The 144,179-nt window shown below is 44.0% G+C and overlaps 3 protein-coding genes across 4 annotated transcripts in view; 1 reads left to right on the top strand and 2 right to left on the bottom strand.

Annotated features, from left to right (window-relative positions):
* The first annotated feature begins 14,903 nt into the window (after positions 1-14,903).
* Positions 14,904-18,478, top strand: FAM166B (family with sequence similarity 166 member B). The gene is made up of 7 exons (XM_030817511.1): positions 14,904-16,150; positions 16,578-16,731; positions 17,110-17,333; positions 17,419-17,624; positions 17,801-17,852; positions 17,927-18,130; positions 18,384-18,478. Exons 1-7 carry the CDS (start codon positions 16,069-16,071, stop codon positions 18,461-18,463), a joined length of 1,002 nt encoding a protein of 333 aa, XP_030673371.1. The 5' UTR covers positions 14,904-16,068; the 3' UTR covers positions 18,464-18,478.
* Positions 18,479-18,556: 78 nt separating this feature from the next.
* Positions 18,557-90,938, bottom strand: RUSC2 (RUN and SH3 domain containing 2). 2 transcript variants are annotated; one of them, XM_030817509.1, is made up of 12 exons: positions 41,280-41,756; positions 31,859-33,964; positions 24,733-25,374; positions 24,301-24,486; positions 23,990-24,130; positions 22,455-22,531; positions 22,075-22,249; positions 21,879-21,984; positions 21,174-21,220; positions 19,596-20,418; positions 19,350-19,487; positions 18,557-19,272 (listed from the first exon to the last, which is right to left on the bottom strand). In XM_030817509.1, exons 2-12 carry the CDS (start codon positions 33,870-33,872, stop codon positions 19,071-19,073), a joined length of 4,551 nt encoding a protein of 1,516 aa, XP_030673369.1. In that variant the 5' UTR covers positions 33,873-33,964; positions 41,280-41,756; the 3' UTR covers positions 18,557-19,070. The 2 variants fall into 2 exon arrangements, with proteins under 2 accessions (XP_030673369.1, XP_030673370.1); XM_030817510.1 differs by lacking the exon at positions 41,280-41,756 and adding an exon at positions 90,689-90,938 and having other exon boundaries at positions 18,791-19,272.
* Positions 90,939-101,692: 10,754 nt separating this feature from the next.
* The window catches only part of LOC100602175 (phospholipid-transporting ATPase FetA-like), an 84,863-nt gene continuing 42,376 nt past the window's right edge, over positions 101,693-144,179 (bottom strand). The window contains 18 exon segments of the mRNA XM_030818384.1: positions 101,693-101,884; positions 101,982-102,112; positions 103,306-103,444; positions 103,614-103,859; positions 105,593-105,676; positions 107,598-107,821; positions 109,742-109,925; positions 110,488-110,635; positions 111,013-111,118; positions 112,629-112,740; positions 113,227-113,318; positions 113,321-113,390; positions 123,631-123,746; positions 124,458-124,646; positions 128,386-128,548; positions 136,560-136,603; positions 139,088-139,300; positions 141,003-141,195. Of these exon segments, the coding sequence (XP_030674244.1) occupies positions 101,693-101,884; positions 101,982-102,112; positions 103,306-103,444; positions 103,614-103,859; positions 105,593-105,676; positions 107,598-107,821; positions 109,742-109,925; positions 110,488-110,635; positions 111,013-111,118; positions 112,629-112,740; positions 113,227-113,318; positions 113,321-113,390; positions 123,631-123,746; positions 124,458-124,646; positions 128,386-128,548; positions 136,560-136,603; positions 139,088-139,300; positions 141,003-141,195 (2,646 nt within the window).

The raw sequence follows: 144,179 nt of genomic DNA on the forward strand, positions 1-144,179 counted from the left end.
CACTTGCTGAGACTGGCTCCATCGTGGAGACCCTAACCCAGTGGTACTAGAGGAATTAAAGACACACACACAGAAATATATAGTGTAAAGTGGGAAATCAGGGGACTCACAGCCTGCAGAGCTGAGAGCCCCAAACAGAGTTTGACTCACATATTTATTGGCAGCAAGCCAGTGATAAGCATTATTTCTATAGATTATAGATTAACTAAAAGTATTCCTTACAGGAAACAAAGGGATGGGCCAAAACAAAGGAATGGGCTCTGGGTAGTTATCTGCAGCAGCAACATGTCCTTAAGGTACAGATCACTTATGCTATTGTTGTGGTTTAGGAACACCTTTAAGCGGTTTTCCGCCCTGTGTGGGCTAGGTGTTCCTTGCCTTCATTCCAGTAAATCCACAACCTTCAGTGTGGGTGTCATGGCCATCATGAACATGTCACAGTGCTGCAGAGATTTTGTTTATGGCCAGTTTCGGGGTCAGTTTATGGCCAGATTTGGGGGCCGGTTCCCAACACATGGCTGTAATCCCAGCTACTCAGGTGGCTGAGGCACGAGAATCACTTGAACCTGGGAAGAAGAGTTACAGTGAGCCAAGATTGCACCACTGCACTTTAGCCTGGGTAACAGCGTGAGAGTCTGCCAAAACAAAACAAAACAAAAAAACAAAGAGTTCCTGAGACTGGATAATTGTGAAGAAGAGAGTTCAATTGACTCACAGTTCCACATGGTTGGGGAAGCCTTAGGAAACTTACAATCATGGCAGAAGGCAAAGGGGAAGTAAGGCACATCTTACATGGCAGGAGAGAGACAGCAAGGGAGGAAATGCTACACACTTTTAAATCATCACATTTCATGAGAACTCACTACTGTGAGAACAGCCTGGGGGAAATCCGCCCCCAAGATTCAACTGTCTTTCTCCCCCAACATTGGAGATTATAATTCAATACGAGATTTGGGTGGAGATACAGAGCCAAACCATATTATTCCACCCTGGCCCCTCCCAAATCTTATGTCCTTCTCACATTTCAAAACACAATCATGCCTTCTCAATAGTCCCCCAGAGTCCTAACTCATTCCAGCATTAACCCAAAAGTTCAAGTCCAAAGTCTCATCTGAGACAAGGCAAGTCTGTTCTGCCTAGGATCCTGTAAAATAAACAAGGTAGTTCCAAGATACAGTGGGGGTATAGGCATTGGGTAAATGCTGTTATTCCAAATAGTAGAAATTGGCCAAAACAGCCGAGTGCAGTGGCTCACGCCTATAATCCTAGCACTTTTGGAGGCCAAGGTGGGTAGATCACTTGAGTCAGGAGTTTGAGACCAGCCTGGCCAACATGGTAAAACCCTGTTTCTACTAAAAATATGAAAATTAGCCAGGAGTGGTGGCACACACCTGTATTCCTAGCTACTGGGGAGGCTCAGGCAGGAGGATCGCTTGAACCTGGGAGGTAGAGGTGGCAGTGACCCAAGATCATGCCACTGGACTCCAGCCTGGGTGACAGAGTGAGACTTCATCTCAAAAAAAACCCCAAAATAACAACAACAACAAAAACACAAAGGGGCTACAGGCCCCATGCAAGTCCAAAACCCAGCAGAGCAATCATTAAATCTTAAAGCCCCCAAATAATTTCCTTTGACTCCATGTCTCACATCCAGGGCACACTGATGCAAAAGGTGGGCTCCCAAGGCCTTCGACAGCTCCACCCCTGTGACTCTGCATGGTACGGCCCCCTTGGGGGGCTTTCATGGGCTGGCATTGAGTACCTGTGGTTTTTCCAGGCACATGGTGCAAACTGTCAGTGGATCTATCATTCTGGAGTCTGGGGGACAGTGGCCCTCTTCTCACAGCTCCACTAGGCAGTGCCCCAGTGGGGACTCTTGCGGGGGGCGGGGCTCCAACTTCACATTTCCTCTCCACACTGCCCTAGTAGTGATTCTCCATGGGTGCCCTTCCACTGCAGCAGAATTCTGCCTGGACATCCAAGCATTTCCATACATCCTCTGAAAACTAGGTGGTGGCTTTCAAACTCTTGCCTTCTGTGCACCCACAGGTACAACACCATGTGGAAGCCACCAAGGCTTGGGGCTTGCACCCTCTGAGGCCACAGCCTGAGCTGTACCTTGGCCCCTTTGAGCCATGGCTGGAGCTGAAGTGGCAGGGTACCATGTCCTGAGGCTGCACTGAGCAGTGGGGCCCTAGGCCCAGCCCATGAAACCATTTTTCCCTCTAGGCCTCTGGGCCTGTGATGAGAGAGGCTGCTGTGAAGATCTCAGAAATGTCCTGGAGGCATTTTCCCCATTGTCTTAGTGATAAACATTTGGCTCTTCTTTACTTATGCAAATTTCTACAGCCAGCAGCTTGAATTTCTCCCAAGAAAATGGGTTTTTCTGTTCTACCACATAATCAGGCTGCAAATTTTCTAAACTTTTATGCTCTGCTTCCCTTTTAAACATAGGTTCCAATTTCAGACCATCTCTTTGTGAACACATATGACTGTACACTGTTAGGAGCAGCCAGGTCACATCTTGAACACTTTCTTGCTTAGAAATTTCTTCCACCAGATACCCTAAATCATCTCTCTCAAGTTCAGAGTTCCACAGATTCCTTAGAGCAGAGGCACAATGCCACCAGTCTCTTTGCTAAAGCATAGTAAGAGTGACCTTTGCTCCAGTTCCCAATAAATTCCTCATCTCCATCTGAGATTTCCATCTCAGATTTCATTGTCCATATCACTATCAGCGTTTTGGTCAAAACCATTCAACAAATCTCTAGGAAGTTCCAAACTTTTCCCACACCTCCCTGTCTTCTTCTGAGCCCTCTAAACTGTTCCAAACTGTGCCCATTACCCAGTTCTAAAGTCACTTCCACATTTTCAGGTATCTTTATAGCAGTACCCTACTCTTGGTACCAATTTTCTGTGGTCTGTTTTCACAATGCTATAAAGAAACTACCTGAGACTGGGTAATTTATAAAGAAAAGAGATTTAATTGACTCACAGTTCCACATGGCTAGGGGAGCCCTCAGGAAACTTACAGTCATGGTGGAAGGCAAAGGGGAAGCAAGACACATCTTACAATGGTGGTATGAGAGTGAGTTAGCAAAGTGGAGAAGTGCTACACACTTTTAAGCCACCAGATCTTGTGAGAACTCAGTCACTATGATGAGAACTGCATGGGGGAAATCCGCCTTCATGATTCAGTCACCTCCCATCAGGTCCCTCCCCCAGTATTGGAAATTACAATTCAACCTAGATTTGGGTGGGGACACAGAGTCAAACCATATCAGAAGGGTAGTGGGGAACTGATGGGGGAGAGTGGGGATGGTGAATGGGTACAAAAATAGAATGAATTAGGCCCATTATTTGATAGCACAATGGGGTGACTATAGTCAATAATTTAATTGTATATTTTAAAATAAAGAGTGTAATTGGATTGTTTGTAGCTCAAAGGATGCTTGAGGGGATGGGGACCCCATTCTCCATGTTGTGCTTATTTCACATTGCATACCTGTATCAAAACATCTCCTGTACCCCAGAAATATATACACCTACTATGTACCCACAAAAGTTAAAAAGAAATTCTGAAATGCCCACCAGACATTGACATTCAATAGATGAGAACCATTCCAACATTTTGGGATTTTAAACCTCACATTCAGCTCACTATTTAAGCATGTATTCCATTCATATATACTTAACCTTTTTACTTTTAACAATTGTATCTAGCCCACCTCCCAGAACCAAGATACCATGCAAAGCTAGTCACCATTTAAAACTATTTTAACCATTTTAAAGCCTATGAACATCAGTGATTTACCCATGTAAAAATTTTTAAATTTTAGAAGACACAACATTCTCTTCAAACTAATAAGCTTAGACTAGTCTTATTTATGAGTGCTCTTTTATTTATAAGCCAGTTTGATAGCATGCTAGACACAATGCTCATCACGATACCTGTATATACACCTAAACAAACACATTAAATAAAACGACTTATATAAGACAGCTGGATTCAAGTTATTTACACAATTGGAACCCATCTACCTAGCCAAATGTTGTTTGCCCAGATAGGTTTGGAAGACAGGAAGAGGCAGGGAAGGGGATCCTACAGCATCAAATAAGGAAGGGATGGTGCAACCTGCATTGCTCAAGGGGAGATTCTGGAGTCCCTGAGCTGCTGGAGAGCTCACCCAGCAACCAAGACACCAAAGAAAAATGTTTGGGCAGCCACTTATCTTCTACTGTGGGAAGCTGTCAGTTAGGCCAAGGGGCTGAGAACTTTAGTAACCTTACTTGAGCAAGCAGCTTGTTGGGGCTAGTGGAAGAAGGTTAGCTCTAGTATTGATAGGGAGCCTTTTCCTCTCTCACTGGGGATGGTTAGGATGCTGTGATTGCCAGTGGCCACACTGATCGTGGCCCAGGGACCAGTGAGTCGAGAGATCTTTTCTGGGCATCCCAGATGCCGATCTCACAACGCTTTCTTGGGATGGGTAATTCTGAGATGGCAGGGGGCTTAAAGCAACTGTTAACAATTGCACTTTTTGGCTATTTCTTTCTTTCTTTTTATTTTATTTTTTAACCTCTTTTGCTCCATCCCTATTGTTGTAAACTTTAAAGGCCAAATTTGAGTTGGCTCATAGGGATTTGAGGTCCCATTGCTGCTTTCTGTAGCTTCCTCCTAATGTCAGGGGCAGACTGAGTAATAAAATGTAACACAGGAGAGCTTGCCTTTCTGGGGAGTCTGAATCTGCATTAGTATATTTCCTGAGTGCCTCAACAAAATGACCCTGAAACAGAGGGATTTTTATCTTTTCCCTGAGTTATTTTTCTAACTTTGTCATCAGTAGCTGGCTTAACCACATACTTTTTTTTCCACTTTTTTTTCCCCATGGCACAACAAGCAGACGACAGTACTTGCAAGTCATGACAAATCAAAGAACATGGTCAACTTAAACTCCTCTGAAAACTGGCCAAAGTTCTCCTTGTATAAAGCCAAATTAGACATAAAAAATGGCACATGCACTCCAGGTGTTCCCCCATCTCCATGGGCTACCTCCCACAAGGGACACAGTTTGACTTTAGGGGCAGCCCCACTCCTGGTGGTACTGGTTGGGTGTATTTTCTTGGGCAGTTGGGGGTATAGGCTGAGGCTAGTTGGAAAAGGGGGAGAGGTGCCTGATGACCTTGGGGTGGAATCCTTTGTTAGAGAACTGGTGGGACCCCCCTCACAACTGGGGGACTGAGGAGATTCCGGGGAGGGCATAGACCTTCTAGGGGGAGCAGCTAGGCGAAGATCCCTTAGATGTGGCTTTCTGGTGCCTTAACTAATGTGAGCCAGTGAAGGGTCATAATAGCTCTCTACTGTACATAAGGGACCTCTTCCGATTTTCCTTCTTTTTTACCGAATAAGTCCAGTTGTAAAGTATCATAGCATATAGAACCAGTTTAGGCCATATCTGTTGGTTTGATAATTTGTATTGAACCCAAACGGTTTTGCAATAGAAAATGAATTTTTCTTTAAGCTGAATTAGCCTGAAGGGCATCCTAGTGGTGAGTTATCTGGAATACTCATCATTGTCCCCATGACTAACAAGGATTTTTACTCGCACAAATTTTTCTAAGCAAGAGGGAAAGTAACTAGGCCCTTGTTATTTTTCCCTTTTATATTCCCACTCCCTGTAGAGAAGGTGTAAGTATAGGTGGGAAGGCATTACAAAAGTGGATTACAAGCCACAAAAGGGCAGTAGAATGTTGAGCTTAAATTCCACAAAGAGTGAGGATTGTTCAGAGAAGGCGGCTAAACACATGGAGACTGTGGAAGAGAGGAAGGGAAGGGGATAAGCAGCGTTGCCTGAGGAGAGACCGCAGAGGCCCTGACTTGCCAGAGACGCTTCCCAGTTGTGGAGACACCAAAAAAAAAAAAAAAAAAAAGTTCAGGTGGCCACTCGTCTACCGCTGTTAAATGGGTGTCCATCAGGCCGGGGGCCTAGGAACTCCTGGTCCGTTTGATGAAGAGGGGCTTGAGCAAGGCAGTTGTAAGACAATGCAGTAAGGGGCTTGCAACTGGCTGTCAGGAAAACAATAACTTCTAACTTCAGGGCAGAAAAAGTTGAGACCAATATTCCCTTAGTGGGTGGGGCTATAACCTACAATCCTAGAGGGAATGACAATCCTAGAGGGAATGTCAATCCTGAAAACCCCAGAGCATCTGGAAGTGGCCTGTAATACCGATGCTGGAAACCCAGAGTGTCTGTTTCAGCCAATGAGGGTTCCCTCACCAAATGCCAAAAACCTGGGGGCACCAAGGGAGTGGCCAACAGTGAACCCAAGACCAAGTTGGGGTCATAGAACAATGTGACTCTGGTGTCCCAGAGTTGACGCAACAGAGCACAACTAAACGTCCTGCCTTAAACGATTGCTTAAATACAGTTAACAGAAAGTCAAAAGGAAACATAACGCTTCAAATGAAACAAATTTTTGGACTCTTAATAAAAATAAAATGATTGGTGGAACAATAAAATGGAGTCAGAGAAGAAAGGACGGGGGGAAGGGGTCACAAGGATGTGCCTCAGGGCACTCAAACGGTGGGGGACTTTTGACCACTTAGCCGAAGGCTTTTTATTCCCCAGATCACTAGATGTTATGGAATAGGGGGAGAGGGGACAATTACCCATCCATAGAAGCCAAATGGCACCAGCCAGTCTTTCATATGGGACGCTGGTGAAGGTCCCTCCAGGACCCCTCAACTTGGGTGGGCTCAGCTGTCACACAGGGGGCAAGCATAGGGACTGGTAACCCACTGGCCTGCCATGGTCAGAGCTCACATGAGGCAGTGACATTGTGGCCATTAGCGTGTCTGCTTGGCCTGCCACCTGCCAGGGAAAATGATGGCTCTGAACAGAGCCTTTGGTTAGTGTTAGCAGCTCTTTATTGTTACAGCCTCAGTGTTACAGCTCTTGCAGCCTTGATCACAGACCACTTTGCGGTCTCTCGCTGTCTCTGCTTGGTCTTGCCAGTCTCTCACTGTCTTACCAGTTGCTGTCTCTCACAGGTGTCAGCTCTCCACTGACCGCTGATTGCCACCATCTCTGCTGTCTCACCATCTCACCTGTCTGCTGACTGCCACCGTCTCCGCTGACTTGCTGCCTTTCATTGTCTTTTTCCTTTCATTGATCACCAGATGATGGGAGGGCAAGTGAGCCCCCAAATTGGGGCTTAGCCTGGGAAGGTTCTTAGCTTTGCCCAGGAAAGAAAATCCAAGGACGAGCCAGTGGTGTTAAACAGCAACTTTTATTGAAGCAGCAGTGTACACTTAAAAAATTTGGTAACAGAATATATCTTTTTTTCCCCATTATGCTCTTCTAAGATCCTAATAAACTGCAGAGGTACTGGTCCTTGTGGAGCGGGGCTATCCCACAGGCAGTATGCTGACAGCAGCAGCTCAAAGGCAGTGCTGCATTCAGATTTATACCCACTTTTAATTACATGCAAATTAAGGGGTAGACTATGCAGTAATTTCTGTATGTAAAGGGTGGTAACTTCCAGTTCATTGGGTCATTGCTGTGGAAAGGGGTGGTAACTTCTGGGTGTTGCCATGGCAGTGGTAAACTGACATAGCACACTGGTGGCTGTGTCATATGGAAAACCACTTCTGCCCTATCCCTGTTTTAGCTAGTCCTCAATTTGGTCCGGTGCTGAGCCCTGCCTCTGGAGTCCAGTTCCACCTCCTACCTCATTATCTTGATAGTATTTCAGACTACTCAGGTAGAGTGAATTACATCTGCAAATCACGCATGAGCCAGCTTGTAATTATGAACTTTTAGGGGAAATATGTCCCACTTTTCCACTTGGTACCAAGTTTTGAGATAGGCAATTTTCTTCGTAGTCCCCTGAGGAAGGAGTTGCGGGGCAGATTGATTTCTAGTTCACTTTAAGACTAAAGGGGCAAGGTGGGGTGTGGTGACTCACGTGTGTAATCCCAGCACTTTGGGAGGCCAAGACAGGCAGGTAACTTGAGGTCAGAAGTTTGAGACCAGCCTGGCCAACATGGTGAAATTTAGTCTCTACTAAAGTTAATACAAAAATTAGCCGGGTGTAGTGGTGGGCGCCTGTAATCCCAGCTACTCAGGTGGCTGAAGCATGAGAATTGCTTGAACCCAGGAGGCGGAGGTTGCAGTGAGCCGAGATCGCACCACTGCCCTCCAGCCTGGGTGACAGAATGAGACTCCATCTCAAAGAAAAAAAAAAAGACTAAAGGGACATAACTTGATGCATGCCAGTTTTATGAAGGAAAAGTTTTCTGTTAGACTCTCCATCTTGGGTGGTCACTGAGTTTTATCTTTTTCTCTGTACTTCATGAACCTGTGAAAATGAACCCTCAAGTTCATGTGGCTTGGCAAATGCCATTAAGCCAAAAGTGCCTTCTATCCTTTGCCTCTAGTTTTTGGCCTCTGTTGATTTCCCTTTTTTAAAAATCACTTTATTGACACACAAAAAGTTGTACAGCAGGTTCTCAAATAATGTTTCACTCACTGTTGTTTCTTTATAACATTGATAGGAAAAAATATTTTACTTTTATCATTTTTTTAACTTTTTATTTTTATAAAGACAGGGTCTCTGTCACCCAGACTGGAGTGTGGTGGTGTGATCATAGCTCCCTACAGCCTCAAAATCCTGGGCTCAAACGGTTCTCCTACCTCGGCCTCCTGAGTAGCTGGGACTACAGGTGTGTACCATCTTGCCTGGCTAATTAGTCCAGATAATTAATTTTAATTAAATGAATTTTTTAAATTTTATTTTTTGTTTTTGTAGAGACGGGGTCTCCCCGTCTTGCCTAGGCTGGTCTTGAACTCCTGGGGCTCGAGTGATCTTCCACCGCAGCCTCCCAAAGTATTGGGATTACAGGCATGAGCCGCTGCACCTGGCCAGGGGAGAAAAAAAGTTGATTCAGGTCAGGACCACTGTCTATATGGAGTTTGCACGCTCTCCTCATATACGGTAAACTTTCGTACACATCATTTCACATCATTTCGGTACACATCATTTCACTGAAAGTTGCAATTTCCAAGAACCTATTGACAATATTGAGGACTTAACACTACATATTTAGTGTATACAGCTTGAACTTGGAGGTAAGTATAGAACCATGAAAGCAGCACTATAGTCAATGCCGTAAACATATCCATCATCTCCAAAAGTTTCCTCCTGCCCAATTTATTTAGTGATAAGAACACTTAATATAAGATCTACCACCTTTTGGTTTATTAGTATCTTAGAAGAGCATATGGAAAAAAAATCTACCCTGTTAGCAAATTTTTTTTTTTTTTTTTTTGAGGCAGAGTCTCGCTCTGTCGCTCAGGCTGGAGTGCAGTGGCGCAATCTCGGCTCACTGCAAGCTCCGCCTCCTGGGTTCACGCCATTCTCCTGCTTTAGCCTCTCTGAGTAGCTGGGACTACAGGCGCCCGCCACCTCGCCTGGCTAATTTTTTTTGGATTTTTAGTAGAGACGGGGTTTCACCGTGGTCTCGATCTCCTGACCTCGTGATCCGCCCGCCTCGGCCTCCCAAAGTGCTGGGATTACAAGCATGAGCCACGCGCCCGGCCAGCAAATTTTTAAATATACATTTTTCAGTATAATTTAAAAAAAATTTTATAATAATACAATATTAATAATAATACAATATTATTAACTATAGGCTCTAGGCACGATGTTGTACAGTAGATGTCTAGGACCTACTCCTCTTGCATAACCAAAACTTTGCACCCTTTGATGAATACCTCCCCCTTTCTATCTCTCCATAGCTTCTGGTAATGGCCATTCTTCTCTGCTTCTATGAGTTCGACCTTTTTTTTTTTTTCCTTTGAAACAGTGTCTCACTCTGTCACCCAGGCTGGAGTGCAGTGGCATGGTCTCGGCTGACTGCAACTTCCACCTCCCAGGTTCACGCAATTCTCCTGCCTCAGTCTCCCCAGTAGCTGAGATTACAGACATGTGCCACCACCCCCAGCTAATTTTTGCATTTTTAGTAGAGACACGGTTTCACGAGTTTCACCATGTTGGCCAGGCTGGTCTTGAACTCCTGACCTCAAATGTTCTGCCCGCCTTGGCCTCCCACAGTGCTGGGATTACAGGCGTGAGCCACCACACCTGTCCTTACATTTTATTGTTTTTGTTTTGTGTTATTTTTGAGGGGAAGGTATGTTCTTGAAGACTCCTTTCTTTGTGAGAGCTGTAGCACCTCACATGACCTGTGTAATATATAGTTGATTGCTGCAGATAATCTTCTGAACTATTCTGCCATAATGCTGGAAGTGGAAGTCCTCCAGTGTGTCATCTAACTGGTAATGCTGCCTAATAAAGCTATTGATATTTGAATATATTTTTCAGGTAATAAGCATCTTACAGTACTCTTATTAGTTCTCATTGTTCTTCAATTGCTTCTCAGGATTTTGTAGTTAGGCCGATGGTGATTCTTTTCTTTCTTTCCAATGCTTACGGTTCTTATTAATTATTTTTGTTTTATGCATTGTCTATAGTAACTTTGAATAGTAAAGGTGATAATGAACATTCTTGTCTTGGTTCTGACTTTTATAAAGTGAAGGACTATGAATCCGACATGCTGGCATTAATCTTATGCCCGTGGCAAACATAGTTAATCTTTCTTAGTACCTTTTCTTGCTAAGCTATGACCCTATTTCAGAAGCTCCCCAGTAACATTCCAATTAGTGACTATAGCTAATTTGATTTGGTACAACAGATAAGATTTATTTCCCAGTCCTGGCTCTGATGTTTCTCCTGGATGTAGTTTGATCTTGGCTATTCATTTCAAATATTCTTTATCATGTTTATATTCCTGGTTTACTAAAAGTCCTTTTTAAGGAGAATCACAAGTGGATATTTAGTTTTATAAAATACCTTTCCAATATCTGCCAGGGTGATCAAATGGCTTTTATATCCTTTGGTTTATCATATGTTAATTGCACTAAGAAATTTTCTAGTTTAATCACTGTGGTAGTTCTGGAATAAATTCTACTAGTCTCCTTTTTTTTTTTTTTTTTTTTTTTTGAGGGTCTCACTGTGTTTCCCAGACTGGAATGCAGTAGCACAATCATGGCTCACTGCAGCTTTGACCTCCTGGGCTCAAGCAATCCTCCCACCTCAGCCTTCTGAGTAGCTGGGACTGCAGGAATGCGCCACCACGTCTGGCTAATTTTTTATTTTTAGTAGAGACGAGGTCTCACTGTGTTGCCCAGGCTGGTCTCAAATTCCTGAACTCAAGTGATCCTCCTGCCTTGGCCTCCCAAAGTGCTGGGATTACGGGCATGAGCCACAACACCTGGCTCTACTAGTCTTAACGTATATTATTCTTTTACAATATTACTAGACTTGTATAGTTCATACCACGTGCCAGACACTTGTGCTTGTTGCTGAGGATGTAATCATGAACAAGATAGACAGACATGGTTTCTGCCCTTACTGAGCTGTCAGTTCAGGGGTGATAAAGAGCCGAACATTTGCCACCACTCCCCTCATCTGAACCTTTGGAGAAATCACTCAAAACATGCTGTCTTGCAGAGTCTTGGAAGATCTCAGAAAGGGGATTGGGATCCTTTATTGGCATCTGCTATGAATTGGAGGAAAGATACAGTGATAGTAAGCATCCTGCTTTTTTGCTGTTGCTAGTTTGATGTTTTATTTGGTGGCATTTTTTATCTGTAGAACTTGTGTGAGGTTTGTTAGGTATTGAATTTGTTGTCTTGAATTAAGTTCTTGCAAATTTTGTAAATCAAGTGGAGTGTGGGTCTTTTGGTAGGGGCATCGACTTGACCATTTTTTCCATTCTTTCTTTTTCTTTTTGAGACAGGGTCTCTGTCACCCAGGCTGGAGTGCAGTGATGCAGTCACGGCTCACTGCAGCCTCAGCTTCCCGGGCTGAGGTGATTTTCCCACCTCGGCATCCCGAGTAGCTGGGACTACACGCCACCAGGCTTGGCTGATTTTTAAAAAAATTTTTTGTAGAGATGAGGTCTTACTATGTTGCCCAGGCTGGTCTAGAACTCCTGGGCTCAAGCAATCCTCCCACCTTGGCCTCCGAAAATGCAGGGATTACAGATGTGAGTCACTGCACCTGGCCCAATTCTTTCTATTGTTATTTTATTCAGATGTTCTATCATTTTGAGTTGATTTTGATTTATATTTTCCAAGACAATATTCAATCTTATTGACATTTTCTAGTTTATTTATATAGAGTTTCACTTAGTATTCTTTTGTAATTAAAACACGAATTCCCGGCTGGGCGCGGTGGCTCATGCCTGTAATCTCAGCACTTTGGGAGGCCGAAGCAGGTGGATCACGAGGTCAAGAGATCGAGACCATCCTGGCCAACATAGTGAAACCCCGTCTCTACTAAAAATACAAAAATTAGCTGGGCATGGTGGCGCACACCTGTAATTCTAAATACTTGGGAGGCTGAGGCAGGAGAATTGCTTGAACCCGGGAGGTGGAGGTTGCAGTGAGTCGAGATTGCGCCACCGCACTCCAGCCTGGCAACGGAGCGAGACTCCGTCTCAAAAACAAAAAACAAAAAAACCCCCACAAATTCCTATGTGCCTGTTTTTAGCCACTTCCTCAATCTGTTAGGGGTGTTGTATAGTCTTTCTCTTGGCTAACTTTGCCAGCAGTTTGCTTATTTTGTTGTTGTTTTAAACAACTCTTATAACAGTTCAATTGTTTTTCTGTTTTCTGATTTATTGGTTTCTATCATTTTCATTCTCCTATATTTGTTAGCTTTATGATGTTCTTCTTTTTCTAGCTTCTTGAATTGACTGCTTAGTTATTAGCTAGTTAATTTAGTTAGCTGGCTAGTTGCTTTTAGACTCGTTTGCCTGGCTGCTGTGTCTGCAGCCTGTCCTGCCGAAGCCATCATGGTCTGCACACATGCCCTCCTCCCTCCCGAGCTGCCTGGTTGAGGTGGTGGCCTCTTCGTCTGCAGTGAGGCCAGGCCGAGAGAGATGAGTGAGGTCAGGATGATGATGCTCACTTGTGTCTGTTTCTCCTTTCTGGGACACATGGGAGACTATACTTCTGAGTTGCAAAATGTGAACAACTGGTAAGTCTAGGTAAAAGTGACATTTGTCTTGCAACTTTTCTATAGGTTTGATATAGAAACTCTGGGTAATTCTGCAGCACACTCTGCTTAAGAAATTACTTGTAGAGATGATGGGGGATGTGGGGTGTAGAGATTTCCTGATGAACACATGCATACCAGAGTTATCAGGGAGCAGAAACTAATAGTGACAAATCCATTTAGAAAAGGGAGCGAGAGAGACAGACAGAGACAGACGGAGTTGAGCAGATGTGCAGAGAGAAGCACCTGGCCCCAGGGTGAGAGTGAAAATAGCTGCCTCAGCTCCTGTTCACTTTCACGTTCTCAATTCCAGTTTCACGAGGCCTAGCTATATGGCAGGCTGTACAGTGTACAGTTCCTTCCTTGGATACTCAGGAAATCTATCCTCTCTTCCTTCCACTCTTGGCTCTCTTCTTTTACTTGGACCCGCCAAAGTAGACAATTGTTTCTTAGAGCAGCTCCCACTAGAACATTTGTTGGTAATGATATTGATAGTTTATTTATTATTGTGCTTTATTGTACCATTTAAGTTAATCCTTACACTATTAGCATTTTCATTTTATAGAGGAGGGAAAAAGAGATACAGAGAGGTTTGCTAACTTGCCCAAGGTTGTATAGCTCATAAGTGATTGAGCCAGGATCAAGCCTATTTTTTTTTTAATTTTTTTTTTTTTTTTTTGAGACAGAATCTGTGTCACCCAGGCTGGAGTGCAGTGGCGTGATCTTGGCTCGGGTAGATAGAGCTGTTTCTTCATAAGCCATAAACCTAAGACTAATCCTAATCTGTTTCCTAACTTGTGTTTTAACGCATACCCGGATTCTAACTGCCATGGTCTTTTCTGCAGAATGTGTTCTAGTCCCTACATCCTAATTTATACCCCAACTTCCATTCAAACCTTTCCCTTTTTCAATTTCATGAACTCTTTCCCCTGAACTTCTAACATCTGTGACTGCTCCCAGCTCCTTTCCTTCCTCCCGTTCCTGCCAAATGCTAACCCAGCTAGACACTGGGGTCATTGCTCGTTACGTATCATCTCAGCTAGCTGATATCCTACTCTATGAGATGGTAACATTAGTTTTTCCATTTTACAGATGAGAAAACTGAGGCTCAATGAGATGAATTTGGACAAAGTCCATATCTCTGGTGAAGCTAGGATTTGATCTAGTGGTGTTTTTTTGTTTGTTTTGTTTTGTTTTTGAGACGGAGTCTTAATCCGTTGCCCAAGCTGGAGTGCAGTGTGTGATCTCAGCTCACTGCAAGCTCCACCTCCTGGGTTCATGCCGTTCTCCTGCCTCAGCCTCCCGAGTAGCTGAGACTACAGGTGCCCACCACCATGCCTGGCTAATTTTTGTATTTTTAGTAGAGACAGGATTTCACTATGTTGGCCAGGCTGGTCTCAAACCCCTGACCTTGTGATCCTCCTGCCTCGGCCTCCCAAAGTGCTGGGATTAAAGGCGTGAGCCACCGTGCCTGGCTGTTTTGTTTTTTAAACTTTTTTTTTTTTGTTTTTTGAGACAGAGTCTCGTTCTGTCGCCCAGGCTGGGGTCTCCTGCCTCAGCCTCCCAAGTAGCTGAGACTACAGGCGCCCGCCACCACACCCGGCTAATTTTTTGTATTTTTAGTAGAGACGGGGTTTCACCGTGTTAGCCAGGATGGTCCCGATCTCCTGACCTCGTGATCTGCCCACTTCGGCCTCGCAAAGTGCTGGGATTACAGGCATGAGCCACTGCGCCCAGCCTTATTTTGTTTTTTAAAGTTATGATGCCTTTGGCTGTAAGTGAAAGAAAACAAAGTGGCCTTAATAATGAAATTTACTATTTCACATAAAAAGGCTGGCTAGTTCCATGGCTCTACATTACCCTCAGGACCCTGGCCTTTCTCCTCTACCATCCATCCTCGATGTGTCCAGGACTTGTCTCCAGGTTAGCTTTCCGCAAGGCTTCTACATGCCTGCCAGTGTTCCAGCCTCACATCCCCCAAAAGTCTAGGGGCAGGAATGGACATCGTTTCGTCTTGTGCATCTCTGTCTCTCTCACTTGCTCTAATTTGATGTGAATCTTATCTTTAAGAGCAAAGCAACTTTTCCCAGGACCCTCCCCTGCCCCAGCAGATTTCCCCTCGTATTATCCAGAATGCCGGAAGCCCGTGCCTAAGCGGTCGTGGGCAAGGAGCATGGGACCATGCTTAGACTAATCCAGCTCATTCCTCCAGGCTGGCTCTCCAGGCCTCCCTGATGAAGTTTCTGGCTCCTTGGAAGAAAGGAGATGGGGGTCAGGAATAGGTATAAGCTGTGATAATGTCTGTCACAGAATCCCAAGTCTGGTTGTTAAGCTTGACATGCTGCTGCTATTCTGGGCTTGCCCCTCGGCTCCCATCCTCACTCTAACATATTTCCTCAGCTATGAGGTAAGTCTCCACAACTCTAAATGACACATTCACTGTCCTTGGCAGAACAGTGAGGAACATGAAATGTGTGCCTTGGGGCCCAGTGCTCCTGTGTAATTCCCCTGGGATGTCAGTGCCGTCCTTGGTCAGCGCAGGCATGGTCACTGGAGATGGGGAGAGGAGCAGAGCTCTGCCTCAGAAACGTGGGTCCTGAGCCCTCAGCCTGGCCCTGACCCAGAACTGTTTGTTTTGTTTTTTGAGGTGGGGTCTGGCTGTGTTGTCCAGTTTGGACTGAAACTCCCAGACCCAAGTGATCCTCCCACCTCAGCCTCCTCAGTACCTGGATGTGAGCGTGGCTGCACCCGGCCCAGAGTTGGGTTTTAATCATGTTTCCCCTCCTCTGAGATCTCATCTTCCTGGTCTGTGCTTTTTCTTCTCTTAGAATCCAAATTTTTTTTTTTTTAAACAAATTCTAACTTGCCCCCTAGTGTTACCGCCCACCCCTACAACAACTTTATCCTGTTTCCTTCTCTCAACCCCCTACAGCTTTTCTGGCTCCCATGGAGTGCACACTCGGCCACCGTGGTCGGAGCCTGGCAGAGCCTGGCTCATTTGTTGAATGGATGATTCTGATTATAGCACGTATGCAGTAAGCCACTCTTGTTAAATTATTGAAAATAAACGATGTTACTCCCTAGAGGTGTCTAGGTTCCTTTTTTTCCCCCCATCACCTGTCCTCTTTCACCTCCCCTCTGGGCCCTGGCTTCCCTCAGACATCCTTTCTCCAGGTCCCCCGTCTCCTTTGATGAAGACTCATGAGGAGCACAGTGTCCGCCTCTCAGGCAGACGCTCAGGACGGAAGTCGCTGAGACAGAGCTCAGTGGCCCGAATGGTTTCTGCTCCCTCACCTCCCACGTCCCACCTCAGGGCTTCCTTCGGTTCGGGCCCTGCCCCACGAGGCAGGACCACCTTTGTCTTGGACAGACAGACCTGCTAGCCTCTACAGTTCTGCTGGCCTTGGCCCTGGCTGTCCTCACACGAGTGCCCCCTCCCTTCTCTCCTCCCTTAGCCCCGCCCCCTTTAGCCCCACAGCCCTGGACACGGTACACACAGACCAGAGCCTTGGCTCAAAGGCAAACAAAAGGAACTGCCTGGCTCCCCATGGCTGTGGCCAGCACCTTCATACCGGGGCTTAACCCTCAGAACCCTCATTATATCCCAGGGTAAGACTCCCACCCAGCGCTCCCCGCTTGCTGCTGGGAGTAGGGGTAGAGGGTAGAGGAATTAAGCTGCTTAGAGCATGGGGCCAAGTGGACAGGTTGGATTGGGAGGCTGGGGGTCTCTATGGTGTTGGATGGAAAAGGAGAAGCAAGGGACTAGTGAGACCCCGGGTCTGCCCCAAAGCTTTGTGTTGTTCTCTCCATGGGAACAGGTTAACAGCAGAGGAAGGATTGAAAGCCCAGGCAGAGAACTTAGAAATGCCTGCTCCAAATATATACACTGCTGAGTCCAGAAAGATCAGGGCTTCAGGGTTCTCTGCTTCTGCCTCTGGGGATGGCGGGGCAGGGCAATTCTGGTGAGTGGGTGAGTCTGTGCTGCAGGTACACTGGACACTGCCCACTACTTCGGTTCAGCATGGGCCAGACCTATGGGCAGGTGACTGGTCAGCTACTTCAAGGCCCTCCTGGCCTAGCCTGGCCTCCTGTCCACCGCACACTTCTGCCTCCCATTTGGCCTCCAAGATCTCCTGGGGTTCCCAGGGAGAGCCTACCTCTCAGGCATGGGCACGAAAGGCTCAGCTCCAGCATGATCCCTGGGTACACAGGTTTGTACACAGGTATGCACAGGTGCCCCTCCCAGGAGCATGTGTTCCAAACACTAACGAGTCTTCCTTGTCCCTGCCTGCCCAGGTTTTGTACCCCGGGCACAGTTCATCTTTGCCAAGAACTGCAGCAAGATCTGGGCCGAGGCTCTGAGTGACTTTACTCACTTGCATGGAAAGCAAGGGAGTGAAGAGCTGCCAAAGGAGGCCAAGGGAAGAAAGGACACGGAGAAGGACCAGGTGCCAGAGCCGGAGGGGCAGCTGGAGGAGACAGCACTGGAGGTGGTGGAACAAGTGAGACCAAGAAGCTGGTGGGGAGTGCAGAGGGGTGGGAATGGGGGCCTTACTGTGTGTCCGGGCGGTAGGGGCGGCCATGAGTAGTGTGGCTGTTGGGTTCAGGGGATGTGCACTTGACTGTCAGCTCCACCTCCCTGGGAGATTGTGTGAGAGCACAGGGGCTTCTCTCACAGGCTTCTCCCTACTTCATGGATGACAGGGACCCTCGGAAGTTCTTCATGTCAGGTGAGAGTCGGGGGGTTAGGATCAGAGGTGTGGGGAGGCCCCAGGATGTCTTGGCTCAGTGTCCCCATCCCCAGGCTTCACCGGCTATGTGCCCCATGCCCGCTTCCTCTTCGGCTCCAGCTTTCCTGTGCTTACCAACCAGGCACTGCAGGAATTTGGGCAGAAGCACTCACCAGGCAGTGCCCAGGACCCCAAACATCTCCCCCCGCTTCCCAGGACATACCCTCAGAACCTGGGTCTTTTACCTAACTATGGGGGCTATGTGCCAGGTGAGAAGAGCCCCCGAGGAGGCTTTGGGGACTGGAATGTTTGTATGGGTATGGGGTGGGTTGGGTGGTTTGTGGGGGTTGAAACTAATAGATATGGGAGGGCTCAGATCATGTGGTTTGGCTTTATCATTAGGCAGAAAAGGAAACCGAGGTAGCTACCCAGAGTGGGGAATTAGAGCCAGATTTCAGAGGGCCGTTTGGAGGTCTAGCTAACTGGCTGAGAATTAAATGGCTTTGCCATGCCGCTGGCTACACGTGACAGACTGTCTTGGCCACACATTTGGCCATCTCACCCATGATGCTCTGGGCCTCAGCACCCTCCAGAAGCAGCTCTTGGCTTAGGCCCCTGGATATCAAGTTCCCTTCCCTTTTCATCCTATCCCAGCCATCCTTTTGGAAGGGAGAAAGGTGGGGGAGCACAAAGAGAAAATGGTCTGGAGGCTGAGCACCTTTTTTATTAATAGGTATAATAAATAAATAAATAAATACATAAACAGACGCCTGGGCTCCTCCTCCCTCTTCTGATGACCAGGCACTGGCCACGGCCTATTTACAGCCGGGGGGCTTAGGGATCTGGCCCCAATACTGTTACCCATCCTCATCTCCACCTGGCCTAGGGAACCCTGTAGATGGCTTTCTGGGCCACCCGCCTCCAGGGGGAGTTGCTTGTCTTCACCCATGGAAGGGTTGGCCCAGATGGGCCAGGGGAATCCTGGCAGCCCAGTGCCGCGTCCCGTCCCTCCTTTCCTGGGTGGAGGTCTGGACGAGGTCACTGGGACAGTTAAGGGGGCGTAATTAATACTGAGCACAGGGAGCAGGTGCCAGCACAGGGATACATGGCCCCAGCTCTCAGTCTACTCTGCAGCCAAGCCAATGGCTTGGGAAGGGCTCTCGGGCTCTGAGTCTGGGGGTTATGAGGGTCCCTGAGGCCACCAGCATGCACAGGGCCTCAGTTTTGGCTGCTTCCAGGGGTTGGACTTGGAGTTGGGGTCAATGTCACGTAGGCCAGGGGCACCAGGCCAGAGTCGGGGCCACGGCTGCAGCGCAGCCAGTCTCCTCCAGCTCGCCCCAGCACTCGTAGGATGTCTCCTTTGTGGAAGCTCAGCTGTCCAGGGCCGGTGGCCAGGTGGTGGCACAGTGCCTGCACCTCACTGGGGAAACAGCACATGGAGGTCAGAGAAACCCCATCAAAAGCCAAGCGCAGCCCCTCAGCCCTTACCAGGCTTACCACGGAGGACTGGAGGGCAGGGCTGGAGAGTATGGCTCCTGCAGGCTCTCCTTGGGCTCTGGCTCCCGGCGGGAACCCACTGTCTGTGCCACTAGTTGGAACATGGACTTGTCCAGGCTCAGCCAGTCCGAGGGGAGCCTAGGGACAACAGCTGGACTCAGGCTCTGCCCAGGCTTGGCTCTGCCCGTGCCCTGGCTTACAGCAGGCTCCCTACTCCCTCCATCCCTACCATGGGCAGGTTCTCACCTGTTTGTGGGCCGGGCCTCCCGCTGGGCTTTTCGGGAGCCAAAGAGGTGTCCCCACTTGATGCCTCCAGGTGAAGGCTCTGAGGCGCCTTCCTCATTTTCTGCTGGCGGGGCAGCAGGCCCTTCCCTCTCCCGACTGCGCCTCAGCTCAGCCAGCACAGAGTCAGGGGGGCTCCCCATCCAGAAGGGCCAGCCCCTTTCCCGGCCCAGGGCCTCCTCAGAGGCAGGGCAGGCCTCAGCCCCCTCCACTACTCCCTCTCGGGGTGGTGGAGCCTGGGGAGGCCCCCCACCTCCTGCCCCTTTCTTTTTCTCGCTGCTGCTATTGCTGCTACCACGAGGGAACCTGGAACCCTCAATGGAGCCATCGATGTAGACCTGGGAGCTCTGCATGAGCTGGTACCACCAGCCGGCCTGCCCACCTCGGGCCCACCTGCCACGCCCTGAGCCCCCGGCTGCCTCTGCCACCTCTTCTGTCTCCTCTTCTTCCTCTTCCTCTTCTCCACCTTCTGAGGCACCCACACCCTTCACCCGCTCCCCTTGGGCTGCCCTGTCCATGTCTCCAGGGCCCTCCTGGCCCCGGGCCCGGGTCAGCTGCAGCGTGGAGTGGGCAGACAGCAGCAGGTCCTGGGACACCCGCAGCAGTTCCTTGTGCTGCCGCTGCTGCTGCCCACTTTGCAGCAGCCGGTGCTGGAACAGCAAGTCGAGGCTGAAGGGCAGCAGGGCCAGGGGCTGTAGCAGCAGCAGCAGCTCTTCAAAGAGGCTGGGACACACGGTATGAGCTGCACTCAGGAAGCCCCAGGGCTGGTAGTGGGTCTGGATGATGTCTAGGGGAAAAGAGAGGGACTGATCCACACAGAGAAGCAGAGCCTGGCCCAAGTGGGACTTTGAAAGACAGCCTGGGCAGAGCTGCTGCAGACAGCGGTGCAGGCTGTGCACTAGTCATCTTGCATGTACTAAGTATAAACGCTGCTGCCCACAGCTGTGCAGTGCCTAAACTCTCCAGCCCCGGGCGGTGGCCCTGAGTTTAGAGGAGTGAGATGCAGGGATTCCTGGCCACCCTAACTCCCAGATTGCTGGAGTATCCTGCTGGCTCCAAGTTTTTTTGTTTTGTTTTTTTGAGACTGAGTCTCACTCTGTTGTCCAAGCTGGAGTGCAGTGGCATGATCTCGGCTCACTGCAACCTCTGCCTCTCAGGTTCAAACAATTCTCATGCCTCAGCCTCCTGAGTAGCTGGGACTACAGGCATGCGCCACCACAGCCGGCTAACTTTTGAATTTTTAGTAGAGATGGGGTTTCACCATGTTGCCCAGGCTGGTCTCGAACTCTTGACCTCAGGTGATCCACGTGCCTCGGCCTCCCAAAGTGCTGGGATTACAGGCATGAGCCACCGTGCCTGGCCCAAGGTTTTAACTCAAGCAGAGGCTGGGGAAGGCCTTGGGTGGAAGCCTGAGGCTCTGAGGATGAATGCTTGTGTGGTCCCCCTCCCCACCTCCAGCAATGAAAAGACAGCTCTTCCTTCCTCTTTCCTGCCTCTGAATTCTGACCCATTGAGTTTGACCTGCAGGGTTCTGGGCATTACCTTCGTGGTTATAGAGGTGATTAAACCAGAACTCCAGGGACCGGATGCTGTGGGGAGACAGGTGAAGAGAGTTGAGTCTTGTGTGGATACAGCCAGATAAGGAGACAGATCCAGGGGGTCAGGCACAGGAAGAATAGATGAACGTGCCCTTCCATGGCACGATTCATTTCACCTAATTCCAGAGAGTCAGTGGGGATGTGTGGAGGGAGATGGACATTTTATTTACAAGCCAGTTGCTTCCTCCTGGAGTGGAGTCAGCCTGCAGTAGACCTAAGAAATCAAGGCAGCTACTGTGTGAAAGTACAGGCAGCTCAGGGCCAAAGGGAATGGCCTGGGCTCATACCTGAGAAAGCATGTTACTAGGATGTGGGTCCCAAGGTGGACTTAGGGTCAAGCAGGATTTGGAAGTAGTGCTGGAATGGAGAGGATCAGGGTTTACAAGGTTCAGAGAAATTAAGAAACCCAACTAATTTCCAAATAAGCCAGATTACAGATTTGTAAAAGCAGACCACGTTGGTGACCAGTGACAGAGTCATGGGCACAGTGGGAAGGCAGTGACCTACTGAGAGGCCATAGCGGGCTGGGGGGACCCTCCAGATCCACCCTTTCTGTCTGTCCAGGGAGTTGTTTCCTTGGTGCAGGCAGAGCCCGGGGGTGGGGGGCAGGGCAAGTTGTTTAGGGAATCTTGCCGCTCTGTGCACTCACTTGAGCAGGCCGAGGATGAAGGCGTTGAAGCGCATGGTATGACTGCTGAGCTCCGGGAATTGGCTGACTTTGTTGTAGAGGCCATGCAGGACCTTGGTGGATGGGCCTGGGAGGAAGCCAGGGTTGCAGGTCACATGACCAATTTCTGGAACCCTAAATTCAGCCCCGGGTCCCCGTCTTGGCACCCAGCACCTACCTAGCTGTGTGGAAGCCTCAACCACACTCCATGGCATGTTCTTACGCTGTCCGATGATGACGTCCAGTACAAAGGCCTTGAGCCCATCCTCCAGCACGGCGCGGACAGCAGGGCACAAGTACTTCAGAACCAGGTGGCCCACATTGGGGCTCACAGAACTGTTGCCCAGCTTTGCCTGCAGGTGTGGTAGGGAAGTGCAGGAAACCCCTCAGGCCTGACCGTGGTCCTCTCGTAGCGGGCCCTCATGGTTCCTCTCTTGCCATCCCCATTCCTAAGTACCCAGCCCTGGGCTCTAAATGCAAGACAGCAAGGAAAGGTGGTAGCACAGGACAGGTGAGGGCTTGCAGGCAGAGCTCAGCTCTCCACATTTCCTTGCCTACCTTCACCCCGGGATCCCGGCTTGTGCCAAAATGAGCCACAATGAGGTCCACAGCGGTGTTAACAGCTTTTACCAGCCCTGCAGGGAAGAATGTGATGTGACAGGTCCCTGAGCAAGTCTTTAGCCAACTCAGCTGGGGCTGAAACCTCAGCAGGGGTGGGAAAGGCTCCCACACTTACTCAGGCTCCACACCTGCACGTGGGTCTCATCAAAACATTCAGGCCTGGCCCTTTTCTGGTTCTGCCCAGTTCTTAAGCTCTTCCTGTCTTTACTTCCCAGCCTGGAGCCACCTCAATGATGCCATTGTCAAGCCTCTCGATGTCCTCACCTCTCAGCCCTTATTCCAATCCTGGGTCAGGCCAACTATCGGTTTTCTCCACTCTGAGAAACCAGGCCACTGACCTGAAGAAAACCCAAGTCCCTCACCCCAGTGCCAGTGCCAGACAAGGGCGGTTCTTTGACACGTGCCTTGTCAGCACTCTCTGCCATACCCTCAAGTTGCCATGTGAAATTGACACCCCTCCTCTCAAGCCCTTGGTTCTGCTTCAGAGAATAGAGGCCCCTAGTTATAAACTCCTTTAACTTCCCTCTGCCTCCAAAATCCATAACAATCTCATATGTACACCCCTCACTCCCCTGCCCACTTGCATCCCCTTCATGTCCTGGAGGAAGGTGGCCGTTTCCCTTCTTGCCCGGGTTCTTTCTCCCTGAGCTCTGATTCTCCCCTTCTGCCTTCGCAAGGAACTTCAGCTCTCTCTTCACAGGCTCATCTTCAGCCCACAATTATGCTCAGCTCTCTCCATCTCCCTAAAAATGTTCTTAGTTCAGTGGTCATTTATTTGCTAAATAAAGTGGGTCTTGTCAGTCTTCATCTTACTAGATGTCACCAACACGCTTACCCAAGCTGCTGGGCCCTCTAGTACCTTCACCCGCCCCTCCAAGAGCACTGAGGCATTTTTTGATGACATGGAAGCCTCCTCATGAGACTTTGCTCACTGCAGGAGGGGACTGGAGCATGACTCTGAAAGTCTCTGATGAAGGACCCCTTGCTCACTCACATGCACTCATGATACACAGCACACAGCTTCCTCCTCTGGCCCCAGAGCCTGTGTGCTCCAACTCCTTCCCAGCACCTGGAGATTTGTGGTTTTCTTTTGAAAAGGAGTTTTCACTTTTGTTGCCCAGGCTGGAGTGCAATGGTGTGATCTCAGCTCACTGCAACCTCCACCTCCTGAGTTCAGGTAATTCTCCTGCCTCAGCCTCCTGAGTAGCTGGGATTACATGTGCCCACCACCATGCCCAGCTAATTTTTTTTGTATTTTTAGCAGAGATGGGGTTTCACCATGTTGGCCAGGCTGGCCCCAAACTCCTGACCTCATGATCCACCTGCCTTGGCCTCCCAAAGTGCTGGGATTACAGGCGTGAGCCACTGGGCCCAGCCAGCACTTAAGAGATTTAAGACTGGCTAGGTAGTAGGGCAAGTGTGAGGACATAGTGACAGCAGAGTCCCTGGCCTGAGCTGGGGGTTATATGCACCTTTTTTCTGAATCAGGTCAATGGAAATGGCCTCTGAGCTGCCATCTGGGGACAGACAAAACTCAGCTGGAGGCTTCTCTGTCAAGGAAAAGGGGTCCTGGAAGTCAGGGCAGGTCAGTGGTAGCGGCTTCACTGCTTGGCCTGGAAAGAAGAGAAAAATCAAGCCTGAGCAACTCTCGGTGCAGGAGTTCCTGCCTAGTTCAGTGCCTCGTACTGTCTGAGACACGTTCCTTTGGGACTGACCCCTTCTCTAGCCCTTCCCAGCCATGGCAGAGCCTGCCCCGGGTGTACTGGGGACCCTGCTCACACACCATTCGGCCGGCAGTTCAGATGGCTGGCAGCACTGAGGGAGCCAGGGAACTCAAAGATAGGGTTTCTTCGGGCCAGCCGAGCTTCTTGTGATCTTCGGTCTAGGCTCCCTGACAAACCAGGTGGCCCTAGTGGGTTCTTCCTCCTGTATTCCCGCCACTTGAGGGCTTGAGGGGATAGGTGGTTGGCTGGAAGCAGAACAGATTAGTAGAAAGACAAGAGTTGGCAGGAGACAGCGAGACAGAGTTTCACATCCACCCAGCGGGCCCATATGAAACACTAGATTATCTGTGGATATTATCTACTGATGCTGGGGAAGGGATGCAGACATCCTAACCTCTGGCCCCAGGTGAGAGTGTAAGCAACCAAAGGGGAGGTGGTGGAAGTGCTTGCGTGAGGTGGCGGGTTGGGTAGGGAGATGCTGGAGCTCGTACCATTACTGGGCCTGGTGGCCATGCTGCCCTCACCACCTCCCCGGGCCAGGCTCTCTGCTCGGCTGAGGCCGGATCGCCAGGAGCCCAGAGGCGGCAAGCTTCCTGTTCCATGGAGCCGGTACTCAGTCAAGGTCAGTATCTTCTGATCCTCCTTCTGCAGCTGCTGGGAGGTGGCAGGCCGGACAGCAGGAGGACAGGAGTGGCTCCATGGGGGCAGGCTTTCTGTGGCTGTGGGCTGCTCTGGGGGAGGGGAGCACGAAGTGGAGGCAGAAGAGTCAGTGTTGGGCCCAAAGGGGCCAACACTCCGGATGGGGGAGTAGCTGCCCAGTGGCGATGGCCGAGAGGTCTCTGGCTCAGACCCAGCTTTCCTGGCACCTCTGCCAGTGGCTCGGGGAGTGGATGCCTGCGGTTCCCCTGAGGGAGCTGGGACTGAGACTTGAGCAGCAGGGGCAGCCAGTGGGGCAGGCTGCTGTGTACGGCTGCAGCCTGAGAGGTTGTAGAGCTGGGAAAGGCTGTGGAGGGCCCGGGCCTTGGCCAGCTGCTTGGGGAAGTGGTGCTGGAACACGAAGGGCTGGATGGGCAGCGTGGTTGGCCTCTGTTCCTTGCTGTAGCGAAGGACTGGTCGGCTCTCGGTGCCACCCCCTGTAGCAAAGGGATGGAGAAGAAATCAGTAGACAGACACAGACACTGAAACCCACATGAGAGAAAACCCAGAAGCAGAGATAGGAGAGGGGAGAGGAGCAGGGACCTGGCTGGGAGGAACTGAATGGGGTAGAAGTTCGTGGAATGGGACACTGCTCCCCTCTTTTGTAAAATGTTTCCTATTGTTTTTATGGTGCTGGACTATCTTGTACCTCTCTGCTGTTCAGTCCCTCTTCTTTTTCTTGACTCCAAAGGTGAGTGTATCTTAAGGCTCAACTCTTGCATCTCACCTTACACTTTATTTCTTGCACAGTTTGAGTTCAGACTTCTACAGGATGACTCCCAAACCCACAGCTTTAGCCTGGACCTTCCTCTTGATCTCCAGATCATTCTGCTTTATAGTTCTGCTTTCACTTAAAATGTGCTATAACAGCTTATCCATCACCTTTCTCCTTTTTTCCGATGACTTCCATTTCTGTCAATGACAGAACCATTTTCTTTGTTTCTAAGTCTTAGAGTCACAGTCACACACATTTTCAGTGATGAAAATGTTTCAGATGTTATTGACTACAGGCTTTTGCTCATTATCCCATCTCCAATCATGCCAGCACATTTCATTCTTGAGCATATCTAACCATAGTAAGATATTTCTTTACTTGCAGCCTTCCTTTATCCGCATCTACCCCCACTCCCACTCTTTTCATGATCCTGGCATTGGAACCTCAGGGTCCACATTTGCTCCCCCTGAACGGAGGTCTGTTCCCCAAGGCTGGGCCTCTCCTGTTCTTTCAGGCAGTCTTCAGGTCAATGTCCCTCAAAACATGGTGCTCAGAACTAAACACAAAACTCCAGGACACTGGAGTGGGACAGTGGATGGACTGCACTTCCAACAAAACACTGTAGATCTCCGAATAAACGCAAGATGGCGCTATAAGCACGCACCCGGCCTAAAGCCCTGGTGAAAGCTCACCAGCAGCCGGGGCTCACTAGCTCTGTGAGGCGGGAATTAGTTCTCTTACTTGACATATTAGGAAATGTGAAATGTAGACAGATTAAAGCACTTGCTCAAGGTCAAACAACTAGGAAGTGGCAGAGCTAGAATTCTGCCTAACCTAGAGCCACTGTTCTTTTTACCACATTGTACTACATGTGACATTGTATCAGGCCAGGTTTTCCTATCCCTCATCTTATTTACATCAGAGTCAGAGGGGATGGGGACCACAATCCCATTAGGAAGGTGCTTCTGAATCACTCCCAGGGGACACTTTCAAGCTCCACCCTCCTGCTATCCCCAGTCGGTGCTTACACAAACTCTGCATTCTCCCTGGCCCACTGTGCTCCAGCCACACTTCCCTGTCCTTAAACACACCAGATGCATGAACATCTCTTTTGCACCTGCTTTTCTTTCTGCCTGAATCTTCTCACCATTCAGGCATCAGCTCAAATATCACCCCCTCAATAAGACCTTCTCTGACTACCTCAGCCCCTCTGGCAAGTTGCTCTCTATCCCATTACCCTGTTTCATTTTCTTTCCAGCAATTAAAAATTGTCCTTTTAATGTGTTTATTGTCCATTGCTACTCCTAAGAGCTCCAGAAAAGTGGGAATTTTATATTGTTCACTGCTGGATCCATAATGCCTGGAACAGAGGCTGGCACACGGTATGCAGTGAGTAACGATCTGTTAAATGAGGGAATCTCCACGGTCACTCTTGATTCAAGCCAGTCTCACTACAACCAGAAGCTTCTTACATACACCAACTAGCTTCTGAGATACAAATTTTATCTCCCAGAATAAAGTCTAATCTTAGCGAGCTAGGTGCCCACACCTGCTACAAGCTAGGCTGCTCTCCCTTCAGACTTCCACACCTGTCCCCACTGACCCTACTCTTCCCAGTCCATCCCTGTCATGAAGCCCACGGCTTTTCCCATCAGGAATGTGTTCTTCCTTTCTGCCTATTTAAGTATCAGTTTTCAAGGCTGAGCTGACTCTGGCTATCGGATTAGGTCATCCCAACCACAGCTTTATTATACCCCCTATACAAAGTATGTCTGAATTAGACTGCTTATTCCTACCCTTTTAAAACTCCTCTCTGCTAAGTTCCCAGGATACAGATTGAGGCAGAGGAATAAGATCAGGTAAGAAGGGGGTCCCTGTGGGGAATGGGTCTTAGTTCTACCCTCAGGGAATACACAGAATAAGTTTTCTCACTTTTCTATATGACATTCATTAAGAAAACCAGAGACAGAGACCGTATTCACCCGAGTCAGTTTTTCTCTAGGTTAAATAGCCCCAGTCCCCCAGTTCCTCAGTTCCTTCTTAAGATGTGGTGCCCAGAACTCAATGGAATACCACTGAGCACTCACTGGTTCGGAGGAGTGAGACTATCCACTCATTCTTTCTGGAGTCTGTGAATGAATCCAGTCATCTTAACTTTTTGGAAGCTCTACCAACTGCTGACTCATTCTGAGTTTGCAATCAAATATCCCAAATCAACTCAAGTGCAGGTTACATATCAAACTTCACAATGGTCTCTGCTTTATTAGTTTTGTTCTTTCATGATTCAGTAAGATCCCTTTAAATCTTGATTCTGCTGCTCAGTATCTCAAAGAGCCATCTTAGCTGCCTTTTTTATTTTTTAATTTACTTTTTTTTGAGACAGTCTCACTTTGTCACCCGTGCTGGAGTGCAGTGGCGTGATCTCAGCTTACTGCAACCTCCACCTCCTGGGTTCAAGCGATTATTATGCCTCAGCCTCTCTGGTAGCTGGGACTACAGGCGTGCGCCACCATGCCTAGCTAATTTTTGTATTTTTAGTAGAGATGGGGTTTCTCCATGTTGGCCAGGCTGCTCTTGAACTCCTGGCCTCAAATGATTTGCCCACCTCAGCCTCCCAAAGTGCTGGGATTACAGGCATGAGCCACCACACCTGGCCTACTTTAATTTTTTTTTAGAGACAGGATCACACTTTTTGCCTAGGCTGGGATGCAGTGGTGCAATCATAGCTCACTGTGCCTCAAACTCCTGGGCTCAGGCGATCCTCCCGCCTCAGCCTCCCAAGTAGCTAGGATTACAGGCGTGTGCCACCACTCCCAGCTATTTTTAAATTTTTTTTTCTGTAGACACAGGGTCTCACTATATTGCCCAGGCTGGTCTCAAACCCCTGGCTTCAAGTGATCTTCCTGCCTCAGCCTCCCAAAGTGCTGGGATTATAGGTGTGAGCCACCATGCCCAGCCGACCTTCTCAGCTTCCTATACTGTCATTCCTAGATTGGATCAACCTGTCCCTTCTTTTGTCATTCAAAGCTTAATGAATTGTCATTCGTTTTTGATTTAGAAAAAAGCTGTACAGAATCAAGAGAAGACTGGAGACTTATGGAACAGAGCAGCATCTTGATATGTCTTAATCTGATAGAGAAAACACTTTTTAACGCCACTCCTCACATCTCTGACCAGGATATTTCTTGCTCTCAGAACGCCAGTCATAGTATCCCACGAGATGCACCGAGCAGACAGACACTGCACTCTAAGGGAGTGGGTTCAAAGGACCCAGTCAATCCTTGCTGTTTCTGATCCTGCCTCTTCCCTAGAGATCTCCCTCCCATGCCCACCCCAAGGACAGCTCTTCAGTGTATGTTAGGAACATGAAGTCTTCTGATGGACTGTGATCTCCCTGACAGCACAGATATTATTTATGGTTTTAAAACATTTTCTTTTGTGAAGCCAACAGACTCCACCTAAGGCTACAGCACAGCTGTGAGCCTCTGCTATCCCTGCTTTACCTCCCTTTCCTTCTAAACCCTCTGAGATCTGGCTTCCACTCTCACTACTCCCGAATGTTGCCTTCAGGATTCTTCATTATCTTAGGTGATTTCTCTTTAGAACTCTTTTGGTTCAAACTTTTTTAAAACTTTCTCCTCCTTTGGTTCTTGTGACTTCACTCTCTCCTGGTTTTTCTTTTCTTTTTGAGACGGACTCTCACTTTGTTATCCAGACTGGAGTGCAGTGGCATAATCTTGGCTCACTGCAACCTCTGCCTCCCAGGTTCAAGCAATTCTCCTGCCTCAGCCTCCCATGTGGCTGGAACTACAGGCACCTGCTACCATGCCTAATTTTTGCATTTTTAGTAGAGATGGGGTTTCACCACGTTGGTCAGGCTGGTGAACTTCTGACCTCAGGTGACCCACGCACCTCGGCCTCCCAAAGTGCTGGGATTACAGGCATGAGCCACCATGCCTGACCTCTCCTGGTTTTTCTTCTATTGTCCTAATTCTTCTGTCTCTTTTGAGGGTGCTGCTCATCCCTTAAGTCACAGTATCCCCTTCTTCCCTTTGTAACTCCACACATTCTCCCTGGATCCTCTCTCAGCCACACACATAGCTTCAGCTACCACTTTTGTTTTTTATTTTTGAGACAGAGTCTCACTCTGTTTCCCAGGCTGGAGTGCAGTGGCATGATCTAGGCTCACTGCAATCTCTGTCTCCTGGGTTCAAGCGATTCTCCTGCCTCGGCCTTCCACATCGCTGGGATTACAGGCGTGCACCACCACACCCGGCTAATTTTTGTATTTTTAGTAGAGATGGGGTTTCACCATGTTGGCCAGGCTGGTCTTGAACTCCCGAACTCAGGTGATCTGCCTGCCTCAGTCTCCTAAAGTACTGGGACTACAGGTATGAGTCACCATGCCAAGCAAGTGCCAGCTACCACTTTTATTCCAATGACTTTCCAATCTACACAGTGCTTTCTCCTGACTCCAGGAAAGACACCCCTTCCAGTCCATCTTCTACCCAAACAACCAGTGATCCAATTACTTTTTTTTTTTTTTTTTTTTGAGGCGGAGTTTCGCTCTTGTTGCCCAGGCTGGAGTGCAGCGGCGTGATCTCGGCTCACTGCAACCTCCGTCCCAGACTCAAGTGATTCTCCTGCCTCAGCCTCCGGAGTAGCTGGGATTACAGGCATGCGCCACCATGCCCAGCTAATTTTTGTATTATTAGTAGAGATGGGGTTTTACCATGTTGGCCAGGCTGGTCTTGAAAACCTGACCTGAGGTGATCTGCCCGCCTTGGCCTCCCAAAGTGCTGGGATTACAGGTGTGAGCCACTGTGCCCAGCCCAATTACTTTTTTTTTAAAACAAGGCCTGAAGGAACAACCAGTGATCTTTCCAAAATGCAAATCAAAACATATAATTAAGCAGACAGAAAAACCAAACAAAAACAAACAAATGCCAAAAGCCATTTCTCTGACTAAACTCTTTCAATGGTTCCACCTGCGTTCCACTATGGCTACACCAAATTATATGCAGTTCCTAGAAAGGGTCAAGCTATTCTGGGCCTTTGTGGTTTTGTACAGACAATCCTGTGAGCCTAGAACATTCTTCTTACAAGTCTTCACAAAGCCTAATCCTAATCATCTTTCTAAATTGGGCTTAAATGTAAACTGCATTAGCAGTTCCTCCCTGACATTTCAGTCTGATTTAGATACCCCCCCCCTCACTGGCCAGTACAGAACACTGCCGTCTCTGCATTTTAATGATCGACTACGTTTTCTGTTTCCATCCTTAGTTGGAATCCTTGAAAACAGAGTCATCCCTCTCATCTCTCTGTCACTAGCACCACCTTAACACACTGGTATAAAGTATTTATTTAAAATGTAACAAAATAAATAGGGAAAGAGCTGGCCTAGGGAGGCCACTGCGCTCCATCTCAAAAAGAAAAAAAAAAAAACTTCACTGACGCCCAGTATGTGTGTGTGTTGTTGTTGTTAGACATATCCCTTGGTTGCCCCTTAGGCACTGCAAATTCCTAAATGTCCGAACCTGAACTTACGTCTTATCCCTCTTCCAGGAAATCTCCTGTGATTACAGCCCCTATCCATGGCCTCATCGTTCCCATCATCCAGGTTCAGAATCAGTCTTCTGAATCCTTCATTTCCCAATATGTCAGCCTCTAAGTCCTGCTGATTTTATCTCCTCAGTGTATTTTTTTTTTTTTTGAAACAGAATCTCACTCTGTCTGCCCAGGCTGGAGTGCAGTGGTATGATCTCGGCTCAGTGCAACCTCCGCCTCCTGGGTTCAAGCGATTCTCCTGCCTCAGCCCCCTGAGTAGCTGGGATTACAGGCGGATGCTACCACTCCTGGCTAGTTTTTTATTTTAGTAGAGCTGGGGTTTCATTATGTTGGCCAGGCTGGTCTCAAACTCCTGACCTCAAGTGATTTGCCTGCCTCGGCCTCCCAAAGGGCTGGCATCACAGGTGTGAGTCACTGCACCCGGTCTGCTCAGTGTATTTTTGAGTCCTCTGTCTTTCTCCAGTGAGCCCATTCCACTGTAGCTGTGGGTCCTGCCCTGGCCTGGAAGGATAACAGATCTAGGATGTGGAACCTCTGGTGGTATGGATGGGGTGGTCTGGCAGGGATCTGTCATGGAGGTGGCCATGCATATCCTGCTGGCGAATAGCCACATATTTGCTAACCCTTAGGCTCCTTACCGTCAGCTCTAGCTCTTGCATCCCTCTGGATATGGCTGTTGGCTGGGCTCCCTGGGAGAGCAGGCCCTGGATCCATCAGCTGAGCCAGGGGGCCTTGCCCAGTAGCTCTGAGGCCAGCAGGAGGCATCTCACTGGAGTGGGGTCCCTGACAGACCTGGGTGGACCAGGGTGGACTTGGCTCTGGGCCAAGTAGGTCCATGCCTGGCCCCAAGGGCATGGGTGGCAGACTATGGCTACAGCGAGTGCCCTCATCCAGTGGGGCCCCCCGATCTTGCTGGGCTTCTTGGATGGGTGAGAACTCCTGGGAGGAGTCCCCAACACTCACACGAAGTGGGGGTGAGCCAGAGCCTCCAGTTTTCTTCCGGCCTTTGGCCAGCTCAGCAAAGGAGGTGACCCTCCTGGGTGGGGAGCTAGGCCTGGCCATGGCTGCAGGGCCCTCACTCAAGCGTACTGGGCAACTCAACATGCGTTCCAGCGAGCCCAGGCGGACAGGAGGGCTGCGCTGCAGGCTGCGATCATAGCTGCGGGAGCGCTGACGTCCAGTGCTGAGGTTGGGGGGCGAAGTATTCGTGTATACTTGCCCCTCAAGCACAGTGGGGCCCACAGCAGCTACTGCTTGGGTGGAGGAACTCACTGCTTCTTGTTCCTCTGGCTGGACTCCTGGCTTCTGGAATAGGTAATACTCAGAGGGCTGGCTGGGGCCTGGGTCTGGGCCAGGGCCTGGTGGGGGACTTATCTTGGTGTGTTCCTCAGAGCAGCTAGTGATGGAAGAGCCAGCAGGGCTTGGGGATGATTGGGAAGATAGGTCACAGGTGACAAGTTTATAGTAATTTTGTGTGGCCACAACAAGACGGGCCTGGCTTTGGAAGCAGGCTGTGAGGTCAGCCACTGCTGGGCACGGCTCACAGTGTGGGCGGTAGGAGTTGCAGTTGGCATCAAGCTCAGGAGAAGAGGCATGAGGGCAACCATAGCCCCCTTCCCTTCCTCCACTTTCAGGGTGATGGGACTCATAAGACATCTTAGACTCAGCCGGGGAGGGCTGCAGATCCAGGTAGAAGGCGCCAGGGTCTGAGTGGCTGCAGAAGGAAGAGTCGCTGCAGGACTGTGGGGCAGAGTTGAGATTGGCACGGGGGTTGCCATGCATCTTGTTGTAGAGGGTGCTGAAGGTGACCAGCACACCATCTGAACTGTTGCAGGAGGAGTCGCTCACATAGCCCATGGACTGGTCAGCTGCCTCGGACTGACTGGATGTGCTACTGCAACGGCAGTGCTGGGGCCCTGAGCCGGAGCATCCAGGGTTCCTTGGGGATTCATCTGAACTGAGCTTCCATTCCTGGTCAAAGGAAAAGCCAGAGGTATCGCTGGCTCCACCCCCACTGCCACTCCCACCAGGTCCCCCACACTCATCCAGCTCCATAGTCTCTGCTTCCAGCTCTGGCCGGCAGCAGTGGCTGGTGCCGCACTGCTGAGTATCCAAGGTCATCACTGGCTCCTGTTCCTGCCCTTCCACCACTCCAGCCCGACTGCGTGTTGTCCCCCATGGCCTGCCCACTCTGGGGCCAGATGGTGGCAGCTGGAAAGAGGATAGATGAAAGTTGGGCTGGCCAGTGCCATGCAGGTGGAAGGACTGCTGGGTGGCACTGTCACCAATGCTGTCATCATACAGGTCACCAAGTCCTGGCTCACCCACACCCTCCTGCAGCAAGAAGGGGTTGTGTCGTTTGGGGGCTCCAGGGCCTCTTCCATCCCGACTCCTACTCTTGGTGCTATCTATAGACCGTGCAGTTCCTCCTGGAGCAGAGTGCAGGCTGCTGAATAGCAGGGAGTCAGCTTGTCCTAGGTCTTGATCAGGCTGGGTGATGCCCAGCTCAGGTGGGCAGAAGGGATTAGGTCTTGTGCTCCCACTACCTCCACCTGCCCCTCCACAGCACTGCCTGTCTGGGACTTGGCAGTGCACCAGGGGGATGTGATGAACGATGAGGGTCTCTCCAGTCAGCTTTGGGGGACTATCCATTCTGGAAAGTTCGAATAAGGGCTTCAACAGCACCAGACACTGTCCCTGGAGCCCAGTGGGGCAGAACACATTTCATCAGGAGAGCTTGGCACCTGGAGAGAGAGGGAAAGAAAGGGAACCTAATGTCACCTCCCTGGAAGTCATGCCCTTCCCTACATCATTTTCAGATGGAGAAGAGCCCAGGAAGAGAAAAGGCTTGAGTCAAGATGGAGCTTGACCACACAGCCCAATAGGCAGGTGGGGACGTAACCATGCTTTCTGCATTGCACAGGTGCAGCACCTGAGATCCCCCTTAATTTTAAGGTCACCATGCATCAAATTATGACAAAAGGCCAAGTCCTTCTAATGCCACATATGAAGGTTTGGGCAGTACTTCCCCTTTCTCTTTCAAGGACCCTGTCCTTGGCAGTAAACAATGACTAGTCCTTAGCACAAAAAAACGATGAATAATGACACAATTAAGAAAAAACCATCTACGATGTCTAAGGCTTAGACACAGCTATAGCACACAAGTTTACAGACGAGGGAAAATCATGAATAATATGAACTCATAGCAATAAGCTATAATTTTGCAAGAAACATATTTAAAAATATACGGTATCATCTGACCAAGTGACTGTTGTCTCTGATCCCCTTTCTCATCCTACGAGCCCCAGAATATTTGTCCCTTTCTGATGACCGTGGGCTAAGTATCCTTATTGTCCTCACTGCTGTACTAGAACTTCTTGAATGCAGGGACTGAGTTGGGCATTAGGGTGACTGCAAGTATGACTGATGTCAACCTCTTCCTCCTCAATGGGGGGACCTAGTTTTATGTCTTTTGTATCATTCTCACACATGACATAAGATAAACGTGAAAGGCATAATACATTCTTAACATGTGTCTAGCTCAGGATACAGACATCCTGAAGTGCTCAAATGCTGCCTAGTTTTAGCTTAGAACCTTCACTACTGGGATCCACTAGAAAGTCTTCTCTTGCCAGTTTTACCTCTTATAGGCTAAAGCAAAGTTCTCTCTTATTCAAGGTCTCCTGGTGCCAAGGACACAGAACCCATCCTGAGCTTCTCTGGTCTCTTGGCTGCACCGTGGCAGTGTGGCCTGCTCAAGTTCTAGTCTCCTGTGTTTCCACGTTCAGGTCGCAACAGTCTTCATTCCCTTCGACTCCTCACATGTAATGTTCCAAAATTCATTCATTTCCCTTCTCTTTTTATTCTTATCATTTCCTTTTCACTCACCCTGAGTCTAAATCCCCCATTGCCTTTCTCTTATTCATCATTTAACTGAATCCTTGACACAATCAATTTCTTAAAATTTAACTCATTTAGACCACAGGGTCGTAACTCGTCATGTGGAATGTGGTAAAGGCTGAGGCAAGTCACATATGCTCAAGGACATGAACAAACAATGCATAAAAAATATGGCTAATAAGTACATGTACGAGGGACAAGGTATTAAAATATAATTGTGTTAAATTTAAGCAGCAATTATTTACAATCTTGCTTCCTCCTCCCCTTTCTGAGAGGAAGGCAGGCTCCTCTGTTGAACTTCCAAGCCTTTGTGTATTTAATGGGCTAATGGGTAGAGATGTAGAAGGGCAGATATTAAGAGAGTCTGAGCTACAAGATTAAGGGTTACAGAAGAAAACATAGGAGTAAATCTTTGTTATCTTAGATTAGGTGATGGTTTCTTAGATATGACACCAAAGGCACAAGTGACAAAAGAAAAAACATAAATTGGACTCCATAAGAACCAAAAACTTTTGTGCTTCAAAGGATACCACCAAGAAAGTGAAAAGACAATCCATAAAATGGGAGAAAATATTTGCAAATCATATACCTGATAAAAGACTTCTGACCAGAATATATAAAGAACTCTTACAACTCAACAATAAAAAGACATACGAGGCTGGGCACGGTGGCTCACACCCGTAATCCTAACACTTTGGGAGGCCGAGGCAGGAGGATCACGAGGTCAGGAGATAGAGACCATCCTGGCCGACATGGTGAAATCCCGTCTCTACTAAAAGTATAAAAATTAGCTGGGTGTGGTAGTGCATGCCTGTAATCCCAGCTACTTGGGAGGCTGAGGCAGGAGAATCGCTTGAACTAGAGAGTCAGAGGTTGCAGTGAGCTGAGATCATGCCACAGCACTCCAGCCTGGCGACAGAGTGAGACTCTGTTTCAAAAAAAAAAAGACATCCAGTTTAAGACAGGGCAAACAGTATAAATAGGCATTTCTCTGAAGAAGACACACAAGTGTCTAACCAGCACATAAAAAGATGTTCAACATCATTAGTCATTAGAGTAATAAAAATCACAATGAGAAACTACTTCACTCCAGCTGTGATGGATAAAATAAGAAATATAGACAATAACAACTAGCAAATGTTGATGATGATATGAAGAAACTGGAACCCTGAAACATTGCTGGGGGTATTGTAAAATGGTGCAGCTACTTTGGAAAAGTCTGACAGTTTATCAAAATGTTAAACATAGTATCATCACATGACCCAGCAACTGCACTCCTGGGTATATACCCAAGAAAAATGAAAACATATATTCACACTAAAGCTTGTACACAAATGTTCATAACAGCATTATTCACAGTAGCCAAAAAATTGGACACAATCAAAGCCAGTCACAAAGGACTTTTATGTTGTATGATTCCATTTATATGAAATGTCCAGAATAGGCAAATCCATAGAAATAGAATGTCCTGAAATCAGGCTAGACGCGGTGGCTCATGCCTGTAATCCCAGCGCTTTGGGAGGCTGAGGCGGGCGGATCACTTGAGGTCAAGAGTTCAAGACCAGCCTGGCCAACATGGTGAAGCCCTGTGTCTACTAAAAATACAAAAATTAGCTGGCTGTTTGTCACCATTTTTGTAAATAAACATGTCTGTATGCATAGAAGAAAATCTGTAACATGCAACAAACTGTTACCAGTGCCTATCTCTGTTGAGTGATTTGGATTATTTTCATTCTTTTTGCTTCAGCTGTATTTTCTAATTTGTATGTAATAAATACCCATTTTGTGCGTAATTTAAGTAATTTTTTTTCTTTTTTTTGAGACAGGTTCTCACTCTGTCACCAAGGCTGGAGTGCAATGGTGCGATCATGGCTCACTGCAGCCTCAGCCTCCTGGGCTCAAGTGATACACCTCAGCCTCCTGAGTAGCTAGGACCACAGGTGTGTGCCACCACGCCCGGCTAATTTTTGTATTTTTTGTAGAGACATGGTTTCTCCATGTTGCCAAGGCTGGTCAATTGATCCACCTGCCTTGGCCTTCCAAAGTGCTAGGATTACAAATGTGAGCCACCATGCCGGGCCTAAACAATTTTTTTTCTTTGAGGGGGTTTCTCCTTTCATACATACTAGGTTTCCCCTGGAGTCCTGGCCATAATCCCGAGTCCTGGACTAAAAGGAGCATGGAGAACTTTCTTCCATAGATAGCAGTAATTTTAGGGATACCTATGGGTTGCAGCCATCACTGACCTTCAATGAGTACCTTTTCTTCCTTTTTAAAGCATTTTCAAGAGGCATTCACAAGTATCACATAAAAGAATGTATGATTCTGCCCACAAAACCATTACTAGGACATACATGCATTACTATGGAAAAACTGATGTACAGATACAGAATGCAGAAAGCTAACTCTCTAAATCAGAGATGAAGGACACATGAGTGTGGGAGATGACGGAGCCCTTGGCTGGAGGGCACTGACAATTGTATTGTAATGTGATGTTGACATATCTATCTCCCAGATTGGAGCACAGTTCTGAGGTTGGAGACTGCAATACAGTGAACTCTGTGCTTGGAACACAGTAGGTGCCTGGTTATTTGTTGACGACTTTTCCCATTAAAAGAACCTGAGTTGTTAGTCTTTTTATGATTGAATTATAGGAGTTTTAACATTTATTCTGGATACAAGTCCTCTGTCAGATATACGCCTCATGAATATCTTCTCTCAGCCTGTGGCTTGTCCCTGTTTTCTTAACTGTGTTTTTTGATAAATAGGTTTTAATTTATTAAATTTAAATTGATCAGTTTATCAGTTTGTTTCTCTATGGTTGAATCTTTCTGTATCCTAAGAAATCTTTACCTGCCCTAAGACCATAAAGAAATGTACCTATGTTTTCTTCTAAAAGCTGTATAGTTTTAGCTTTCACATTTAGGTTGTATTGAATCCTACTTTAACTGTCAAGCTCTTTCACTGATTGATTTCATTTTATTTATACTTTTGTATCTCAGAGAAGATCTCACTCCTTTCTGATCTCCACACAACCAAGAGAAAGGCCCAGCAATGGCTCCTCCATAGACGATTCCAATTCAGCCATCTAAGGGGAAGTTCTCCAGGCATCTCATGAGATTCTGTACTCATGCTTTGCCGACCCTGTCACATTTACTTACAAGGCACTTTTTATGTATGTCATATCTTACTGATCCTTACATCAACTTACCAAAGGAGGCAGAGCCATCTTCATTTTTAAAAATAAGGAATTATTTTTATATTTATAAAATTTTTAAAAATGTTATATAATATAAAAATTAAAAAAAAATTATATATATTTTTATATATAAATTTATATATATATTTATATATAATATAAAAATTAAAAAAAATTATATATATAAAATTTTAAAAATAATTATACACCCAGAAAAATGAAATGACTTGCCCAAGACCACTCAGTGAATAAATAACAGAATTAAGATGAGACTCAGGAATCCTAATTTTTGACCTTTTTTCTTGATCAGTTAAGAATATAATGAGAGTAGACCTAGCATGGGGGTTCATGCCTGTAATCCCAGTACTTTGGGAGGCCAAGGCAGGTGGGTCATGGGTCAAGAGATTGAGAACATTCAGGCCAACATGGTGAAACCCTGTCTCTACTGCAAATACAAAAATTAGCTGGGTGTGGTGGCGCGCTCCTGTACTCCCAGCTACTTGGGAGGCTGAGGCAGGAGAATCACTTGAACCCAGGAGGCAGAGGTTGCAGTGAGCTGAGATCGTGCCACTGCACTCCAGCCTGGGCGACAAAGCGAGACTCCATCTTAAAAAAAAAAAAAAAATGAGAGTAAACTGTACATACGACACCACAGAGAACATTTACTGAGAGAGTATCTCAGGCTCCTTTCCTGGGAGTGACTTTTTCTACATCAAGACAAGTGGCCCATCCCCTCTAATGAAGGTGAAGAGAAAACACTGAGCTGGAAGAGCTCATTTCAGACTTTTTCTGCCCTGACGAATGGAGAGACATGGAAGATGAGGATGGGGAAGAAACAGAGGATCCAGAATAAGAAGAAAGTAGAAGACAGCTCTTTCAGAAGATGAGCCCTCTAGCTATGCCTACCAGGTAGAGTGGAATGGTGGGCTCAGCCAGTATAAAGTTATGAGGTCGTGCTCTCCAAAATCAGGAAAAGCTTTCTATGAGAGCCCTTTTCCTGGCCCTTGTCCCAAATGGGTGTCTCTTGTCCTATTATAATACTATAAGTGATTATTTATTAAACACTTATATGCCATTAATTTACATATATCATCTCTAAATGTACTGTAACATTTTTAAGTAGGCATAATCCTTCCCATTGTAAAGATGAGAAAACCAAAGCTTAGAGTGTGTAAGTAGTTTGTCCACATTTACACATCTCAGATGGGATTCAATCTCAGGTCTGCCCAATTTGTAATTATTTCCCCTACAACGGCCTTCCAAAGAAAATGATCGGGGCCACACCATCTTCCTAAAGTCCTTGCAATTACTCTGCTCCCAGAGCAGCTGCTTCCTACCTGTCCTGGGTAGACCCACATTTCAGCCTCCATTTACACAGGTTATGTCTACCTGCCTCTCTATTCTATGAACCTACAGTCCCTTTCATACTGTCCCCAGGCTATGATAACACTTGCCAATCCCACCTCCTGCCCCAGTTCCCAGCCCTCATCTCCCTGCCCCATTCATGGTCTCAAGGCTCATTTTTCCCTGCTCCTTGTGGTTCACATTCCTAGACACTTCCTGGGAACAAATACACTCCCATAACTATCCAGTGTATTCCTCAACCATATATTTGCACAACATGGCACTACTGTCTCCTATTATCCTATGTTTTTGAACCCTCTACCAAGGTGGTTATTAGAAGTGGGAATTTTTTTACAATTCTTTTTTACAGACAGAGTCTAGCTTTGTTGCTTAGGCTAGAGTGCAGTGATGCGATCATAGCTCACTGCACCTTGAACTCCTGGGCTCAAGTGATCCTCCCACCTCAGCCTCCTTAGTAGCTGGGACTACAGGTGCACACCACAATGCCTGGCTAATTTTTAAATTTTTTTTGTAGAGACAGGGTTTCACCATGTTGCCCAGGCTGGTCTCAACTCCTAGGCTCAAGTGATCCTCCCACCCCAGCCTCTCAAAGTGCTGGCATTACAGGTGTGGAAATGGGAATTTAGGAAACTCTTTCTACCTGCTCTGCAATGGAGCAACTCTGGGCAGGAAAACCCCAGAAGGAAGGTTTACTCTAGCTTTGGTCATCAGTGTCTTTCTGCTAGTCATAGAACCCCTTCCCTCTTTTTTGGCCTTCTGAATAAAGATGGGGAACACAATGGTCTTCAATTGGTCTTCTCTAGCAACCTGACCTTGACTTGAGATCCTGATAACGTGCCTCTGTAGGACTGGTAACCCTTTTCCTGACTGGTCCTCTCCCGGGTAGGATCAAAGGGAGAAGGGCAGGAGGGTAGATTTGGGAGGGTTAGCTTATGCTTAGGTCTCTTCTTGAAGGCTTATTATAACAGATCAGGTGCCCTAGGCATTACAATGACTGTCCCTGCCCCTGCCATACACTGTGGGGCACCCTGGTCAATGTTTTCTTACTCCACCCTTACCTGGAGCCTGGTGGCTCCCATAGCACCAGAAGATGTGGTATGTGTGTCTATGTGCATGTATAGCTGTGTGTGTGTGTATGTATGTATGTATGTGTGTGGAGAGAAAGGTTTCCCAGCCCTCCTCTTGAAAGCTGTGTGGATCCTTGCATGTTCTCCATCATAAACTTACAGTAGCTGTAGGGGTGTCTCCTCCCATTAAGCCTTTGTTTCTAGATCTGACTCCCCCATCCCTGACCCATACTAGAAGCTTCATTAGAAATGCCCAAAAAGGAAGGATGAGATCTGCTTCTTGACAGAATAGCATAAATGGCATTAGCCCAAGCCTTGGCTTTTCCCCATCTCTGCACCATAGCCCAAATGTATGCGATGAGCTTGTCTAATGCTTGTGCTCCCGCACGTTCCCCCCTTTATACCCCCACACCACCCCCCTCTCCCTTTTGGAAAGACAAAGCCAACCCTCAGAAACCAGGGCCCAAATGTGCTGATCGGTATCCTAGCATCTCTGCCCTGCCCCTCCCCCAGCTCCCTGAGCCATACCTCTGTCAGGAGCCTTGAGCTGGACCCCTGATGCGTCTGTCCCTTTTGCACTCCGACCAAGCTCTACCCCGACAGTTCCAGCTGAGACACTGTTCCACGGGACCACACAGGGGAACTGGACCGATTTCCTAAGATCTGATTTCTGCTAATACAATGGCATCGTTGCTAATGCAGGGAGGCTGCGCAATCCCAGCCCCTGTCTCCGTGCTGCTGCCGCGGCTGCTGGTGCTGCGGTGACGTTGCTGCTAAGGGAAGGGGGAAGGGAAAGGAGCAGGCGGGCCCACAGCACAGCCACTCAGCCTCCCTCCCTTCCAGTCCCTGTGGGCCCTTTAGCCTAGGGAAGGGGGAGGGTAGAGAAAGGAGCCAGCCACAGAGGGCAGTCAGTGCTGGAAGATGGAGAACTCTCAAGACAGCAAAGGAAAAATGGGGAGAGTTGTGTCTAGCTCCTCTTTTGTCCTTAGACATCTCAGGGAAGATGTCTGGGCAGAGCCTTGGAGCTTCCTTCCTTCCTTCCTTCTTTAGGCTCCTCCTTTTATATCTTAACCAGAAACCTCTCCCTCCTCTTTTTGCCCATTGTGAATGACTCTCTGTTTTCCAGCTTTTTCCTCTAACCAGGATTCCAGACTAGCCTCAGGGTGGGGCAGTCAGCCTGGGAGGGGATTCCTGAAGCCCAGAAGGGAGGCTGCAGGGACCAGTCACCATTCTGCCAGCAGTAACTCAGTCCTGGTGGATGGCCCACGAGTCTTAGCACTGGCCTTCCTAGAGAGACAGGGTGGTAGGCAGGCTTCTGTACACTGGGTGGTGGTAAGTCTTAAGGACCATGGAGGCTGCAGGCCCTCTTCCTAATACGGTATTCAATTCAGTTCCCTGGGTCTTCAGAGGTCTACTCGCTGTGGCTGAAGTAGAACTGGCCCCTCTCACATACATCAGTTCTTGGTCAGTGCTCAGCTGGGTCCAGCTGGGTTTGTATGAAGGCAGAATCCCTCTAGCCAAGCTGAGAGGCCAGGAAGCTTATCTTCCCAGGGAAAGGAAGGCAGGGAACAGGGAGTGGTCTCTCCTAGGCCACAGAAAAATCTCAGTTCTGCCTGGAGACCTACAGAGTCCTCTGCTCCTTCCCTGCTCCACCCTGGTCAGGTTCTGGGCCAATTCTGTGGGAATAAGGAAAAAAGGGAGAAACTGCAGCTAGAGCCAGTTGTATAGAAAGTAGCGGTGAGGTCTCCATCCACTTTGTGCCACTGCTCCCTGCTGCTACGCTTGAACACAGAGATAGTCTCAAGCAGGGCTTGGTCCCCAAACACTAGCCCTGCCTAGGGCTTCTCCCAAGGTGACTACTATCTGGACTCCACAGCCATGCCCTTGGATTTCAGGTCCTTAGAAAGAAGCCTCTGGAGGCTGGCCAAGACCATAACAGCTATCCCTCAGGATCCGGAAGAGATGTAACTTCTTTTCCTTTCTTGTTTCTCCTATTCCCTATGACACCCATGTGTCCACTGACACCATGCTGAGCAGAGTCAATTGTAGAGAGAAGAAAAAAACACACAAAGACGCAAAGACCCATCTCCAGCCTTGACTTGTTTGAGCAGCCATGGCCCCTTGATCCTATAAAGCAAGAAACAGTGAGGAAGAGAAGGAAGGAAGGAGGCTGCTGTTCATAGCCAACAATTAGCGGTCCTCTCAAGGAGGCTGAAAGGTGAGGAAATGGTGTCACTATGCTTTCCTCTCGCCTAGCTGATACCACAAAGCGGGGCTGGATAAGCATCTGTAGGTTAGGGCAAAGTCAATCTTCATGACCAAGCGTTTGGAGTTCGAGCTTCTTACCATGAGAGCTCTGGGCCCAGGGTCTTTGACTCTGAAATTTCTGTGAGGCTAAGTCATGCATTGTGCTGGACAGCCAGTGTTTCCAGTTGCCTATGGAAGGTGGCAGTTCTCAGACCTCTAGTGCTTGGCTTAATTCACTACATCACAGACAACCTTACTTCCTAACCACTACTGCCAAAGATGTAGGGCTTTTGAGGAAAGATCAAATTATTTTCCAGCCAGAAACAAAACACAAATACTGATACATTATAAACCTCGGCCACCTCCTAACTAGTCTCCCCACTTGCAATTTACTTTTTAGTACTACCAGATTCATCTCCCTAAAGCACCACCTTTCTTCAACATGCCACTCCTCCTGCCCCTTTTAATGGTTTCTCATTACCCAGAGAATCAAATTGAGCCCCCTCATTTTGGCTTTAGAGGTCATCCATCTCAGCTATTTTTTTTTTTTTTTTTTGAGTTTCACTCTTGTCATCTAGGCTGGAGTGCAGTGGCGCGATCTCGGCTCACTGCAACCTCTGTCTCCCAGGATCAAGTGATTCTCCTGTCTCAGCATCTGGAGTAGCTGGGATTACAGGCACCTGCCACCATGCCCCGGCTAAGCTTTTTATTTTTAGAAGAGACGGGGTTTCGCCATGTTGGCCAGGCTGGTTTTGAACTCCTGACCTCAGGTGATCCACCCGCCTCGGCCTCCCAAAGTGCTGGGATTACAGGTGTGAGCCACCGTGCCCGGCCTTGACTGTCTACTCCATTCAACCTTGCCTTCCCATCATGCAGTCCTTGAAACATGTTTCAGAAGCTCATTTCCACTCTGCTGCATTTGTTCATTCAGACTCTCCTTCCTGTTACACTTGGCCCTGTTCAAAATTATCCAAACCTACAAGGCCCAGAGCAACTCCTCCATCAAGTCTTCTCTGATTACCGCAGAGCCAGAAATAATCTGTGCTCTGAACCAGTGGTTGCAGGTTGTTGATTTTACAGACAAGAAAACAACTTCCACAAAAAACGGGGATCAATATTGGACTGCCAATTTCTTATGCTGTCAAGTAGCATCATTACAAAAAACTTTACATCAATGATCATCATTTTATAAGAAAAAGCATACTGTACTTTTCTCATTGCATTGCATATTGATGGCAAACTTCATCAGCAACTAGCATCGGTCCCTGAGAAGTTTTGATTAAGGAAATCATGTCACTTAACATGGTTATTGTTCTTTTTTGCATATCTGCCTTAACATCTCTTCTAGACTGCAAGGTCGGAGTTATAGTCATCTGTGCATCTCCATCATCCAGTATATAAGACAATATCATTTTTATTTTGTATTTCCCATAAAACCTAGCATACTGCTTGGCATGTAGAAGGTGTCTTATGCTTGGCATATGGAAGTCTTGTTGAACAAGTATAATCTAAAAAGAGATGCTCAGCCAGGCATGATGGCTCATACCTGTAATCCCAGCACTTTGAGAGGCCGAGGCGGGTGGATCACGAGGTCAGGAGATTGAGACCATCCTGGCTAACACGGTGAAACCCCGTCTCTACTGAAAATACAAAAAAAAAATTAGCTGGGCGTGGTGGCCGCCGCCTGTAGTCTCAGCTACTCGAGAGGCTGAGGCAGGAGAATGGTGTGAACCCAGGAGGTGGAGCTTGCAGTGAGCCAAGATGGCGCCACTGCACTCCAGCCTGGGCTACAGAGCAAGACTCCGTCTCAAAAAAAAAAAAAAAAAAAAAGAGATGCTCCTTGTGTGTAAATCAGAATAAGTGGTGGGTAGACTTGACTCAATAGGCTTGGAAGAGAAGACTCTGTTTTCTATGTGAAAAAAAAAAATCTATTAAAAAGAAGCTTAGGCGGCTGGGCACAGTGGCTAATGCCTATAATCCCAGCACTTTGGGGGGCCGAAGTGGGCAGATCACCTGAGGTCAGGAGTTCAAGGCCAGCCTGGCCAACATGGCGAAACCTTGTCTCTACTAAAAATACAAAAATTAGCCAGGTGTGGTGGTGGGCACCTGTAACCCCAGCTATTCGGGAGGCTGAGGCAGGAGAATTGCTTGAACCCAGGAGATGGAGGTTGCAGTGAGCCAAGATTGCACCATTGCACTCCAGCCTGGGCAACAGGAGTGACACTCCATATCTAAAAAAAAGAAGCTTAGGCAACAAAGAAGTAATTCTTCATAACCTAGGGTTAGGCAACACATTCTTAGACATGATATCAAAAATACAAGTGACGAAAGAAAAAAACAGAAAAACTTTGACTTCCTGCTGGCAAAATGAAAAAATAAAAAAATAACAAACTGCCTTCATAAAAATTTAAAACTTTTGTTCTTCAAAGGACACAATCAAGATAGTCAAAAGACAACCTACAGAATGTGAGAAAATTTGCAGGTCATATATCTGATAAGGGATTTCTATCCAGAATATATTTAAAAACCCTTACAACTCAGTAATAAAAAGACAATCCAATTTTTAAATGGGCAAAGGGGGCCGGGCATGGTGGCTCACACCTGTAATCCCAGAGCTTTGGGAGGCCAAGGCGGGCAGATCACTTGAGGTCAGGAGTTCGAGACCAGCCTGGCCAACATGGCAAAACCTGTCTCTACCAAAAAAAATATAAAAATTAGCTGGGTGTGATGGTGCACACCTGTAATCCCAGCTACTCAGGAGGCTAAGGCACAAGAGGTGCTTGAACCTGGGAAGCAGAGGTTGCAGTGAGCTGAGATCGCACCCCTGCACTCCAGCCTGGGTGACAGAATGAGAACCTGTCTCAAAAAAGTAAAAAAGTAAATAAGTAAATAAATAAATAAAAATGGGCAAAGGATGTGTGTGTGTGTGTGTGTGTGTGTGTGTGTGTGTGTGTGTGTATTATTTGTAGAGATGGGGGTCTCTCTATGTTGCCTGGGCTGGTCCAAAACTCCTGAGCTCAAGTGATCCTCCTGCTTTGGCTACCCAAAGTGCTGGGATTACAGGCATGAGCCACCATGCCTGGCTGAGCAAAGGATTTGAATAAACATTTCCCCAAAGAAGACACACAAATGGTCAACAAGTACTTATATAAACAAATGCTTAACATCATTAATCATTAGGCAGTACAAATCAAAACTAAAGTGAGATACTACTTGACCCCACTAGAATGGCTAAAATAAAAAAAGGCAGGCAATCACACATGTTGACAATGATGTATAGAAATTGGAATCCTCACACATTGCTGGGGGCACTGTAAAATGGTGTAACTACTTTGGAAAACAGTTCTGGCAGTTTCTCAAAAAGTTAAAGAGTTACCATATGACCCCAGCAGTTCTGCTTCTAGGTATTTACCTACGAGAAACAAAAAACATCCACACAGAAGCTTGTATATGAGTATTCCTGGTAGCATTATTCGTAATAGTCAAAAACTAGGAGCAACCAAAATGTTCATCAACAGAAGAAGGGATAAATAAAAGGTGGTACACACAATGAATTATTATTGAGCAATAAAAGGGAATGAAGTCCTGATAAGTGCTCCAACATGGATGAACCTTGAAAACATGCTAGGTGAAAGAAGAAGCACAGAAGGTCACATATTGTTTCATTCCATTTACATGATATGTCCAGACAAGGCAAATCTATAGAGACAAAAAGTAGATCAGTGGCTGCCAGAGGCTGGAGAGGCAGAGAGATGGGGAGTGCCTGCTAATGGGTGTGGGGTTTCTTTTGGGAATGATGAAATGTTCCAAAATTAGACTACAGTCATAGTTGCACAACTCTGTGAATATACTAAAACAATTGAATTGTATACTTTAAATGGTGAAATGTGTGGTATGTCAATTATATTTCAATAAAGCTGTTAAAAACAGTGGCAGTTGCTGTAGGGGCTTGAGTGGTGTTGCTCAGCTTCACAGAGGCTGAAGTCTTTGAGAACCCCGTAACTGCGGGTATGGGTGAGATGTGGAATGTCAGGGTATCAGAAAGCAGAGGCTATCACTGCATGTCAATCCCAAGGATGTCATAGTCCTCTCTTTCTTTTTTCAACATCAAATTCTTTTTTTTTTTTTTTGAGACAGAGCCTCGCTCTGTCACCCAGGCTGGAGTGCAGTGGCACAACCTCGGCTCACTGCAACCTCCGCCTCCTGGGTTCAAGCGATTCTCGTGCCTCAGTCTCTCGAATAGCTGGGATTACAGGCATGCACCACTATGCTTGGCTAATTTTTGTATTTTTTAGTAGAGATGGGGTTTTGCCATGTTGCCCAGGCTGGTCTCGAACTCCTGAGCTTAAGCGATCTGCTCACCTAGGCCTCCCAAAGTGCTAGGATTACAGGCGTGAGCCACCACACCCAGCCTTGACACCAAAATTCCTTAACAAATGGACTCTTAAAATTCTCTCTCCACTCTCTCCTTGTTTCCTAACCACCAGAAATCTTTTTTCTAATAACATTTGACCTGTGTGAAGCAGTTATAATTTTTAACTTATAATATTGGAATCATCCAACACTATCAGCAGTCATCCTTTCCTATTCAACTCCTCTTTTCTCTTTGGCTTTTTTTTTTTTTTTTGAGACATTTAAGACAGTTTCGCTCTGTCACCCAGGCTGGAATGCAGTGGCTGATCTTAGCTCACTGTAACCTCCACCTCCCAGGTTAAAGTGATTCTCGTTCCTCAGCCTCCCAAGTAGCTGGGATTACAGGTGCATGCCACCACACCCAGCTATATTTTTGTGGTTTTGGTAGAGACGGGGTTTCACCATGTTGGCCAGGCTGGTCTTGAACTCCTGAGCTCAAGTCATCTGCCCACCTCGGCCTTGCAAACTGCTGAGATTATAGGCATGTGCCATCACGCCCAGCCCCTTTTGTCTTCTATAAACCAATCCTCCTAGTTCTACTTCTTAGATAATTCTTTCTTCGTTGTTTAATAAAACAATACCTGGCCCATATTTAAATGCAAATTTACAGCAAGGTTCAGATCTGAAGACTTTTCAATCTGAACAGTCTTTAGTACTTCCCAATACCTTTGCTGTTGATTTCCAAATCTTACATTCTTCCTGAACTTCCAGAATCAAATCTCCAATAGCCTATCAGATACTTATTATTACCTCAAATTCAACACATCTAAAACCAAATCGATTTTTTAAATTTCAAATTAGGTTTCTTTGGACTGCCTGTAACACAAACTTGAAAATAAAAGAATCATCTGGACTCTCTTTACATTCAGACAATTACCAAGTCATGCTGGCTCTTCCTTCCAATTGACTTAATTTCGGGCATTGACTTAATTTCTTATGTTTTGTTTTGTTTTGTTTTTAGACAGAGTCTTGCTCTGTCGCCCAGGCTGGAATGCAGTGGCATGATCTCTGCTCACTGCAAGCTCTGCCTCCCGGGTTCACGCCATTCTCCTGCCTCAGTCTCCTGCGTAGCTGGGACTACAGGCGCCCGCCACCACGCCTGGCTAATTTTTTTGTATTTTTAGTAGAGACGGGGTTTCACTGTGTTAGCCAGGATGGTCTCAATCTCCTGACCTCATGATCCGCCCGCCTCGGCCTCCCAAAGTGCTGGGATTACAGGCGTGAACCACCACACCCAGCCCAATAATTTCTTGTTTTTACTATGTTTCCGCTACTATGCTAAACACTTACTTACATTATCTCATTTAATCCATATAACCACTCTCTAAGCTAGGTGTTATTATCCTTACTTCATGAATGAGAAATCTGAGGCTCAGGGATATTAATCTTCCCAATGTAACTCAGTCAGTAAATGTCTAAGCTGGGACTCAGATAAAGACCTGTCTGATTCCAGAGTCAGTATTCTTAACCACTTCCTCTATTGCATCTCCAGTTCCTATCCCTACTCTATCCTCCAAATTCAGGCCTGTATTTTACCTCTCCTCTGAATTATATAGTCTTCTAACTAGTTTCTTATCTTCATTGTCTCTTGGTTCCCAGCTATCACATATACAGGCACAAGGGTAATCTCCTCAACTTCCTTCAACAAGTCACTCTACTGCTAAAACATCTTCAGTGGCTCCCTGCTGTCTACAGGATAAATCCAAATTCTTTTTTTTTTTTTTTTTTGAGATGGAGTCTTGCTCTGTTGCCCAGGCTGGAGTGCAGTGGTGCAATCTCGGCCCACTGCAAGCTCTGCTTCCCAGGTTCATGCCATTCTCCTGCCTCAGCCTCCCGGGTAGCTGGGACTACAAGCGCCCGCCACCACGCCCGGCTAATTTTTTTGTATTTTTTAGTGAAGACGGGGTTTCACCGCGTTAGCCAGGATGGTCTCGATCTCCTGACCTCGTGATCCACCCGCCTCGGCCTCCCAAAGTGCTGGGATTACAGGTGTGAGCTACTGCACCCGGCCCCAAATTCTTTAATGTGGCGTTCAAAGTTCCTTTCTACCAGCCAGGTGCAGTGGCTCACACTTGTAATCCCAGCACTTTGGGAGGCTGAGGCAGGCAGATCACTTGAGGTCAGGAGTTCAAGACCAGCCTGGCCAACATGGTGAAACTCTGTCTCTACAAAAATACAAAAATTAGCCAGGTGTGGTGGTGTGTGTGTGTAATCCCAGCTGCTTGGGAGGCTGAGGCAGGAGAATCGCATGAACCCAGGAGGCGGAGGTTGCAGTGAGCAGAGATCGCACCACTGTACTCCAGCCTGGGCGACAGAGTGAGACCCAGTCTCATAAAAAATAAGAACAAAAAACAACCAAAACCCCCCCAAAATTCCTTTCTACCTATCCAACCCCATTCCCGTCACATGCCGAATATACTCTGAGTTTTGGCTTTACTCACTGGGAAGATATCTGGAATGTTTTCCCCATTCCCTCCCACCCTTCATTTTAAGGATGTGGCTCAAATTCTACCATATCTGGAAGCTTTTCTTTATCATGGAAATCCTTCTCCTATACTTCTTCAATACCAATTATACATACTACTCATTTGGTATCAAGACTTGGCCATTTTATTATCTCTTGATGACAGTACACTTCTAGATGGTGGAGCTGTATCTTATACATTGGTAGGTAATTCTGAGCACAGGGCCTTGGCACATAGTGGAGGACCAATGATGTTTGATAAAGCTACTGAATGGCTGGCCGGGTAGGGTGGCTCACACCTGTAATCCCAGCATTTTGGGAGGCTGAGGTGGGCGGATTGCTTGAGCTTATGAGTTGAGACCAGCCTCGGCAACATGGTGAAACCCCGTCTCTACAAAAAATACAAAAATTAGCTGGGTGTGCTGGTGTGCACTGTAGTCCTAGCTACTTGGGAGACTGAGGTGGAAGGAAGGCTTGAGGCCGGGGGGCAGAGGTTGCGGTGAGTGGAGATTGTGCCACTGCCCTCAAGCCTGGACAACAAAACAAGGCCCAGTCTCAAAAACAAACAAAAACAAAGCTACTCAATGGATGGCAAGCACAGCAGGCTAAATGGAGCCCAGCTGGCTTTGAGAAGGTCAGCCTCTTCTGAGAACAGCAAATTTGATGAAGAAGAAGAAGGTAAGGAAGAAGAAAAACTGAAAGCTGAGCCTTAGTAAAGTGCTTAGTAAATAAATCTTTAATGCCAAGATCTTAAACCCTTCATTACACGCCATGCTCATTCTGAGGATGGAAACATGACTAAGCAGGTATGTCTTCAGTCAGTACATTCCCTCCCATTTATAGCCACAGTCATGACCCTGGAGCAAAGGCTGTAAAGGCTGCAAAGTGCCAGCCTGACTGTCATATCTAGTATGTCAATAGGTTTACGTGGCTTGCACAGTAAAAATGCCATCATAAACATTAGCAAAGGCTGCAAAGTGACAGACTGACTGTCACATCTAGTATGTCAATAGGTTTTATGTGCTTTGCATAGTAAAAATGCCACCGTAAACATTTTGGAGATTTCTAGAAAAAAATCTAGATTTCCAGCTTGTCTTGCTTGAAAAAAACCAAAAGAACTGGCTACACTAGGCCTTCATTCCTACATGATTAACAATCAGCTGGAGCTGAGAAGTGGTTCCCTTCATTGGATGAGCACGTGACCTTCAGTTTGCCGTGTTCCCACCACTCCTCATGGCAGCTTCACTGGTTCATTTTACTTATTTGCATTATTTGTCTGGCTCCTATAAGCCATCTGAGTTTGCAACTCTTGCCCCAGAATAACAGTTATGCATTTTCTTTATATCTCTACTTTCCTTGATTTGCCTCATATTTCCCCAATGATGTTCACTGCAATATTACTTGCAACACAGAAAAATTGAGAATATTCTAAATATCCAATGAAAAAATGGCTAGTGAGCTACCCATGTAATGGAATATAACAGAACCATTAATATTGGGTATACAAGGTATACTCAATGGTATCGAAAAAGTCTTTTAAGCTAATTTATTTATTTTTTGTTTTCTTTATTAAACTTTTAAAAATTCTTTTTTTCTTTTAAATTTTTTTAAAGATAGGGGTCTCATTATGTTGGCCAGGTCTGTCTTGAATTCCTGGCCTCAAGTGAGCCTCCCACTTTGGTTTCCCCAACTGCTGGGATTACAGGTGTGAGACACCATGCCCGACCCTTTTAAGCTAATTTAAAAAGTAAAATATCAGTGCTTTGAGAGACTGAGGAGGGAAGACTGCTTGAGCCTAGAAGTTCAAGACCAGCCTGGGCAATAAAGCAAGACACTGTCAACACAAAAATTTAAAAATTAGCTGGATGTGGTGGCACATGCCTATGGTCCTAGCTACTTGGGAGGCTAAGGTAGCAGGCTGACTTGAACCCAGAAATTTTGGGCTCCAGTGAGCTATGATAGCATCACTGCACTCCAGCCTGGGTGACAGAGCGAAACTCCATCTCAAAAAAACAAAAAAAAAAAGGGTATCAAATCGCATAAAGAGAATTCTGCTTTCCACATTATGGTAATCAAGACATTACAGGGCCCCTTTCACTGCAAAATATGAGAAATATGAGATCCTGTAAAATTTGTATATATATATTTTTTAAAGGAATAGGGTCTTACTCTGTCACCCAGGCTGGAGTGCAGTGGCCCAATCACAGCCCGCTGCAAACTTGAGCTGGCCTCAAGCAATTCTCCTGCCTCAGCCCCCACAAGTAGGTGGGACTACAAGCATGTGCCACCATGCCTGGCTAATGTTTAAATTTTTTGTAGAGATGGCATCTTGCTATGTTGCCCAGGCTGATCTTGAACTTCCAGCCTCAAGGAATCCTCCTGCCTCAGCCTTCCAAAGTGCTAGGATTATAGGCATGAGCCACAGTGCCTGGGCAATATATACTTTTTTTTTTTTTTTTTTGAGACGGAGTCTTTCTCTGTCCCCCAGGCTGGAGTGCACTGGTGCGAACTCGGCTCACTGCAAGCTCCGCCTCCCAGGTTCACGCCATTCTCCTGCCTCAGCCTCCCGAGTAGCTGGGATTACAGGCGCCCGCCACCACGCCCGGCTAATTTTTTGTATTTTTAGTAGAGACGGGGTTTCACCGTGTTAGCCAGGATGGTCTCGATCTCCTGACCTCGTGATCCGCCCGCCTCGGCCTCCCAAAGTGCTGGGATTACAGGCTTGAGCCACCGCGCCCGGCCAATATATACTTTTAAAAGCATTTCAGGTCTCTCAGTATATAGGAGACATCTCTGTGACTACTCTACCCAATTCCCCAAAAAGGGAAAAATTCATGAGCTATGCAGTAAGCAAGGGGGAGGACCAGGGTTCCTTGTGGGCCAATTCCCAGAGCATCACTGCAGCCAAGATGACCATACTTGAGCCACTGGAAAGGTGAGGGAGCTAAACCTGAGAGTTCTGCATTAAGCAGAAACAGGGAAGCCTGAAGGAAGTTCATCATGATCCACAGTAGGTGGTGTTCCACAGCTTTTGGTAGAAGCAGATATGAATCTTCTCTGGGGGAAAATATTTCCCAACCTAAGTCAACAGAATTTTCAAAATTAAAGAGCAACAAAAATTAGTTTATAATTAATGATCACAAAGATGCCATGAGCAAATAACAGAGAAAACAATAAATAATATATTTAGATTGCGAGAACTTCAGATACCAAAAATGTCAGTTACAGAATATAAATCAGCTATGTGTGAAATGTTTTAAAATAAAAGATAAATCTCAAAGGTAAGTGAGTGGCAATGAATTATTAGAAATAACCAGGCAGATCTGAAAAAGAACGAAATATGTTTAGAAGTTAGAAACATAATTATTAAAATAAAATAATTATTAAAATAAAATAAAAACTCAGCCAGGTGCAGTGACTTACACCTGTAATCCCAGCACTTTGGGAGGCTGAGGCAGGAGGATTGCTTGAGGCCAGGAATTTGGTAAGAGCCTGGGCACCATAGCAAGACTCTGTCGCTAGATACATACACAAGTACATACATATGCAAGCAAGCAAGCAGAGTGTGGTGGTGCACACCTGTAGTCCCAGCTACTTAGAAGGCTGAAGTTAGAGGACTGCTTGAGCCTGGGAGATTGAGGCTAAAGTGAGCCATGAAAGCACTACTGCACTCCAGCCTGGGTGACACAGTGAGACCTTGTCTCAAAAAAGAAAAAAAAAAAAAAATGAAAGGACAAATTTAACAGCAGAAAAGACAAAGTCGAAGTGAGAATTAGTGAACTAGAAGATCAATCTGAAGAAATCACATAGAATACAGCACAAAAAAACAAAGGAACAGAAAAGTGAATGAGAAGTTAAGAGAGAAGATAGAATGAAAATGTTTAATATACTTATAATCAGAATCTTTGGTAGAGAATCAAGGAGAGGTAATATTTGAGGAGACAATGACAGATAGTATTTCAGAAGTTATTAGAAAACATGAATCCATGGATTTAGGAAGTAAAACTATCTCAGGATAAAGAATATCAGTAACAAGTATCTAAACTGTACATCAGTAAAAATTTTTTGTGTGGCTTTTATTTTGTTTTGAGACAGGCTTTTATTTTGTTTTGAGCCTTTTGCCCAGGCTGCAGTGGCACCATCCTAGCTCACTGCAACCTTGAACTCCTGGGCTCAAGTGATCTTCCTGCCTAAGCCTCCCAAAGCTCTGGAATTACAGGCATGAGCCACTGTACCCCACCAAGTAAAATCTGAATGCAATAAATTTAATAGTTACAAGATGAGGTAATATCTGTTTGAGTGTTGTGTAATCCTAGGCCAGTTATCTTGCCTTTCCCTGCCCCCATTTCCTGTAGAATGGTGATGAAAATACCACCAACATTAAGTGAATTAATACTATAAAGCACTTAAACTGTGCCTGACATACAGTAAATACCCAGTAAGTGTAATACAATTATCAAGTGATAAGATGTTGGTTAATATCCAAAACCCCCACAAAGGAGATTACACAACTCTGACCAAAATAGGACGGTAACCTTGGAGAAACATGAAAAGACTGGATATGGATACCTTTCCCCACTCCTCAATCCCAGCATCCTCCAGAACTCAGTAGTGGTCTGGGCAGCTTTCATAAGCAATAGAGAGATCCAGGAGTGCTCAAAATAAAGCAGGCATGAATATAAACATTGGTTACTGAGTCTTCCTGTGCCTGGACCAGGCTACTTTACGGGGAGTTGAAGGCTAGGGGGAAACATATGCCCCCTACTATAGATCTGAACAGTGGTCTATTCAAAACAGTACGTGAAAGTGCTCTGTAAACTGACCATTTTATAGAAATATAAAGCACTGTTAAAATGCTAGGAACTCACTCTGCATGGCCACCACCCAAGTAGTTGGGACTACAGGCACGTGCCATCATGCCCAGCTAATTTTTGTATTTCTTTTCTTTTTTTGGTAGATAGGGTTTCATGTTGCCCAGGCTGGTCTCAAACTCCTAAGCTCAAGCAATTCGCCCACCTAGGCCTCACAAAATGCTGGGGTTACAGGCAGAAGCCACCACACCTGGCCTAAAAAATATGTTTGAAAGCTGGCTGAGGCTTGCTGGAGTGCAGTGGTGTGATCTCAGCTCACTGCAACCTCCACCTCCTGGGTTCAAGCAATTCTCCTGCGTCAACCTCCCGAGTAGCTGCGACTGCAGGAGTGCGCCTCCACGCCAGGCTAATTTTTGTATTTTTAGTAGAGACGGGGTTTTGCCATGTAGGCCAGGCTGATCTTGAACTCCTGGCCTCAGGTGATCCGCCTGCCTCGGCCTCCCACAGTGCTGGGATTACAGGCATGAGCCACCATGCTTGACCAAAAATTCTTTTTAAAGGAAAAAAAGAATTGGTTGGTTAAAATTGGTTAAAGTTTGTAGAAGAAGTAATTAGACGCCCAGTCCCCACCAACGACCCTACACTGTCAGGAGACCACTGGTCTCCTGCTCCTCAGGATTACTGGAGATTTATTTCTGGAGAACTTTGAGTGGAACTGCATTCGACTCAGGAAAACAAGGCATGGAAGAAAGCAGGATGAGAGGCCAATCTGAAAACTGAGGGGTTAAGTGAAAATCTCCAAAGAATTGCTAGACTTCTTCCTTCTATTTCAGGATAATACCAACAGCCAGACTTATTTATCCCACCCTACCCCTGGTAGATTATTTCTCTGCAGAAACTGAACTACCTCAGAGAAAAGAATGTCAAATTCTCTGGGGGTTTCCCCACACAAAAAAAGGCTAGCCTGTTGCACCTGCCCACCAGACAAGTTTGCCGGTTGATATATCTTTCCACTCTCACAGAACCTCCAGTGTTTTTAAATGGCTCATTTTTAAATCAGTAGCCAAGGGATTACCAGACTTTTTTTTTTTTTTTTGAGATGAAGTCTCGCTCTGTCCCCCAGGCTGGAGGGCAGTGGTGCAATCTTGGCTCACTGCAAGCTCCGCCTCCCGGGTTCACGCCATTCTCCTGCCTCAGCCTCCCGAGTAGCTGGGACTACATGCGCCCACCACCACAACCGGCTAATTTTTTGTATTTTTAGTAGAGACGGGGTTTCACCGTGTTACCCAGGATGGTCTCGATCTCCTGACCTCGTGATCCGCCCGTCTCAGCCTCCCAAAGTGCTGGGATTACAGGCGTGAGACACTGCGCCCGGCCTGGGATTACCAGACTTTTGAGGACAGCCTCCAACAGAAAACAAAGAGTACAACAAAAACATAAAATAGGAGTCTGGGAGAAACACGCAATGCAGAACAAAACAAGACAAAACCCAACACGAGGTCATTTTGTCACTTTATTGATGATGCTAATTTTGAACTAGTCCCTTGTTAAGATAGTGTCTGTCAGGTTTCTCCATTGTAAAGTTATCATTTTCTCCTCTAATTAATAAGCAATCTATGGAAAGACTACTTTTAGATTAGATAAATAACCTGTTCCCAACAAACTTTCATCCAGTCATTTTAGCATCCATTGATGAGTTTCATCTGAATCAGTTATTTACTATGATGGTTGAAAAATGACAGGTTTGTTTCGTTTTGTTTTGTTTGAGGCAGAGTCACACCCTGTTGCCCAGGCTGGAGTGCAGTGGCGCAATCTTGGCTCACTGCAACCTCCGTCTCCCACAGCCTCCCGAGGAGCTGGGATTACAGGCGTGTGCCTCATGCCTAGCTAATTTTTTATATTTTTAGCAGAGACAGGTTTCACCATGTTGGCCAGGCTGGTCTCAAACCTGGCCTCAAGTGATCCACCCACCTCAGCCTCCCAAAGTGCTGGGATTACAGGCATGAGCCACTGTGCCTGGCCAAAAAATGACAATTTTCTATTATTCCTTCTACATTTATTAGTTGGCATTCTAACATAATAAAGATTTCCCTTTTCCTTCCTTTCTTAATTTATTGATTTAGTATAAATATGGACCCCTGGATTTTAAAAAGTCAGTGGGTCATAATCCATTACTGATTTTGATGTTCAGACTGCCCCAGATTTGGCACTATTTGGCATAAATTTTTATTTAATTTTTTTTTTATTTTTTGAGATAGAGTCTCCCTCTGTTGCCCAGGCTGGAATGCAGTGGCCCTATCTCGGCTCACTGCAACCTCCGCTTCCTGGACTCAAGCCATCCTTCCACCTCAGCCTCCTGAGTAGCTGGGACTACAGGCACGCACCACCATGCCTGGCTAATTTTTGTATTTTTTGTAGAGACAAGGTTTCACCATGCTGCCCAGGCTGGTCTCAAACTCCTGGACTCAAGGATCCAGCCACCTCAGCCTCCCAAAGTGCTGAGATTATAGGCATAAGCCACCACGCCCAGCCACTATTTGGCCTTTTTTTTCATTGTGTAAGACCTTTATTGCTGTGTATGAATTTTTAAAAGCTAACTACTTATTTTGGAATAATTTACAGTTATAAAAAGTTGCAAAGATAGTTCAGAGTTCCTGTATGTCTTTCAACCAGTCTTTCCTAATGTTACCATCTTATATAATCAAGGTACATTTGTTAAAACAAAGCAATTAACATTGAGTACATTACAATTAACTGAACTTGCAGACTTTATTTGAATGTGGCTGCTTTTTTCACTTATGTCCTGTTATTTAGCTTTATAAAAAACAAAACGTTATAATTTTATAAAACATACAAGCTAATTAAAAACAAAGCCACCCTCACAAAAGATATGCAGATGTATAATGCAGGCTGCAGATAAACAGTTTAGATGTTGTTAATAAGTATAGCTTAGCAGAGAAAAGTTTTGTATTTCCCACAATCAAGACAATGAGTAGTTTTGGGAACTGTCCAAGAAGGTAATTTTTAGCAAAAGTAAGCAGTACTAATCAACAGACAGGACTATATGATTTTAGTACACCTCTATGCCTGGTCTTCCCAATAATCACTCTGCTGACCTTTCACCTCAGTACACCAGGGACAGAGGTGGATTGAAATCATACAAATCTTTGGAAATCAACAGAAGGTACTTTTGTTTGTGCTTACTTGGGTATCCTCTCCAACAGCGACAACCTCAGTTAGGGTAATTCCTTTTGGCTAAGTTTTCACCTCAGACTGCGTGATTGATTCCAGTAGCAAAGGTCAGAAATGCTCAAACCATAACAAATCAAAATAAATTATTACATACTGTACTCTATTCTCTGATTTAGAATTATCCTGAGGCTATCAATTAATATCATCTTGTGAGCCAATTAATCAAGCAAGCAATCAAGCCACAAGCATCTACCGTACTCTTCCTGTGTATAAGGAGCTATGCTGGATGTTCAGGGGTAACAGCCCAATTTGAGGGGCTCATAATTCTGTTCAAATAATTGCCAATATGCCTCTGGAGAAGGCCAGAACAGCAAAAAGAAAGTTTCAGGATGTAAGGGTTAGAGCAATGCTTTTAATTTTTTAGCCCCAATACATAAAACAGCTACCCTGGTTGAAGCAGAGGAGGCCTAATGCCCCATGCACTCCAATTCCCTCTCCTTACTGTGGGGGCCCCAGAGGCACCTCCAGGGGATACTAGGAAAAGGCAGAACTGACCATGGTTTGTTGGGAGTTAGAGATATGGGGAGTGAAATAATTAACTGACAGAAACATCTCTCTTTTTTCATGCCTCCCAAATCAAATGTTTGTAAATAGATGCTGATTAACTTCACTAATAGCAAACCTAACTTCCCAGAACAGAAATAAACTTTGTACATGAATTTGGAAAGTCAGCTTGCGTAACTACCCTCCATCCTTGCCATGAGATTAGATAGAGGCTCTGAGTTTCCTATAGGACAAGTACTTCTCTGTGAAATGTGTGAGAGAGGCTCAAAGAATTTGGAGATTTCAGAACTGGTGGTAACAGTGATTCCTGTGGGTGTCTAGGACTGAACTGTAAAGAGAGAATAAACAAGTTGTTAGATGCTGAGAGCACCTGGCTATGGCATCAGGAGTCTGATTCTATAAATGGAATAGCAGCCAATGCCCAGGAGGTCACCTGTCTTTCCTCCAAGTAGAGTGTAGCTGCTGCTAGCTGAGGAGGCCGCTGTTTCTAACTCGTATCATGTTATTTTGGACTCCAAGTGAGGCCAGACAGCATGCTGGGAGTGTGTTGGAAGGGGCCTAGCCTGAAGGGCTGTCCCAGACACACCAGTTGCTGCCTTATTAGGCTTTCTTAATATAGAGTCCTCTTTCGAAGCACAGAAATTGGTTTGCTTTTGGCTTCTCACATATGTTGTAGAAAAGTTCAGCTAAACGTCCATCCCCAAAAAGTCAAAGACAAAGATTCCAGAAGAGGCTTGGCTCTGAAGTAGAATGGGCTTAGCAGCCTAAAAGGTAAAAGGCCCCAAGCGCCCAAGGCTCCAATTCAATAAATGGAGACTGCAGCATTGGGAAAGTATACCCAGGAAAAGAATAAGCTAAAGCCGTTGAACCTCACTGAGCTGAAAGGGTTGCTTTTCTTTATTCCATTAAAATCTGATGATAATAAACCTAGCTTTGCCCCTAGGGTCTCTATGCTCAAAAGGGATTCAATCTAGAAAACAAAAAATTATTTTATTCTGCTGATCCAGCCAGCAAAAGTATACACCTTTCTCCATTAGGCCATTTGATTCCCTCCTTAGCTCAACTTGTAGCACCTGTTGGGAAGCAGCGGGCTCAATCAGATGACCTCTTAAGGTCCTTTTCAGGTCTAATTATAACCTAAGCCAAATTAAAACCTGGAGCCCAAGGGAAGGTTCCTATGCAGTGTGTTAAAAAAATGACCTCCTGCATTCCAACATGAATACAAATACACATAAACACACCTATACTCCCAGGTGCCTGGCTTCTAACTGCTAGCTGTAAGTCTCTAGAGATTGGGAATTTGTTGTAAACCCTATTTCTTTTGAGGATGTATTGGGGGAGAGAGAAAGACTATAGGGAATAAGGAAAGATTTGGCTCCTACCTTGACAGACAGAGTTCTTCAGATGAGGTGATGGAGACAGCAGCAGTGAGTAAGGCCCACAGGCTAAAGCCTCTCAATGCTAGGTGTAGGTGAGCAGCAAGGGAGCAGGAAGCCACCAAGACCAGAGACAGTGTACGAGGGGTGGATGCTGAAAGCCCCAGCACAGACTGCTTTGCTTGGAGGATGGCCCTCAAGTGTGTATTTGTAGGAGCAAGTTAGCTGGAACAAAAAAGGCCCCTATGCTGCTCTTTGACTGCTCAGTGTGGTCAGTCCTTTGGCTGTGTGTGCAGCCCTCTGGCTATTCCTTTTAGCTCCTGGGCTTCAGGAAGCAAAAATCGAAGTGTACTCTGCTCCCCCACCCCACAGGCAGTGGACTGAAGCATGCAGGCTAGGAAGCTGCTATCCAATCAGAATGCCCAAAGCTGTAAATAAAAGGCCACATATGCACAGTAAAGTAGGCTATGAGAAGAATCTAGATTGAATTACAGAAGCCAGTTGTGGGGCCAGGGTGGAGGAGGTTGGAAAAAGAGAGCGGGGGAAGCCTAGTTGTCCTTCAAGGAATCTTTTTATTCAAGTACACCCCTCCCTCAGCATGACTGCCAGAGCCATCAAAGCCTTGTTCCCCTGGGGAACCAGGTTCCAATCTGGCCATGTTCTCTACAGAGGAGCCATGGTCTGAGACTCCTCAGGCAGAGTCAAAGCCTTTCCCCGGAGGCATCTCATCTTCCAGGAGGCTTGCGCTGCTAGTCTCTGGAGTCCAGCTCACCATGCACACAGTAAGAGCACTGGGACTGGCTCACTCGCAGGTGGCAGCAAAAACCATTTCTGTGTACCAGTAACTATTGCTTTAGTTGTAAGACTAAAGTGAGAGTAACTTATATATTTTTGTTTACTTAAGCCCCCAAATTTAAAAAGAAGGTAGCTGAAGCCTGGCCTGGGTCCTGAGTATTCAGCAGCCTAGGTTCTATAATGATTCACAACATGGATTTTGGTGTTAAGACAAGTCTGGGTCCAACTCTGACACATTACTTGCCAGCTGTGGAATTCTGGGTGGTCACTCAACCTCACTAAACTTCATCTTCCTCATTTGTAAAACTGTCATATTTTCCCTGAAAAGCTTGAAGTAAAAATAAGTAAGATATTGTACATAAAGTACCCAACACATGGTAGGTGCTTAGTAATAAGTCATTATTATTATTATATCTTTGGCAGATGACCAGTGGAGCTCTTTCCTCTCTCCTGTCCCAATTTCCCAGAAAATCTAAAGGCTTCAGGTCACGGAAGTGGCAGGCAAAATCCTTTAAAAGAGCCAAAGGAAATGGAAGGGTCACATTCCTTTTTTTCCTCCCCTACACTAGGACTGAATCAGTCATCCTGTCTGTGCCCATCATACTCTAGGTTGGTAGGCTGGCCCTGGGAGCCTCAAGGCTCTCCAAAACCAAAGATACTAATCCACCACTAGTATTACCTGTTGTAGGGCATGCTCCTAGACTGATGGTGCTTCTCCTGGGGCCCCAGATCATATCCCAGTAGGTGAAGGGGAGAGAGTGTGATCCCAAGTTGGCAGGATAGGTTTTGTCCAGGCTGTTGTCTGACCATCACAGCTGCCTGTGAGGCCTATGGGTTAATAATAGCAACTCTGATGCCAATGGATTAAGACAGAACTGTAGGAGGTGTTTATTTTTACACTCTGGCGTCAGTATCAAGTTCTACTGGTTACTGCCCAAATCTAGGGCAGCTTCCTGCTCCAGGAGTGGCCTCAGGCTTCTCCAGGTTACCAAGTTGGATTCTACAGGAAGCAAGTCTTGTTGAAAACAGTTCAGCTTTAAACAGGACAGGGAAGACGAAGGGGAACAAACAGAGCTTTCATATGTCCAGCTGTCTAGCGCCAAACCTCTGGGACCAGGTGGACCTCAAGTTGAAAGCTGTTGCTCATAGTACTCTCTTGAGTCAGGTAGGCCCTGTTGTTCTGGACAGGGTACACACATACACACACACACAAATTGGCTGCATTGAAATCATCTGAATAAAAACAAAGAAAGACTGCCACTCAACTACCCAGAAGCTCAGCCTTATCAGTCATAAGTCCCAGACTAGGGCACTGAGTGCTGACATTGTAAAGAAAAAGAAAAAGCCTGTTTGGGAGGGTTTTGTAGGAATTTGAGACAAAGGATGGGTTAGGCCAGTCCTCAACCGATCTGTATGGTTTTTGGCATGTACATCAAATTCCTTGAAAATCTGCCACCAGAGATTTTTTCCTAGACATGACACACTAGGATAGAAATCTTGCTGGGCCAGGAGCTGTGCCTAGATAATCTCCTGAAAGCTTCTCATCCCTGCAAGACCTAGAGACTGGGGTCCCAGGGACTTTATACTTTGACTATAGTATCTGGAACTCTGTGGATATCCTGCTAACCTCCCTGAAAGGCAGCTCCTGCCAGAGTGTCTACTTGCCCCATCAGGCAGACAGGAGCATGAGGAGGCTGACAGCTGGAAAGCTGATGTAAATAGATGTAGACTAGCTTACTCTGCAGCCAGGAGCACAGCAGACTGCTGTGGAATGACAAAAATGTACCACACACCAGGTAGGAATGCTGAAGTGCAAACAAAACAGCCGAGCAGCCAAGCACACAGGAACAGTGACTCCGTCATCTTCCTGCAATCGTAGGTCATCGTCAGTGACACAACATGTTAATACCTTAAGAAGCCAGGGTGCTGGCAAGAAGGCAGGCTGGTGAGGGACTCATTTAATACATTTTTTCCCCGTCATTCAAGGATGATCCACTCAGTCATCAGAACAACAGTGCAGCCTTAGAAACAACCAGATTTGATCACTAGTGATAAAGGAGTTTGATCTTAGCTCCATCTGGAAACTACCCATGCCTAGGATAGTGGCAGGATGCCCAAAGACAGGAACACTGCTTTCATTCTTGGGTTTTCCTCCAACTTGCTGGGTCATCTGGGGCAGGGTACCTGTTCTCTCAAAGCTCTATATTTACCATCTAGTAAAAGGACTAACTGTATCCATCTTCTGGGGTATGGTAGGAAAAAATATTTGAAAAATAAAAAGATTAAGGGAAAGGTAAATGCTGTAGTCTTTGGACTAAAGTATTTCAGAAATATAATGATCATCCACGCATGCAGGCAGAGCGCCCTGGCCTTCTCCTGTGTCCTCCCTCTTCTAGGGTCACAGTGGCCGCATTAGGAAATAGGCCTGGTCTGTGCCCAGAGAGGCAGTGCCCTCCTTTCAGGCCTATAATCCCCACCTCTGGTTTGAGGAACAGATGAAATGGGAATATGCTCACCTAGACATAAGGTATTAATTTCCACTAACTTATAATAAGGAATTTAGAAATACACAAGCAAAAGAAACAATTTCACTTACTCCCTTATCTATCTAGCAGCCACAAAGCTAATTCTCCCCTGTTTGTGGGCCCAGGACACTGATCTGGGGCCTGTATCCCACTGATGTGGCATTCAGCAGCAGGACTCACTGGAACGTAGCCTAAAAGGCCTGAGAGAGCAACATTAATGAGGGATGTATTCTACTGCTCAGTTAGAACAAAGGCGATACTGTATTCTAAACCCAACACAAGTCTTCACTCTTTCTAGCCCAGCAATCCCTGAGTATTAAGTTAGTTTGCCAGGTCTCCGGAACTCCTGAAGAAGAGAACTAGAAATCTATTCTTTGTTGATGGTGACACCTACTTTTTCTGTAAGTCCCTACCCTGGGATTCAAAACAGATGTTCAAACCTCCTGCAGCCTCTGGTGAGACCCACTTCCTTTCAGAGAAGAGGCCTCAAAATCAGGGATCAGCAAATTCTTTCTGTAAATATTTCGGCTTTGTGGGCCATATAGTACTGCCACGTCTTTTTAAATATTTTTTCTTGTATATTTACAATTTATAATTGTATGTATCTATGGATCACAAAGTGATACTATGATTTATGAATATCATGTGGAATAATTAAATTAAGCCAATTAACATATCCATTGCCTCAAATACTTATCTTCTTTTGGTGAGAATATTTGAAATTTACTTTCTTAGCAATTCTCTTAAAAAAACAAAATACAACTCTTTACAAATGTAAAAGCCATTCTCAGCTTGTGAATGAAAACACCCTGGCAGGGACCATAATTTGCTGATTGACTCCTACTCTAGACCTTAAAGGCCTCTCTATTCAAGGTCTATATCTTAAAATTCTGACCCTGGCGGGCCTGCCTAGAGATCCTCTGTCCACAGGGCTGACACGATTCTCAGAGGCAACTCCTCTCTGAGGAGCCACTGAGGAATGTGAAAGAAGAATCCTGAGGTTATTTGTATTGGAGCTGACAGACTGGCTAATTTCTCTCACATAAAACACTTCAAAAGCATCTATAGAATTTAGCTTATTGCATTATCATTCTGGAGTGTAGAATGAACCATAAACCATCTTTATCTTTCTGTTTCTGCTTAATGCTATCCCATACCCCTACAAGGCCTTTTTTTTTTCTTTCCCCCAGGTTCCAAATCCACGCTTGAATTGGCTCAGGCCTGAACTCACTCCCCATTCTATATGTGGTATGGCTGTGGATAGCAAGGAAACTATCAATAGACAGATGGATTTGGACACAGTAAATACGGATGAGAGGCATGAGGGTAGGGGTGAGTTCATTTTGAGCAAAGATTTAGGGCTGACTTTAATCTAGGCACCATCACAAATAGTTACAGGTTCTGTAAACAGGTGGCCAACTGCTATAGAAGCATCCTAAGAATGATGTAGAAATGGTTAGGAATCTTTGTAGTTACACTTCCCCACACACCAGAAGCTAGAGGAAACAAATGACTTATTGCTAGAGAGTAATTCTTCTAATATTATTAGCAATTATTTATTATCTACTATGTTACTCGCCATGCTAGATGTTTGCCATAAGCGCATTTCTTTTTTTTTTTTTTTTTTTTTTTTTTTTTTTTTTTTTTTGAGGCAAGAATCTTGCTCTGTTGCTCAGGCTGGAATGTGGTGGCGTGATCTTGGCTCACTACAACCTCTGCCTCCCAGGTTCAAGTGATTCTCGTGCCTCAGCTACCCAAGTAGCTGAGATTAGAGGTGTGCGCCACCATGCCCAGCTAATTTTTGAATTTTTAGTAGAGATGGAGTTTCCCCATGTTGGCCAGGCTGTTCCCAAACTCCTGGCCTCAAGTGATCCTCCCACCTCAGCCTCCCAAAGTGCCGGAATTATAGGTGTGAACCACTGTGTCCAGCCCATAAGTGCATTTCTAATCCTCACGATAACCATGCAAAGTAGATATTATTATCTCTATTTTACAGTTGAGGAAACTGAGGATCTTGCAGAGATAAACTTTATCTAAGATCACAAAGCCAGAAAGTAGAGGAGTTGGGCTTGCAATTTTTGTCTGACTCAATCCAAAGCCCTTGCTCTTTCTAGTATAATACACAGCTAATATCCTTGATAGAGAAAAACGCTAAGCAAATCCCTTAATTTGGGTCTTGTTTGACTTTGTTCCAAATAGCAGCAATCGATGATGTTAGCTGTGGGCTTGAAAAAAAAAAATAGCAGCAATCTGTTGGTCTGCCTTTTTCTATACTCTGAATGTTAATGAATGACAAGGTATTAAAAATCACAAGTATGACACTTTTACATGGTAGTGACTCAGGTCAAATGAATACAGCTGTATTCCTACCAAAGCTGGAGATGTACATGAGCTAACACTTGTTTACTCTTTACAAGAAAACAGGATTTTTAATGTTAAATCTTTGCCTCGTAGCCAAATAAGTCTCTTTTCAACAGTGGTATATGTGTATCTTTGTGTGAGCTGTTATTTTGTAAACAATTTAGCTGAATTAAATTAGTTCCCCATTTTCCCAGGCCCCAGATTATTAGTTGTCAATCAAATATTTATTCTCCCTTTATCTTTCAAATTAACAGAACCCTGATATCCGGCTGGGTACAATGCTGCCCAAGTAAAATTCCACATTTCTCCCTCCCTTGCAAGTAGGGTTGGCCATTTGACCGAGTTATGGTGGAATTGTTGTGTGCAACTTCTGGGTAGTCTCTTTACGATGAACAGGGTGCAACCTTCTTCATCCCTTCCTCTATCCTGCTGCTAGGAAGGTAGGTGTGATGACTAGAACTATAGTAGGTCATCTTGTGCCGTAAGGATGGCCTAGAGATAGCTGAGCAAAAACTGGAAAGGGTGTGGGTCTCTAATGACTGTGGAGCTGCCATACTAGCCCAGGACCGTCTACCTCTGTACTTCTGTTGTTGATGAGAGAAAAAAACCTCCATCTTATTTAACTCACCAATGTTGGGTTTCTGTTACTCATATCTATTGCTACTTTATACATCCTACCACATTCTCCATCCCTACTGCTACTAAAGACCAACCTATATCACTTATCTAAGTTCCTACATTAACCTCTAACCTGGTTTCCCTTCCTAGAATCATCTTAATAGACATCAAATGAAGTCTATTTATATCACTCTCATGCTTAAAAATCCTTCAAAGGCTTTCCATAAAATCCAAATTCCCTAAAGGTATATCCTAGCCTTGATAAATCACCTCTTCACTCTCATCTTTTGCCCTGTAGTCACACTATCAACTCGGATCAGCTCGGCACTGATTGGAACACTGCCCCTCCATTTGTCTAACTCCTAATCATCCTTTAGGTTTTTAGCTAAAATATTCCAAATCCAGCGGCCCTTCCCAGACTACTGGTTGTATTTTCTCAAAGCACCTTGCACTTCTCTATGTTGTGTTTTATACTTGTTTATTTGGCTTCTAACACTAGACAGCAACTTTCATGGGGGAGGAACCCTGTCTACCATTATTTGTTGGTGTATATTCAGAACCTAGCAGTGTCTGGGATACATAGATTAATATTTTCAAGTGAATTAATGAAATGTTCAAGAGGGCAGTCAAGCAGTATGTAGCATTCTATGAAACGTATTTAAAAGAAATAACATTATAAAGACACATAAAGTTATATATATATATGTTTGTTGAAGCACTATTTACAAAAGCAAAAAAATACTATTTAAAACAATTTTTTATAGAGACAGGGTCTTGCTATGTTGCCCAGACTGGTCTCAAACTCCTGGGCTCAAGCGATCCTCCCATCTTGGCCTCTCAAATTGCTGGGATTACAGGCATGAGCCACTGCACCCGGCCAAAATTTAAAAATATTTTAAAAATCCCCTCAGTAATGAATTGGTTAAATAAATTATGATGCAATCCATGCAATGAAGTATTCTACAAAACACAAAAAGATGTGTCAGAATTGTTGTCAAGATGAAACTATGCTCATGATATAGTTTTTTTTTCTTTTAAATAAGCAATTTACAAAGTACAACTCTCAGGTTGGGTGCAGTGGCTCATGCCTGCAATCCTAGCACTTGGGGAGGCTGAGGCAGGTGGATCACTTGAGGTCAGGAGTTCAAGACCAGTCTGGCCAACATGGCGAAACCCCATCTCTACTAAAAATACGAAAATTAGCTCGGCATGGTGGCATGTGTCTGTAATCCCAGCTGCTCGGGAGGCTGAGGCATGAGAATCACTTGAACCCGGGAGGCAGAGGTTGCAGTGAGCCGAGATTGTGCCACTGTACTCCAGCCTGGGCAACAGAGCCAGACTCTGTCTCAAACAACAACAACAACAACAAAACAACAACAACAACAAAACAAAGTATAATTCTCAAGTCCAAAATCCATGGTTGAAAACCTAAGAATGGCTGCTCTTTCAGTTCCCTTTGATTTGTGCTTCTGCTTCTGCTTCTTAGCAGTCATCATCATTGTCATCCTAGTAGTAGTAGCAATTAATATTTATAGTCATTAGTGAGTACCTCACTGCCAGACATTATGATAACTGCATGTGCATCATCTCATTTAATGCTGACAAAACTATACAAGGAGGGAACTGTTAGGGTGATGTGAAATGGTCAATATGTATTTTTTTAACCTGCAAAAATGCCCATTTCATAAGGTTAAACTTAATGTTATTATTTCCCAGAGGCCCAGAGGTTTTACAAAAATTGCCCATGTTTTTATAATTGGGGAGTGGCTGAGTTGAGTTTCATACCCAGGTGTGTTTGGTACCACAGTAGCTGCGCTCTTTTGCTTGATGTATAATAGAGGGGAGGAGGAAGGAAAAACAAAACAAAACAGAAAACAAAGTATAACTCATGGTATGATCCCATTTTTATTTAAAAAAATACATACACATCTTCTTTTTGCTCATCTGTATTTTCTGGCAATAAGTGGGATGATGGACTCTTTTGGGCCATCTGGGATCCTCACAGGCCTGAAAGCCTGGACCTCATGAAACATCAGCACAGGAGACATGAGGGACTACTCACAGCCTCAAAGAGGACAGCTACCTGTACTGGGAGACCAAGTATCTAATGAGTGCCCACTAAATGCCTAATACCTTAATTCAGAGAAGAAATAAAAGCTACAGGCATGCATAGGGCAAATTATAATTCATTGACAAAGCCAAATGTTGTTTTAAAAGATTCAAATTATATTCAAAGTTCTAAAATGCCTTATATTAGCTTGAGAAAATTATGAAAATAAAAACAAAAAATTAGATGAAAATATTCTTGAAACTTGTGCTTGCCCCTTTCATGAGAAACTTGTAACGAGTCACACCTGAAGAGATTTTCCTGTTTTTTTTTTTCTGTTTTTTTGAGATGGAAGTCTCGTTCTGTCGCCCAGGCTGGAGTGCAGCGGCGTGATCTCGGCTCGCTGCAACCGCCACTTCCTGGGTTCACGCCATTCTCCTGCCTCATCCTCCCGAGTAGCTGGGACTACAGGCACCCGCCACCACGCCTGGCTAATCTTTTGTATTTTTTAGTAGAGACGGGGTTTCACCTTGTTAGCCAGGATGGTCTCGATCTCCTGACCTCATGATCTGCCCGCCTCGGCCTCCCAAAGTGCTGGGATTACAGACATGAGCCACCGCGCCCGGCCGAGATTTTCCTATATTTTTATCTTGAATTAGCACATTAGTTTACAGGTAGATAACATAAACCTGATATATATCCTTTAGGAGAGTTAAAAATACAAGAATTACAAAAAGCACTAAGGATTATAAAACAAGGAAGTATATTATAACCATTTATATACATTTTCTATTTCCTTCTTGGTTGCATGCTAAGGACAGAGGCTATCTTCATCTTTGTAGTCACTGAACCTAGCCTAAAGTCTGGCACAGAGTAGATGATTAAAATGTTTACTGAGTTGAACTAAGGAGGAACTGAAATCTTCACCAAATAAACTGGAAACATTTCTTCAGAGCAGAATTTGGCTCATTACAGATGTGGACATATTTACACATACTTAGTTCTAGCCCTCCTTTTTGGGATGTGGGGTGCTGAAATGGATCTAGGGAATCCAGTGATGGGCTTCTGGAATATGCAGGGGGAGTATCTTGCGACAGCTCCTCTCTTCATACCATACTCATACTCAGGTATGAATTTCCTTCATACCTGGCAATGCGCTCCCTCTACTGCCAGTGGGAGCCACAGCAGGGGACCCAGAACAGCAGGTTCCAGACAGAATGACAGACATCCTGCCCTCCCTTTCTCCCCCTTTAACCTCACAGTCTTCAACCCTGTCCTATCAGCTGCTTCCAACAGGGACTGCTGAGTAGCTAGGAAAGAATGCAGGATATGTTTCAAAAGTCCAGCACTAGCTGAGGAACAGTTTGTTTTTTCCTAAAAAGGGCAGTCTATAAAGTTACATAAGACCCAGCTCTGCTCGCTGGGAGCCTTTCCAACTCCATTTGAAGAGACTCCTCAAGCTGTTTGGAGTTTCAGGAAAAGGGTTTGGAATTTCCTGCTTGGCCAACCTATGGGAGCTATCTCTGGGTAGATGTTGGGAGGTTCCAGCAGAAAAAGTAGTAACTCTGTGCTCCCATTGTCGGCTGCTGCCCCATTGGGTTCAGTGGGGATAGCAAATAGCATAGTCCATTTATAGTCAAAATCTCAGAATAAGAACAAGCCCTTTGCCAAAAACACAGCCCATCTGGCATCAAGCCCTAGGGGCCCACCCAAAGGAGGCAGGACCTGGGAAATCTAACAGCCCAACCCAGTAGTACACAACAGTGCTCTAGAAGAGTTCCCTTCTCTGCTTTGGGCAAACGTTTGAAGGAATCTGTGGCTCTGAGAACCTTAAATGCAAAGTCTCACCCAAGGACTAAAGGAATTACTCAATAAATCTTAACTGAGTATCTCCAAAGTGCCAGACACTGTAGTGTGTGAAAGAAACAAACCTGATGCCTGCCTTCATGGAGTTTATAGTTCACCCAGGGAGACTAAACAGATAAATAACTATGACTGTATACTCGATTAAGTAGGCCTTTGGAATGTGCTGCATTCAAAGGAAAGATAGTTAAATCACTAAAGCCAGCTCCGTCCAGGGAGGCCAATTAGCGTATTTATTAATCAGGGTCCAGTTTACACTGTATTGGTAACTAAAATTATCTGTTTTTTCTTTAAAAATTTTTTTTTGTAGAGACGGGGTCTCACTATGTTGGCAAAGCTGTTCTTGAACTCCTGGGCTCAAGCGATCCTCCCACCTCGGCCTCCCAAAGTTCTGGAATTACAGGTGTGAGCCACCACATGCCCAGCCAATTACTTATGTCTGAATTGAAAACTCTTGAAAAGTCACCGGACTCTATCAATAACATACACTTGGTTAAGCTCCACTTTTATTCCCATTCATTTTGTGGGAGTTCAGTACCTATTTTCATATTACATATTTTTATTTACGGCATAGGAACTCACTTCAACTAACAAACTATTGTCCGTGACATTGGAGAAATAGAACCCTGAACTCTTTCCAGCATCAGGCCATTCATTTTTGTTTCTTTGTGGTCAATGTAAAGAGCTAAGAAAAGGTAGGTATAGAACTCTGCTCTTCAGGACTAATTCTGTAGCACCTGGAGAGTTATTTGATTCCCCTCAGCCTCTGTTTCATTTTAAAATGGGGATAATACCTTTCCTACAGGGTGGTGGTAGGAGTTACAGAGAAGATATATAAGACACCTAGGACAGGGACTGGTATTTAGGAAGGGCTGAATAAATGACAACTATAATAAATGTGAATCAGGAATCTCCTCTTTTCTTTAACCTGAATCTCTCCTATTGCCTTTTTGAGACTGTACTACTGTTCAATTTACCAGTTTACAACAGGAAACCATGTCATGGTCATAGCCAGTGTTTTCTTTTCAATAGGAATATACTACCACAAATTCTTCAACTTTTCTTCACGGCTTTGTTCTTTGTCCCCCTGTAAGTTGTAAAGTCAAGCAGCTCTAACCTAGGCAACATCTCGGGAAAATAAATAGAAAGGAGATTAGAGTGAATTTATGTTAACTGTAAATCAAGAATTTCCTACCCAATGAACACAGGTAGGTACAGGTCTACTTGAATTGCTCACTGTCACCACAACACAGTAAAAGCAAGTCTTCCATGTAAACTCATGGGCTGACAAGATTCTCCTTAAAAGATCTAATTATTTCCAGACATGAACACCACGTGACCCTCCCTAAGTTCCACAGCTTCTGCTTTAGAAAAGTTTCTCTGGACAAGGTGGTGTACCTCGGGGGCTCAAGTGATCCTCCTGCCTCAGCATCTTGAGTAACTGGGACTACAGGTGTGCACCATCACACTTGGCTAATTTTTAATTTTTTTTTTGAAGAGACGAGGGTCTTGAACTCTTAGATTCAAGCGATCTGGCCTTAGCCTCTCAAAGTGCTGAGATTGCGGGTGAGAGCCACTGTGCCCAGCCTCATTCTGATTCTGATTCCTGATATTTTTATAGCTTTTTCTTAAAAGAATAGTTTAGGAATTTCTCTACCTTGGTTTTCCAAATTTTCAAGATGAAGGACCCTGGGATAAGTTATTTCTATTTGTTATGCTGGGTGCTCAGTGGACTCTTTGAATTTGTAGACTCATGTTCTTCAGTTCTGGGAAATGTACTTGTATTCTTTCTGTCTTTTCCTTTTGTTTTTGTCCCCACTGATGTGAAAGGTTAAGAAAAGAGGTTAAATGATGGAATAACATACCTAAGAAGCTGTAGTGGCTCCAGAATTTCACCAAAGGTTGAATTCAGGAGCAGCAAACAGATTAAAAGGGATAGGTGGGAGTGGAGTAGCATCAGGGAATTGTCATAAAGTTCCATTTGTATAGCAATGACAGTGTTTGTACTTGGAATATAGGTTTATTTGGGGTAGCTTAAAGAGTATACCATTTTGGTAGGATATTCTCTGCATATGGATGACAACAATCTGAGTGGCTTAAACAACAGAGGAAATTTATTGTCACACATATCAAGAAGACCAGAGGCACAGCGACTGCCAGGTTATTGAATTCAGAGGTTCAACATGTCATTTAAATCTGCCATCCTGGCCGGGCGCGGTGGCTCACGCTTGTAATCCCAGCACTTTGGGAGGCCGAGGCGGGCGGATCACGAGGTCAGGAGATCGAGACCACGGTGAAACCCCGTCTCTACTAAAAATACAAAAAAATTAGCCGGGCGTGGTGGCGGGCGCCTGTAGTCCCAGCTACTCGGAGAGGCTGAGGCAGGAGAATGGCGTGAACCCGGGAGGCGGAGCTTGCAGTGAGCCGAGATTGCGCCACTGCACTCCAGCCCGGGCGACAGAGCGAGACTCTGTCTCAAAAAAAAAAAAAAAAAAATCTGCCATCCTTAGGTCAGAGAATGGCTCCAGTAGTCATCTCAAACATTACACTGAGATATGTTCACATTCACAGGCATGTGTGGAGGAAGGTGGGTATCTAAACAAACTGTTAACGCTTCAAAGGAGGAATAGAGAAGTCATTGCTGGGTAAGCAACCAATTGTGATCAAGTAGGAGGGTATGCAATCCAGAGCGCCAGGGAGGGATTACTTCGCTTTTGTTAGGAGGTGGAATATTTCCTCCAACTAGGGAGGAGAGGATGGCTGTAGACACGTTTGCAGGTTGGTGGTAGGAAGTAAAAGAGTTCACATATGATGGCTTTTTTCCTTCTGAGGTATGAGTCAAGACTACCAACAACATAGGGAAGGAGACAGGGAGAGTGAGAGGTAGAAGAGAGTAATGAAAGGATGAAATCTTTGTTGCAAAGAGTAGAGTGGAATACTTGTTAGAGAAATACAGTAAGACTGCTGCCAATATTAACTTTGGTAATGATGAATTTATTTTTAAATGTTTTGGAACATAAACTCAAGATTTTATTGTCTTCATAACAAAACAAAAGATGACACTTAAAACTGGATCACTTGGCCTTTTCACTTATCTCCTTCCAGTTCAAAATGCTTGCATCTCTTAATAGCCACATTTTCTTAGATCTGAAATTGAGCTCAACACACTCAAGCCTTACCACAATCTTCTTTGTAGTTTTACCTTTTTTCTGGAAAATCAGCTTACTCTGCCCACCATAGCCACTGTGCTTCCTGTCATAATGCCGCTTTCCCTAGACACACAAAGAATCCTTGCCCTTCTTGGACTATGTCACTTTGTGGAGTTGGTGCTTGCGATACTTCTTACAGAAAGTATGGTGGGTTTTAGGAACATTCACCGTGTTTGCTGGAGCACTATCAGCTGGTAATGATGAATTTGGAGTGACGCTAAATATGCTGGCCTGTACAATTTTCTCCAGCAAAGCTGAGCTATTTGAGTACAGACATGGAGAAGGTAAGGGGTTATATTCATTCAGGGTTGGGGTTTTATCAGGCAAGTATACTTTTAAAAGAATGTAGTATCAGTGAAGTTTTATTGAAGTTAAAGGACTACTAGTGAGGATACTTCAACAAGTGAATGGAATACACTAAGCTATAAATCATAAAGTCTACGTGGCAACATGGATAAATGCTTAGGAACTAAATTAAAATAAAGCAGAATATAAAATAATCTTAATGCTACACTTACATCCATGCAAAATTTATATATGCATGCAGACAGAAAGGATAGGAAAGTGGGATTATAGGTGATTTAAATTTATTTTGTGATTATTCTTATTTTTTTTTCTTGAGATAGGGTCTCCCTCTGTTGCCCAGGCCAGAGTGCAGTGGTGTAATCAGAGCTTACTGCAGCCTCACCCTCGTAGGCTCAAATGATCCTCCCACCTCACCTCCCAAGTAGCTGGGACTACAGGCATGCACCACCACACCCAGATAATCTTTAAATTTTTTTTGTTGAGACGAGGTTTCACTATGTTGCTCAGGCTAGTCTCGAACCCCTAAGCTTAAATGATCCTCCTGCCTTGGGCTCCCAAAGTTCTAGGATTGATTACAGGTGTGAGCCACCATGCCTGGCCCATTTTTATATATTTATTTTGATTTTTAAAATTCCTGCTTAGATGCTTTAGATCATGTTCAGCTTGGGTCTCAGATTTTTTTTGTATGAGCTTTATCTAGTCAACCAGTCAGCACTGACCACTCTGTCTTCTGTACTTCTTTAAAACTTGTTCATAGGGCTAAAATCATACTCATCCTGGGGGCCAGGCTATAATCTCTGTGAATGTTACTAAATTAATCAGATCTTTTGTGAAAGCAAAGCAACCTAAGAAATGTAACAGATTTGCTGAGCTAGGCTTAATGTCAGTTCAACCCCTGTAATTCATTCATTCATTCATTCTCTATTCATTCTACCAATATTTACTGAGCTTATACCATTTGTCAGGCATGTGTTAGGCACCAGAAATATATAGTGGAAAACAAAGCCTATCATGAATTGTGAGGAAGGGGGACAGGAAGATCTTAGGCTCAAGCCTGTTACTTACAAAGGACTTCAAATTTAGCTTTTCATCCTTATATTCAAAGTTATAAGTATATTTTTAAAATAACAGCTTTATTAACATGTAATTCATATAGTATAAAATTCACCTTTTTAATGTATACAATTCAGTGGTTTTTAGTGTGTTCACAGAGTTATGCAACTCTGACCACAATCTAACTTTGAAATATTTTCATCACTCCTAAAAGCAAGCCCGTCCCCATTGATCTTGTATGCTACAATCTTACAGAACTAGTTTATTAGTTATGATAGTTTTTATGGACTCCTTAAGATTTCTATATACAAGATCGTATCATCTGCATATAGCAATAGTGATATTTCTTCCTTTCCAATCTGGATACCTTTTATTTTTCTTGCCTAATTGTTATGACTAGAATTTCCAGAACAATATTGAATAGAAGTGTTGAGAATGGACACCCTTCTTTTATTTCTGATCTTAGAAAGTTTTCAATCTTTCACCTTAAGAATGATGTTAGCTGTGGGTTTTTTGTAGATGTCCTTTGTCAGGCTGAGGAAGTTAGATGCTATTCCTAGTTGAGTGTTTTTATCATAAACTTGTCAAATGTGTTTCCTGCATCCACTGAGATGATCATGTTGTTTCTGTCTTAAGTACAATCATTACAGTATTAAAATTAATTTGTTAAGGTAAATATTTAAAATATACTAAAATTATTATAATAGTGGTTTGGATTTCAATCATTTTCAATATATGAAGAATTTCATATATTAAATGAAAGAGGTCAATTTCTCTCTAGATCTCTGAGAGACCCTGGATTCAAAGACTCTATTCTTGTCCTCATGGAGTTTATGGTTATATAAAATAATTTGTTAATTGTTATAATGGAGCTCCAGACAAGGTCAAATGAAGGCATAGTGGAAATCATACCCAAGTTTGCATGAGATAATCAAGAAAGGTTTCAGGAGGGTCAAATGACTGAACTGTTAGAGGAGGAGTAGAAATATGTGGTGGGGTCGGGGACTAAGGAAGGATCTCAGTTAGAGAAAACCATGTGCATACAAAGAGTTCCTCAGAAAGATCTGAGCTCCACAGTCCCAGACTCAAGACATAGACTCCCAGGGCATTTGCTGAAAGGAGTAATGAAATTACAAAAGAAAACTAAAGACTTAACCATATAGATATTATGAAATTTTGTATGTCAGAAATCACAAACAAAATTAAAAGGCAAGCAAATATTTGCTATAATTATAACAAAAGGCATATAGGCATATATCTTTAATGTGTAAAGAACTTGTGTGAATAACTAAAAACTAAGACTTAAAAAAATTATGGTGAAAACACATAAGATCTAACTTCCTAACAACTGTTTAAGTGTACAGCACATATTGTTAACTATAAGCATAGCCTTGTACAGCAGATCTCTAGAACTTATTCAGCTTGTATAACTGAAACTTTATACCCATGAAGGAGCAAATCCCCATTCCCCCCCAAAACCCCCACCCCAGGCCTTGGCCACCACCATTCCTTCTATTTTTGCTTCTATGATTTTAACTATTTTTGATAACTAATACAAGTGGAATCATGCCGTATTTGTCCTGTGACTTTCTTATTTCACTTAGTTAAGATCTTGGCTGGGTATGGTGGCTCATGCCTATAATCCCAGCACTTCGGAAGGCCGAGGCGGGTGGATCATTTGAGGTCAGGGGTTTAAAACCAGCCTGGCCAACGTGGCAAAACCCTGTCTCTACTAAAAATACAAAATTAGCTGGGCGTGGTGGCGCACACCTGTAATACCAGCTACTTGGGAGGCTGAGGCAGGAGAATCACTTGAACCTGGGAGGCAGAGATTGCAGTGAGCCGAGATTGTGCCATTGCACTCCAGCATGGGCAACAAGAGCGAAACTCTGTCTCAAAAAAAAAAAAAAAAAACTAAGATCTTAGTAGAAAAATTGCCAGGATATGAACAAACATTTCACAGAAGAGGAAACAAAATATACTTAATGAACATACAAAAAGTTTGAACTTTAAAATAATAAATTACCACCTTTTGGCTACCAATTATTAGACAAAATAATAATAGTTAATTCTGGTGAAGGCAAGTACAACAGGCATTTTCATTCATTGCCAGTGTATGTATATTTTGGTACAATCTTCATAATGAGCTCGGAAAAATATATATCTCAAGTCTTAAAACTGTTCAAATCATTTAACTCAGTAACTCCACCTCTAGAATTCTATCCTAAGGAAATTATCAGAGATGTGGTCAAAGATTTTTGCATAAAGTTAATAATTAAAAAGTATAAAAATGGCTAGGAGCGGTGGCTCATGCCTGTAAACCTAACACTTTGGCAGGCCGAGGTGGGCAGATCACTTGAGGCCAGGAGTTCGAGACCACCCTACATGACAAAACACTGTCTCTACTAAAAACACAAAAATTAGCTGGGCATAGTGGCACGCACCTATAATCCCAGCTACTCAGGTGGCTGAGTCAGGAGAATTGCTTGAACCTGGGAGGTGGAGGTTGCAGTGAGCTGACATCATGCCACTACACTCCAGCCTGGATGAAAGAGTGAAACTCTGTCTCAAAAAAGAAAAAAATAATAATAGATGTTGTTGCTGTGGACGTGGCGAAAAGGGAACACTTATACACTGCTATTGGGATGCTACTGGGAAGGTAAACTAGTACAAACACTATGGAAAACAGTATGGAGATTCCTTAAAGAACTAAGAGTACAACTACCATTTGACCCAGCAATCCCACTACCGGGTATTTACCCAAAGGAAAAGAAGTCACTATATGAAAAAGACACATGTACACACATGTTTATAGCAGCACAATTGGCAATTGCAAAAATATGGAACCAACCTATATGCCCATCGACCAAGTGGATAAAGAAAATGTGGTATATATACACCATGCAATACTACTCAGCCATAAAATGGAATAAAATAATGGCCTTTTTAGCAACTTGGATGGAGCTGGAGGCCACTATTCTAAGTGAAGTAACTCGGGAATGGAAAATATCTATGTTCTCACTCATAGTAGGAGCTACTATGAGGATTCAAAGGCGTAAGAATGATATAATAGACTTTGGGGACTAGAGGAGTAATGGCGGGGGTGGCAGTGAAGGATAAAATACAATATTTGGGCATAGTGTACACTGTTCAGGTGATGGGTGCACCAAAATCTCAGAAGTCACCACTAAAGAACTTATCTGGCTGGGTGCAGTGGCTCACACCTGTAATCCCTGCACTTTGGGAAGCTAAAGGCGGGTGTATTACCTGAGGACAGGAGTTCGAGACCAGCCTGGCCAACATGATGAAACCCCATCTCTACTAAAAATACAAAACATTAGTTGGGCATGGTGGCGCAGGCCTGTAATCCCAGCTACTCAGGAGGCTAAGGCAGGAGAATCGCTTGAACCTGGGAGGCAGAGGTTGCAGTGAAACGAGATTGCACCACTGCACTCCAGACTGGGCAGCAACAGCAAAACTCCGTCTCAAAAAAAAACAAAAACAAAAACAAAAAACAAACAAAAAACTTATCTAAGTTACCAAAAAAACCACCTGTATCCCAAAAACTATTGAAAATTTTTAAAAAATACTATAAAACCACAAATGTCCATTTGGGGTAAGCAAGTTATGGCTCATTCAAACATAGATTTCTTATACAACTATTAAAATTTTGGCCTCTAAGAACTGTTCAATGATATGTTTTCATTTTATACTTGTCTTTTGTAGATTCTCTACAGTGAGCATATATTTCATCTATATTTAGAAAAAGAATTTTTTTCAGAAAATATTTTTAAACAAAAAATATTTTTTAACTTTCAAGGGAAAATGTACACTTTTAATCTTTTTCCATAAAAAGGAACTTCAGTTTAAGGATTTTTGAGGTTAAAGTCTGGGCAGCTAAAAGTATTTCCTTAGAACTCTTCTTCACATCCCTTAATCTTGAGGGAGTGAGAGATTTATAACCCTAATCTCTAGAGGAAGAAAACCCACGGTGATATATCCCACACTCTTAGATAGTGGCACTATTTGACTTTCAATTTTTGGGTCTGGTGCACCAGGGCTTTTTCTTAGGGGGTGGGGTGTGGAGAAAGCCTTTACATTTTGAGAACCACTAAGTAAGAGGCTGAGAACAGAGTTTAGATCTAAGAGTCATGCTACTCAAAGTGTGGTCTGCAGACTAGCAGAATCAGCCTCACGTGTGAACTTACTAGGCACAGATAAATACTTGGGCCCCATCCCAGATGTACTGAATCAGAATTTCAGGGGTGATCCAGGTGATTTTTTTTTCCATCAAGTTTGAGAAGCACACGTGTAGAAGTATTGGACAAAGAGACCAACAGTACTCAAAGGGAAAGAGGTGCAGAGCCCTCAATGTTCAGTGTATATTTTTTAAAAGTATAAACATTATTAAATACTCTGAAAACAACTATTGTTTTCATATTATAAACTAGAAAGCATGGCTAGAAAAAATATCTTGACTCAGGACTAGAGTGGATAAAAAAAAAACTAGCATAGGTCCTAAACTAAAGGAGGAAAAACGGATCTATAATTCATTTCTGGTTCTGTGAAACTCATTAAATTAATTAAGCCTAAGGATTTCACATAGGAATTTGGAGACTGTATGTATGCAGCACATATTTTGGTTACATGTCTCTCAAACCATGGTTGGCTACTACTGGTGCATGGTCAGTTGAAGACTATATATATCCCAAACCCAACCATTTATCTTTATCTCTTTCTACCTTGGAGTCATAACTCAGTAGGAGAAATATCTGTATCAGTGACATTTCTTTTGAGATGGAGTCTCACTCTGTCACCCAGGCAGGAGTTCAGTGGCATGATCTTGGCTCACTGCAACCTCTGCATCCCAGGCTCAAGTGATTCTTGTGCCTCAGCCTCGGGAGCAGCTGGAACTATAGGTGCCCCCCACCATGCGTGGCTAATTTTTTTATTTTTGGTAGAGACACGGTTTTCCCATGTTGCCAAGGCTGGTTTCAAACTCCTGAGCTCAGGCAATCCACCTTCCTTGGCCTCCCAAAGTTCTGGGATTCCAGGTGTGAGCCACTGCACCCGGCCTGTATCAGTGACTTTTGAACTATTCTTTACAGAGCTCCTTCAGGGGACTTTGAAAAGGAAGTGAAGGGGATATAGATGAAAAGAGGGAAACCTGAACAGGTTAGACTCTACTTCTCCCAACTTCATGCATTCAACCAAAACAGCCCAACTTTTATCTTTTTGAGTCCCTTTCCTGTAGAATATATTTGAACAAAATTCTGTTTTTAAAAAAGTTTGAAATTCTTTATTCTCTACTATAGATTCTCACAGGCCAATAAAAAGCCACAGCTGTCTTTTTTTCCTCATAAGATTAATGCTCCTTGTTAGCTATTCATCACCACCACCTGGTTGTCAGAAAGGCCTCACAAATGTACACTGAGGCAGGTGATCCTGCTTCCAGCCCTCCTTTCTCCAGCCACTCTCATTAAGGATGAATAAACTAATACGGTTGCAGGTTGCTGTGTTGGATATCAGGCAAAGAACATTTTATAAACTGAAAGAGACACTATGCTATCTAAGAAGTTAACTATAGCTATAAATATAAAACTAAAGAAAGCAATATTTTAAAGAATAGCTCTTGTATGACCAAATAAGATATGTCCTTCAAAGTGGTCACATTGGTTATGAGGGAATAATTGGCAAGAGCAAAGAATTTTTAAAACTCCAAAAAACAAAGCCACTTTGACAAATTTAACTCATTGCAGTAGTGCTCCTAGTAAAAGCATTCTTAGAACTCTTTTTAGAAGTACAAAAAACCACCAGCCTACCCACAAAATTGTGAAATAAAATCAATTGTTGTTTTAAGTCACTAAGTTTTGGGGTGTTTTGTTATACCGTAATAGATAAGTGATATGGTCTGGCTGTGTCCCCACCCAAATCTCATCTTGAATTCCCACGTGTTGTGAGAGGGACCTGGTGGGAGGTAATTGAATCATGGGGGCAGGTCTTTCCTGTGCTGTTCTTGTGACTGTGAATAAGCTCACAAGATCTGATGGTTTTATAAGGGGCAATTTCCCTGCACAAGCTCTCTCTCTCTCTGCCTGTCATCCATGTAAGATGTGACTTGCTCCTCCTTGCCTTTAAGTCCTTTAAACCTCTTTTGTAAATTGCCCAGTCTTGGGTATGTCTTTATCAGCAGCATAAAAATGGACTGATACAGTAAGGCAGAAATGTCTGAATCACTAGGCTTTGGGAGATGTTTAAAAGGAAATCATTAGTCTTATAGAAAAACTCTAGCTATCCAGAACTCCAGAAAAATAAGCTGTTCTGTTTGGCTATAACTTTAAATAAATAGAATACAGCCAACTTTAACAAAGTTTGACTGTATCTTTAAACAGAAATAAACAGCTTTCAAAAAACAAGTAAAGAATATTTTGGAAGAGAAACAACTCGAGGATGAATGGGACTAGCAGTAGGTTCCCAACTTTCTCCCCTGCAGTTTTTGCTTTTTACCATGGGTTCATCTAAATCCTATCTATGCTGCCTTTAGGAGAACTTTGCTCTTCTTTTCTTTTGCCTGGGTGTGGATAAAAATAAATGTCCATTTTCCCTAAGTACACTAAATACAAGGGTGCATTTTCTTTTTTTAAAAGAATTATACAGGAAAAGAAAGGAAGCACAAAGTATAAAAACAGATAAGTTAAATACAGATTTTTTTTGATCCTAAGAAGTATAGACTTTTGATCCTAAGATAATTAAACTTTAGCCAGAAGTTGGCTGGCCCTATTTTTCTTTCCACCCAGTTATCAGTCTATTGTCCTTGTCCACAGGAACTCACACGAGAAGCCAAAAATTCAACACATACCTCAGAGTTTACCATCTCATCTTCTTGAAGATAAAAGATTTTTATTAAACCAAGAATTCCAAGGAACAGAGGGTTTCTTCCTAAAGTATCAAAATTAATTTTTTAAAAACTTTAAGTGTTTTGGTAGAACTTTTTAAAATGTATTATGTAGGCTATAATTTAACTTTTCTTGATGACTATTTTTGTTTTTGTTTTTGTTTTGAGACAGAGTTTCACTCTGTCGCCGTAGCTGGAGTGCAGTGGCACAATCTCAACTCACTACAGCCTCTGCCTCCTGGGTTCAAGCAATTCCTGTGCCTCAGCCTCCCAAGTAGCTGGGATTACATGTGCATGCCACCACGCCTGGCTAATTTTTGTATTTTTAGTAGAGCTGGGCTTTCACCATGTTGCCCAGGCTGGTCTTGAACTCCTGGCCTCAAGTGATCTACCTGCCTCAGCCTCCCAAAGTGCTGGGATTACAGGCATAAGCCGCCATGCCCGGCCTCACTACTGTTAACATTAATAATATACCAGGCTTAAAATAATGTTGTTTTCAGTGTCTATTAAGGACTTGCATACCAAATCAACGATCCCATAAGGATCATGTGTTAAGAGAAATGGTTCACTTTTGCCATTTGTTTTTTTTCTTCTTTTTTTTTTGTTGTTTTTTTGAGACGTAGTCTCACTCTGTCGCTAGGCTGGAGTGCAGTGGCGTGATCTTGGCTCACTGCAACCTCTGCCTCCTGGGTTCAAGTGATTCCCCTGCCTCAGCCTCCTGAGTAGCTGGGACTACAGGCACGCGCCACCACGCCCGGCTAATTTTTTTTTGAATTTTAGTAGACACGGGGTTTCACCATGTTGGCCAGGATGGTCTTGATTTCCTGACCTCGTGATCTACCCACCTTGGCTTCCTAAAGAGCTGGGATCACAGGCGTGAGCCACCGCGCCTGGCCTCTTTTTATTTTTTTTCTTTTTTTGAGACGGAGTTTTGCTCTGTCTCCCAGGCTCGAGTGCAGTGGCATGATCTCAGCTCAGCAGCATGATCTCAGCTCACTGCAACCTCTGCCTCCCGGGGTCAAGCAATTCTCCTGCCTCAGCTACCCAAGTAGCTGGGATTACAGGCAAGCGCCAAGATGCCTGGCTAATTTTTGTATTTTTAGTAGAGACACGGTTTCGCCATTTTGGCCGGGCTGGTCTCAAACTCCTGATCTCACATGATCTGCCTGCCTCAGTCTCTCAAAATGCTGAGATTACAGGCATGAGCCACCAAACCTGGCATTCTTTGGCCATTTCTATTTAACAGTCCTGGAAGTCCTACCTGAGTAATTAGGTAAGAAAAAGAAATAAAAGGCATCCAAATTGGAAAAAAAAAAAAAAAAAAGTAAAATTATCTCTGTTCCAAGATTACGTGATCTTGTATGGAGAACACCCTAAAGATACCACAAAAACATTAGAACTAATAATGATTAGTTGCAAATACCCTAAGCATTTTTTAGTGTCAGCAATGATGCAGGGTACAAAATCAACACATAAAAATCAGCTTTTTTATTTAATTAGCTGAGAATATGGGCAAAGTTGTTCTATTGTCCTGTAGTACATGTGTCATTTTCCTATGACAGTTACAACAAAAGATAGGAGAAACAAAGTTCCGTCTAAGTGTGACAGATGTAGATAACGTATCTTTCACAGTGTTCCACAGGGACAGAGAAGTGATAAATCCTGTACACCAAAGGAGTGAAAGGAAGAGACTGAATCTGCATGCCCAATGATCTCATGTTGAATAGCCTCTACATCTACTAATGGGCCCACTGCCAATGCAAGAGGGTCAGTTAAATGGACATGAATGTGCATATCATTAATAATATCAATGTCTTTAATGTCTGCAGTTAATGTTTTAATCACCCTAGGTCTGGAGATCTTCTTGGGGTATAATGAAGATCTTGTTGTCCTAAGATAGCTTCCCACTGATGCGTTTATTAGGACATACAATCTGCTGCCGACTTCAGGAGAAGTAGCATCTAGTATTCGGGTATTGGCTGATAATACATAATTGTGATGTTCTTATATATGGCCAGGGGATAGAGAGTTGTTGACCCATGGAACAAATTCTACCCAAATGGGTTTGCAACACCAAAACAAAACAGTTCTCCGGTTTACTAACCCAATTAAGTTCTTTTCATCCACAACATGCTCAACAAATGGAGTCATTATCAGTAAGGGGTTGTACAGTAAAGGTCTGCAAGAAAAGACTGAATGTTGCTTCTCAGTGATGGCTGCACTATCAATTAATGGATTCAACATATCCACAATGTACTGCTGTGCTGTATCTCTCTTCCCTCAATGAGAAATCATCACAACTTGGCCAGATGCATCTGAACAGTCTACACCGAACCTGTCATCTAGAAACTTGTACTCACTATCTAAGGGGAAGGACAGGAGAGGTGCAGATTGTCAAATTTTACATGGGTTGGGTGCTTAAGTACTTGCCCGTTAAGATGCTTGACTGTAGTCACTATTCGTTTTGCAAGGATTAAATGATAACTTGGTGCCAGATTCAAGTATACATACTCATAGTTTAAACTCAGCTATGCCACGTGTGCTCAGTATAAGTGGGGAAGATGAGCAATAAAGACAATTTTAACCTTAGCACCCTCTAGGCAAAAACATAACTGTCTTTTGTATAGCTGTCAAGTGAGTGGCCATATGTCAGGGCCATTTCCACAATACCACCATGTAGTGCATGGATCTGTTACATATTGTTTTACTATAGTACATCCAGCTTAATCCGGTGCAGGGCAACAGTTGAAGGAGTACTCCTGGAAAATGCCTAAGATATCTTGCACCTTCTGGTGGTTGCATGAAATTCTTCAGAGGAATCATCAGTGATAGTAACTTTACATGTTACATTCATAACAACTCTTGTGGGAAATTTAGGATATTCAAATAGGACAACACCAGGAGTGGACGTATCACAGAACTTGGTTTACAATAGTCTGAGCATGGATCCCATGCATCACCTTCAGCAGGAGGGGCAGATGGGCTGGCCAAGTGCAAGCTTGATAGATCAGGATAAGTGACTGCAGGTGCAAGAGACATAGCATCTCTAAGATTAGCCAACCCTTGGGGAGCCTTTGTAGAAACAAAAGAAGATTTAATGCACCCAGTTTTGTTTCTATGGAGATGAGCCTGTTATTTATGGCTCAATTGGTGATACTGCCTGACTTAATTTTAAGTCGAGTTTCTCTAGAGACTTCTGTTTCCTGTTGATTCTCTGTGATCCTCTCCGACAGCTTCCTGAGAACCTGTTCGATTGAGGTTTGGCTCTCTCATGCCTCAACCTCTGCAGCCTCGAGGTAGGTCTCCACTTGTTGCATGCTTCTCGTTTGGACTCTGTCTAGATCTAAGCCCTCCTCCTCCATTGCTAACTCAACTACTGACTTGAGAGTTTCTCTGGTTACTAGCTCGCTCATCACTCCCTGATGCTTCTTTTGCTTTGGTGTAATTTTCTTCATCTGTTTTGGAGCAAATTTGTCCAATCAGCTGTATGCCTAAACACTAACAATGAACAATCTGAAATGGAAATTAAAACAATTCCATTTACAGTAACATCAAAAAGAATAAAATACTTAGGAATGAACTTAACCACAGAAGTGAAAGACTTGTACACTGAGAAATACAAAACATTGCTGGAAGAAATTAGACATAAATAAATGAAAAAACATCTGGTGATCATGAATCGGAAAACTTGCTATCATTAGAGGTGTCAGTATTACCCAAAGTCAGCTAGAGATTCAATACAATCCCTATCAAAATCCTAACAATGTTTTTTGCATAAATAGTAAAATCCATCCTAAAATTCATATGGAATCTCAAGGGATCCTGAACAACCAAAACAATCTTGAAAAAGAAAAACAAAGTTGGAGAACTTACATTCTTGATTTTCCAAACTTACTACAAAGCTACAGTAATCAAAACAGTGTTTTATCAGCATAAAGATAGACATAAAGACCAATGGAAGAGACTAGAGAGCCCAGAAATAAACCCTCACATATCTGGTCAGATGAGTTTTAACAAGGGTGTGAATACCATTCAGTGGGGAAAGGTCAGTCTTTTCAACAAATGGTGTTGGAAAAACTGGATATCCACAAGCAAATGAATATAAGTTAGACCCTTATCTTACGTCACATACAAAAATTAACTCAAAATGGATCAAAGACCTAAAGATAAGAGCTAAAACTATATATATAATATATCATATATAATATATATGATATATCATATGTATTATATATTTTATATACTATATATCATATATCATATATTATATATAAATTTTATATAGTATGTATAATATGTATATTATGTATTATATATTATATATAATATGTATATTATGTATTATATATTATATATAATATGTATATTATGTATTATATATATTATATATAATATGTATATTATGTATTATATATTATATTATATATAATATGTATAATATATGTGATATATAATATATATAAAACAAGAAAACAGGGAAAGCTTCACGTCACTTAATTTGGCAATGATTCTTGGGTAAGACACTAAATGCACAGGTAACAAAAGAAAACTTGGATAAATTAGATTTCAAATTTAAAAACTTTTGTGCATTAAAGGACACTGTTAACACAGTGAAAGGCAATCCATGGAATAGGAGAAAATATTTGCAAATCATACATCTGAGATGGATTAATGTCCAAAATGTATTAAAAAACTCTTACACTTAACAACAAACAACCCAATCAAAAAATGGGCAAAGGACTTGAATAGGCATTTCTCCAAAGATATACAAATGGCCGATAGGTATGAAATACATGAAAAAATGCTCAATATCTTTTCATTAGAGAAATATGAATCAAAATCATGAGGTATCACTTCACACTGCTTAGGATGGTTATATTACTATTATTATTTTGAGATGGAGTTTTGCTCTGTCACTCAAGCTGGAGTGCAGTGGCATGAGCTCAGCTCACTGCAACCTCAGCCTCCCCAGTTCAAGCCATTCTCCTGCCTCAGCCTCCTGCCTCAGCCTCCTGCCTCAGGGATTATAGGTGTGGGCCACCATGCCTGGCTAATTTTTGTATTTTCAGTAGAGATGGAGTTTTACCATGTTGGCCAGGCTGGTCTTGAACTCCTGACCTCAGGTGATCCGCCCACCTCGGCCTCCCAAAGTGCTGGGATTACAGGCGTGAGCCACCATGCCCGGCCTAGGATGGTTGTTATTTAAAAAAAAAGAAAACAAGCGTTGCCAAGGATGTGGAAAAACTGGAGCCCTTGTGCTTTGCTGATGAGAATGTAAAATGCTATAGCCACTGTGGAAAACAGTGGTTCCTCAAAAAAATAAATAAATAAATAAACATAAACATAATATTACCATACAATCCAGCAACACCACTTCTGGGTGTATACCCACAAGAACTAAAAGCAGGTACTCAAACATATCTGTACACTCATGTTCACAGCAGCATTTTTCATAAAGCAAAAAGATAGATGCAACCAAAGTATCCATCAAAAGATGAATAAACAGAATATAGTGTATACATACAATGGAATATTGTTCAGCCTTTAAAAGGAGTGAAATTCTGGCCAGATGCAGTGGCTCACACCTGCTCACACCTGTAATCCCAGCACTTTGGTAGGCTGAGCTGGTGGATCACCTGAGGTCAGAAGTTCGAGACCAGCCTGGCCAACATGGTGAAACCCCCTCTCTACTAACAATACAAAAATTAGCCGGGTGTGGTGGCGTGCACCTGTAATTCCAGCTACTCAGGAGGCTGAGGCATGTGAATCACCTGAACCTGGGAGGCAAAAGTTGCAGTGAGCCAAGATCGTGCCACTGCACTCTAGCCTGGGTGATGCAGGGAGACTCTGTCTCAAAAAATAAATAAATAAAAATAAAAGGAGGGAAGTTCTGATACAGGCTATAATGTGGATGAACTTTAGACATTATGCTAACCAACTGCAGCACTATTTACAATAGCAAAGCCATGGAATCAACCTAAATACCCATCAATGACAGACTAGATAAAGAAAATGTGGTATATATACACCATGGAATACTATGCAGCCATAAAAAAGAATGAGATCATGTCTTTTGCAGAAACATAGATGGAGCTGGAGGCTATTATCCTTAGCAAACTAACAGAAACAGAAAACCAAATACTGCATGTTCTCACTTGTAAGTTAGAGCTAAATGATGGGAATGTATAAATACAAAGAAACAAACAACAGACACCAGGGTCTTATTGAGGGTGGAATGAGGGAGAGGAGCAGAAAAGACAACTATTACGTACCAGGCTTAATACCTGGGTGATGAAATAATCTGTACAACAAACCCCTGTGAAACGAGTTTATCTATATAACAAACCCTCATATGTACCCCCGAACCTAAAATAAAAGTTAAAAAAAAAAAAACCAAAAAAACAAAAGAAGACATTACGCTAACCGAAATAAACCAGTCACAAGGGGACAAATGGTGCATGATTCCACTTATATGAGGTACCCACAGCAGTCAAATTCAAAGATAGAAAGTAGAATGGTGGTTGCCTGGGGCTGAGTAGGGAGAAATGGGGAGTTAGTATCTTACTGGTACAGAGTTTCAGTCTGGGAAGATGAAAAAAAGTTCTGGAGATTGACATCAGTAATGGTTGTACAATAATGTGAATATATCTAATGCCACTTGAGAATGATTACAATGGTAAATTCTATGTTATATATATTTTACTACAATAAAGAGTAAATATGGTACAGCACAGGTTCTGCTATGAGTTATTTTGTTGTTGTTAGGATTCCCTTCTACCCCATCACCTAGCTCTCTCAGAGCAACGTTGACATCTGGCTACTCAAAATGATGCTCTCATTTTGTATGATGGACTTATTTGACAAAAACTATATTAAATGCCAATGTCTGAATGGGTTTTTTTTTTCCATGGGTAACTTCAACATTGATCAATCAAGACCATCTCTAGATAGCCTGCCCTTACCCTAACATGAAATGAACCATCTCTTCAGTCAAGTGACTTTTAGCAGGGTGCATAGTCATTGTGTATGAGTAACAGGAAGAAAAGGGTGAGTTATTATCCTAAATTTGCAGATAAGCCCAGAGAGAAAAATAGAACACATAAGCCTTCCCATGAACTTGCCAGATTTAGCAAGTAAAAATACAGGATTCCCTGTTGTTTATCTGAAATTCAAATTTAACCGGGCACTCTGCAATTTATCTGGCAACACTGAAGTATTGGAGGTGAGGAGAAAAATAACCCAGGGTGTTCTGGGGTAACTGAGGTCTTAACAGGAAGCCTAGAGAGGAAAAAGTAGAAAAGGCCATTAAAAAGATACTGTTAAGAAAAAATTGTATTGCTTAATCCATCCAGCTCAGGAGCCCCTCCCCACACTGGGTTTCTATGATCCAAGGCTTTATTTTGAGACAGAGCATTGCTCTGTCACCCAGGCTGGAGTACAGTGGCATGATCTCAGCTCACTGCAACATCTGCCTCCCAGGTTCAAGTGATTCTCCTGCCTCAGCCTCCTGAGTTGCTGGGACTACATGTGCACACCACCATGCCCGGTAATTTTTGTATTTTTAGTAGAGATGGGGATTCACCATGTTGGCCAGGCTGATCTTGAACTTCTGACCTCTAGTGATCCGCCCACCTGGGCCTCCCAAAGTGCCGGGATTACAGGCTGAGCCACTGTGCCTGGCCTGATCCAAGACTTTATAAAGACATGTCAGAGGGTGGGAGACAGAAAGTAGAAAAGGATACATCAAAACTAGTAATGGATGAATGAGAACATGCCCAGCCTCCAGTTAAGGCAACTGTGGCTTCAAAAAGGAATCTTAAACACCAGCACAGAAATCAGAGGGATCCTAACCTGGCTCAAAAGAGAAGAGAAACAGTGGCTGGCCATACAGCAAGAGGGGCATAAGTTACAGAATATCAGGTATACTGTTTGGATCTGCTCTTCCTTCCATTAAGCCATCCACCACTGCTTAATATCTAAGGCGCCGGCTAAGAAAATCCAATCACTACTTTTATTTGCTAATACTTTGAGCCCCAGTTACAATAATGCCACTACTAATTAGGTAACTACTTTCTAGCTTATCAACTACAGCTTTCCAGCCATTGTTTCATCCCTCAGCGATACCACCTGCTTCCCCGTGGAACCCAAACCCCCAGGAAACTAAATCTGCTCAGGTCGCCCACCTAGGAATAAACAAAAACAGGTTTCAGGCCCTTTGTCCTTTGAAAATTCCGCCTTTTTTTTCTTTTCTTTTTTCTTTTTTTTTTTTTTTTAAGGCCTGTGTTCTTTATCACAGACACTGTTCACATAGTGGTAATCCTTGCTTGACTCTGGTCTACTCGTTCCTGCGTTTCATTCCTCCGCTGTTCAATTCTTTGTTCAAAACGCCAAGGACAACTGGTAGTGAAGACCCTCCACCGGCAACACTACCATGTGCCAGGCACCGTGCTGGGGACTGGGGATACAAAGATGAGTGGTGTACCGTCCTTGCCCCCAGGACAGTTCCCCGTGTCCGCAGGGCCGGCCTGGAGGTCCACAGCCAACCGTGGGCAACAGGATCACCGTGCCCTTCGCGGCAAGTGAGTGCAGTAGTAGGGGACGGGTACTGCCAAGCCAAAGGTTTTCTCCAGGTAAAACTGGATGACAGAGAGACGGAGACTGAAGCGACGCCGGCGCCGGGCAGATAATAAAGGGAGGCAGAGACTAAAAGGGTGGAGGGGAGCAGAGGAGCCGGCCGGGAACTGGCAGTAGGGAGGCCCCCGCTGCAGTCGCGGGCCTGGGTGCCGGGCGGCCACGCTTCCCCAAAGCCGTCACAGGGACTTGGGGTATCAAGGTGACTACTGGGCGCGAGTCGTTTTGTGGGGGAGGGTGTCCCCAAGGGGGCAGTTTGAGGAGACGGTTGGGGATGCATCTGGGGTGGCGCCCAAAGGGACGGCGGGTGCTGGGTGATTGAAGGTCTGGTGGACGCAGAGCTGAAGGGTCAGGAGAAGGCCAAGGGTCAGAAGGGCTGGGGACAAGGTCTGTCCAGGGGGTCTGGGCGGACGCAGAGGGCGGGTGCAGCCGAGGGGGAAGGGCTGAAGGGAAGGGCAGGCGCTGAAGGCACATAGGTGGGCAGACAGGCCCTCCCCTAAGGGAGTCCTTGGAACGCGGGGCAGTGGGTCTGTGGGACCCTGCCCGCCTCCGGAGAGGCGTTCCTACCTCGTTTCTCGCCTCAGCCTCTTCCTTCCGCGCCAGCGGCGGCGGCGGCGGCGTGTCGCGCCCTCCAGGGGTCGCGTTGCAGGCTAGAGGCGCCGGCGGCCCCTCCCTCCGGGCGGGTTGGAAAGGCCGGCCCCTGTCGGCGTGGCGCGATGGTCCGATCTGGGTTGCCCTCAGGCCGCCCTTCCAGGCGGCGCGTTGGTTCGGTCCGCCCGGCCTAAGGTGTTCGCCCCCTCCCCGGCTCCCGCAGCGATGGGCGCAGCGCAGTCACGCGCAGAGCTTTCCCGCTAGGGAAGCGGCGAGACTTCCGCCGCGGCCCCGCCCTCTGCTGCCCGCGCCCGCCCCCGCGGGGTGGTGCCTGGCGACGCGCGGCTCCCGGGTGCTGGAACCCAGGGAAACCTAGGGCGCGGGTCCGCGGGCCTCCAGGGCCGGTGGGTGTGGGTCCCAGCTTCGCCTGAGGCGGCGGTTCTCAACGCTGGCTTCCCAGTAGAACCTAGTGTGGAAACTAACCAAACAACCAACGGAGGGCTGACCTCACACTGGACCGACTCAGAACCACTGGGGTGGAGTAGGGTGGAGTGGGGTGAGGTGGGGTTGGCCTCTCGTGCATAGCCAGGGTTTGGAAGCCCTGGTAAAACGTAGAACCCATGCGCCCCCCACCCGGATGTGTGGGGGACATGGAAGATGCCTGTGTGTGACTCCTGCTGTTTACAGCCAGAGGGGGATAGGGCAGGCAGTCCTGCAAATGTTATGGGAAACCCACTGTATTAGTCCGTTCTCACACTGCTATGAAGAAATACTATGAAGGAAAGAGGTTTGACTCACAGTTCCGCATTGCTGGGGAGGCCTCAGGAAGCTTATAATCATGGCAGAAGGCAAAGAAATAGCCATCCTTTTCGCAGGGTGGCAGGACAGGGTGAGTGCAAGCAAGGGAAATGCCAGACGCTTATAAAATCATCAGATCTTGTGAGACTCACACACTGTCACAAGAAGGGCACGGGGGAAACCAGCCCCATGATCCAATTACCTCCACCTGTTCCCGCCCTTGACACAGGGGGATTATGGGGATTACAATTCAAGATGAGATTTTGGGTGGGGATACAGCCAAACTGTTACAGGTAGTTAGGCATGAGCGGGGCAGGAGAGGGTTCTCCCCTGCTACCCACTAGGGATGTCAGGTGATGGTTCTGAGGCAGGAGAATAGGGACTGGAGGCAGGGAACCTAAGACTGGTTCACGCCAACTTCCTGGAACTAAATTGAAAGGAAAAGCCTAACTTTCCACACTTCAGTAACAAAACCCCCCACCTTTTCTGCCCAGCAGATGGGAAATTGTCTATCTGCAACCAATTAGACTGATTGCAGCCGAGTCTAACTTTGCATAGAAGTATTAACTTTGTAACTTCACCCTAGCCTCTGATTGGTTGCCTCTTGCAACCAATAAGAAGTTTGCACAGGTGTGCGACCTTTGTAACTTCATTTCAGCCTCTGCTTGGCTGCTTTCTGCAACCAATCAGACTGATTGCGGGCTACGACTTCATTTACATGAGGTGAGCATAAAGTGGCGGGTAACTTCTAGGGAGTATTTGGACCCAAAAGATTCTGTTTCCCGGCCCTTGAGCCGCTGCTCTGGCTGCTCCCACACTATGGAGTGTGCTTTCGTTTTCAATACATCCCTGCTGTCCTTCTTTTGTTGCTTCATTCTTTCTTTGCTTTGCTGGGCGTATTGTCCAATTCTTTGTTCAAAACGCCAAGAACCTGGACAACTTGCAGCCAGACCCTCTACCGGTGACAGTTCCATAATTATCTCATTGCTTCTTTAAAAAGGATAATTCGGCTGGGCCAGGGAGAGGCCATTTCTTGATGGTCGACACCTGTTAACATCAAAATGCTAATTGAATGCAGGCCTCAGGGAGAAGCAACTTTCTGGGCAAGCGTGTTAAGAGACAAAAATGGTGAAGTATGATCTCCTGGGGGCACCCTCCACCAGAAAAGGGGAAGGAAAGCACTGCGCATTCGGGAAGCCCACTCTAAGGGAACACTCATGGGAAAGAGGCGAGCCTGTAAAAGTCCTAGGATCATGGTTAGGCACTTGACCTTCTCTCCTTAACCTTCAAGTGCCCGCTTGGGTTTCTTCCAAGCGCACCTTCCTTTCTTTCCTGTTCTAAGGCCTTTTTAAATAAACTTCCATTCCTACTCTGGAACTTGCCTTGGTCTCTTTTTCTGCTTTATGCCCCACAGTCGAATTCTTTCTTCTTATGAAGCAAGGACTAAAGTTGCTACAAACCCATAAGGATAGGCTGCACGTAACTTGGGGTAACTCAGATCTCTTCCACCACTAACAAAACCATATCACCCATTGAGAAGACTCTGTTAGGCTAGATGCGGTGGTTCACGCCTGTAATCCCAGCACTTTGGGAGGCTGAGGCGGGCGGATCACCTAAGGTCAGGAGTTTGAGACCACTAGCATGGTAAAACCCCGTCTCTACTCAAAATACAAAAATTAGCCGGGTGTGGTGGTGCATGCCTGTAATCCCAGCTAGTCGGGAGGCTGAGGCAGGAGAACCACTTGAACCTGGGAGGCGGAGGTTGCAGTGAGCTGAGATTGTGCCATTACACTCCAGCCTGGGCAACAGAGCAAGACTCTGTCTCAAAAAAAAAAAAAAATAGAAGACTCTGTTCTAGGTTCCATACTCACTGAAAGAGTTAGAGACTGGGGTCACAGTCAAGGAAGCAGATAAATGTCAGGATGTGTAGCTTGTCTTCAGGCTTCACAGAAGTGGTGTGAGCTGAATTTTGAAGAATGAGTGGGAGGTAAAGGGAGAATTGGCATGTGCAAAAGAACTGAGGGGCAAAATGACCAGTGTGATTGAGAAGTGTGGGAGCCAACGGAGACAGCTGAGGAGAGCTGGTCAGGGTTTGGTGATGAAACTCCTATGACTACTAAGGAGTTGGGAGAGATACTGAAGGGCTTTATTGCAGAGGCAGGAATGACAAGATCAGATATGAACGTTAGAAATAAAGTTCTGAGGGCTTAAATAAGGGTGACGTGGAGAGGGCTAGCATTGCCAGTGGGGAACCAATGAGAAATCGCATGTTTGCACAGTGTAATCCCCCAGTTAAATTGTCTGGGTTGGGGACTTAAGCCAAACCAGGCCAATTAGAATTACTTCTCTAAGAATTTGGAATTGGGAGACAAAGAGCTACATGTCTGCTCAGACTTAAATTGGACTTAAGGGTAATTTGGGAGCTATGCAGTAGCCATCTTCTACTTGCCCATTTGGCCTGAGCAGCATTGAAAACAAGTTTGCTGAGAAGGAAGATCAATCAGTTGCACACAGAGAAGCAAGTCTAGACACAAAGAGACTACTCCCTAGGTTCTTGGGACCTTCCAGCAGCTGGTTCCACTTCTTTCTGAGGCCCAGCTGGATTCCTTCCCCAGGATCATGACGCATCCTTCTATCCATTCATAGGAATCTCATTTTTGGCTTCAGCGAGTTGGGTTACTTCCTGTAGTTTGTGTTAAAGAATAACTTTCAAAAGGTAAAATAATGAGCCTTATGCAAGTATTTTTATTTTTTATTTTTTGAGACAGGTTCTCTGTTACCCAGGCTGGAGTGCAATGGTGCGATCATGGCTCACTGCAGCCTCGACTTCCGGGCTTCAGCGATCCTCCCACCTCAGCTTCCAGAGTAGCTGGGACTAAAGATATTTTTTGCATTTTTGGTAGAGACAGGGTTTTGCCATGTTGCCCAGGCTGGTCTTGAACTCCTGAGCTCAAGCAATCCACCCGCCTCCACCTCCTAAAGTGCTGGGATTACAGACGTGAGCCACTGAGCCTAGTATACACTGAGCAGAGTATACAAATATACAATGAACATATTTCAAATATTTTATTTAACTAATGAGGGAACCAGTAAGATATTAAAACCAGTTCAAATGAAGATTTGACTTAGAAATGTCTTTTCTGTAATGGACAAAATTTATTTGCATCACCCAGAACAGGAATCATTTGCATTGTTATGGGCAGAAAATATTTTGTATTATTTATTATCAGTATTCTGAAGTTAACTTCTAACTCCAACGAGTTAGAAAATAGCTTACTTGTAAAATAGGAACCTAGTCAAAGGAAATCGAAGGCTCTCACCACTAATATAATCAAATAATTCCCAAAGATCCTTAACAGCACCCAACATTCCATTAAAAAGACACTCATTTCAGAGTATTTCTTTAAGTTTTCCAGACACTTGCAAATCAAAGAATATACGAAAACACAGAGACATAAGAAAGCATGATGCTGGCCGGGTGCGGTGTCTCACACCTGTAATCCCAGCACTTTGGGAGGCCAAGGCAGGCAGATCACCTGAGGTCAGGAGTTCAAGAACAGCCTGGCCAACATGGTGAAACCCCGTCCCTACTAAAAGTACAAAAATTAGTTGGGCATGCTGGCGGGTGCCTGTAATCCCAGCTACTCAGGAGGTTGAGGCACGAGAATCGCTTGAACCCTGGAGGTGGAGGTTGCAGTGAGCTGAGATAGCACCATTGCACTCCAGCCTGGGCAACAAGCACATAACTCCATCTCAAAAACAAACAAACAAAGAGGCTGGGCGCGGTGGCTCACGCCTGTAATCCCAGAACTTTGGGAGGCAGAGGTGGGTGGATCACCTGAGGTCAGGAGTTCGAAACCAGCCTGACCAACATGGTGAAACCCCATCTCTACTAAAAATACAAAATTAGCCAGGCATGGTGGCCCATGCCTGTAATCCCAGCTACTTGCCTCTCTGAGGCAGGAGAACTGCTTGAACCCGGGAGGTGGAGGTTGCAGTGAGCCGAGATCACGCCATTGCACTCCAGCCTGGGCAACAAGAGTGAAACTCTGTCTCAAAAAAAAAAAAAAAAAAACAAAGCATGATGCCTTAGGGAAACTCAAGTAGTATGGGCATTAGTTAAGCATGGGCAAAGTGTAGGAGGGAGGCAGCAGCAAGATTAAGAAGGGCCTTGTATGTGTGTTTGGGAGTTTGGATTTTATTTTCTTAAGACGGAGTCTTGCTCTGTCACCCCAGGTGGAATGCAGTGGTGTGATCTCGGCTCACTGCAACCTCTGCCTCCCAGGTTCAAGTGATTCTCCTGCCTCAGCCTCCCAAGTAGCTGGGATTACAGGAGCCCGCCACCACGCCCAGTTAATTTTGTATTTTTAGTAGAGACGGGGTTTCACCATGTTGGCCAGGCTGGTCTTGGAATTCTGACCTCAGGTGATCTACCCGCCTCGGCCTCCCAAAGTGCTGGGATTACAGGCATGAGCCACCACACACAGCTGAGTTTGGATTTTGTTCTGAAGGCTGTTGGCACTATTATTTCATGCAGGGGAGTGATGTGAACAGATCTGAGCTTTAGAAATCTCACTTCAGTAGGACCGTGGATATTGAATTACAGGACGGTAAGGAGACCAGTTAGGAGATTGATAATTATGATGAGAACTGAGAGAGTCTGAATTAGGGCAGTGGCTGAAGGCTTAGATAGGAGGAGATAGATTCAAGGATGATTTACGGTATAGAAATCTGTAGAATTTAGTGATTAGTTGAATGTGTCATGGGGGTGGGTGGGGTAAGGTACAGCGAAGAGTCTTGAATGACTCCCAGGATCCTCCAAATGATGTGTCTTTTCCAAAATGCTTTGCATGAATCTTAGAAGATTTGGTAGATGATTTGGAGCTGGAATCACAGGGATATGTTGGGGCTAGGACAGTGTTCCTTGTTCATTTCTTTGGGGCACCATGAACTGCGCCCATAGAAGCTGCCAAACTTAATAAATGCCTGTTCTGACTGCTCCACCAACCTGTCATTCCCATCTTTACCTCTCCTCAGGCCTCCCTATTCCCTGAGACACAACAATATTAAAATCAGGCCAATTAATAACCCTAAATGGCCTCTAAGTGTTCAAGTGAAAGGAAGAGTCACATGTCTGTCACTTGAAATAAAAAGCTAGAAACGATTAAGATTATTGAGGAAGGCATGTCGAAAGTCAAGACAGGCTGAAAGCTAGGCCTCTTACACCAGTTAGCGAAGTTGTGAATGCAAAGGAAAAGTTACTGAAGGAAATTAAAAGTGCTATTTCAGTGAACACACAAATAAGAAAGCAAAACAGCCTTATTGCAGATACAGAGAAAGTTTGAGTGGTCTGTATAGAAGCTGAAACCAGACACAGTATTCCCTTAAGCCAAAACCTAATCCAGAGCAAGGCCCTAATTCTCTTCAATTCTATGAAGGCTGGGGAGGAAGTTACAGAAGAAAAGTTGGATGCCAACAGAGGTGGGTTCATGAGGTTTACAGAAAGAAGTCATCTCTATAACATAAAAGTACAAGGTGAAGGAACAAGTGCTGATGCAAAATGTACTTAATGAATGTTCCTTTTTAGTAACAACCAGTACTTGTCACTTTAAGTTTCACTTTAGTAGTTAACGTGATTTAATGAAATAATTTTTAAAAACTTCAACCTTTACAATTAATGCTTTTCCTTATCTTTCAGCTGGGCTGCTACATGTTGCCAGGTTCAGTGGGCTTTGTAGATGTCTGTTTTTCTACTTACCCCTCCTCCCTCCTTCAGCTTGCTAATTCTTTTTTCTCTGGGGCTTGAGCAGGACAGGAGAGGGAAGAGATGAAGAAAGTCTTTACTTGACTAATACAGTCATAAACTAATTTTAAGGCTTGGCAGATAAGTTAGGCATGGTGGCTCATGCCTGTAATCCCAGCACTTTGGGAGGCTGAAGCGGGTAGATCACTTGAGACCAGGAGTTTGAGAACAGCCTGGCTAACATGGCAAAAACCCGTCTCTACTAAAGATACAAAAATTAGCCGGGTGTGGTGGTGCAAGCCTGTAATCCCAGCTACTCGGGAGGCTGAGGCAGAATTGTTGGAACCTGGGAGGCAGAGGTTGCAGTGAACCAAAATAGCGCTACTGCACTCCAGTCTGGGCGACAGAGTGAGACTCCATCTCAAAAAAAAAAAAAAAAAAAAAAAAAAAAAAGGCCTGGCAGGTTTCTAAAGTTGACTCTTTTTCAAGAGGTCCTTTTATATGTTCTTCAGAAATTCTCTCCCCATTGGTGGAGATACCTCTCCTATAGCTAGTTACTTCAATGTGGGTGAATCCGGCTCCTGTAGTTGGTCACTTACAACTCCATTAAAAATCTCTAGACATTAAAAAACTCAACTTTATTGAGATATAGTTTACATAAAATAAAATGTATAAATTATAAGTGTACAGGTCAATCAATTTTGACAAATATATACCCATGTAACCACCTCCAAAATCGAGATAAAGAAAATTTACCTCATGCCCCTTCCTTCTTTCTTACTATAAATCCACAGGCATTTGACAGCATATCCCCTGCTTCTTTCTGCTGAAGTCTCCTCAAAATTTCAGATAATTTATCTAACAAGATCAAGAAACCCTAACGACACGGCCCATATCCGGTCTATGGGTAGCACTCATGCAGCCCTTGCCTATAAATGGGAACACAGGCCAATTTCACCACAGCCAGTTTTTGCTTTGCCACAGAACAGACTGTTGTTTTAGATTTTCCAGGTATGAGGTAGATATCAGTCCTCTGTGTCTCCCAGACACATTAATCATATTAATCTCACCAAGTAATTTCCTTAAAGTCTTCTCAACTTAAACTGAACTGAGGGGAAGGACTTAAAGCCATTAACAATTCTCTCAAAGACCTCTCTCTACTGTCTGCATTTCTGGTCCTTTTCTCAAGGTGGGTCAGCAATTAAGAGTTGTAAACTTGTTTTTTATAAACCTTCCTTTTTTTTTTTTTTGCAAGTCTTGCATGGCCATCTCACAGCACACTTTGGAATGTGGCATTTACTTTCTTGGATCCTTAGCAGAAACTGAGATTCAAATCTCCCAGTGTGCATATAAACCACCAGGAGGGGGTAGTGATTGTTTAGGGGCTTTGGGAGATATTACTGGTCCAAACTGTATTTTTACAGATACGTTAGATGGGAGACCACAAGTAACCATGTTTTATAAAAAGAGGCCCCTGAAGTATAACTGGAACTTAGATACAGAAGGATGAGATTCATTTAGAAAGGAAAGGGTAAGAAGCAAGTTTAAGAAAAATAAAAGGTAATAGATTCCATTCATTCACTTGTTCATTGAAAAACAATAATAACGGCCAGGCATGGTGGTTCACACCTGTAATCCCAGCACTTTGGGAATCTGAGGCAGGTGGATCACCTGAGGTCAGGAATTTGAGACCAACCTGGCCAACATGGTGAAACCCTGTCTCTACCAAAAATACAAAACTTAGCCAGGTGTGGTGGTGTAAGCCTGTAATCCCAGTTACTCAAGAGGCCGAGGCACAAGAATTGCTTGAACCCAGGAGGCAGAGGTTGCAGTGGGCCAAGATTGTACCACCGCACTCCAGCCTGGGCGACAGAGTGAGACTCCATCTCAAAAAACAAAAACAAAAACATTAATAATCTAGGTGCTAGCATTTTGCTGGTTGATGGGAATAAAAAAGTGACATAAAATTCTTGTCTTCAAGATTATTCATGGCCTAGCAGAGAAGACAGAGAATTAAGCCATAATCAAAATGAGCATGTGAGTGATAATATAGTCAAATATTGGGACATGAAAATAAGAGAAAGATACAAGGTGCTCTCATGAAGGAGGAGGCATCCAGCTCAGAACTGGAGGTTGTGTTCTCAGGGAAGGCTCCTAAATGAAGTGATGCAAGCTGAGAATTAAGGGCAGACCGACGTTATCTAGACAAAGGAAAGAGGGAGAAAAACCTTGACAAACAGAATAGGTGTAATGAATCACACTGAGGAATTAGGAGAAGCTCCTGGAAGAGACAATGCCTTATCTGAGCTGTTTTTAAAAAGTTGAGGTGAACTTCACATAAAATAAAATCAACCATTTAAAAATGTATAATTTAGTGGCAATTACTTCATTGACAGTATTGTTCAACCATCACTGTCTAGTTCCAACTAATCTGAGTTTTGAAGGGTGACGAAGGTTCACTAGATGAAAAGGGTTGTGGGGGAAAGCACTTTAATATATGAGAACAGTGTGTTTGATGACATGAAGGCCAGAAATATCATGACTGGAGTGCATGCAGATGGGGGAGTGGTGGAAGGCAAGGCTAGAGAGGGCCCAAGAGTAAAACGTCCAAATTTTAACTAGATCCAGAAGGCATGAGATTTCCTTAAAGGATGCTAAACTGAGGCTTGACATGATCAGATTTGCCTTTCAGAAAGATTACTCTTGAAATAATATTGCTGATGCTTTACAAAGGGGAGAACCAAGGAGGCTGAGGCAGGAAAATCTCTTGAACCCAGGAGGTGGAGGTTGCGGTGAGCCGAGATCGCCGCCACTGCACTCCAGACTGGGCAACAAGAGCGAAACTCCGTCTCAAAAAAAAAAAAAAAAAAAAAAGAAACAAAGAAAAGAAAACAAAAGGGAGAACCAGAACCAGGGAGATGAGTTGGGAGATTTTATGCCATAATCTAGATATGAGGTGATGAAATTTGAGCAAGGTCAATGGTAGTAATAATGGAGGGAATTGAAAACAACAAATAATAAGGAGGCAGAATTTATATGACTTGACTGACTTGACATCGAGCTAGAGGAAGAGGTATGGGATGATTCTCATCATTTGGGTTCGGGTAACTCAGACGGTAGTGGTGGCATCCTGGGGTAGAACTGGGAGGGAAAATGATTAGTGCAGGTTGAGTGTAAGTTTCCAGAGATGCGACAAAGTGAAAGGTCTGGGAGCCACTTTAATATATGGATCTGGACCTCAGCAGGGAGATCTGGGCTAGAGACTGTGAATCTTCTTTGTTGGTAAATGAAGTCGAGAGTTTGGATGAAGTCACCCAGGAAAAGGGTACAGAGAAAGATAAGCAAAGAACCTAAGAAACAATACTTAAGGTACGCAGAGGATAGAGCCATATTGGTAAAAGATGTGGTCATACTGAGGCCACATTAGAGTTTAGCAAGAGGGGGCAGAAAAGTGGAGTGGAGCTGAAAAAGAAGGCAGGAAAAGGGGAAGTATTGGTCTAATTTGAAGGGGGAGGTTGGTGGGAGTCTGGACCAAAGATATTGCTCAGATTATATTATTGTCCCTGGGGTCCCAATAGACCATACAAATCTCTCTGCTCCAAAATAAGCAATTTATTGTTCCAATTCTAAACTCCTTAGAAACAATTTTCCAAGAACATAAAATTTCTTCTCAATTTTATGGAATAAGGACATATGTTTACCAATTATGGCTTACGTCCCCTCAAGAAAAGAATATTTAAAATCTCCTGTAGTATCTCCTTCTCAGTTCTGAGGCCTGAGCAGGTATCAGTTCTTGAGTCAGAGAAGTCACAGAGGGCAGAAGAAGGGAAAACCTTGAGTTGTCCTATCCAGGCAGGAACCGCCTTCATTTCTTTTTATTTATTTATGGTCCAGAAACCCTCTTTCAGCTTTATAAGACCAATTCCTCACAGCTGCCTCTTTCTTTTGCTATGCAATGCCAAAAAAGACTTACCCTGAATCTCCCAGATAAACCTGAGAAGGATGCCTCAATGGGAATATGTTTGTGTAGGGCCCTGGGAAGGTTTATGCTTGCTCTGAGTATAGGAGATAGGGCCCAAAGTAAAATTCTTAGGTCCCATCTTCTTTTCCCTTCCCCATATTGTCCCTTGTCACCCCCTACCTCTACGTATGCTTGTCTGGATTAAAACTTGCAAGAGATGGTGGGAGGCAGGCCTGAGGTTGCTTTTTTTTTTCTTTTTCTTGAAATGCTACAACTCTGGCAGATATCTGGGGGCTCTTTCCTTACCCCTCCTTGCCTTTCTGGGCATAGCCTTCTGGACAATTAGGAGGCTTAGTCCCTAGTGAGAATGAAGGAGCAGGTTTATGCTGGTTTCCCAGGGACTCTAATTCTTCCTAAATTGCATGAGTATAAGGGAGGAAGAGCACTGACTGCCTCCTTTGGAATTTCCCTAGGGCCTCTATCTTTTTGAAAAAAGGGTGTTTCTCTTGGACATCCTGGACTTCATTGTCTTGCCAGAAGCGATGAGGGCCCCAAAGCCATGTTTATGGGAGAATGCATAGGCAGAACGTCGAGCACTTGAGTGTTTCAGTTTGGTCCGGACTGGGAACTGCCGTGGAAGTCTCCTGCACTCTTGAATTCTGTCAAAAACCTATAGCCAGAGCATGGGGGATAGGGTTTTCATCCACAGAGGCAAAGACAAAAGAAGGTCATGAATTATATCTGGGTAGACTTTCTGTTCCATTCACCTTGTCCACGCTGATAGGCCAGAATAGTGGTTTAAGAAATTGGTACCCAATCACAGGCGACATACAGAGGACCACACTGAGGATAATGCTCAGCAGCATTTGCGGCTGGTTCAGAGAATTCCTGACCACACCTGTAAACAGTGAGCCAAGAGGGGAAAGGCTGAAACAGAGCCTGGAGGACAGGGGTGGGACCAGGGGTAGGAGTTATTAGCCAGAACACAGACACCTCTCTAGTCCAAAGAAGGAAGTTATTGATTTGGAGTTAGTTTAGGCTCCTGAGAAATAATATAAATACAAAAGAATTGCAGTTGGGTCCTTTGCGCAGCCAAAGTCACGGTGAATCCATGTGCCTCTCTCTCCCTCTGAAGGCAGGGCAGGGTAGGGCAGGAGATAGGAGGGCAGGGGTAAGTTATGAGGGAATCCTAGAGCACTGGCTTGCATCCAAAAATGGGAAAGAAAGCTTTGGAGGAGGAGAAAACAAAAAAATAAAAAAGGCAAAAAAAAAAAAATTAAAAAAAGAAAAAAAAAGATTTGAAGGAGAAAAATGAATTAGTGGCCTGACAAAAGGTGAGAGACAGCCAGGTGCAGTGGCTCACGCTTGTAATCCCAGCACATTGGGAGCCCCAGGCAGGCAGATTGCTTGAGGCTGGGAGTTTGAGGCCAGCCTGGCCAACATGGCAAAAGCACATCTCTACCAAAAATACAAAAAAATTAGCAGTGCATGGTGGTGCACAACTGTAGTCCCAGCTAGTGGGGAGGCTGAGGCATGAGAATTGCTTAAACCCAGGAGGCAGAGGTTGCAGTGAGCCAAGATTGCACCACTGCACTCCAGCCGAGGCAACAGAGATAGAGCAAGAGTCTCAAAAAATTAAAAATAAAAACAAAAAGATGGGAGCCAACTACATCTACATATCTACTCTCTATATTTTGTCTTCAGCAAAGTGGAGATGAGAGAGAGGGAAAATTATGGGAGACAATAAGGCAATATGCCACAGCATAAAGGACATTGAACTGGAACCAGGAAACCTACATTTGAGTCCTTTAATTAAAAAAAAACCCTCCAGTGTCTAAAATGGCTCTAAAAATTGTTGCACTGCCTACCTCTTAGGATGCTGATAAATAGCAAATCTCATAAGGCATTTGAAAATACCTTGGAAACTCAAATAAGGTAACTTATTTCCCTAGCTACATTTTGAGCCCTTTTAGGGCAGAGACCATGTCTTATTTATATCTCTAGCCTAGCACATAGTAATGGCTTCTCGGTAAACATTTATTAAATAATATACCTGGTTCCCCACCCTCCGCCCACTGGGCAGGGCCTTACCTAGGAATTGGAAGACGTCAGGGAATGCTAGGCACAAGCCATCGCTGTACAGGAGGAATGACATGCAAAAGTAGAAACCCAGGCTACCCCAGATGACGACATGGCTTATCATTGTCCAGTAGGTTGTCCTCAGGGCGATCTGAAAGGTACCCTCTTATGGGACCTGTAACCTGGGACCTGTCAGCTACCTCCCCACTCCAGTTACGTAATGAAGGTTGCTCCCTTCCCACACTCCCTCCCTCTATTCCTCCTACTCTTTCAGAGAGGCCCCCACCCAATCCCCTTACCCCCACCGCCACTGGCCATACCTGCATTGTGACCACCCAGATCAAGGAGGTCTGCACCACCAGGGAGAAGGACTGGTAGTCGGAGATGTCCTTCCCATCATTTCGTTCTGCATTGTAAAGAGTCCCCATGGGGACAAAGAACAACACGAAGGAACTGTAGATCCCATGCATTAAACACTTCACAAATTCCTTCTTGTTGAAATAGAGGTTGTGCTGGCCTGGCTCATACAGCTCTGGGAAATGGAGGCTCCATGTCTCATTCACATCCTGGAAGCACCAGAGGGTAAGGAGGGAGGCTCAGGGTCTCTCCATAGAAGGTCCCATCTCCATCAGAGTAGAGGCTTCTCCCCTCACCAGGTCTGCTGCCAGGCTGCCTAGGAGCTTCCTTATGGGTTACTTGAGAAGTGGAACCAGGGGACACAGCAGTGACCACAGACCCTTCCTGAAGTCCTACTCTCTAGGCAAGGATCTGGGTAGTGGAAGGAAGCTGGGAGAAGGTCAGGATGCTGGGAAGGACTTGGAGGGAGTTAGAACTGGGGAGTTATGAAAGGGAGCAACTAGGCTTGTGGGTAGCTGGGAGGGAGGACTGGAGCTTGAGATAGCGGAGGCAGCTGGGACATAAGTCCCCAGGTGTAAGAGTTCTTTCAGTTGAGATGGGGTCTTGCTCTATCACCCAGTCTGGAGTACAGTGGCACCATCTTGGCGTATTGCAACCTCTACTCCTCAGGTTCAAGCAATTCTCTTGTCTCAGCCTCCTAAGTAGCTGGGATTACAGGTGTGTGCCACCACACCCGGCTAATTTTTATATTTTTAGTAGAGATGGGGTTTCGCCATGTTGGCCAAGCTGGTCTCAAACTCCTGACCTCAAGTGATCCACCTGCCTCGGCCTCCCAAAGTGCTGGGGTTACAGGTGTGAGCCACCGTGCCCGGCCATAGTTGAATATTCTTTATGTCAAAAGTCAATGTGGGAGAAAGCAACGTCAATGGGGACCAGTTAGTCTTTTAGAGGTATTCATGTTCTGTGAGGTTTCTCCCACTCCCATAGCTACCGGTGAACTGAAGGTGAAAAAATTACTCTAAGTGGGTCATTGAATTATCTTCATCTCCTAAATCTGAAACTTTGGATACAAAGTTTGGGGCTGGCTTCAGAGATGGATCCCTAGAATTAGGCCACTGAAGCTGGATGGACTGTTGAGTAATATAACCCATCCCTCTTGTTGTTCTGAGGTTAGCAGTTACGTCCTGGAGAATTTCCTTTAGAGCTATTTCCCGTGGAGACCAAGAGCCATGATCCCATGATGTCCTATTTCAGCTACTTTATTCCTTTTTGGAGACTCATTTTCTACTCCATGTGCCCAGGACTAGAGGTTGGGGTAGAAGACAAGGGAGAGGTAGGGTACCAGGACCCTCAATGCCCAGGGAATTTCTGACAGGGACAGATGGTATCCCTTAGTCTGGCTCCTTATGATATAAACTATCACACCCATACTACCATGCCTGGCCTTCAGGACTCCCACCCAGGCCTTCCTGCATTGGCTTATCTCATCTTCATTATCCCTGAAGGAGTCTTTCCTTTTTGAAGTCCCACAAGTTACCTAGTCCTACCCCAATAACTCTATTTTCTTTTCTTTATTTTTTTCCATTCATATTCTGCTTATGTTATTTAATTTTTCCTTATTTTTTCCATATATATTTTAATTACTTTTATATATACTCAATTTACTGTACAGCACAATTTCCATGTTTCTCTCTACAAAGATAAAATTGATACAGGAAAACTTGGCTTTCTAAAACTGAGGATTATTCTCTGTTGAGGAGGATTTTTTACTTTATCTCATGATACCTGTCTAGGTGATGAGCTCTTTTCCCTGCTCTGGAAATTATTCCCTTTACACTGGATTTTGTAGAGCCCAGCTCTCGCTGTATTCTTCATTCTTAGGGATATTCCTCAAGGGCCCAGGGGCTTCAACTCTGACCAGGGGCTTGCTGCTGGATCTTACCTGATCAAACAGACTCATGCCCAGGACAGGGAGGGAAGTGTAGACCAGATTGTAGCACATGATAAACCAGGTCTCATAAACTGTCTGGAAGAATACCAAGGAGATTTTGTGGGCTCCTCTCTTCTCTACAGTCCCAGCTCCACCTTCCGGGTCCAAGACAGCCACCTTCATCCCTCGACCCCTGCCCCCCTGTCCCACCCCCACACACATTAACCTACAGCAGGAGAAACCTGACTGGGAATGTTGACCCCAGTCTCTACTTGATCCTAGTTTATTAGAACCCCAGGTCCTAGGATAGAGTAAGGCCACACCAAGCTTTCAAGGTGGATCTGGACCAATCCCACCATAACCGATACAGCCCCGCACAGAAAGGACCCAGAGTGATTGATAGGGGATGCTAGCTGTACCGCTGCACTCCTAGGCATGTAAACCTTTGTACTTTTTTTTTTTTTTTTTTTTGAGATGGAGTCTTGCTCTGTCACTCAGGCTGGAGTGCAGTGCTCACTGCAACCTCTGCCTCCTGGGTTCATGCCATTCTCCTGCCTCAGCCTCCAGAGTAGCTGGGACTACAGGTGCCCACCACCACACCCAGCTAATTTTTGTATTTTTTGTAGAGACAGAGTTTTGCCATGTTGGACAGGCTGGTCTCGAACTCTTGACCTCAGGTGATCCACCTGCCTCAGCCTCCCAAAGTGTTGGAATTACAGGCGTGAGCCACTTTGCTCAGTCTTTGGACTCTTTACTTGCTTAGTGGCATTCAGTGGCTTCTGTAGCACTGCATACCTCCTAATACTGGCAAGCAGAATAGACCCAATGACTCTTCCCTAGCTGGACGCTCCATCCTGGGGCCTAGAGAGGGCTTTTTCTTTATCAGCCACAAGAGGTCAGCAGCAACACATGTATACACATACGCCTCCCACAAAGCAGACTGGCTTTGCTAGGGCTTGGGAGAATACAAATCTGCTACTATTTGCTGACTGGCCTGTTATTCCTGGAGTCTATGGCAACAAAAGTAGGACTCCCAAGATAATTGTTTCTGAGGTTGTTTCTCTTGGAAATCCTTGAGATGCTTCTGAAAAACTTCTCATAGGAAAAGGGACTCCTCTTAGAACATCAAAATCCAGGTGTTACTTCTCCCCACTAAGGTGGGGGAGGTTTCACATTCAAATGTGGAATTAATTCATCAAAGTAACAATTGCATGTGTGTTGGGGTCAGGAGTACAGGCAGTCTGAGTGGGGAAGGAGAAGCAAAGGGAAGCTGTATTTCCGAGTATGGATATAGGTGAACACCATATCTGGCCTATCTGGCATGACCCAGAGGCTCCTTGAGGCTTAGCCTGTTCCAAAAAGATGACTTTGGATGCTAAGAAAACTCCAAGATCCAGGAATTTGTTCCCATTACATATGTTTGGAAATTCTAAGTCTCAACATCAGTGAAAACAGCTTAAGGGAAAGTTTAACCCAGGTGTGGTGGCTCATGCCTGTAATCCCAGCACTCTGGGAGGCTGAGGTGGGCGGATACCTCGAGCCCAGGAGTTCAAGACCAGCTTGGGCAACATGGTGAAACCTCATTTCAACCAAAACTACAAAAAATTAGGGTGTCGTGGTGCACACCTGTAGTCCCAGCTACTAGGGAGGCTGAGGTAGGAGAATCATCTGAGCCCAGGAAGTCGAGGCTGCAGTGGGCCATGTTCACACCACTGCACTCTAGCCTGAGCAACAGAGCAAGACCCTGTCTCAGCATAAGTAGATACATAAATAAAAAGAAAGTTTAAAAGTAGAAGTCAAGGTCAAATCAGAGCCAGGCTATACCAGTTATGGCTTGGAAATCTAAGGTTTGTGTAGGTTTAGGAGATGATCAGCGTGGGGTGAAGGGCTTCATGAATGGATGGCAGCATGTCATACGTTGGTCTCTAGAGGCGAAAAAAGATCTGAGCTAGCTGAAGTGAGAGATGACTAGAGAAAACCCAGTTGACCACAGTGGAGATTGCCACTGATCACCTACCTGTGCAGAGAACCCATTAAAGAAGGCATACCAGAAGTGCACCAGGGTGAAGGTGAAGTTCTTATAAAAGAAGTAGCTGAGAAACTTGCACATGTGATTATAAGACCAGCGGCCATGGACCAAGAGTAGACGCTGAAGATAGTGGAACTGGGAGAAGGCGAAGTTGCTGTTGAGCATGGCCTGCAGTCCCTCATGGCCACTGATGCCAACCCCAATGTGGGCAGCTGCAATAAAACCCCAGAAACTTCTCAGCCAGAAAGCTTGTTTGCTGGGCTCCCAGCCTGGGAAGTATAAAGGGAAAGTTGAGATGATGTTGTACAAACCCCTTTATTTTACATTTGGAAAATGCTTTTAGGCTCAGTGCAAACCGTCTCTTACTTAGTGGAGTCTTTTCTCCTTAGTGGATTGCCCCTCCCTCACAAACGGGAAAGCAGCTCCCTTTTCTGCACTTTTTTGTTTTGTTTTTACAGAGACACTGTCTCCCTGTGTTGCCCAAGCTGGTCTCAAACTCCTGGACTCAGGCGATCCTCTCGCCTTGGCCTCCCAAAGTGTTGGGACTACAGGTGTGAGCCACTGTGCTGGGCATCTCTTCTGTAGTTTGTTTCGGACACTGCCACTCTAGAATGCCTGGCATGGCCAGTACTAGAAGCTGTCCTGAATGCTCTTTGCCACTACCCTAGCCATCTGGGCTCTTTCCTACTGTCCAGATGCTGAGGTTAAAATTTCTTGCTATCTCTGGAACCCACTTAATTCAAGATGCAGGATGGATGCCAATCCAATACAATATTTAATTACCTAAGTTTACCCAAGGGGCTAAAATCCAACTGTATGTGATGTACATACTTTGTTAGTGAGAAACAAGTTCTTCAGGAGGCCTAAAGGTGACTTTTTCTGGATAAAGCAATTATTATACTTGATGGATGAGAAGACCCAAGTTCCTAAAAGTTTTAATTAGTTTGTGGTAGTTTGCCATTTTTCTGGTATATACCAAATTCACTGGTCTGGAATATGCCTACTGCACTGCTTGATGGGATCATTCAAACCTCTCAACTCCTAAATACCCCTAGGGTCTAGAAACTGGGGAAGAGAGCGAGAATATTTCCTAGTATTAAAGCTGAAGCTGGAATATCTGCTAGAGTTTCTTGTATGGGCAGAGAGGTTGGACTAGAGGACCTCTAGATTTGTCCATATCTCACAGACCTACATGTTGCTGGAGGCTGGTAGGTCAACATTCACCAGAAATTGAAACCAGAAAATTTGGCCAGGTTTGGTGGCTCACGCCTGTGATCCCAGCACTTTGAAACTGAGATGGGGGCATCATTTGAGGCCAGAAGTTTGAGACCAGTGTGGGCAAAATAGTGAGACCTCACCTCTACTAATAAGTAAAAGATAACTGGGCATGGTGGTGTGTGCCTATAGTCCCAGCTACTCAGGAGGCAGAGGCAGGGGTATTGCTTGGGCCCAGGAGTTCAAGGCTGCAGTGAGTTATGATCACGCCACTGCACTCCAGCCTGGGTGACAGAGCAAGACTCTCTCTAGACAAAACAAAACAAAAAAACCCTAGTAAATGTCAGCCATTTGCTTCTACTGGTCCAAAGTGATCAGTAAGTCACCTATTCTCCTCCAGCCAGGGGAGCAGGGCAAGCTCTTGGGAACATAGACTTGGGAAAGAAAAGATCTCTGAATTGGGCATCACAGCCTACAGCCTTCAAAAAAAAAAAACAGCCTTCAAAAAAAAAAAAAAACAGACTATGACTCCTGCCCAGAGATCCTTTCCGTGGACCTTGAGTCATCTCAGAAAGAAGGTGTGGTAGTTGCACAGCCTGTTGTTCTGTGAATGTAAGCATGTGTTCTTGTGGGAGCCATGTGTATCTGTGTGTGTGCTTACACTCATAGTGTAAGTGCATGAATCTGAATGTGTGTGCATGCCTGTGGATATGCGCTGATGCCTGCATGTGTCAATAAGTGGGAGTGCAGGCATAGAGGAGTATGAATGGAGTTGCAAAACGGTATAAATGTGTAACACATATGAGAGGCAGGAGTGTGAGCCAGCAACAGAGTACCACTCAGATCAGTTTTGCCCATGGAGGAAGGAAGGGGCAAGCCCATGGCTGGAAGCCAACTGCCCCCCTCCCCTCACATGCCTTTGATCATGCTGACGTCATTGGCCCCATCCCCGATGGCCAGTGTCACCACCTTCTTGTACCTCTTCATCAGCTCTACCACCTGGGCCTTCTGAAGGGGTGTCATCCGGCAGCAGATCACCCCCTTGCACATGCATGCTGTTCGCAGCAGTTCCAACTCCAGGTTCCCTTCCAGAGCATAGGCCTGCAGCACCAGGACACGCTCACTCTTCAGGTTGCCCAAAAAAGCTCTCAGAGTATGACCTTCCCAAATGGTTCCCTTTCCCTCCACACTCTCCTGTCCTTCACAGGGCAGGCATAGCTGCTCCCAAGACACTCCACCCTCAAGAGAGGCCAAGCCCCCAAGTCAGTTCTAGGCATCCTCACATCTGACTCAGCCTCCAATGGGAAGCTGGTCGGGACCTCTCGTTGGGCCAAATCCGTTGATGGGGCTATGAGGCCAAGTGACTTCTTGGGGGACCTGTTTCTGCTTGCTTCCCTCTTCCCCTAAGTGACAGTCCACATCAGTAGAGAAGAATTTGAATTTGGATAAGGAAGAAATATGCCCTTGGCTTCTCTTTCCTTATTTACTTCTTCCTAGAGAGGCCTAGGGAAAGGAGTCTTTCAGGCAAGGGCACCAGAAGGGAAGGGGAATAGCGTGACTCATGGAATAGGAAAGGCAATCTTGAAATTTCCCTGCAGTGTGTTGGACCTAGGAAGAGGGTTCCTTGGAAGAAGAGAATAGAGTGTAGCTCTGTGTTGCCCACCAGACTGTAGCCATTGATGATCAAGCCAAAGTTGCCATTGGCCACCTCCTCAGGTATTTCAAAAGATAGTTTGGGCTTTGTGGTGAGGTAAATGTTTATGGGGTCTGAATCCAGGAGAGATTTGGGTTTCATCTTGTTCCTTGCTGTCCTGAAAGCCAAGAGTATTGGTCAGAGTCTGACCTGGAGGCTCAGAATTTAGGAGGGAAAATGTGTCCCCAGATGAAAGGCAAAGGGGATACAGGAACTCTGCAAAGCACCAGCCAAGAGCTCAGACTTGACAGCCTCTCAAGACCTGCCACTGCCATAGGTCCCTGACCATCCACATGCTACACTTCTCCATCCCGCACACTCCAGCCCCATTTAGCCCAAATGCTGCTTTACAAAATTTTTTCAAATATTTTAGTTTTTTTTCCCTCCTCCATGTCTTATCTGTTCCTTCTGGTGGTGTGGGAGCCACACTAAGGGAAGAGATGGGTGGGAAATTTTGAGTCCAGGGACTGGCTGTGGCCAATCTCCCATCTATACCTGAGTTCTTTCCGAATAGTCTCATCATCCCTGCCTTCCACGATGAAAACCTCATCCATTTCATCCTCAAATAGATTACAGGAATAGGCAATGTTCACAGCAGTCTCTGTAGCAAAGGGGGAGCACAAGTCTCATTTTGGCTGGTGTTTAAGACAGAGACAGGATCTTCACAGTGTACAGGTACACAGGCTCTAATATTGGGCTGCAGAGCCCATTCATCCACATTTGCCATGGATGCAATCAAAGTGCATTTTTAATGAATCAGTGGAGATCGTGTTCAAACATCCACAGATGATTATCTACCTGTACAGACTTGTGGGTTATTTATCAATAACTACGGTCATTCTGGCCTTCTCTAGAAAGCCTTACGCTATTTCTTAGAACAATTTCAGTCTTTTTTTTTTTTGAGACGGAGTCTCACGCTGTTACCCAGACCAGACTGCAGTGGCGCTATCTCGGCTCACTGCAAGCTCTGCCTCCCGGATTCACGCCATTCTCCTGCCTCAGCCTCCCGAGTAGCTGGGACTACAGGCACCCGCCAACGTGCCCAGCTAATTTTTTGTATTTTTAGTAGAGACAGGATTTCACCATATTAGCCAGGATGGTCTCTATCTCCTGACCTTGTGATCTGCCCGCCTCAGCCTCCCAAAGTGCTGGGATTACAGGCATGTGCCACCATGCCCGGCTACAATTTCAGTCTTTATCCACCTCTCCAGGCAATCAGGATGTGTTTCTTTGAATAGCACTGTGCCCATTTCTATGCTAGATTTTATGCCCCCATAAAATAGTCCGGAATTTGGAATAAATTCATACTTAGAAAAAAATCAAGCCCTGAATCCTGGCTACACATGGTATCAGAATTCAGAGGAGAGACTGCGACTGTCACAGAAACTTTCTTGAAGGAAGTCCTTGGCGGATGAATAAGACTTGAAGGAAAAGGCATTTTAAGTGGGGAAACAACCCAAACGAAGGCCCTAGAGTAGGAATTGGTTTGTTTGGGGGGCATACTTAAGATAATGGTAACATTAGGATGCAGATAAGGATGTGAAGAGCAATAGATTATCAAAGTCTTGAAGGCCAGATAGAGAAGTTCAACCTTTACAACATGGAGTCACTGTAGATCCCTGAACAGAGGAGTAACATCATAAAATTAGTATATTTGAGGAAGATTAAACTGATGGTTGTATGTTGGCTGTACTGAAATTAATAAGAGCAAGAGTCAGAGAGATGAGTTCAGAAGTTTGCATTAAGTACAGCCAACAGAAAATGAGGTTGAACTGGGAGGATTTTCAGGCAAATTTGTGGGATATAGTAAGAGAGTGACTCTATGGGACAATAGGGTACAGTCAAAGACAATTTTAAAGTTTAGCTTGTGAGTTCCTGGGTGACAGGTCATGTCTGATTGATTCATCTGTCTTCAATGCCTAATATATCATCTGGCATAAAGTATATGCTCAGCAAATTGTATACAAGATTGAGAAGAAAGTTGTCCTCTAAGGACTTGATTTGACTTACAAGATAATTGTCAAAAAATGGCTAAGAAAAAAAAGGAAAGAGGAGGAAAATAAATGGCTAAGGTGGATAGGGAAGAGGATCAGTCAGTCTAGGGGTTTTACCTTGCTTATCTCCAGTTAAAACCCATAGTTTAATTTTGGCTTTGTTCAGGATGATGATTGTCTCAGGTACTCCATCTTGTAGCTTGTCTTCTATGGCTGTGACCCCTAACAGCTTTGAAAAGATGCATCAGTGAATGAGGAAAAGGGAAAGAGGCAGAGCATTTAGTGCTACCCAATGACTGAACTGGCACCTCAGCACTCTCTTTAGTGAGCTGGCTCTGTCCTGGTGTGAGGATCTCAGCGGTATAAAAATCAGCTTATTCTGCCTCACAACACACACAGCTTTTCAACTAGATTCCTTAGCTTCTGTGAACAGCTTTGGGATTAGAAACACTGCCAGAAAGGTAAAAATTACAACCAGTGCATTCTTCCATTATGGATTGAGAAGGTCCAGGATATACTGAATCAGCTGGGATTCCAGTATCCAGCCTCCCTCGCACAAAGCTATGGAGCTCTCCTGCCGAGCCTTCCTATCCTTCCTCCCAGAGAGAACCTGCATCTGTCAGTCGTCTGGGAGCCACTTGCAGAGCCCTTGCTCAGTCTGCTGACTGCCAGGCCCCATCACTGCCCCCAGTTTATCCCTGGCTTCCTCACTAACCATCAAGTCTTTTTCGACTTCTTCATAGACACTTGATAATTTGCTTTCCCGATTCTCCAAAGACAAGCGGGCTTCATTGTGCCTCCTGCTCAGTCCTGGAAGAATGCTTCATCCAACTTTCGGTAGGCCACCATTAGGGTGCGGAGGCCTTCACTGGCATAATCCTGGAAGACATACATGTGTGTGCACTGAGTGGGCCTGGGCTGGGTTAAGGCTGAGTTAAGAGAGTGGCAGACCGACCTCACAGGCTTCATCTGCCTGCAAAATAGGGTTTAATAATTAGTAACATGGGGCTAGTTCCTAGCCTAAGCAGAAAGCAACTGATGTGCTTTTTCAGCAAAACGTTCCAAAGATGGGGCCAGCCTAGCTGGAAGGTTGAGAGTAATTCTGAAGGATAGAAGGTTCTAGCTTTTACTTGTAGTTAGGTAATTTGCTGTGTGACTCTGGGAAAAACCAAGTCTAGATCTCTTACTTGTAAAATTGGGATGATAATGTACCCTCTACAGAGTGGATAATGATGACTATGATATGAGAATGAAGGGAATAATAAAGTAAAAAGAAGCTGTTGTTATAAAAAGTAATCAAAGGTGTTCCTAGATTTACAAGCACACATTCATTTCCATTTTCCTCTCTCTCTTCCTTCCTCAAATATTCACTGGGCATCTTACACAGCACATACTTGTGTATTTGTCTATAGTTGGTTGGTTCGGTTGATTAGCCATCACCAGCATGTTAATGAGGGCACTACTGAAATGCTCTTTGGGTGAGTTAGCATCGTTTTGCTCCTTAGCCACTGACATATCCTAACTAACCATAGCTAACCATCTTGCAGGAATAAACTCTTGGTCATAGGAGGGCTGGATGAGAGTGTGGGTGGTTTAGGGCAGAATTCATATCCATCTAAGGGTGGGTTAGAAACAGATTTTGTATATCAAGAACTGCACATGACAACAATTCTACGTGATCATTGCTATAGTGAGTGGCAAACTAATTCACTTTGGCATTACAAGAGCAAAGAGAAACAGAATTTACTCTCAGTTCCCTCTGTAACTCCGGAGTGTTTGATGCTAGCTGTCAGGTGAAATTAACATAAGACAATATATGGACAGAATGTCATCTCTTAAACCTCTATGCTGTTGGCAGTCTAAGAAGCCCCAGAAAAGATTTCAGGAGAGTTTCTAAGAAGGAAGTGACAGCGGCAGAAACTGGTTTTGTATAGGACACAGATAAAATAACTTGACAAGCTTAATAATATAACGACAGATTCATTAATCCATTCAACAAATAACTTAGTAGTATGTGTTAACATTATCTTTTATCCCTACTTGTGTGTTTTTTCTCTTAGTGCTGGTATGAGGCAAACTAGGGCCTGGGAGCCAAATCCTGCCTGCTACCTGTATGTGCATGACCTGTTTGCTGATCCCTGTCTCAGAGGGCCTGGAGTTCTGCTTTTGCATGAGTGGGTTGTTAGAGCTTGACTCTTACAGATTTGCCATCAGTGGTGAATACACTGTAGTATAGTCAGGCCTCCCTATAAGTGTCTGTTGAGGATGGTAAGCAGGAAGCATGTCAAAAGATCTGAAACAGTGTTCTGACTTCCTTTGAAGCTAGTGTGTGGAAATGCTTTCAGAAAAGGTACCCTAACTCACATGTTCTGAAAGGTTAAAAGATAAAAGTCTAGTCCACAAAAAATACTATGGCCTCTGGGAACCAGTATAAGGTATAAGAGCCGTCTTGTGTGGGACATTTCACTGACTTAAAAAAAAATTGAGATATAATTCATATATTATAAATTTCACCCTTTTAAAGTATACAATTCAGTGGCCTTTTGAAAGTCTATTCACAAAGTTCATGCACCCATTACTAATATCTAATTTCAGAACATTTTAATTATCCCAAGCTGAAACCCTGTATCCATTAGCAGTCATTCCCATTCCATTTTCCCCTAGTTCTATCATGGCCACTAATTTACTCTCTGATTCTATAGATTTGCATAGTCTGGACATTTCATATACATGGAATCTTTGTGGTCTTTTGTGACTGGCTTCTTCACATAGCATAATGTTTTCAAGGTTCATCTATGTTGTAGCATTTATCGGTACTCCACTCGTTTTTATTGCCAAATAACATTCCATTGTACAGATAAACCACATTTTATTTATCCAATCATCTGTTGATGAACATTAGGGTTGTTTCACTTTTTTGGCCATTATGAACAATGCAGCTTAGAACATTTGTGTACACTTTTTTTTTTTTAAATTTTAATTGTTGTGGATACATAGTAGGTGTATATATTTATGAGAAATATGAGATATTTTGATACAGGCATATAATCATCACATCAGGGTAAATGGGGTGTCCATCACCTCAAGCATTTATCGTTTGTGTTATAAACAATCCAATTATATTCTTACTTAAAAATGTACAATTAAATTATTAACTATAGTCACCCTGTTGTGCCACCAAATACTAGATCTTATTCATTCTTTCTATTTTTCAATACCCATTTGCCATCCTCACTTCCCTCCCTCTGCCCCACTACCCTTCCCAGCCTCTGGTAACCATCATTCTACTCTCTGTCTCCAAGAATTCAATTGTTTTAATTTTTAGCCCCAACTAAGTGAGAACATGCAAAGTTTGCCTTTCTGTGCCTGGCTTATTTCACTTATTAATAACATAATGATCTCCAGTTCCATCCACGTTTTTGCAAATGACAGGATCTCATTCTTTGTTTATAACTGAATAGTTCTCCTTGTGTATACGTATCACATTTTCTTTATTCATTTGTCTGTTGATGGACACTTAACTTTTTGCCTCCAAATCTTGGCTATTGTGAATATTGCTGCAATAAACATGGAAGTGACAATATCTATTCAATACACTGAATTCCTTTCTTTTGGGTATATACCTAGCAGTGGGATTTCTGGATCATATGGTAGCTCTATTTTTAGTTTTTTGAGGAAACTCCAAACTGTTCTGCATAGTTGGGAATGTAACTATGCAGTGTACAAAGGTTCTCTTTTATCCACATCCTAGCTAACATTTGTTATTGCCTGTCGTTTAGATAAAAGCCATTTTAACTAGGGTGAGATGATATTTCATTGTAGTTTTGATTTGCATTTCTCTGATGATCAATGATGTTGAGCACCTTTTTATATGCCTGTTTATTATCTGCATGTCTTCTTTTGAGAAACGTCTCTTCAGATCTTTTGCCCATTGTTAAATCAGATTATTAGATTTTTTTTTCCTATAGAGTTGTTTGAGTTCCTTATATATTCTGGTTATTAATCCTTTGTCAGATGAGTAGTTTGCAGATATTTTCTCCCATTCTGTGGGTTGTGTCTTTACTTTGTTGATTGTTTCCTTTGTTGTGCAGAAGCTTTTAAACTTAATGTGGTCCCATTTGTCCATTTTTGCTTTGATTGCCTGTGCTTGTGGGGTATTACTCAAGATATTTTTTGCCCAGACCAATGTGCTGGAGAGTTTCCCCAATGTTTTCATTTAGTAGTTACATAATTTGAGGTCTTAGATTCAAGTCGTTAATCTATTTTGATTTGATATTTGTTTATGGTGAGACATAGGGGTCTAGTTTCATTCTCCTTTAAAATTTTTTTTTAATTTACTTAAAAAAACAGAGTCAGGGTCTTGCTCTGTTCCCCAGGCTGGTCTCAAGCTCCTGGGCTCAAGTGATCTTCCCGCCTCAACTTCTCAAAATGTTGGGATTACAGGCGTGAGCCACTATGCCTGTCCTAGTTTCATTCTTCTGCATATGAATAATATTGTTTTCCCAGCATCATTTATTGATGAGACTGTCTTTTCCCCAGTGTATGTTCTTGGCACCTTTGTCTAAAATTAGTTTACTGTAGGTGTATTAATTTGTTTCTGGGTTCTCTATTCTGTTCCATTGGTCTATGTGTCTGTTTTTATGCCATTGCCATACTGTTTTGATTACTATAGCTCTGTAGCATAATTTAAAGTCAGGTAATGTGATTCCTCCAGTTTTGTTATTTTTGCTCAGGATAGCTTTGGCTATTCTGGGTCTTTTATGGTTCCATATAAATTTTAGGATTGTTTTTTCCATTTCTGTGAAGGATGTCATTGGTATTTTGATAGGGATTGCACTGCATCTGTAGATTGCTTTGGGTAGTATGGACATTTTAACAATATTTACTCTTCCAACTCATGAATATGGAGTATCTTTTCATTTTTTGTGTCCTCTCTAATTTATTTCATCAACGTTTTATAGTTTTCATTGTAGAGATCTTTCACTTCTTTGGTAAAGTTAGTTCTGAGGTATTTAATTCTCCCTATAGCTACTGTAAATGGGATTACTTTCTTGATTTCTTTTTCAGATTGTTTGCTGTTGGCATATAGAAATGCTTTTGATTTTCATATATGGAGTTTGTATCCTGCAACATTACTGAATTTGCTTACCAGTTCTAACAGTTTTTTTGGTGGAGTCTTTAGTTTTTTCCAAATACAAGATCATATCAACTGCAAACAAGGATAATTTGACTTCTTCCTTTCCAATTTGTATGTCTTTTATTACTTTCTGTTGTCTGATTGCTCTAGCTAGGACTTCCAGTACTATGCTGAATAACAGTGGTGAAAGTGGGTATCCTTGTTGTGTTCCAGATCTTGGAGGAAAAGCTTTCAGTTTTTCTCCATTCAGTATGATACTAGGGACTTGGGTGTTGTGATCTAAGTCGTATCTGCATAAGGAGGCACTCGAAGCCCAGGAACACTGTCATTTTTGCAGACTTGTAGCGGTACAAGTGGTCTTGGATAAGATGGTGGTCTTGGATAAAATCTGGAAGAATTCTCTGGATTACCAGGCAAAGACTCTTATTTTCTTCCTTTACTTCTCCCAAACAAATGGAGTCTCTCTCTCTCTCTGTGCTGAACTGCCTTGAGCTGGGACACAAGCAACCCTGTGACCACTACTGTGACTGTGCTGGGTCAGACCTGAAGCCAGCACAACTCTGGGTCTTGCCCAATGCCCTCGTAACCACTAGCTGGTTACCACCCATGTTCACTCAAGGGTCCAGAGCTCCACAAGCAGCAGGTGGTGAAGCCAGCCACTCTTGTGTCCTTCACTTCAGGGTGGTGATTCTCCAAGGCTCCAGACTGGTCCATAGATGTCATTTGGGATCCAGGACCCAGAGTCATAAACCCAAAAAATCCACCTGGTCCTTTATTCCACTGCAGTTAAGTTGGCATTGAAACCACAAGACAATAGTCTTTCCCACTCTTCCCTCCCTTTTTCCTAGGTGGTGGAGTTTCTCCCTGTGTCCACCATCATGACGGGCTTATGGGGAGTACTGCCAGGGTACTGATGATGTTCACTTAAGGCCCAAAAGCTCTTCAATCAGCTTGTGGTAAATGCTTCCAGGCTTGGAACTCCCCCTTCAGGACACTGGGCTATCTTCTGGCCAAGGGTAGGTTTAGAAATGCCATCTAAGAGCCAACGCTTGGAAGTGGGGGCCCCTAGAGCCTGCTTAGTGCTCTTCCCCACTGTGGCCGAGCTGGTAGCTAAGCTGCAAGATAAAGTCCTCTTTATTCTTCCCTCTCCTTTTTTCAAACAGAAGGGGTCTCTCCTTGTAGTCACCACAGCTGTGAATATGCTGAGTGACACCTGAAGCCAGCACATCTCACAGTCTCACCCAAGGCCCATGGCATGTATTACCTGGTTAGTACTATTGATTATTCAGGACCTTAGGGCTCTTAGGTCAGGAGGTGATAAATCCTCCCAGGACTGGGTCCCCTTCAAGGTAGTGGGTTCCCTTTGGCCCAGAGTGTGTCTAAAAATCTCACCCAAGAGCTAGGGCCTGGAATGGGGACCTCATGACTCTGCCCAGTGCCCTGTCCTACCATGGCTGAGCTGGTGTCCAAGTTGCAAAACAAAATCCTCTTCACTCTTCCCTTTCCTCTCCTCAAATGGAAGGAAGGGGTCTCTTTTGGAGGTATGTGTTGGGCTGCCTGGGGTTGGGGGAGGGGTGGCACTCCCTTAGCCACCCGGGCTAGTGTCTCACTGGGTCTCATGACCCTCCAAGTCCACTGGCTCTGAACCCAGTACAGCACTAGGACTTGGCTAGGAGTTGCAGTCCTTGTGGCCTTGACAGCCTGTCAAGTTTATTTAGGACCCCAGAGCACTTTAACCTGTGGTGGTGAAGCTTGCAGAAACTCAAGGTCTTTTTCTTTTTTTGAGATGGAGTTTCGCTCTTGTTGCCCAGGCTGGAGTGCAACGGCACCGTCTCAGGTCACTGCAACCTCCACCTCCCGAGTTGAAGCAAATCTCCTACGTCAGCCTCCCAAGTAGCTGGAATTACAGGCATGCACCACCATGCCTGGCTAATTTTTTGTATTTTTAGTAGAGACAGGTTTCTCTATGGTGGTCAGGTTGGTCTCGAACTCCCGACCTCAGGTGATCCACCTGCCTTGGCCTCCCAAAATGCTGGGATTACAGGCGTGAGCCACCATGCCCAGCCAGAAACTTAAGTTCTGACTGTTGGGATGGGCGATTCCCCTCTGGCTAGGACTGCTCTAAATGCTCCCTCTGTAGGCACTGGTTGTGTTTTCATTGGTGTTGGCAGCACTGAGTTCCCATAATTGCTGCACTCTCCCTCCCCCAAATTCACAGATACTCTGCACAATGTGGCCACTGCTGGGGGATGGAGGAGGGCTGATGCTAGTGATTCAAGACTGTCTTTCCTACCCTCTTCAGTACACCTTTCAGTGATATGAAGTTAACATCAGATACTCTGATTGCTCACTTGTTTTTGGTTCTTCGAAGGTGCTTTTTAATGTAGATAGTTGTCAAATGTGGTGTTCCTGTGGGGAAAATGATCAGTGAAGGATTCTATTTATCCATCTTGCTCCCATCCCTCCACCTGTGTATACGTTTTTGTATGGGTGTCTATTTTTATTTCTCTAGAAAATATACCTTGGAGTGGAATTGCAAGGTTATATGATCACTTTATGCTTAACTTTTTAAGGAAATGCCAGACTGTTTTCCAAAATGGCTGTGCTATTTTACTTTCCCATCAGCAATGTAGAGGGGTTACAATTTCATTGCATCCTTGTTAATGCTTATTAGTGCTGGCTATCTTTTTTTTTCTTCAAATTTTTGATTTTAGCCATCCTAGTGGGTGTAAAGTGGGTTTTGTGGGTTTGATTTTTGTATTTCTCTAATGACTAAAGATGCTGAACAGCTCTTCATGTGCTTATTGGCCATTTGTTCTCTGGCTTCTGGCTGTGTGTTAATGGAGAGTCAAGTGGAGGTGGCTTAATAAAATAGCATATTCCCTCATTTATCAAATATTTTTATGATCTATCTTCATTGTTATTCTGTCCCTTGTTCTCTCCCTACTCCCCCAACCCTTTGCATATACAGATTTGGAGGTCAAAACCTCAGAGAGTATGGATCTGGTTTTCCTTTCTTGTGCCAGATGGCTGGAGCTACTCTCTCTTTTTGATACATCCCAAATCCTAGAGTGTAGAAGTAAGGTAGGGTAGGGTAGGGAAGGTGCCTTTGATGATTCCAATCCTGTAGCCAACAGAGAGAGGTATCGAACAGTCCAGGCCTGATGTTTTCTATTCTAGGAAGTCTGTTCTCATCATGGCTGGTGGAGTAGGGCCTCCCATAACAACCGGTCCTATTTATTATTATTATTATTACACTTTAAGTTCTGGGATACATGTGCAGAACGTGCAGGTTTGTTACATAGGTATACATGTGCCATGGTGCTTTGCTGCACCCATCAACCTGTCATCTACATTAGGTATTTCTCCTAATGCTATCCCTCCCCTAGTCCCCCACCCTGATAGGCTCTGGTGTGTTATGTTCCCCTCCCTGTGTCCATGTGTTCTCATTGTTCAACTCCCACTTACGAGTGAGAACGTGCAGTGTTTGGTTTTCTGTTCCTGTGTTAGTTTGCTAAGAATGATGGTTTCCAGCTTCATCCATGTCCCTGCAAAGGACATTAACTCATCATTTTTTATGGGTGCGTAGTATCCCATGGTGTATGTGTGCCACATTTTCTTTATCCAGTCTATCATTGATGAGCATTTGGGTTGGTTCCAAGTCTTTGCTATTGTGAATAGTGCTGCAATAAACATGCGTGTGCATGTGTCTTTATAGTAGAATCATTTATAATCATTTGGGTATATACCTAGTAATGGGACTGCTGGGTCAAATGGTATTTCTGGTTCTAGATCCTTGAGGAATCACCACACTATCTTCCACAATGGTTGAACTAATTTACACTCCCACCAACAGTGTAAAAGTGTTCCTATTTCTCCATATCCTCTCTAGCATCTGTTGTTTCCTGACTTTTTAATGATCACCATTCTAACTGTTGTGAGATGGTATCTCATTGTGGTTTTGATTTGCATTTCTCTGATGACCAGTGATGATAAGCTTTTTTTCATATGTTTGTTGGCCACATAAATGTCTTATTTTGAGAAGTGTCTGTTCATATCCTCCACCCACTTTTTGATGGGGTTGTTTTCTTCTTGTAAATTTGTTTAAGTTCCTTATAGATTCTGGATATTACCCCTTTGCCAGATGAGTAGATTGTAAAAAATTTTCTCCCATTCTGTAGGCTGCCTGTTCACTCTGATGATAGTTTCTTTTGCTGTGCAGAAGCTCTTTAGTTTAATTAGATCCCATTTATCAATTTTGACTTTTGTTGCCATTGCTTTTGGTGTTTTTGTCATGAAGTCTTTGCCCATGCCTATGTCCTGAAGGGTATTGCCTAGGTTTTCTTGTAGGGTTTTTATGGTTTTAGGTCTTATGGTTAAGTCTTTAATCCATCTTGAGTTGATTTTTGTATAAGGTATAAGGAAGGGGTCCAGTTTCTATTTTCTGCATATGGCTAGCCAGTTTTCCCAACACCATTTATTAAATAGGGAATCCTTTCCCCATTGCTTGTTTTTGTCAGGTTTGTCAAAGATCAGATGGTTGTAGACGTGTGGCATTATTTCTGAGGCCTCTGTTCTGTTCCATTGGTCTATATATCTGTTTTGGTACCAGTACCATGCTGTTTTGGTTACCATAGCCTTGTAGTATAGTTTGAAGTCAGGTAGCATGATGCCTCCAGCTTTGTTCTTTTTGCTTAGGATTGTCTTGGCTATCTGGGCTCTTTTTTGGTTCCATAGGAAATTTAAAGTAGTTTTTTTTTTTTTTTCTAATTCTGTGAAGAAAATCAATGGTAGCTTGATGGGGATAGTATTGAATCTATAAATTAATTTGGGCAGTATGGCCATTTTTCACAATATTGATTCTTCCTATCCATGAGCATGGAATGTTTTTCCATTTGTTTGTGTTCTCTCTTATTTCATTGAGCAGTGGTTTGTAGTTCTTCTTGAAGAGGTCCTTCACATCCCTTGTAAGTTGTATTCCTAGGCATTTTATTCTCTTTGCAGCAATTCTGAATGGGAGTTCACTCATGATTTGGCTTTCTGTTTGTCTATTATTGGTGTATAGGAATGCTTGTGATTTTTGCACACGGATTTTGTATCCTATCAGCTTAAGGAGATTTTGGGCTGAGAAGTGGGGTTTTCTAAATATACAATCATGTCATCTGGAAATGGAGACAATTTGACTTCCTCTCTTCCTATTTGAATACTGACGTGAAAATCCTCAATAAAATACTGGCAAACAGAATCCAGCAGCACATCAAAAAGCTTATCCACCACAATCAAGTCGGCTTCATCCCTGGGATGCAAGGCTGGTTCTACATATGCAAATCAATAAATGTAATCCATCACATAAACAGAACCAATGACAAAAACCACATGATTATCTCAATAGATGCAGAAAAGGCCTTCGATAAAATTCAACACCACTTCAGGCCAAAAACTCTCAATAAACTAGGTACTGATGGAATGTACCTCAAAATAATAAGAGCTATTTATGACAAACCCACAGCCAATATACTGAATGGGTGAAAGCTAGAAGCATTCCCTTTGAAAACCAGCACAAGAGAAGGATGCCCTCTCTCTCCACTCCCATTCGACATAGTATTGGAAGTTCTGGCCAGGGCAATCAGGCAAGAGAAAGAAACAACAGGTCCTATTCTAAAGCAAACTCCAGGTCTGACCATGGAAACTCTTGAACCAAGAACCAGGGAACTATTCTGATTGTTGTAATACTCCCATGGACACAATCCTCATCATGCTTCTGGGGCACTGTCACACTCAACTCTTTGATATAGAAGTTGGCAATATGGTCAGTGAAAATCCCACAAAATAAGATAGTTTTATTCTTCCACCAATTAAAGAGACACAGACATCATTATGTAGCCATAAAGAAACACAATGGCCCAGGGACACATATGTGGCTACATATCCAGATACAGGGAACTACCCACATCTTCCTTCTCCTGCAGCCTAAACACTTACATCTAAATGTTCCATGGTCACATCACAGAGGGAACTACAGGATGGATGAAGCAGTTCACAGATGATAGTGTCTGCACCCTTGCAAAACAACATTATCCGATCTTCAGGTGTCCGCACTAAAGATAAGCAAATTAAGCAAAGTAACTTTATCAGTCCCTTATTATAACTTGTCTGAGCCAATGAGGGATAATAGGAGGCTACTCCCTAAGACATTGTTTCTACCTTTAATGGAGGCTAAGTACTCAATGAGTGGTCACACAGGATAAATGATGTGGCGAGGGCTGCTAAAAGTGAGAGAGGAACTTACAGAACCAGTTCTTCCATGGGTTCAATACTACCCGTGGAAGAGTCTGATGTAGAATCACATTTAGTATCTCTAAGTCCCAGACCAAGGCTCGTATCTAGTAATGCCAAGGGTGAAAAATGACCTCTTCCTCTTTAGTATGAATCTCAAACTAACAGAGAGTAAGACAGTATGAATTTCCCCTAGACTGTCTGCTCCCATCTCTCATTCCACGTTCAGGCTTTATAAATTTATTCTTTGCCCTCACCTTGGCTTTGAGGGTGCTGACAAGCCACTGCTCAGGAACACTAGGGGCTTAGTGTGGACTTAGCATATGGTAGCAAGTCCCCATATGTGTGTAAGAGAAAAGTTAAAGGATATGTGAGAAAGTAGGGATGGCTGCGTGTTTGTATTTGAGGCACATACCTATGAGAAGGTATGTGAGTGGGAGAAAGCATTTGTGTGTAGATAAAAGAGAAAGGCAATGTGTGAATATGTATGAAGGACAAAGAAGGGGAGAAGGCCAACTAGGAAGGGCACCCACCAATAACAGACATCCTCTTGTGCACATTGTTGAAGTCCAAAATAGTCAGCAGTTGGTAGACTCTGGTTTTCCCCATTTCGACCACTATGACTGTCTCAGACGTGCGGGAACGGAACACAAAACCAAAGTTCCTGGCAGCAGTGACCAGGGCACCTTCATCTGGTGACTGAGCCTGGTACATCAGCATGCCTGACAGGAGGGAAGAGGGCAACCGGAGCCCACAGAGATGAGTAGCTGAAGTCCACCCAGAAGTGACACTGTCTTCTAAGTGGTTTATATAAAGACAGAGTCCAGAAAGGGGCACGTTTCTTTAAAACTACCTGACAAGTCTGGCTCTAAAAGGCCAGATTGCATAGAACATATCAGTCTCTTTTCCTTTCCTTTTTTTAATTTGTAGTTTTTTATTTTTTTGAGATAGGGTCTCACTCTGTCACCCAGGCTGGAGTGCAAGTGGTGTGATCACAGCTCATTGCAGACTCAACCTCCCAGGCTCAAGCAATCCTCCCAGCTCGCTCTCCCAAAGAGCTGTGACCACAGGTGTACACCACAACTGGATTTTTTTTTTTTTTAAGACGGGATCTCCCTATGTTGCCCAGGCTACTATCGAACTTCTGGGCTCAAGTGATCCTCCCTTCTTGGCATCTCAAAGTGCTGAGATTATGGGCATGAGACACCACACCTGGCCTTCATTTCCATTATTTTCAACTTACTTTACAGACTTACTTTACAGAGGTACGTGGTACATACAATATATACAAACAAACTGAACAGGCAGTTACTCTTTGACTTTAGTGAGTAAAGATGGCTCAGGAAGCTTGTTAAAAATGGTAGTTCTGGGATCTCTCCCAAACTTAACTGAATCCATAATCACAAAATCTGGGAGGAGGGCCTAAGAAAATGAATTTTTTTTTCTTTTTTGAGATGGAGTCTCGCTCTGTCGCCCAGGCTGGAGTGCAGTGGCGCGATCTCGGCTCACTGCAAACTCCGCCTCCCAGGTTCACGCCATTCTCCTGCCTCAGCCTCCCGAGTAGCTGGGACTACAGGCGCCTGCCACCACGCCTGGCTATTTTTTTGTATTTTTAGTAGAGACGGGGTTTCACTGTGTTATCCAGGATGGTCTCGATCTCCTGACCTCGTGATCTGCCCGCCTCGGCCTCCCAAAGTGCTGGGATTATAGGCGTCAGCCACCGCGCCCAGCCGAAAATGAATTTTTAACAAATCTCCTGGGTGATTCTCATGCAGATGGTCCTGCATAAGTACTCCTGCATAAGACTAACCACACTTTTAAAAACACTGCTGTAAGAAAATAAGATTGATGATTTAGTAAACAATTAAAAACAAATATATATATATATGTAAATGAGTGTTGTCACCTTTGAAAGTCACCCTGGGAAGCTAAATGACTCACCTTATTGAATCAGTCTTTCAATCTGATATTATTCAAGATATTTCTGGAACTCCTCTGTTAGAATATTATCACAACTTGAGGTATATTTTAGATTATTTCTCTTCTGAAGGTTGATTTGATTTTTAAAACAGGTATGCATCATCAGAGTCTTATGCTTGTGAATAAGGTAGGTGGGGAATATAATTTTAGGTCAGATATAAGATATATCTACTGAACAATTTAGATTATTTTCTTGTGTGTTTCCTGCTCTGTCACTCGAGGCAGTAAACAAGGTCAAGGCCAAATATGCTTCAAATAATAGCAGCTTGTTGGAATAGCAGTAGGCCAGAGAAGCATGCGGTGGACGTGAGAGTGGGTTTTTATCTCTGCTCTTCTTAGCTATAGGATTTTAGGCAAGTAACTTAAGCTCCCTTAGCATCAGTTTCCATCTTTCTTGTTCTGCCTACTTCAGAGGGCTGACGTGAAGACTGTATGAGATAATACAAATGAAAGCAATTTGTAAAACTGTAAAGTGATATACAAATATAGGGTGTCACTACTGGTAGTATTAAGAGTACATTGACTTTAAAGGATGTGATTCATTTGGTTGTCTAAATTCTTTTTTTTTTTTTTAATTTGAGACGGAGTCTCGCTGTGTCACCCAGGCTGGAGTGCAGTGGCACGATCTTGGCTCACTGCAACTTCCGCCTCTCGGGTTCAAGTGATCCTTCTGTCCTCAGCTTCCCAAGTAGCTGGGACTACAGATGCGCGCAACCACGCCTGGCTAATTTTTGTATTTTTAGTAGAAACAGTGTTTCACCATATTGGCCAGGCTGGTCTTGAACTCCTGACCTCGTGATCTGCCCGCCTCAGGCTCCCAAAGTGCTGGGATTACAGGCATGAGCCACTGCGCCCGGCCTGGTTGTTTAAATTCTTATTTGTTAAGGGAAAAAAGTCTTCTTAATTAATTAATTTATTTTTTGAGACAGGGTCTCGCTCTGTCACCCAGGCTGGAGTGCATTGGCATGATCTCGGCTCACTGCAACCTCCACTTCCAGGGCTCAGGTGATCCTTCCACCTCAGCCTCCTGAGTAGCTGGGACTATAGGTGCACACTACCATGCCCAGCTAATTTTTTTTTTCTTTTACTTTTTGTAGAGACAGAGTTTCATCATGTTGCCCAGGCTGGTCTCGAATTCCTGGAGTCATACAATCCACCTGCTCAGTCTCCTGCTACTGGCATGAGACACTGCACCCTGCCAAGTCTTAATTTACAGTCATTTCTCATTCATTGTTTCTAAAGAGGTGTGGATAAATTAATGGATGACATAGCCACATCTGGTTACTAAAGAAACTAGGATAGTAGAGATATCTTCAAATTGTGAAGCAACAAGAGGATGACAACTCATCTTTTAGGAGGCCTTGTCAGAGACAGTGGGGCTGATCTGGAGGGCAGAACTTCGCAGAGTTTCAAGATCAGAAGCTCCCAAGGCTATGCTTTCGGGGACCATTCTTTTTTCTTTTTCCCGCCACCCTCCTCAGACAACTTTTTTTTTTTTTCCTAGAGACAGGGTCTCTCTCTGCCACCCAAGCTGGAGTGCAGTGGCATGAGCATAGCTCATTGCAACCTCAAACGCCTAGGCTCAAGCCATCCTCCTGCCTTAGCCTCCCAAGTAAGTGGGATTACAGGCCTGCAGCACCATACCTGGCTAATTTTCTTTTCTTTTTCTTTTTTTTTTGAGACGGAGTCTTACTCTATCACCAGGCTGGAGTGCAATGGCACTATCTCGGCTCACTGCAACCTCCAGCTCCCTGGTTCAAGCAATTCTCCTGGCTCAGCCTCCAGAGTAGCTGGGATTACAGGCACGCGCCACCACACCTAGCTAATTTTTGCATTTTTAGTAGAGATGGGGTTTCACCATGTTGGTCAGGATGGTCTTGATCTCCTGACCTCATGATCTGCCCACCTTGGCCTCCCAAAGTGCTGGGATTACAGGTGTGAGTCAATGTGCCCAGCACCTGGCTAATTTTTTAATTTATTTTAAAATTATTTTTTGTAGAAACAGGGGTGGACAGGGGGAGTCTCACTTTGTTGCCCAGGCTAGTTTCAAACTCCTGGCTTCAAGCAATCCTCCCGCCTTGGCCTTCCAAAATGCTGGGATTATAAGTGTGAGCCACTGCTCTCAGCCTCAGGGATCATTCTATAGTTAGTTACTAGAGAAGTTTCTCTGAAAATGTAGAGCACCATAAAAAATTAAAATAAATAAAAAGAATCTGAAGCTCCCCAGAGAGCACCAAGTTTGACTCCTATTGAATGAATGAATCTTCTTTTAAACCAAGAGTTTGTTTTCTACTTGAATACCTCTGGTATTCATAGGAGCTCACGCTTATCTTGACTATCCATTCCATTGCTGGACAGAGCTACCTAGTAGAAAGTTCTTTCTTAGATTAAGCCATTGCAAAGCATATCAAATCACCCTTACCTCCAGCCTAGACTCCATGACATATTCAGTCCGTGAAGCTACGTTAGGCCTCTCCTCACCTTCTACTTCTTCTTCTGACATCACGGTATGACACAATGAGAGTGAGCGGAAAAACAAGTGCACCCAGTGATCTCCCTTTTTCACTGCTTCCACCAAAGTCTTGTCATAAAATGAAAACCCAGGATCAGCCAGTTTGTTGTAGGAGAAGTCGACCTTTTCTTTCTGGAACACATAAGCCAGAACAAACTTCTCAGCAGCAGCTTAATACTTTTTAGATCAATTTGGAGGCAGTTTCTGGAATGTGATGAGAACTCCTAGGAGGATGGGAAGGAAAAGCAAGATAAATGAAGGAGATCCTGTGCTGGTTTCTAAGGCCCTTGTAGCTCTGACCTGGGGCCAGAAAACATCCTTCTTATAGGAGACAAGCTGGGCACTGCTCGGCAGACCCCTCTTGGCCTCATTCACTCCAGCTATTCTGAATTGTTAATGGCTATCTTCAAACTCTGCTCTTCTAGGTCCCAAATCTATGATAATCATACCTGAGGATAATCAAAACAGAGGGGGTAATTGCTCTGTATTTGTAGGTGGTGACTGGAAAGAGCATTGTTTCTGGTTGTCCGTTGCCTGATTTTGGGAACTGAGTAGGGAGTAGAGTCCTAGATATAGTGGTCTCATTGTTTTACACTATTCCTCTCTGGACCCACCAGAGTTAAAAGGAGGCTAGGGAAGAATATTGCAAGATAGAGCGAGGCCACATGACAAGGAAGCTTCAGTACGTGCTTGTTGTTCACAGACTTAATTCCTGCTTGACCTGTCAGCATACCTGATTCTTCCTGCCTCTAACCCTCATGGTCACTGACTTTGCTGCTTGTGTTCCTATTTCAGTCCTTCCTTCAATCTTGTGGACCTAATAGTCACTAACCATTTTCCTGGCTGACCTTGGCTCCTTTAGCCATTGACTGAGTCTCCATTTCAGCTAGGCTGCTCGTAGCCACCTTGGGCAAACACTTTTTTCTGGCTCAGCTTGGCCCTAAGACTTTTTCTTTTTGTTGTTGTTGTTGTTGTTGTTGAGATAGAGTCTCAGTCACCCAGGCTGGACTACAGTGGTGCAATCTTGGCTCATCACAACCTCCACTTCCTGGGTTCAAGCAATTCTTGTGCCTCAGCCTCCCAAGTAGCTGGAATTACAGGCGTGTGCTACCACGCCCAACTAATTTTTGTATTTTTAGTAGAGATGGAGTTTCACCACGTTGGCCAGGCTGGTCTTGAACTCCTGGCCTCACGTGGTCCATTCAACTCAGCCCCCAAAAAGTGCTGGGATTACAGGCGTGAGTCACTGCACCCAGCTGGCCCCAAGACTTTCTTTTCTCCACCCTGGAGTACAATGTTGTGAACACATTTCTCCAGCTCATACCAGAACTCTCAAGGATCTTTTTCCAGTTCTCTGTATATGTGGTGTTACTTGGGCTGGGCCCTACTATGTCAAGTAAGACACAATTTTGTTGCTTGGTGCTATGTTGGGGAAAGGGAAGTTTGTAGTGAGGTATATTGGCTCTTTTCTATATCTTACCTAGAGGGAGTTTGTCAGAGCAGCAAAGAAGTATGCTCAGGTCCAGAACCAAGCCCTAGACTTGGCCAGCCATAGAGTTATGAGCTCTGGGAAGTTCATGGCTTCAGTAAATTAAGAAGACCCATTACATAGCACATATATCCTAAGGCTTTCCTAGAATTGGGCTCTTACAGTGACACATTCTTTGAAACTAGAGGCTCGTGAGTAAGGAGAGACAAGGATGGAGAGGAAGGCATGAGCCAGATCCTGCATTACTATCTTATTACCAATAAGGTGTCATAGTGATTTTCCACTGGAAGTGACATGGATTCTTGTTCAGAGAAAGTCCTCTGGTAGCAGCATGAAGAATATATTGGAACTAGCTAGATAAGAAGCAGGGAGACCAGTTAGGAGACCACTCAGTGATTCACAAGATAAATGATGAAGTAGTGACAATAAATATTAAATTAAGGGGATGGATTTGAAAATATACAGAGCTAGAATTGATAGGACATGGATATAAGGAGTAAAAGGGAAGAGTTAGGAATACCTTTTTTTTTTTTTAGACGGAGTCTCGCTCTGTCGCCCAGGCTGGAGTGCAGTGGCACAGTCGCGGCTCACTGCAAGCTCCGCCGCCCGGGTTCACGCCATTCTCCTGCCTCAGCCTCTCCGAGTAGCTGGGACTACAGGCGCCTGCCACCACGCCCAGCTAATTTTTTGTGTTTTTAGTAGAGATGGGGTTTCACCGTGGTCTCGATCTCCTGACCTCGTGATCCGCCCACCTCGGCCTCCCAAAGTGCTGGGGTTACAAGTGTGAGCCACCGTGCCCGGCCAGGAATACTTTTATATTTCCTAATTGGGCACCTGGGTAGACAGTGAGACCATTCACTGAGATAGAATACCCAGCAGGAGATTTTTTGACAGACTGAATTGGAGATCCTGAAGACATACAGGTAGTAATGAAAGCAGGCAGTTGTACATAAAGTTTTGAAGCTCAGGAAAGAGGTATGAGCTAGTTTATGATCTCCCCTTTCAGATAAGTAATGTTTGAGAACACTGAACCTGGCTGGCTTAGGACTGAGGCAGGGCTTGGCTGAGAGCTGCAGAACAGCATGATCTGAGAGGCAGCACTCATGAATAACTCTGAAACTGAAAGCAAGACAACCAGTCAAACAACGCTGAAATGCAAGTCCAAGTACTAGACAAAAGGACAGAAACTTAGGATGACACCTGAGAGGAAGTGGATTCAGAATGGAGGGTAGAAGGTAGCAACTGAGGAAACTCTTGAGTTGTTGTGGTATAGCTATAACATAGTTTTTATAGGATGTCTTTAGCTTTGGCCATGGATTGGAGGGAGTTATCCAGGTTTCCTTGGATATATGGATTTGGAAGTTATCAGTAGTAGTTAAAGCCACGTAAATATAGAAGATTACATGGGGAGACTATACAGATGGAGAAGAGGTTAAATAATAGAGCCCTGAGGGAACATCAGCACCCAATGCAATGAGATGAAAAAAAGCAATCAGACAAGAAGGAAAAACAAGAAAAAGTTGTTATTTAACAGAAGTCAAGGGACAAGAGAGCTTTAAGAAAAAGGGGAGTTTAAGAGTGTTAAAATCAGGATTTAATAACAAGGTAGTCATTTATGACTTTGGCTAGGATAGTTTCAGTGGATATGATAGGACAGAGTCTGAATACATAAAGCAGGCTGAAGAATGAATGAAAGGTGAGGAATTAGAGACTCCTATAATTGCCTGTTTACTTCTGTGACTCCTGCTCTAGGATGCCAACTCTGAAGGTAGGAATCAAGTCTGTTTTGTTTTCCCCGAACGTTTTGTACTTACTCAGGGTCTGACATATGGCAGACACTCAATAAATATTATGGACTGACCGATGGAGGCAGATAATGGCTAGAGGGGAATGCAAGAACAAGGTGAGGTTCTATGTATTTTTAAAAATATGAATAAAAATAAAATATTAAAAATCTATTGTTAGTGGTTACTTCTGGTTAACAATCTGTGGCTTTTAAAAGGCCATTTATTTCATTTAAAATTATTATTATTATTTTTTGAGACAGAGTCTCACTGTGTTTGAGACAGAGTCTCACTGGAGGGCAGTGGTACACTCTTGGCTCACTGCAGCCTCAGCCTCCCGGGTTCAGGCGACTCTTGTGCCTCAGCCACCAGAGTAGCTGGGATTACAGGCATGGCCACCAAGCCCAGCTAAGTTTTGTATTTTTAGTAGAGACAGGATTTTGCCATGTTAGCCAGGCTGGTCTCATTCCTGGCCTCAAGTGATCTGCCTGTCTTGGCCTCCCAAAGTGCTGGGATTACAGGAGTGAACCACCATGCCTGGCCTAATACTCTTTTTTTAAGAACAGTTTTAGGTTTACAAAAAAACTGAGCAAAGTACAGAGAGTTCCTGCATACTCCCTCTCTCACCTCCACCCTACAGTTTTCCCCATCAACATCTTGCATTATTGTGGTACACCTGTTACAACTGATGAACCAATATTGCTACATTATTATAAACTAATGGCCATAGTTTACATCATCTTTGACTCTGTGTTGTGTTTCATGGGTTTTGACAAGCGCATAATGTCATGAATCCACCATGACAACATCATACAGAATAGTTTCACTGCCCCAAACATGCCCTGTGCTCCACTGCTTTATCCCTCTCCCCACTCTCTCCAAACCCCTGGTAACCACTGATCTTTTTGTTTTTACTGCCTTTATTGTTTTGCTTTTTCCAAAATGTCATATATTTGAAATCACACAGTATGTAACCTTTTCAGATTGGCTTCTTTCATATTGGCTTAGCAATATGAACTTAAAGTTCCTCTGTGGTGTGTGTGTGTGTGGCTTGATAGCACACTTCTTTTTAGTGCTGAATAATATTCCAATGTATGGATGTACTAATGTAAAGAGTTGAGCTGAGGCCAGGCATGGTGGCTCATGTCTGTAATCCCAGAACTTTGGGAGGCCGAGGCGGGTGGATCACTTGAGGCCAGGAGTTTGAAACCAGCCTGGCCAACATGGCGAAACCCCTTCTCTACCAAAAATACAAAGATTAGCTGGGTATGGTGGCCACGCCTGTAATCCTAGCTACTTAGGAGGCTGAGGCACGATAATCACCTGAACCTAGGAGGCGGAGGCTGCAGTGAGCTGAGATCGTGCCACTGCACTCCAGCCTGGGGGATGGAGCCAGACTCTGCGGGGGGAAAAAAAAAAAAGACGAGCTGAGGGGAAAGAATCATATAAGGGGTTATTCAGATACTGAGAAAGAGAGAATACAGGATTGACTGAGGTTCCTGAAGAAGTAGGAAGGGATGGAATCTAGAATATATAGATTAGTACTGAAGGAAAAAGTTATACTTTTTTTGAGACTGAAGGAAAGGAGGTAAAGGCGGGTTAAAATATATGTACAGAGGAGGACATTTAGCTGATAGTTTGGATTTTTCTCAGTAAAATAGAAGGCAATATCATTTGCTACATAATGGGGAGCCAGGATAGTGTGGTAGAAGGCCTGAGAATGGTGATTGTTTAGAAAAGCTGATACGGAGAATAAAATATGAAGCCAATTACAAAATGGTGAAAAATTTGCCAAGTAGCACTGGGACAGAGGACAGTGGAGTCTCTGAATTTGTCATGATTTTATGATCTCCAAAACAGTGCTTAACACTCTCAAATTAGAAACAGAGCAGGGTCGATGGTTTGGTTAATTCAAGGTTGAGATTTGTTCAGTGATTAAAGAGTAGAAAAGGAGAACCAGTAAGGTATTGAGGATGCTTATGATCCCAGGGTACAGACAGGCAAGCTAGGAAAGGAAGTAAAGTCATAAGGAATTGAGAGACTGGAAAAAAAGGAAAGCCAAGGGTTTATAAATCTCCATGAGATAGAAAAGCAGGAATACTTTCAAAAATCTCAAGTACGAGCCATGTACTGAGAATATGGAGGAATAAGGTTTGTGATCAAAGATTGTGAAAAGAAAGTTTATAATTCCACATTAGTACAACTCTGGACAATTACATGGAAACATGGAAATGGGTGATACAGATTTTTTTTTTTTTTTGTCCAAGAGATCATCTGAAGGATTCTTTCAGATACCTGAAAGAGTCTGCGGTGATAGGTCGTCCATAAAGATGACAATACCACCCAAAACAATAGCAGTGGTTGGGAGGGGAGGGAGAAGTTTCAAAGCCCTCAATGAATGGAGTGTAGAAGCCAGAAGCTTCCTAGATATCAACAACAAGAAGAGTTACAGAGGAGTATAGCCAGAAGTCATAAGCATCACAGGAAGAAAGATTGTGTAGCAGAGAAAAACGAATGGTTAAACATGGCACAGGATAATGAGGGCAACACCTTTGGGCTTATTGTACCCAGAGTTTATGGTATGCAGAGTATGAGAGAGATGAAAGAAAAAGGAATGTTATCAGGGAAAATCATGTTTCAATTAATGAAGGGATTGAGGCTATAGGTAAGTTTGTTTATAAGAGAACAAAGATTCCAGTGATTTAGTGAAAAATGTGTTATGGTCAATGAGTAGTGGACAGAAGAAGGAGAGGAAAGAAACTCCAGGAAGGATTTATTCCCTAGAAGCTATAACTTTGCCTATATTGCCAAGGTCATTAGCCAAGCCCCTGGAAGATGATTTAAGGCAAATCACTGAATTTCCTTCCCCTTCTCAATCTCTTTGGATGGACAGGGGTAAGGCACCAGTTGAGAACTGGAGTCAGATGTTTGGTACATAAGTCAAGTGGCTGAGTTTGGAATTGGGTCTAGCAAGACAGAGATAAGGTGAGGAATACCCTGAAGGCAACAGAAGAACCCCTGTGAAGGGACACTTAAAAACAAATCCATAAACAAAAGCTGGGTCCAATACTAGAGAAAACAGTAAAAACTAACCAGCTAGAGATAAGAAAAATGAATAGGGAGATATTTTTATAATTTTATAAAGACTGTTGAATATGTCACAAATCCTTAAGTTATAAAGGAAAATGACTGATAGATTTGATTACATGAATTAAACACTTCTACACAAAATATTATTTAACAAATTAAAAACCAAAAGACAAAATGGGAAAAATAATTGTAACATATGCACCAGACAAAAGAAGAGCTGGTATTTTTACTGTATAAAGAGCATTTTCGAATAAGAAAAAAAGGCCAAAGAATATGAATAGACAGTTCACAAAGTAAGTGTAAATGGGCAATAAAGAGATGATAAGGGGAAGAAAAATAAACACATAAAAATGATTCAACCTAATTAGTAATCAAAAAAGGTAAGTTAAATAATTAGATACCATTTTTCATCAATTAAATTTCAACAGATTAAAAATTGTTAATACCAGTTCTGACAAGCATATGGGGGAAAACAAATTGTCATATATTTTTGGTGGGATTATAAAGTTATGCAAATCTACCTGGAGGGCAATATGGCACTATTTAATGTATTAAAACGTGGCTACCTTTTGACCAACGAATTTTACTTCTAGGACTTTATTCTTTTTTTTTTTTTTTTTAATTATACTTTAGGTTTTAGGGTACATGTGCACAATGTGCAGGTTTGTTACATATGTATCCATGTGCCATGTTGATTTCCTGCACCCATTAACTCGTCATTTAGCATTAGGTATATCTCCTAATGCTGTCCCTCCCCCCTCCCCCCACCCCACAACAGTCCCCGGAATGTGATATTCCCCTTCCTGTGTCCATGAGTTCTCATTGTTCAATTCCCACCTATGAGTGAGAACATGCGGTGTTTGGTTTTTTGTCCTTGTGATAGTTTACTGAGAATGATGTTTTCCAGTTTCACCCATGTCCCTACAAAGGACATGAACCCATCATTTTTTATGGCTGCATAGTATTCCATGGTGTATATGTGCCACATTTTCTTAATCCAGTCTATCGTTTTTGGACATTTGGATTGGTTCCAACTCTTTGCTATTGTGAATAGTGCCGCAATAAACATATGTGTGCATGTGTCTTTATAGCAGCATGATTTATAGTTCTAGGACTTTATTCTAAAGAAATAATTACCAGAAAAGTAGACAAAATGTATGTGCCATAATGATTACCAAAATGTCATTTGTAATCGCAAAAGAAAATGGAATAAAAATAAGAAATTAAATAAATTAAGGTACAGTGATACAATTGAATAGTAGACACCCATTCAAAACGATGATGTAGACCTAGACCTACCGACATGGAAAGATGATGACAATAATAGTGTCAAGTGAACAAAAGGAAACTGGAAATAGCACGCATACTATGATTTTATCTCCCCCCGTCTTCTAGATCTAGATGTACACATGTGTGTGTGTATACACATATGAAAAGCATAGGATATACTCCCCAACTTTACATTGGCTATCTAAATGGGATGGAATAATTTTAACTTTCTTCACACATTTCTGTATTATTTAATTTATTTTTACAATGAGCATGGATTATTTTTTAAAGAGTAAAAGCCAATAAAGCTATTTTTGTTTAAAAAGAACAAACGAAGATCTTCAGAATTAAACATAGGTCATTTATATAATGCTTTCTGATATTACGGGGCCAGTAAAAGCTTTAATATTTCAGTGGCTAAGGGAGTCTCGATTTGTATTAAAGATGCTTCTCTGAAGCACAGCCTCACTCAGCTCCCACATGCGTTTCCCATGGAGCTGTAATCACTCACCTCAGAGACCGTCACCCTCTGTCCATCCTCGTTACAAGTATCACCTGTTGGTAAGTGAACACAGCAGAGACTTGGCAAGGGTTTTAAAGGAGGGTTTGAATTTCTTTAAATTGTGGTTAAAAAATATACATATATATCACATAAAACTTGCCATTTTAACTATTTTAAATGTAAAATGCAATGACATTAATTATATTCACAATGTTGTGCAACAATCACCACTATATATTTCCAACATTTTTTCAACACCCCAAACAGAAACTTCCCATTTTTTCCCGTCACCAGCCCCTAGTAACCTCTAATCTATTTTCTTTCTCTATGAATTTGCCTATTCTAGATAGTTCACATAAGTAGAATCATAAAATTTTTGTCTTTTTGTGTTTAGCTTACATCACTTAGCATAATGCTTTCAAGGTTCATCCATGTTGTAGCATGTATCAAATTTCATTACTTTTTATGGATGATTAACATTCCATTGTATGTATATGCTGTACCACAGTTTCTTTATCCATTCATCTGTGGATGGACATGTGGGTTATTTCTACCTCTGGACTTATGTGAATAATGTCACAATGAACGTTGGTATACATGTATCCGAGTTCTTGTTTTCAAGTTTTGGGGGTATATACCTAGGAATCAAATTGCTGGGTCATATGGTGATTTAAAGGAGAGGCCTTAAAAGCTTATTTATTCTGATTCCTTCATCCTAGACTTGCAGTCAAGATGCCTGCCCCCCAGTCTCCTCAGGCCACCTAGCTCCCAGTGCCCAGTAAGCTCCTTTCCCTAAACCAATGGTAAGAAGAGGTTTGCTTGGGCCTCAACTCTTCTCCCCTAAGTGAGAATAAGATGAAGCTAGAAGTTAGTCACTGGATCTGTGAGAGACTTCACACCTCAGGAAGCCCTCCAGTCATAAGAGTTACCCAGAAGAGATGTGGACATAGTTTTAGAGTGTTTGGGTTTCTTGACCAGTGGATGACAGACCGAATAGGGGTAGAAGACATGTCTGATGCCAAGCATGGAAACACTCATGGTCCTTTTCAACTTTACCCAGTATATGGTCAGGTCAGAGAATTAAGAGGCTCACCCAAATCAGCTCATCCAAAAATAAGTCTTCAGAGTTTATATAAGTGAAAATTTGTTTGACATGGTTACCAAACAAATAATAGGAAATATAGGAAATATTAGAGTGCTCTAGTCTTTGTTTTTTTTTTTTTAAAGACAGGAGTTTCACTCTTGTCATCCAGGCTGGAGTGCAGTGGCATGATCTTGGCTCACTGCAACCTCCACCTCCCGGGTTCAAGTAATTCTCCCACCTCAGCCTTACAAGTAGCTGGGATTACAGGCATGTGCCACCATGCCTGGCTAATATCTTTGTATTTTTAGTTGAGATGGGGTTTCACCATGTTGGCCAGGCTCATCTTGAGCTCCTGACCTCAGGTGATCCGCCTGCCTCAGCCTCCCAAAGTATTGAAATCACAGGCGTGAGCCAACGCACCCGGCCTAGCTTTTATATAATTCAAAAATTTCAATTATTTATTGATATGAAATTTACTTAACATATAATTATCCATTTTAATGTGTACAATTTAGAGGCACTTAGTGCATTTACAATGTGCAACTACCACCTCTCTCAAGTTTCTAAACTTTTTCGTCACCCCAGAAAGATTATTCCATGCATTCCAGTTTTTTAGATGTGATTACCTTCCTCTGTTAGCTAGGACACTGGGTATGAGTGTTCACACACATGAGGACTTAACTCTATCACAAAAACAAGCTTATGCTTAAGGCATAAGACAAATAAGGGATTGGGCCTGGGATACACTGATCAAACTCTGACTACCCTTTGATGGTTTCTCTCAATAATATTTATTGCTCTAAAGGGGAATCAGGAAATTAGCAGCTTCAGTAATACATTGACTGCTCCATTTAATTTATTTTTAATTTTATTATTAATTGACAAATAATAATTGTATATATTTATGGATACAGTGTGATGTTTTCATGTATGTATAACTGTGGAATGATTACATCAAGCTAACTAACATATTTATCACCTCGCATACTTATTTTTTTGTAGTGAGAACATTTAAAACTCTTTTAATAATTTTGAAATATGCAATATATTATTATTAACTAGGATCAACATGCTGTGCAATGGATCTTGAAAACTTATTCCTCTCGCCTAACAAACTTTGTACCCTTCGACCAGCATCCATCTGATTTAAAATGGGAGTGAACTGAGTATATAAACACTGGGGACTCCTTGAGGACAGAGACTAAGTCTTGTACATCTTGGTATTCTCAATGCTCAACACAATAGATTGTACCTATAAGATGCTAAATAAATGCTTTTTGGTTAGAACTGTTTGGGCTGGGTGGGTCTTTGCTTAGAGAATAGAGACAGTTGTGAGAATAGGAGGTAAATGTGAATTCCAGAGGCTTATAGATTTAGAGCTAGATTAGTCTTGAAAACAATTTGCAAAGTAAAAATTTCCCAGGACTTGGGGAAAGCAGGAAGACATGCATACCATAGAGCTTCCCATTAATAGAACATTTGTTGAAAATCATAATGTTCTGAGTCAGAGTCCCTGTTTTGTCAGAGAACACATATTTGACTTGGCCGAGCTCCTCATTGAGGGTGGTAGTACGAGCCTGTGCTGGTGTGTTCCTTGGTGCATAAAACATCTTCCAATCCCAGTTGATATATAAACTGTTGCCCAATCTTATTATTTCAACACTGAGGAGAAAGCAGAAAAAGAATGGTTCTGCGTCAGAACAGGACAAGCAAATACATCATCCTGGTTTCTTTCTTAGCAGTCCTGTGGCAGATCAGGGCTAGCATCTGAAAATCAGAGTGTCTTCCTTGGGATTCTACCCTTCTGAAGGACCCTTCCCACCAGCCAACCCATGGTAATGCTGACTTTGGCCATTATCACTCAAGGCTTTACCACCTGGACCCAGATATACCTGATTAACTTTTTTGAGTCATACCTGGCTTTTATTATTTTTTTTCCATAATATATTCAGGAAAAGTTACAATTTTGGAATTTCTGCAGTAATACAAGGTGTGATAGAGTAACAGTTAACTTATAAAAGGCTGTGTTGGCCCAGTTGGAGGATTATTGCTCCTGTCACATGGGGAAGATAGAGAAACTTGACACACTCAGAGTTTATTTCAGAAGAAGGAAAGAAGCTATGAAAATCAGGAATAGTTTATGGGCTGACCCTCTGATAAATTCCCAGGCAGAGCCAGCCTGCCTGTAGTGTGTCTCCTCCCACAACAACTTCTTCTCATTTTATTTGAGTTTTCCCTATTGCCTTTGTCATACTCCTCTTCTACTCCAAATAGCGTCCATTATAGATTCTTTATGGCTAACAAGCATGTTCATTTTAAAACAGTGAAGACTTTTAAGGGGTCTCCCTCTTATCATCATTCATACTTAATGTGTGTTAGTCTGCTTTAATATAAGAGTGATTATTAGTAATCCCTATCTGAGACAGCTGCGCTGAGAGACGGGGATTTTTTCCTTTGAGGTGAGGAAGGAGGTGCTCAGGTCCTCATCATTGACTCATTATTGATAATTTCTATGCCTGGAGTTGGGACTCCTCCCATCCTTTACCATATCAGCCACCATAGCAATCTCTCTAAACCTTAGCACGTAGTAGATACTCAATAAATATTACTAAATAAGGTAATCTAGTTACATAGGGTCCTTTTTTTTATTGCCAAAAAGCCCCGGTACAGGGTTTAGAAAGCCTGGAAAGGAGGAAACTAAAATGTGTTTGGGTGTGTGTATGTGTAAGGAAATGCAGAACCTAGAAAAGGATGATCAGAGTAGGGTAAATACTTTTTTCAGCTATTTCAAATTTTCATCCAAGGTGCTTATGAAAAAGAGGAAGGGAAACCCTTCCTCTTCTCTTCTACAACTTTTAGGAATTGAACTTAGGTCACAATTATACCTATCTACCATCTGTCACACTGTTTGTGTGGGAAAATGGATTCTGAATTCTGATTAATTGACTTACAAGTGAATGTTTGGACCTAACTCATTGGTAAACTATGGGCTGCCTGGCCTATCTTCCCGGGGAACCTACCCATGCTTTAGCATCACCAAATTTGTGTGTATGTTTTCTAGTTATTTCATGTGTTTGTATGTCTTATTTAGCCACTTACTTTATAAGTTATTGGAGGGCAGGGATAATTGTCTTTTTGTATAAACCACACAGTGTCTTCCTAGCACAGTATTCTGCACATGGAAGGCATTTATGCAATCTCTAGATATATCTCAGAGCATTTTGTACACCACCTACCGTGGAGAAAGAGGGGTTAAAGAGCCCAAGTGTTTGCTTTTTAAAAGTTCACACTCTGGTTGGGGAATTAAGTAGACAGTATGAAGTCAGCTCCTCCCCCACACCCCAAAGTGATCAAAGAAGCCTATCTGACATAGAGGGAAATGGGCACCATGGTATTGAGAATAATGAAGTAGGATCAGAATATGAGGATGGCAGAGACAGCTGATGAAGAGACATATTTTTCCCATGGCAGAAAAATCTGGAAGTGGTAGCATTTCTTGTTCTGCCAAATGCCATGCCCAACTGCTAGGACAAAACACATGATGTCTAAAACCAGGAAATTCTATAAATGAAAAAAAAAAGAATTAAATGAACATTTCATCCAACATACATGCTGCTTCAGTTCTACAGTCTAGAGCCTTATCTCTCAACAAAGCGTCCCTCTCCCAGGAGGGCGGGGAGGCCCTATAGTTCACAGGCTCTAGGCAGCAGTACATAGGACAGAAAAGAAAGTCCACCAGAAGTCCTCCTTGGGATTTTGAAGGGAGATAATAGTAATAAAACATAGTAATAACTAACTAAGTGCTATGTACTATGCTAAGTATTTATACATATTATTTATATTTACAATAATCCTCTTTTAATAATAGATGAGGAACTTAAGAGTGAGAAAGAATTTTGTCTAAAGTCACTTAGCTACTGAGTAGAAGAAACAGGTTTTTTTTTTTTTTTTTTTTTAGAGGTTAATTACTTTTTATTATTGAATTATATTGTAAAGTCTACATCTACAATTTAATTAGGAAAAAATGCTTTGCGTTTACATCAGGGACACATTTATTCTAATGGAATAAAACAGACACACACAAAAGACCGAGTACATGTTTTTAAAAAATGTTTCACCTGGTCCTATTTTTGCTATTTGGACCATACTTTTAAGTGAATTGATCTTACATACATGTTAAGTCTGATTTATCTCCCCACATTTTTAAACACTAAATGAAGCTTCTCACAATTTCTAATTATAAACAAAAGGCTGAAAACAATATGGGAAACAAAGTTTCAAAACAAAGAAAAGTTGAGTAAAAGGTGCCCCCTCTATAGCTCATCTCAAAGAAACATTTTACGGCCGGGTGCGGTGGCTCACGCTTGTAATCCCAGCACTTTGGGAGGCCAAGGCGGGCGGATCACGAGGTCAGGAGATCGAGACCACGGTGAAACCCCGTCTCTACTAAAAATACAAAAAAAATTAGCCGGGCGTGGTGGCGGGCGCCTGTAGTCCCAGCTACTCGGAGAGGCTGAGGCAGGAGAATGGCGTGAACCCGGGAGGCGGAGCTTGCAGTGAGCCGAGACTGCGCCACTGCACTCCAGCCTGGGTGACAGAGCGAGACTCTGTCTCAAAAAAAAAAAAAAAAAAAAAAAAAAAGAAACATTTTACTCAGAGAGGCAAACATTTCTGATCTAGGAGTAAGTAAGTCCTTTGCAAGGACCCACTCATTCTGCAGGAAGACCTACAAGTCTTTCTGGTCTCAACTGCAAAGTACGTGAAAATGTGTATGAAAGATCTAAAAGCTAAATATTAGAATAAGGCTAATTGAAATCAAAATTGTGTGCTGGTCTAAATATACATCTTCAGCTTCTTCCTTTTTAATAAGTATTTTTATTTCAGATGTATTTAAAAATAACATTTTTAGTGTGCTTTATGGTCAATGACTGTAAAGTTGAAACTCAAATGAGTCGGTTTAAAATTTTTGTTTCATTTGATTCTATTGAAATTTTAATCACCTACTACTTTAACCAAGTTATTCATGAGGTAAGTTTCAGCTTAAAAAAAAAAAATCAGCCACAAAGATAACCATTTCAAGAGTACACAAAATCATAATGCCGGCCGGGCGCAGTGGCTCACACCTGTAATCTCAGCATTTTGGGAAGCTGAGGCGGGTGGATCACTTGAGGTCAGGGGTTCAAGACCAGCCTGGCCAACATGGTGAAACCCCATCTCTGCTGAGGCAGGAAAATTGCCCGAACCTGGAAGGCAGAGGTTGCACTGAGCCCAGATCGTGCCACTGCACTACAGTCTGGGTGACAGGAGCGAGACTCCATCTCAAAAAAATAAAATAAAATAAAATAAATAAAAAATAATCATAATGCCCACCTCTTATTCAGAGTATACAACTTTATTAACTACTGCTTATGATGTAATATAAAAGCAAGTACTTTTCATACTTTCTTTTTTGTTTTTGAGATGGAGTCTCACTCTGTCGCCAGGCTAGAGTGCAGTGACGTAATCTCGGCTCACTGCAACCTCCGTCTCCTGGGCTCAAACGATTCTCCTGCCTCGGTCTCCCTAGTAGATGGGACTACAGGTGCGCATCACCATGCCCAGCTAATTTTTTGTATTTTTAGTAGAGACGGGGTTTCACCATGTTGGCCAGGATGGTCTTGATCTCTTGACCTCGTGATCCACCTCCCCTGGCCTCCCAAAGTGCTGGGATTACAGGTGTGAGCCACTGCGCCCGGTTCTTTTTGTACTTTCTAATCAAATTATGCTGGGAAATATAGGGCAAAAAACGTTTGGCAAAATTTGAAGAAACAGGTTTTGAACCAGTTCCAGAACCCAAGCACTTAATCATTCCATTATTGAAGCTGCTTTAACAGAAGTCTAAAACATGTGGGGCTTAGCAGTTAGGGGGTGGGTGATAAGGAAACTGATATAAAAGGCTGAAAATATGATAGTCATGTTAACATTAAAGAATGTGGTAAAACTGAAAGGTAGACCATATGCCTACTGAACCTGCAGCTCTAAGAGAAGTGGTTAAAAAGAATCAAAATATCATTGTGTATTGGCTGCCTTTGACAGGTATTAAAAGGAAGAGTTGGTTGGGTGCAGTCACTCATGCCTGCCATCCCAGGATTTTGGAAAGACCAGACAGGAGAATTGCTTGGGGCGAGGAATTTGAGACCAGCCTGAGCAACATACTGAGACCTCATCTGTACTAAAAAAATTTTTTAAAAGTTAAAGTAGGGAAAGAACTAGCCAATTTATAGGCAGAAATAAGAAGGTACAGAAATTTGGGGCATGAAAGAACTACGACTTCTAGACACTAAACAGGAAGAGATAAGATTGAGACCTTAAGCAAAAGAGGCCCAGTAATTATTTTCAACTGAATAAAGTGACTCAGCCTTCAGGCAAAGTTCAGGTTAAAGGTGATACCTTCTTACCCATGATTATTATTCTACATAGCCTCAACTTTCATGCTATTACGTTGAGAGAGAAGGGCATGGAGGGGCAAGGAAGCAAAGAAATAGGATAAACTCAAAAACTATGTC

The sequence above is a fragment of the Nomascus leucogenys genome, chromosome 8, assembly GCF_006542625.1.
Source record: "Nomascus leucogenys isolate Asia chromosome 8, Asia_NLE_v1, whole genome shotgun sequence".
NCBI classification, from domain to species: domain Eukaryota; kingdom Metazoa; phylum Chordata; class Mammalia; order Primates; family Hylobatidae; genus Nomascus; species Nomascus leucogenys.

Bases quoted from the DNA above. Each gene is read 5' to 3' on its own strand.
- FAM166B (XM_030817511.1), top strand. From the start codon at position 16,069: ATGGAGTGCACACTCGGCCACCGTGGTCGGAGCCTGGCAGAGCCTGGC. The intron at 17,334-17,418 runs GTTTGTACACAG...CTGCCTGCCCAG, and splicing joins CATGATCCCTGGGTACACAG to GTTTTGTACCCCGGGCACAG. The intron at 17,625-17,800 runs GTGAGACCAAGA...CTTCTCTCACAG, and splicing joins CACTGGAGGTGGTGGAACAA to GCTTCTCCCTACTTCATGGA.
- RUSC2 (XM_030817509.1), bottom strand. From the start codon at position 33,872: ATGGATAGTCCCCCAAAGCTGACTGGAGAGACCCTCATCGTTCATCAC. The intron at 25,375-31,858 runs GTAAGGAGCCTA...CCTTTGCTACAG, and splicing joins TGCAAGAGCTAGAGCTGACG to GGGGTGGCACCGAGAGCCGA. The intron at 21,985-22,074 runs GTAGGTGCTGGG...GCTTCCTCCCAG, and splicing joins TGAGGCTTCCACACAGCTAG to GCCCATCCACCAAGGTCCTG.